Genomic DNA, 117,325 nt, shown 5'->3' with positions numbered 1-117,325 from the left:
ATATTCAACCAATTCTCGATCTGAACTTTTTATAAGTAGATATTGACCTTGGAAGAGTCAATGGTAATGCAAAAAAAAAAAAAAAAAAAACAATGCTTAGTTCGGCCAGAGGACAGAGACCGAAATCTATCAGATTATTTATCTTCTCATAATTATATTTTATGAAGAGAAGTTATACTTGGATGAAAGGTAATTAATTCTAGTTTCAGAATGAAAAAAATTCATGTCAATCTTATTTATATTTTAAGATATATTAGCATTGGAAGAATCAAAGGTCATGCTGGGATGTAATGGCAGTGATCTCAGCTTGAACCAAATATTATAGATGTAGCAATAAGCCCAAATAACAGAGATGTATTAATAAGATCTTAGATAATTGAGATAGTTTCCTGATATAGCAACTCAAATAGTGATGCAAAACAATCGACTTAAATTCGGATTATGATTATTTCATGGGTCCTTCTACAAGGTTTATTATTTTGGTTCATGTTATATGTGTCAGAAGATGGCTGTGTTATATTCAGCTACAACTATTATGTCTCTTTGGGGACATTATTATTTAAGAAGAGGTGGCCCCAGTATCCTTTCTCATATCATCATTTATTTGACCCCATCCAAAATTATCACAGTTGGGAAACCATGATGGGCCCTGTAAAAAAATATCGCGGTTAGGAAACCATGACGGAGGAACTTAATACCCTGTCAAAAAATATTATGTTTAGGAAACCATGATGGGCCCTGTAAAAAAATATCACGGTTGGGAAACCATGACGAAGGATTCCCTGTCAAAAAAATGTCAATGGTTGGGATTCCATGACGGAGGGACTTAATACCCCATCAAAAATATAAAAAATGTCAATGGTTGGGATTCCATGACGGAGGAATTTATGACCCCGTCTAAAATATAAAAAATGTCAATGGTTGGGATTCCATGACAGAGGAACTTAATACCCCATCAAAAATATCAAATATCAACAATTGGAACACCATGACGGAATAACCTATTATTAAATCTATGTTATACCTCCCTAAATTGGCCAGTTGGGCCTCATGGAAGAGAGCACCAACGTGAGAGGGGAGTATTGGAAGATTGGAGAGCTGTCATTTTATACAAAATGATTCTATACATCATTTGCAGCAAATTGGGAGTTCTTAATGTTATCTCACCCCTAGCTTGAAGGGGAGTGTTGGAAGATAGGGTCCAAGCCCACACGACCAAGGAAGACCCACATATCTAAGAGTATTGTAAGATGGGCCACACGACCAAGGAAGGTCCACATATCTAAGAGTATTGTAAGATGGGCCCAAGCACATAAGAAGTAGGACCCACCATAATTACCATGAGCAAACATCCTTATCACATAAGTTGGAAGATTAAGAAGGACTTACAAAGATAACCACAAGCTAGTTGGATGATCAAGAAGGACTCCCAAAGATAACCACGAGTTGGCACCTTTATCTTATGGACACATCCTAGAAGAGTTCTAGTTTGAGTTATGTTTGTCTTTTATTTATATCGAGTTATTTAATTGTGTTAAGGCTTATCCTTAAGTGTTAGAGTTTGGGTGTAATTAGGACAAAGGTATTGTAATTGGACTCTACTACCTTCCTCTATTATAAATAGAGGTTCATGTACTGTAATTATGAGAAGTTAATGAGGTCAATGAAGTATTTTTCTGTTCCATAAATTCAACAAATCCGATGCCCAAGTAGGGACACCATAATGGAGGAGCTTATTACTACATCTATGTTACCCGTTACCCCCCTTAATTGGCATTTATTACTCCTACCACTGGAGAGTCAGTGTCTAGTGGAGGGACATAGTGATGGAGGAGTTTTATTACACTTCTGAGCATTGCGTATAGGCCGACTACCAATAGAAAATAGGTGTGACCTACTGTTATGGTCCCAGATCTGACACAAGGATTCGTAGGGATTCGTAAGGAGGAAGAAGAGAAAACAAAGATCAAGCCAAAGGGAAACTTGAAAACCCTAGAACTCGTAAGGAGAGCTCCAAGCCTATTTAAGCTAAAATTAACCTAAAATCAATGCTTTTCTTTCTTATTACTCTTACCCCTTAAATAGGGTTCACCCTGTTAGGGTTTAAGATAAAATATTACAAAAATACCCCTATAAATAAAATATTCCAAAAATACCCATGTGGTCTAAAACTGAAATAAATAAAGTAAATTAAAGAAAAACAATTAAAATAATAATATTATTGTGTGCATAACACCTACATCTAGCATGGGTTATGACTAGAGTAAGGAGCAATATCATATGGCTTGGAGTGATTATACTCTTACTTATCTTATGCCAATAGGACCTCATGGAAAGGACCACCAACGTGAAGATATGGAGGACTATCATTTTATACGAGAATATCCTATACATCATTTGCAGCAAGCTACGAGTTCATGATGTTCTCTCACCCCTAGCTTAAGGGGGAATGTTGGAAGATGGCCCCAAGCCCACACGAGCAAGGAAGGCCAACATAGCCAAGTGTGTCAGAAGATGGGCCTAAGACCATAAGATATGGACCCACCATAATCACACGAGCCGATGGAGTCCACTGGTGTGCAGTCGCAGGCAACCAAAAACAACTAAGAAGCAATTCAAATTAAAGGATCAAAATCAATCAAAAGAACAAACCTTGGTCTAAGTCAACATCCACCATCGGAATTTCACAACTGGTCATCGATCCAAGCATATATCAATTTGCATTTGATTATTCACTGTTGGAACTATCTTCCTATATCTCCTTAATCATAGTTAATTAGAAAACAAGCGATCCAATTAAACCTAACTACTAAACAACCCAAGACAAGCGCTAAAGGTTTAATCTTGCAGCAGCCTTAAGAATTAGAGAGATCTATGAAACTAAACAACACAAGCACAAGCACAAGCGACTGCACTTAATTTAGTCCAACGTTCTTCTTAAGATCTAATAATTCCTAATTCATCAAATCATCAAATATCAATTGCTTCACAAGTTAGAGGGATCAAACAATTATGGATTTGACGTCAAACCCAGCAGTAGATTGCAACGAATAATAAACTAGTAGGCTTCCTAGTGATTAAACGAGACAATTATGAAAAAAATTATTGAAGAATATTTGATACTCAAAACATAAATTGAACGATGAAAACAAATCAAATCTCACATTTCTATTGATTATGATGGCTTAAGTTTCTTTTGACCAAGTCTAAAAGTTTGACTACACAGGGCCATGAAGAAAATTGAAGGAAAAACTAGAGAAAAGAGGAGGAAAGCTGGAGAAGAGAAAAAGATGGGGGCTCGGCTGAGCTCTCCTTGTGCCTCCTTCTCTTCTTAGTCCCTTAAGTTTTAGGGTTTTCCTATTTTTATTCCCTCCCCCCCTCACCTTTTTTCCAGTTCCAGGACGTCACTGTGCATGTGTCGTGAATTCAAGCCAAATTTTGACATGGATCTAGACAGTGCCTCTCAAAATTCAAAACATAAAAGTTGTAGAAATTTTTATTGCTGTTCCATATCTCCTTTAATCATCTCAATCAGATCTAGGATGAAAGAGTTCTATCCAGATTACGAAACAATGTTGAAACGATCCAGAATCACCCAATTAACTTCATTTTACACTTAACGCCTACATTTGCATTCTAAATCAAAATATAAGAATAATAAGTATATTTAGGCACAAAATAACTATAAAATCCTAAGCATTAATGGAGAAAAATATGACATTTTGTATTCTCATCTCCCACAATGATAATGTGAGGTGGCATGATGAGTCTTACACAATAAGAAGTCTTATAGAACCTAAATTATTGTGGAAGCAGGTCTCATAGAAGAGTTTCAATTTAAAGGTGTTTTAGTTATGTTAGTTTTTTATTTATATTGAATTTTTTAATTATAATATGACTTATCTTTAAGTGTTAGTGTTTGGGTGTAATTGGGACAAGGGTACTTTAATTATTATTGGACTCAACTACTTTCCTCTATTATAAATAGGGGTTCATGTACTCTGATTACATTAAGTCAATGAAGTATTTCTCTTTTCCATAAATTCAACAATATTTTTGGCATGTGCACTTCTGGTTACAATCATTGACAGATTCTGATAGATCCATCTAGTGCCGGTTCACTAAGTGGATTTTTATAGCATGAATAAAAGTGATCCTAAGTGACTCTAACATGTTTAAATGTATGTATGCTTTGGTAAAAGTTGTAGAAATGCAAAAGTGACCTAAAGCTCCAAAAGAAAATATTGTACCTCAAGTTTAGAAGGTTTGGGGTTGCTCTCTTATATAGACTAAGTTTTGTGATTTTCAAAACTTTCTAAAAACTTGTCTTCAATGCTTTGTTTTCTCTTTTGAGGGTGTTTCTTCAAGAACACTTTGACCTTATTGTGTAGGTTGAGGTATTTGAGAAGCTTGTGCTGGTTCATTCCATAGACCTTTGACTTTGGTGTCTCTCAAAGGAAATACATATGAAATGCTTGAATTTCAATTGTTAGATTAATTAAGTGTTGTTTTCATCAAAATCAAGAAGGGAGTCATCATAGGCTAGTGCATTCTAGCTAGTTGTTTAAAATTCCTTTACATGTTTATGTTGTGTGCTTAATTTGTTGTTGTATTCCTAAGTTAGAGTGAGCTTTTATATGTTGGTTGATGTGACCAATTGAGTGATGTAAGCCCTTGTATGGGTAGCATTATAATTGACTTTAGAGATATAATTGACTTTATAAGTATCGTTTGAATACCCTAGCTTAGTGAATTTTTTAACTCCTCAAGGTGAAACACCCTTAGGAGTGAATTAGAAATATGAAATACCATTGCAAACCACTATAAAAACTTTGTACTTGTTTATACTTCTTTGATTGCAAAACTAATTTTGCATATTAAATTGTTATAATATTGTGAACAAACTCAAGATTAAGAGAAAAAATAAGAACTAAAAATTAGTAGCTAAGTTAACAACTTTATTCACCCCCACCTCTAGGTTTATTCCTAACACACCTAGTTGACAATAAAAACCCAAATTTATATGCACCTATAGTCCCATCTAGTGTTAAGAGTTTTCATGGAAATGTCGTTATTTGGTGATGGTTGAAATTTAGCACTATTACCTTTTGGAACATTTGTTCTCTTCCCCACACCAAAGTTTATGAACTTCCAAAAATATCTATTTGAAGAGATAGAACTTAGGAGTCCATGTACATTTTGATCACTGCCACTAGTCTAACCTTTAGTTGTACAAGGACATATGAGTATAAAATTGTGTACAAGTTGATAAGTTAAAGTTTTCCATTGAAAGAATGAAATTATTTTCAAGACCAAGTATTCTTTTTAAGAAGTATACCTACCTGCTACATCTCATTAGTGAATTTTCTATTTTTTGCTTTTTTTTTTAATTTCTCCTCAAATTCTAAAATAGTTATCTTTTCCTCCAATAGGGGGTTGACCCAATAAGAAAAACCATTTTGTGCGAAACATGTAAAATGCTATCTCAGCAATCCGATCATGATCAACGGTTGTCTTAGTCGTCCGATCAACGGCTACGTCAGCTGTCTGATCATAATCGGACGACTGAGATAATCATTTCTCATGTTTCACACCAAATGACTTTTCATATTAAGGGATCTGGTCCTATACCTACTAATCCATAATGATAGCATTTAATTTTTAATTAATAATATCATTGATAATTGTTTCCTTTTGAATGAGAAATTAGTTATGTGGCTTTGTTATACCAAAGATATGAGACCTTTCAAAGTTCCTTCAAACCATTAGCTTTGCGATCTCGGGTTTCCAGCCAATATAATCAATTTGATTTCTTTTGAAATTGAATTATCATTGATATTACTTTCCTACACATATCATTAACATCTATATCCCCAACATGTCTTCTGCTGCTACTTAATATTAATCGGGTTTTGACCCTATTCTTGTCGGCTTATCACTTTGTTGGACGAATTGCATCTAGCAACCTCACAGTTTTCAAAGGTCCATAAGTTGTACATGTGTACCGATGCGGCTCCATAGCTGCTCCAACAAGGTAGAGCACAACTCCATTTCATTTTCTACATCAGAGTGTAACTGATCATATTCAGTCTCTAACGGAGTCCATATTTAGAATATTTTCTTAAAACTATTTTAAAACTATTACTTTTCATAAAGCACTATTAAAAAATTACTGTTCATAAATACTATTCAAACATGACAACATTGTTCATACATACTATTCATAAACATAGTTTATACATACTGAAAATTACTGTTCACAACATACAAATACAACAGTAAATACACAAAACTACTACATTACTCCTTAGGTTACCGACCGGTCACCAGTCGGTTCTCTTTTTCTAGTCAACCATATCGGCTGAAATGGCACATACTGCGTTATCGCCAGAAATTGCCTTCTTCACCGCTTCGATTTCTTCTCAGATTTTCAATTCGATCATCATGTTAGTGTTGAGGCATCAAATTTATAGTTTTGGTTTCAGAATTCTTTCTGATTATACCTTAAAAGGCAAGGTCCGAGAAAAAATAGAGGGGTAATTCTGACTTCTTCTTTGGTGACATGTTTATGCTTGCAGTATTGGCTTTCGGTGCCGCAAGTAGGGGTGTTTTTGTCTTTGCAAGCGTTGACACACTTTTGTAGACGTTGAAGCATCTTTTCTCTTGCCATCATGATGACATAGATTTTTTACGTCGTCTGTCGCTGTTTGCTGACGCACTGCGATTGAGTTTATTACATATGTAGGTCTTCGATATAAACCTTCTTTTTGCAATATTTGCTAGTGTTGTGAGCCGAATGCCTCTTGAGAAATCGCGCGAAACTTCTCCTTCATGATTTTACTGCCCAGGAAATTTCCAAGTCGAATTTTTTGTTCCACTTCCTCGAGTGCCTTTTGAACAGGAGAGGGGTCTCCTTAAAACTTTTTGAAACAATTGTCACTTGTATCGATGCCTTTTAGACAAATGCCTCTTTTTCAATATCAATTTCTAAAGACACTGAACAACATTTCTGATGCCAACAGTTCGCCGTTCACACCACTTTGCTTCAAGGCATTCTTTTGCCTTTGGCTTAACTTTGGGGTAGAACTACGGTAGTTCACCTTCCTTTTCTAGGGGCAATTTTTATTACCAAAATGCTTGTTACAAACTTGTCTGATCTAGTTACCTCTGCAATTTCCAATACAAATTTTAATTGGATCGTCTTGCTTTTTACTACGGAGCAAAAAGCCTTGCATGCTTCAGTCACTTCATTAGGTAGTTTCTCCGATGGTGTCAAATCAATCACATGAACGAGAATTTGGCCAATGAATCCGTAGTCATATAACATCTGGATATATTTCGTATCCATTTCTAGATAAATGATTGTCCTATTCCAGTCTTCACTAGAATCAGTAGTCATGAAAGGAGTGTGAATCCTTACACCAATTTTGTCATTCCAATTTTGGAATTGAGACTAGTAATTTTTGAACTTTCACTGACAGACTTTTGAGGTCTTAGAGATAGTTCTTTTGACATTATATCAGTGAGTGGTCTTATTTTCCGTAGAAAATCAAACTCACTGTACACTCAATTTTCTAGTTTACAAAGGCTTTTCAACCGAGTAAACTCGAAAGGGGTAACTAACCGTGTTATGAAAGATTTTTCTTTCGAAGGCACATCCATTTCCTCTCATGGAGGATTCATTCTAACCTCTTCCTTTCCAACTCAAGACTAGTGGGTAGAAGCCCCTAATTCCTCCGTCTTCTGGGAAGACCGAGTAGAGATTTCCTTTTCATGCAGAGCATGACTGGTAGAAATCCCAATTTGACCTTTACTCATTTGAGTAATACAATCATCCGTATGCTCGCTTGAAATAGACATTGTGGTTTCCTTTTCTCGTTGTGGAAATCCGGTAGAAGCCCCGTAAGAACTTGACGATTCACGCCATTTATGAAGTTCTTGAAACTCTTCAGTTAATTGCTTAACTCTGAGATGTAAATCTTCAGCTTTAAACCCAAATTGAGTACAATTCTCATAAATTTCCTCACGTTTTGAAAGAACTAGGAGGTTATCAAACAGAGATTGAAGAGGAGTGAGCAATACCGTAAGAGTAGTTATTGTTGCTACGAAATCATTCAAGCAATTGCAGAGTGGAACCATTTCCTTGTTTCCTTTCTATAACACAAGCAAACTCTCATGTCAAAGTATCAGGTAAATAATTATTTTCTATCAATACCATAATTTATTTGACTCTCAAAAATATCACGGTTGGGACACCATGAGAGTCGGTGTCCAAATTGGGACACCACGATAAATTTAACTCTTAAAAAATACCTCAGAAGTTGAAGCTTTCTGCTGCTGCTCGAAACTCTTTTTCAATCTGACCTTTGTTGCCTCCAATATCAATTTCTCTTTGTAGATAACTCAGATAAAAAATTGGTAGAATAGTTAAAAGAATAGACTTACAGATTTTTCTTTGGATATATATTTCTCCATATAAAGTCTAGTTTTTGATAGCATAAAATACCTCGGAATCTGAATTTTTCTGCTGTTGCTCAAAAGTTTTTGCAATCTGACCTTTACTCACTCATATATCGATATCTCTCTTTAGATAACTTCGATTGGAAAAAAATCATTTTTCCTTGGAAAGTAGACTCAAATATCTTTCTGTAAATATATAATTTTAAATATTTAAATCTCAGTATAAAGGTAAAAAACGCAAATAAAACTACAATTATAGGAACTGAAAAATAACTACGAACCTAAACTTAGGGTTTAGGGTTTAGAGAAAAGGATCTCATTATCTTTGTGGGTTGACCAAGTCAACTCACTCTAATACCATGTTGTATTTATGAAAAAGAGAAATACCTCATTGAAATCAATAACTTAATATAATCAGAGTACATGAACCTCTATTTATAATAGAGGAATATAGTAGAGTCCAATTACAATAAAACTACCTTTGTCCCAATTACACCCAAACTCTAACACCTAAAGATAAGTCCTAGTATAATTAAATAACTCAATATAGATAAAAGACAAACATAACTCAAACTAGAACTCTTCTAGGACGTGACCATAAGATAAAGATGCATTTGTGAGTCCTTCTTGATCTTCCAACTAATAAGATAAGGATGCCAGCTTGTGGTAATCATGATGGGTCCTACTTCTTATGTGTTTGGGCCCATCTTGTGGGCCTTTCTTGGTTGTGTGACCCATCATATAATACTCTTAGATATGTGGGCTTGGGCCTATCTTCCAACACTTTCTATAACACAAGCAAACTCTCATGTCAAAGTATCAGGTAAATAATTCTTTTCTCCTTTAATATGTTCAACAGTAAAAGAGAATTGGAAAAACCATTGTTGCCAGTGGAGTAATCTATAGTGGCAAAGAGAGTCTTCGAGATTTTGTTTCATGAAACCTACAAAGTTTTTACAATCGATACATACTAGAAATTCTTTAGGTACAAGATATATAAAGAATTTTTAAACCGTATTGTACAGCTAAAATTTCTTTCTCGCAAGAATGACAATTTATTTTTGATGATTTGAATGTTCCAAAAGTGTATTTACATACTTTTTCTGAATCATTCTTTTTACATTTTAATACAACTACCCAAGTGTGATTTGAAGCATCTGTTTCTAAAATCAGGGAGGCATCTGGATCAAGTAATGTTAAGGTTAGAAGTTTAGTTAACATTTTTTTGATCCTAAAGACTCTTGTTCTATCGTCGGGAGTCCATTCCCATTTAACAGTCTTTTTTAACTTCTACTGAAAAAAATTTCTAACCTCTGCTAAATTTTTAATAATTTACCCAGCATATGTAAGGCATTCTAAAAACCTCTGAAGTTGTTTTATATCTCTGAGATCATATGCAAATGAAAACATCTTATTTCTCAGGAGGAAATGTTTAATCATACGAAGTCAATCTTAGTACAAAACATTTCGGTTTTCTTTTTGCTGAGTGCAATCCCAACATTTTCAAGGCTTCGAAAGCCTGTATTAATTTTTTTAAGGCACATATCGGCTTAAGACAAAAGCTAAAAATATTTAAATGTGTTCATTATGGATTATTACGTAAAGGGTTAGATCCCTTAATACGAATCTATCAAAATTTACCTTTTAATCCAGAATTGTCGATAATTCAGTAAAAAACTATTTCAACAAAGCTCTTTTAGGAGGATTAAGAGAAAATTTAGGATTAAACCCAATATCCTTTACAACTTGGCCCAATCTTCAAATAGATCTTGATGACAAATATATTCAAGATACTTTGTCATTAAAAATTTATACCGATAACTACTCAAAAAATGGAATTCAGTCAGGAAGAAGAGTTATGCGTATACTCGTCTGCGTAGTAGCACGAGGACTCAACACTGGAAAAGTTCCAATTAAATATTCCAAGAAAATCACAAAATTATCCAAAAATATTGGATATTCAAAAAGGATAACGATCAAAGAACTTGACCCAAAAGAACTAACTTTGCCAATGGAATGGGTAGTCCAACCAATGGCACTGAGACACCTAGCTCTATCCCTAAAAACCATAAAAGACATAGAAGGAAAATTGGTCAACACCAACACCAGAAACAACTTTTCCCTCAAACCAGCTAGATCCTCTACCAGTAGAGTTTCTACTAGTTCCTGTTTCGAAGGATTAGTAAACCCTTGGCTGAATGCTTATGTTCCTCTCCACGTAGATGAAGGAACATAGTCAATTTACAAGAGCTTTGACTCCAGTTCAAAATAGTGACTTACAAAAAATAGTCACTTATTCTCAACAAACATTAGAATCTTGTACCAAGACTTTAACAAAAATAGAAGTTGCAGTAGACAACATGCAAAAAAAATAAACTTCTTATACAATTCATTTCGACATAAAGAAGTTTTAAAATACCAAAATATTATAGAAATAATTCTAGAAATGGTGGATAAAGGAACAAGTTTTGTTTTCTTTAGCAAATTAATAGAATCCAGACAAAGTTTAGAAAACCTAAACAAGGATAAAATACAAGATATCTTAGATTAATTCTTAGTTCTAAAAGAACAGTTAGGTTCTAAAATAATGAATTCAAGGTACAAAAATCCTTTTACCCCTTGGACTCCAGAAAATGAATGAGTTTTTCTATCTGAAAAATTTAGAAACTCCCTTACCTTTAGGTCTCCCTAACATAATAGGATGGCTTAAAAAATTAGTGTGTTTAGCACCTAGAAACAAAGTCCAAGAACCATCAGGCTTTAGGATGGCTTCAAGCATAACAACATCCTCAAACGATGAAGTTTATACTGAATATAATACTTTTGATAAACAAACAATCTCTTATGTTCAAGAAGAAAAAAGGAAAGAAAAGCAACAAAGAAGTGATCTAGAGCCATGGGACTCTGAAGACAGTGTTGGTACGGAAATTGCTTAAAAATGACATTATTCTGCAAAAGACAAACTTGCAGATAATCTTGGCAAAAGATTTAAAATGCTTCAAGGAAACTCCGAAGCAGAATCTTCTAGAGAAAGAGACTTTGTAGTTGACGATAATTTCCAAAACAGATATTCTCATACCAAAGTCTCACTAGGAGGACGAATATATTCAAATGTACTTTTGTTGATCCAAAGAAAACTAATAAAGGACGTCATTTGATAGATAGCATTAACCCTTTTGGATTTTATCTCAATCTAGATTGCCCAAAAGATGGAGAAAAAACCGTTAAAGACTGGGAAAGAAGCATGAGCAATGCTGCTAACTTGTATGAATCATGGGATAAAGATTTTGCATATGAAGCAATACTAAAAGCCATTGTAGCAAAAATCTCAAAAGAGTTTCTAGGTATTCACCCTTCCCTAGAAGCAATGAATGAAAGTCTCAAATCTAGACACTACAAAAAACTAAATAAATAACAAATATGTAATATTTGTTTCTATGAAAAATATTATTGCAATTTTTCAAGTTATTACTACAAACTCAAAATAGAAGATCAAAAACATTATCTGACTAAAATTGCTAGAACCATTCGCTACACACTGTGAAAAAATTATGTAGCTAAATATTGACAAAAAAACCTAGAATTCCTAGATAATTCCATGGAAATCTTCCTAAGAATGGATACTCTTGGAAGAAGACTAAGATTTATGCAAGACAAGCTTGCCAATCTATGCGAAACACAACAACTTCAAAAGAAAAACAGTCGTGCATTTAAACCAACTCTTTGTTGTTCAGAACAAAACAAGAGTGTAGGAGCCTATGGTTGTAAAAACCATTCTCCAAAACAAAGAAAACATCATAAAATTTTTTCAAAAAATAAATTTAAAATAAAAAGAAGTTTTCAAAAAAACCTCTCCAAAAAATAGATATTTCTAAAAGAAAACTTTTAAAACAACAAATCCTTATTGCTCAAAAGGGAAACCTTCATGAAAATGCAAATGCTAGATTTGTCAAAAAGGACATTTTGCTAGAGATTGTCCTAATGAAAAACAAAAATGGTAATACAATACATATATGGTACTTGCCGACAACAATGGATTAGAACTGTGCCATTACGATGACATGCAATCTAAAGATGAACTTTACGAACTACAATTAAATACAAAATCTTCTAAATTAGAAAATTCTAAAAATATGTCACACTCATCTGGATCTAAAGAATGAGTATTCAGATAAATGTTGAGCATGTTTCCTCAAGAAATTTTTATATCACAGTTGTCTTAAAACTACCAGGATATAACAAATTTCATATTCATGCTCTCATTAACACCGAAAAGACATATTGTCTAGCCCGACATGCATTACTTCTAGACAATACTTGGAAAAATCATCTAGAACCTCCTCGAATCATGATTGGTTCAGAAGAAAGTCTTATGCTTGCTTGTGAAGCAACAAAAATTCACCTCGACATTGGAGACGAACGATTTTTTATTCCTTCATTACTCGGTCTAGGAACAACAATAAATACAGGACTGGATTTAGTCCTAGGAAATACAAGGTTAATGTTCCATACACCTATTGAACAAAATCCAAATATTATCGTCTATGGTGTCATACAAGATGAGAAATTTATGGAGTTCATGTATTTACCTATGCCATTAAACCCTCTAAGCCTTACGTAATTCCAGGAAATGCTCAAACTCTCCATGAACACTTCAAAAAATGCAGCAAGCGTGGTGATGAGGTTCCACCCTTAGAATCCCTCTCATTGTAGAAACCTGTGAAAACGCAGTTCAAACACTTCTAGAATCAACATGTTTTAAAAAACCTTTAGAATGGTGGTTGAAACAAAAGCCCTTTGATGATCTCGAACTTATTGATCCAGATAAGGAAATTCGAATGAAACCAATGGTTTATACACCTTTGGATGTTGAAGAATTCTCACATCAAATAAACGATTTTCTCTCACAACTTATAAGAGCAAGTCATTCTCCGCATACTTCTCCTACATTTTTTCTCAGAAATCATGCAGAAATTAAAAGCAGAAAAGCCATAATGGTCATTAACTATAAAAAAGTTAATGAAGCCACAAAAATGGATGGATACTATCTCCCTAACAATGAAAGATTAATAGCATCCATTAGAGGAAAAAATGGTTTTCCAAATTTGATTGCAAATCAGGATTTTGGCATATTCGTCTTACCGAACAAGCCATCCTTCTGACTACATTCAGTTGTCTGTCTAGACACTATGAATGGCATGTTATGCCCTTCGGGTTAAACCAAGCTCCAAACATTTTCCAACAAAGAATGGATGATATCTTGAAACCATTCTTTAAATTTTGTATTGTGTATGTTGATGACATCTTGGAATTTTTAAACAAGAAAACAACATACAAAACAATTAATACAGGTTTTAGAAACCTTAAAAATGTTGGGATTGCACTGAGCAAAAAAAGAACCGAAATATTTTGTACTAAGATAGACTTCTTAGCATTAAACTTTTCCTCTGAAGAAATAATTATGCAAAAACCATATTTTAGAAAAAAATATCTCCATATCCAAATGATCTCGAAGATATAAAACAACTTCAAAGGTTTTTAGGATGCCTTACATATGTTGAACAATTTATTAAAAGTTTAGCAGAGGTTAGAAAACCTTTTAAGAATAAATTAAAAAAGACTATTAAATGGTATGGACTCCCGATGACAGTACAAGAGTCATTAGGATCAAACAAATTTTAACTAAACTTTCAACCTTAACATTACCTGATCTAAATGCCTCCCTCATTTTAGAAACAGATACTTCAAATCACACTTGGAAGGTTGTATTAAAATGTAAAACAATGATTCAAAAAAAAGTATGTAAATACACTTCTGGAAGATTCAAATATGCAGAAATAAATTATCATTCTTACGAGAAAGAATTTTTAGCTGTAAAAAGCAGTATAAAAAAATTCTTAATATATCTTGCACCTAAAGAATTTCTAGTACATATCGACTATAAAAACTTTGTAGGTTTCATGAAACAAAATCTCGAAGACTCTCTTTGTTGTAGTAGATTACTCTGCCGACAACAATGGCTTTTTCAATTCTCTTTTATTGTTGAACAAATTAAAGGAAAAAAATTATTTACTTGATACTTTGATGCGAGAGTTTGCTTGTGTTATAGACAGGAAAAAAAGAACATGAATCCACTTAGTGATTGCTTGAATGATCTTGTAGTGGCAATAACTATGCTTACGGTATTGCTTAGTACCCTTCAATCTCTATTTGATAATCTCCTAGTTCTTTCAGAACGTGGAGAAATTGATGAGAATTGTGCCCGATTTGGGTTTAAAGCTAAAGACTTGCAGCTCAAAGTTAAGCAATTAACTGAAGAGCTTCAAGAACTTCATAAACGGTGTGAATAGCTAAGTTCTTCCGGGACTTCTACCGAATCTCCACAACGAGAATAGGAAGCCACAACGTCTACTTCAAGCGAGCATACGGATGACTGTATTACTCAAATGAGTAAAGGTCAAACCGGGATTTCTACTAGTCATGCTCTGCATGAAAAGGAAATCTCAACTCGGTCTTCCTAGAAGACAGAGGAATTAGGGGCTTCTCACTACCAGTCTCAAGCTGGAAAGGGAGTGATTAGAACGGATCCTCCATGAGAGGAAACAGATGTGCCTTCAAAAGAAAAATCTTTCAAAGTTCAGTTAGTTACCCCTTCTGAGTTTACTCGGTTGAAAAGCCTTAGTAAACCAGAAAATTGAGTGCATAGTGAGTTTGATTTTCTACGGAAAATAAGACCACTCACACTCATTGATATAATGTCAGAAGAACTATCGCTAAGACCTCAAACGTCTGCCAGTGAAAGTGCAAAAGAGACAACTAATCACTAGTCTCGATTCCAAAATTGGAATGACAAAATTGGTGTAGGGATTCACACTCCCTTCATGGATTCGAAATATATCTGGATGCTATATGACTACTGAGTCATTGCCCAGATTCTCCTTCATGTGACTGATTTGACACCGTTGGAGAAACTACATATAGAAGTTACTGAAACATGCAAGGCTTTTTACTCCGTAGTAAAAAGCAAGACGATCCGATTAAAATTTGAGTGGACAATTGCGAAGGTAACTGAGCCAGACAAGTTTGTTCCAAGCATTTTGGTAATAACGATTTAGCCCTTGGAAAAGGAAGGTGAACTACCACAGTTCTACCCAAAAGCTAAGCCAAAGGCAAAAAAATGCCCTAAAACAAAGTGGTGTGACCAGTGAGTTGTTGGCATAAAAAGTGTTGTTCAGTATCTTCAGAAGTTAATATTGAAAAAGAAGGCATTTGTCTACAAGGTATCGGTCCCAGTGACAATTGTTTCAAAAAGTTTCAAGGAGACCCTGCTCCTGTTCAAAAGGCACTCGAGGAAGTCAAACGAAAAATTTAACTTGGAAATTTCCCAGGCGGCAAAATCACAAAGGAGAAGTTCTACGCAATCGCTCAGGAGGCATTTCACTCACAACACTCCTGCAAATATTGCGAAAAGAAGATTTACATCAAAGACCTACATATGCAATAAACTCATCAGCAGTGCATTAGTAAACCACGATAGATGGCAAGAGAAAAGATGCTTCAATGTCAGCAAAAGTGACATCAGCACTTGCAAAGACAAAAATACCCCTACTTTCGGCACCAAAAGCCAATAATGCAAGGGTAAACATGGTACCAAAGAAAAATTCATAATTACCCCTCTACTTGTTCTTATGACCTTTCCTTTTAAGGGTATAATGGAAAAGAATTCTGAAACCAAAACTATAAATTCAATGCCTTAACACTAACATTATCATTGAATCGAAAACTGAAGAAGAAATCAGATTGAAGAAGAAGGTGATTTCTAGCGACAACACGGTATTTGCTATTTAAGCCTATCTGGCTAACTAGAAAAAGGGAACCGATCGGTGACCGGTCGGTAACCTAGGGAGTAATGTAGTAGTTTTGTGTATTTACTATTGTATTTGTATGTTGTGAAAATTATTTTTCTCTATGTATAAACAATGTTTTATGAATAGTGTGTATGAACAGTGTTGTCATGTTTGAATAGTAATCATGAATAGTATTTATGAACAGTTATTTTTGAATAGTAATTATTGAATAGTTTTTTATGAAAAGTAATAGTTTTTAAATATTTTTTAGAAAATATGCTAAATATAGACTATGTTAGAGACTGAATATGATCGGTTACGTTCCAAGGTAAAAAACGCAACGGAGTTGTGCTCTATCTTGCTGAAGTAGCTATGGTGCCGCATCGGTTGGCATGTAAGGTTTATAGACCTTTGAAAACCGTGAGGTTGCTCGATGCAATTTATCCAACATAGTGATAAACCAACAAGAATAGGGTCAAAACCCAATTAATATTAAGTAGCAGCAGAAGACATGTTGGGCATGTAGATGTTAATAATATGTGTAGGAAAGTAATATCAATGATAATTCAATTTCAAAAGAAATCAAATTGGTTATATCGATTGGAAACCTAAGATCGCAGGGCTAATGGTCTGAAGAAGTTTTGAAAAGGCTCATATCACTCGTATAACAAAGCCACGTAACTAATTTCCCATTCAAAAGGAAACAGTTATCAATGATATTATTAATTAAAAATTAAATGGTATCATATCGACCGTGTCGTCCAATAAATCTAAAATATATTTATCTATAAATATGTATAATATTTACAAAAATGGCACATTGAACGTCAACTCAGTAATTTGGTTTGACAAGTAACAACCCATTTGGTGAAAATTGCAAATGTCTTAACTTTTCTTCAATTTGGAGGGATACATCACAATATTGATAATTATCTTAGACTACACACATAACAATACTATAAATTTTCTTGTTCCTAAATTGCCCCACGGAAAAAAATCTGAGGGGTGATGTCTTTATAATAATATCACATTCGCCTAAACAATTTAAACCCAAAATTATCAAAGTCAAAAACTCAATAAAAAATACTTGTGCATGATAAAATATAAAATACGATATATTTAGAATATGCAATACTCCATCTACACAGTCACAACTTCACATATTTTAGCCAAAAAACATACTTATGAAGTCTCCAAAGTTTGAAGAAGTAATCTAACATCAGAAATGAACGTGACTAATAATATGTTATCACAATTTATGCTCTATCCACAACTTCAAGCATAGCCCTATCTACAACTTTTTCATAAAAGATTTGTAGTTCTAATGGCAAACAACAACTCATTCATGGCCTTCCCACCTTTTTTTTTTCTTTTTATTGCTTTCATTTTAATTTTTTTTCTAAATCTTATTTTCATTATGATAAGTTTTCCCTTACTTTCAATTCATTAGAACAAACACACATTCAGAGAAACTTCGCAGACGTCCTTTTCTTTGCTCTGGCAAACTTCACACAAACACCTGCAATCCCATGATAGATTTAATAGTCTGTGAACCAAGGTTTTACCATCTTCCACCAGAATATGGAATAAACTTGTCCGTCGCCGCACCCTTATAGAATATACTTTTTTGGGAGTACTTACCAGCTTTTATCAACAGTCTTTGCTGTGAATCGTAACAAAGACTACTAAACACAATTTTTAATAGAACCATCACCCATGAAACAAAACCAAAGCTTTTAGCATGGACAAGAATGATTGTACAGAATAATGATAAATAAGTCCCCTCTGTCGGTATAAAGTTACATTATCGGTGGTGAATTCGATGAATCTTAATTAGAAAATTTATGACCAAAATATATGGGAATTGAACTTCCCAAATAGTTCATTCCAAGTTGGAGAGTGATTTCATCAACGAACTTCCACAACTAGCTTCCACCCAATGGTCAAAATCAACCTCCACTTCAAACTGCAGTAATATGGAACTACACTTCAAGGTGCAAAGATTTTAAAATAAATGTCATTTCTTTCAAGGAAACAAATGTTGTTTTTTGACTCCCGGACTTGTGTTGGAATTCAATAAAGATTAGAATATTAGAATGCCAGTCACTGCATAGATATCAGACATACGGATCAGTTATCCCCAAAGATACAAGGAAAAAGAGGTAAAACACATCTAATGAGTGCAACAAATCCAGCTAATACCTCTGCCAAAAATTGATAGATTTCTTCTTTGCTCAGTGTTCCAGCCCTGGTGGAATACAAATCAACTTTAGATTGCTCATTCTAGGAAGTAACATGTAAGTGGTAAAGAAAGGTCCTGTGCATGAGGGTGGAACTATTCTTTTACATGCTCATATAGGCAGTGGCTTAGACAACAAAATTAAATCTGGGTTCCATCAATACAACATTTTATGTGTACAATTTAATAGTTCCTAAAATTTCTTTCCCTCACAATTCTGCAACAGATAAAAAAGCACAGCAGCAGAGGACTTGATACATTCTCAAGTAAATTCCATGGTTGTTGAGTTTTAGAAGCAGAATCTTTCTCAACAGAAAGTATATATATTACATGCAAAATTTAAGTATTAATAGATATAAAGATTTGATTAACCTAAATTTTCTGGCTACAAGTTGTGGAGTTGGGGAGTGATGACATTCTAGAGCAATTTTTTCCCCATTCTTCTAGAATGTTAGGGCCTCTCCCTCTTATCCTATTGGTATAAGATTCCTTACGAATGACTCCAGAAGAGGATATTCATATTCTTTGACCTCGAAGCAAGACTACCATTTGGTCCAAGGAATTGCATCCCTTGTGTTATATATGATTATTTAGTTAAGTAGGTTTTCAGCTGAAGGAAGTAAGACCAACGTACCACAAAGTAAACACGAATCATTTTGTCGAAAGGAACCCAAAAAGGAATGCTAGGAGAAGGATAATCACGATAATCTGCATTCATGCTATAAACAATTAGCCAGGATATAAAATAAAGAAGGAACTGGGTAAGGCAGAGACCCACCATTACTGAATTATAGGTCGGCTTGCTCTCTTCAATGTAACATTTCCTACCAAACACAAAAACATAACATCACACAAAATGAAATAGCATAATGAAGTCACTACTTTTTTTTCTGAGTAAACTTGGTTACTCTATAAGTCTTGTATGTTTTAGACGTAAGGTCATGCACTTGAACCTGACAAACAATAGTATTTAGCAATAAAACTATAACTATTTGATTAAAAAAAACAGAACTCAAGAATTGACGGAAAGTAATAAACCGTCACAGACCTTTTACTTAGCAACCCAGATGCTCGACATACTTCCTGTATTTTTTCCACTCGGTCCCTAGTTTTTCTTGCATTAGGATCATTGGCATCAATCTGCAGCCATCACCAACATTATTCAGTTCCAGTGTAACAAGACTCCCAAAACACAATGTGAATAAATCAATGTTTGGAGCTAATTATAATACAACATAGTTAACCTTTTGATAAAAGTAAAAAAAGGCTAAAAAACCATTGATCTGATGAAATATTTTCTGATCTTGGATTATCTGATTTAATTTTTGACTGATCAGTGACTCTATTAAACTGACATGGGTATAGATATATTATCAGTCTGTTTCTTTTCATCCAATCTATTTATCATCAAGAGCGGACCCTTATTCCATGTTAACCTCTTCCAATGATCACTTTGGCATTACAAATGGGCTGTCTATCTCTTGAAGCACAAATCAGGATCTGAGAACAAACTAACAGATGCACTCGGTCTAAGAGCTTTTTCCTTGCTACCATGCAAATCAAGGTCTTGGGTTTTCACACACCAATCATCTTTATGCTAATGATCACTAAGTTTGTCCTATTCTTGATAATGTTCTCCAAATGACTACATATTGTACAACAGCTACTTAATCTTTTTTTTTTTTTTTTTTTTTTTTATAAAGCTACTTGTCTGAATGTACAAATTGTTGGTTTGACAGGATTTATATATATGGGCACTTTGGTAGGGAATAAACTTTGAATTTTTTTGCTAACGGTTATTTGTGGCCTAAGAAGAGTGTTTCACAAAGTTGATAAGAATCATACTTGTCAGGTTTCATAAGGTCATGCTACTAATGTAGGATTACTTACCTTTACCTATAGTTGAGGTACTTCAGACACAGTTGAGGACGTATTTTGGTGCAGATTTCCCAAAAACACAGATCCATTCATTCAGTTTTGGCAAGCTTCAAGCCGTGTAGCACTACAGAGCTTCAAAAGGTGCTTGTTTTTCTATAATAGTTTGTTTGCATGGGGTGCCAAAAATCAAATAAATCTGTAAGCAGTTTACAGAAGTTGCTAGTTACTAAACTAAATTCAAGTATTTTTTCAAAAGCAACAAATTCTAGAGTGGAGTTGTTAATTGCATCTTTGCAAACTAACCAAGTCAGATAGAGAATGATCCTAAGAAATAAAATTGTGCTCTTGTAGCTGCAGTTCCACATGCTAGTAGATATGATTTCTCATCTTCAGAGAATTCAATGTGAAGTCCATAAGAAATTACAAGCATCATATCTGACATATAAGAGGCCATTGCTGAGCACTGAAGGAGAATTACTTTCGAAATTGGTGACTGCTAAAGGTGACTGTATGATTGGTTCCTCCCTGCGCTTCAATTGGACAGCCGTTACCAGCATGTCCGCCAGCCGCCCATCAACCAAGCCTGGTCTCCTCCTCAAGGACTTTTGAAGTTGAACTTTGAGGGCAGTGCCCGTGGTAACCCAGGCATTGCGGGATATGGATCCATTCGTGATGCTGAGGGTCGTTCCCTCATCACCTACTCAGGTCCAATAGGAACTGCTGACTCTACCGAAGCCAAACTTTTTGCCCTCCTTCAGTGCCTCTCCATCTTTAGAGCCTATCTCAGTGGACTCCTCATTATTGAAGGAGATTCACAGGTTGTCATCAGTTGGTATTCTTCTATATCTACCCCCCTTGGCGACACTAGACTCTCCTTCATCAAATTTTTGACATTATTTCCCTTTTTCAATAGTTTTGAACACATATCTTGAGATCAGCTAACTCCCTTGCTAATTCTCTTGCTAAAAACAGAGCCTCTCTTCAATCCCTTTGTTAAAAGACACCCACCTATGTAGGGGTGGCATAGCTAGTAAATAAGGAGAACTTCCATAGAGATGACATAGAATTATAATTATGCAAGCTGGTGTATTTTCTCTAATGTCTTTTTCTTTTTCAAGCATTTAGCCCTAAGAGCATTGTAGTCATTGTAAAAACCTTCCCTCAACTATAAATACAGCCTTAAGGCATGGAGTAGAGCATTCAAGCATTTTCCCCTTGGCTCAAATTCATCCTTACACCTCTCTTCCTTTTCCTCCTGTTTCTCTTTCTTGGTTTCTTCCCTCCTCTCTCCCAAGAATTAGAGTTCATCTCTTCTCCCCTTCCCTTGAGATCTTTTGTGTTTATGTGTTGACCCTAGAAGTCAACACCCTTTTTTATAAAAGGATCGCTCCTTTAATTCTAGTTTGTAAGTTTTTCATCTTCTACTAAAATAATCATTTCACTAAAAAAAGAGTAAAAGAGAAGATTAATACAGTGGCTACAAGTTGAAGCCATATTCCTTGTAGATACTTTTGGAGGAAGATGAGACTTTCAACTCAAGGACAAGTCCCTTCACAGATTGATGCAAAGCATAGAAGAAATATTATTTGGAAAACTTACTCGAGGATACAGAAAACACACCTCAGGAATCTTACTTTTAGTATCTTCGTAGTATTGGAGATTCAACTATTGAAAAATCAACAACTACCATCTCTTAAGTCAACAATTGCCTTCTTATAGAAGGTTATATTATGGACAGCGTATAGTAGTATACATCTTTTTGTAGTTGTTTGTCTTAGTAAAGTCCACCACTAGAAAGCCTATAGTTATTGGGTTCTTTTCTTAGCTGTCGGAATTCTTTTTTTGGCACCTCTACCTCAGATTTCGTCTTCTTCTTCAATTTTTCTTTGCTTTATTCACTGAATTTGTTCACAATCAAATTCTAGCTTCTAGACTGTCTTATGGCCATTGACCAAGGTCCAGGTTTTGGCTTGATCTTTTAACCTTGATACTAACATGAATGCAGTAGAAAGAAGAGGTAAAAAACTCTAGGTTAATATAGAGTCACCTTGGATTGGAGAATGTAAGAAAAATCATAGAAAGCACCATACACATCAGACATTGTCCTTGTGTAATCAATTACTTTAGCAGAAAGACCTGAATAGAAAATGATGAATTAAAAAATAGTATCAAGAACATAATAAACAGTTTTAGTAATAACATAATACCAGTGATTAAATAATTAAATAAAGCTGAACTCTACATAGCATGCCTTCAACTGTTGCAACCAAGAAAGACATGCCTACAGACAGGCCTCTTACCACGCCTCATTTTTACCACTCCTCTAAAAACTTGCACGTTGTTGTAGCATAGTGCAAGAGTTCCAATTGCCATGACCTGATAAAAACAAAAAAGAGTCGCTCAGCAAGAACAAATGAAACATTAAACACTACAGATTATCAGAGGGCAAACTTCACAAGGATATCAGTTCACAGATCCTCAAACTGAAAATGTAACGAGGGCCACCAAACTCATATAGTTTAGTAGCACTTAGAAGGAGAAGAATAGTATGCAAATAATGCATGTGTACAATAAGAGAAGGCTCACAACACAATTTTTGTTAAATCGTCAAAGCATGACCTGAAAACTAGAAAAATAATGAACCACAAACTAGATATCCGCAACAAAAATAAGTACATACACCAGAAGCATACAACGAGGAACCTTACTCAGGGGTCTTGGAGAAATTTTAGGGAGATATTTTTGTTAGGAATTAGACACCCTAATTCAATACTAACGAGAGCAATAATAATTGCAGAAGAAAAAACAATCAAGCACGAACACACAATGTTTATACAGGTTTGCCTCAAAGTGAGACTACATTCTGTCCTTCCGCCTCTACAATCATTCACTATGATCAAGAAGTTTACAAGAGAAAATCGCACACATCATTTTCTCGCTGTGATTTTTCCCTAACCTCTCTTGCTCAATACATGATCCTCGATCATAACCCTAATAACGACACCGCCAAAATATAAAGAGAAAACTAGGGCAACGGAAATACAAGAGTGAAATTCCCAAACTATCCTTAATGAAATAACAATCAATATATCGTGGACCTTTTGGGGGCTCTCCACCCCCTTCCAACCCCCACGGAGACCTTACCGCAAAGGTCGATCCGCGTGCTAACTCTACGTAAGGCGTTAATTAGACTTCACAACTTAACAATTTTGATATCATAACAAAAATTATGGGCAAACATATCTCAATGATAAAGGGAAATTGTATGTCAGGATTCTATCAACAACCATGAAAGTGATTCTATTAATAGGGGTTCTATTAACGATGACACTAATATAAATATCCAAGTAGACTCCAGGTGTGAACATGACTTCTAATGGAATCGAGTTCAAATTCACTAGAAATACATAGAGAGTGAATGCACATATGTTAAATTAATATAAACAAAATCAATTGACAGAGAAATAGAGATTGCCCCATACACCAGCAAAAGAATGCTGGAAATTTTCTGATGTCAACAATAACTACAGGTCCAAGATCGCATCATGATTTTACAAAAATGCGATAAAGCCATCTCAAATGGGAGATATCACTTAATACTAAAAGATTATTTAATTTCCAATCCAGCAGAAGTTTTTAAACCCAACCCTGTCGTAGACCCAGTGTACCAATTGGATCCAGTTTAACAATTTTAACTAGCTGAACCATCGGAGGTTCGACCAACGATGATATTATAAATATGTGTTGAATTTAGGATCCCTTTTCCATAATTTGTTACACCCCGGATCTAACACGTGAAGAAGACGATGAATAAGGAGGATTGTTGTGATGTTTTGAGCCTTCGAAGGGAGCTCAACCCTGGACCTCAAAGGGAGAATCCGACCTGATTACAACTAATTGATTTAATGCTTACCTTCCTTCATTCATCTCACGTCCCTATATAGGGAATTAGGGAAAACATGCCAAAGGCCATAAGTTCAACAAATTACAAATAAATCCCTAATGAATTGAAATTGAAATTAAACCCCTTATGACTTGAAATTGCAATTAACCCCAATCTATCCTCTCTAGATGCTATGGAGTCCATAACATCACTCCCCTCCTAGAGAACGAGCTTGCCCTCAAGCTCGAACGTAGGTTTACTTGCCCGTGCCGACGTCTGGATCCATGCATGCACCAGTGTCAACCGCGAGATCGAAGGCAATCCTTTGGACTCAAAACTCGAGCATCAAACCAGAGGAGCAAAAACAATTTTTTTTATTTTTTATTTTTCCTTCTAAGGTCAATCACAACACAATCACCTCACTTGGAGGTAGGGTATTTGAGTGTCCATTCCCGAACAGCAGCATCATTGCATTTTGGCAGCTGAGGAGCGGCATGGAGCCATGGAGACAATTACCACCATGGAAACTGGAGCAAGAGTTGGCAGTTGTTGTGATCATAGTGCCATTAGAGCAAACGCAACAGGTTGAGCAGGGGCATGTCTGCTTCCTCCCCATCGCATTTGCGGAATCCTTTAAACCTCCCAAGCTTCTCTCTACCTCCAATAATACCTGCCAAAAGTCATTACAGACAATGAACCCTGAACTGCACAAACGGTCAAGCTGGTCAACGGGCAAATTTATCTTTGCTTTTGTGAGGACTTGGTGGAGGCCCTCAACACTAATGAAACCTCCGTCACCACTTTGATCTTGTGCAGCAAACGCCCTCCTGATTAGAGATTCCCGTTGTTCCAATTCATTTACATCGTGCACGGAGATATGCAGGGCCAATTGCACTGTATAGTTGGATTCACGGCCAATAACCCAGAGGGGCCACCTGGGGCATTTCAGGAGCTGCCCAACCTTGCAGAAATTCAGAGATTCCAACAGACTACGGAATCCAACCTCCACACTTGTTGGTATTCCATTCACTTGTAGTAGGTTCACAATTTCCTGGGAAGCAGAAATAAGAAACAGCAGTGCCCCCAAATGACTTTGGAAAATGGGAAGCACAGATTGAAGGGAATGAAAGACCTCTGTTCTCAGAGTGACAACATTCACTTGTAACGCATTCTGTAAGTATGAAGCTGAGTCAATTTGAAGACCGGCCAAGGTCGTAACCTGTGTCTCAAGTGCTGTCTCTGCTGCCCTGTTAAGCTTCTTTGCAGGTAGTGCTGGATAAACATCCTTGGGAGTTGCAGCAACATTTGCAAAAGAACCCATCAGACTTTTCTCCTTCCTTGCCTGTGCAGGAATGCTTCCAAGCTCACTTGCTGCACAATGGCTATAACCAGCCCCCTTGAACTGCACTCCTTCGAACCACTTGCAAACTGGTAAAGATGCGTCCCCCAAACGTTCAACATATTGAGTCTGCTGGATCCATGTTAGCTTGAGAATCATGCAAACTCGTTCAACAACCAGGATGACAGTTTTAGCTTCATCTGCATGCATCCACAGGAAGAAAAGTGGCATTATCTCCACTCCCAGTAGACACTCACAGCGGATTGGTCCCGCCAAACCACCTTCTGGACAGCTATACACTGTTGCGGATAATTCTCGGAAGGCCCTTTCTGGAGACGCCAGCCTAGCACAACAGAGGCAGAAGTCCCTTATTTCACTTTGGAGCAAGCTTTCAATGTTTTCAGCAATCAATGAGGAGTCTTGCTGGGGGAGGAGAGACTTTAGCACTGATTGACGTGGAAAATTTGGACTTTCTGGCACATTGATACTGGTCTTTGAAAAGGATTTTGTTAATAGATCATCTGGAGAGAAATTGAAAACCTCATCTCGCAAGTGGTGCGTCTCATCACGGGTCAAGATCGCATGAAGCTTAGTGCGATAGTCACCTATGTCAGGTCCAAACATAATGCTGTATGGAGGCTCTCCACCAAAGTTCTTTTGATCCCCATCCCTGCGTAACAACTGCAGGTAGCCACCACTACAATCCAGCTGCTGCTCATGCTGGACAGAAAATTGAACATCACTCCTGCAGTTCCCATAAATAAACTGTTTTGGAAAATGTGATTGAACACACTGCCCTGCTTGTGTGGCTTGCAAAACACATGTCAACATCTGATCTCTTGGTAATCGCACATGATCAACCCGCAGGATACCATTATCCATGGTATTGTAAGCTCCATTTCCAAATTGCATCCCCATATCACCAATTGTACTACCTGGAAGAGGGGATTGAATTTCCAAACTTCGTAGTTGCACAAGAAAACCATTCACTCCATGCTCCTGTCCAACGATGATTCGCTGAGCATAGAGAATAGCATGTGTTGAAACTTTACCCAAGCCACTGTGCTCATCAACAGCGAAATAGACCCTTCCCCAAAAAAATTTCATCATCACATAAAGCACAAATAAATTTGAGACATGCACACTGGTCTCAGCAATTGAAAAATGAAAGAGCTTCACATTCTCAAGTGGACAACGAATAGACGCACTGGTGCTGTGCGCAGCAGCAGAACAACCAAGCCTCCAGAAAAAATTCAGAGGTACCCAAAAAAAAAAATTTAATGGAACTCGGCATCCTCCCAAAATTTTTATCTCGACTTACATATACCCAAGCCGAAATTCCCTCATTTGGGCACTGGTTTGTTGCTTCCCGAAACAGAGAACTTCGTTACCAATTTCCGAGCAGCGTTGCTGTTGCTCAGCACATTGGAGGCCCTTCAACCTCATGGAACCACCTATTTGAACTAAAATTAGATGGCGTTTCACAATCTTACCCCAAATTTCGTTGGATATGGTTCCCCGCTGGGCTTCCGAGGGCAAGATTGAGGCTGAGAATGAGAATCCGGAACCCAGAGCCCACCGGATTTGTTTCCGATGGCGTCGCCGGAGCCTCCTCCGTGTCCAATGGCGAAAGGCAAACCTGCATTGATGTGACGAATATGGCTGGCGCTCGTCGGCCCGTTCCGGCGGAATTTGTGCCCCATAAACTGCCAGTTCAGCTAGTGTCGTGGTTTGCGTCGCCGGTGGAAGGTGTATGGCTTCGTGGGAGACAGGGGTGGGGAAAAACCCCTCTGATGTGCACGATTTGGGGTCGCCGCCGTCTGATGTCCCGGTCGAAATAGTCACCGGAAGATTTTCCTTTTGCAGATCTGGATGGGGTTCCACTCGCCGTGAGTCGTGGTGGTGTGCATCCGGATTTGAGGTCGCCCCCGACTCTTCCGCAGGTACTTCGGCTGGTAAACAGGACGCCGTGTTTGATTTTTCAGGGCGGTGGTCTGTTTTCCTGTCCGAGACTGCTTCTCGAGCGAATGCCTCTCGATACTCCGTTGATAGCCAATACTTCACCCAAGAGGCCCGCCATTTCTGTACCTCTTCCGCTGCAATGCCTGCTCCAGCCATTTCTCCAATTTGCCTGTGCATCGCCAACCATGGGTCTTCGTGGCACATCGTGTTCCCACTCTGATACCAAGATGTTACGCCCCGGATCTAACATGCAAAGAAGACGATGAATAAGGAGGATTGTTGTGATGTTTTAAGCCTTCGAAGGGAGCTCAACCCTGGACCTCAAAGGGAGAATCCGACCTAGACCTCAGAGGGGAGAATCCGACCTGATTACAACTAATTGATTTAATGCTTACCTTCCTTCATTCATCTCACGTCCCTATATAGGGAATTAGGGAAAACATGCCAAAGGCCATAAGTTCAACAAATTACAAATAAATCCCTAATGAATTGAAATTGAAATTAAACCCTAATGACTTGAAATTGCAATTAACCCCAATCTATCCTCTCTAGATGCTATGGAGTCCATAACATAATTCCGAGCAAGAGAAAGAAGAAAGAAAAAAAGAAGAAAAGGGAAGAAGAGCTCTCGGGTAGAGAGAAGAAAAAATAAAAGAGAAAAGAGAGGTGGCGCCAAGCAAAGAGAGAGAGAGAGAGATTAACTCAAGAAGGAGATGTGTAACTTGATTAATTCCGAATTACAATACCTCTATTTATAGTAGAGGAAGAGAGTCCTTATACAATTAGCCTTTCCATCCTAATTACATTCCAACTCTAACTCTCTAAGATAAGTCTATTCAAACCAATCTACTAGAAGACTAATATGAGTTGAACTAGAACTCTTTCTTCATTCATGTGAATATAAGGGAGGCCAGCTAGTGGCCTTATCCTTGTGGGTCCCTCATGAGCTTCTAGCTTATCTTGATAAGGTTGCCAGCTCGTGAGATATTTGTGGGTCCACTTGATCTTCAAGTCTTCTAACTCATTTTTGCTTGTGCTTCGTAATTCCTTAACTCGTGCTTGCTTTGGTGAGGACTCTTCTTGGTGTCCCACGTCCTCATGGTGGGTCCCACCAGCTCGAGCACCATGATAGGTCCCACATTGTAACACTCCCCCTCAAGCTGGGAGTGAGAAGACATCATAAATGCCCAGCTTGCTGCATATGGTAGACATAATCTTGTGAGTGACCGACTTGGTGAGAATATCTGAAACTTGACTTTGTGATGATATATGCTTCAGAGATAAGAAACCTGCTTGGAACTTTTCTCGTATAAAATGGCAGTCCACTTCAATATGCTTTGTTCTTTCGTGGAAGACTCGATTCAATATAATGTGTATTATTGTTTGATTGTCACAGTATAAATCTATTGGAGCTTCTTTGTAGAATCCCAATACAGTGAGAAGAGATCTTATCCATATGAGTTCACTAACAGTGTGTGCCATGACTCTGTATTCTGCTTCTGCACTAGACCATGCTACTACATTTTGCTTCTTGCTTTTCTATGTAACCAAATTCCCTTCAACCATCGTACAAAATCCCGAAGTAGATTTTCTGTCATCCGGGGATCCGGTCCAATCTGCATCTAAGAATCCTTCAATGTTGAAGTGACCATGGTTTTTATAGAGAAGCCCTCTTCCTAGAGCTCCATTCAGATATCGTAGTATTCTTTCAAGTACTTGCCAATTACTAAGTTGTGGCTTGTGCATGTATTGACTTACCACACTTACTGCACATAAAATATCCGGCCTTGTTACACACAAGTAAATAAGTTGTCTCACAAGTCTTTGATATTTCCCAATATCTACATTTTCTCCAGTGCCTCCACATAAATTTGTATTTGAGTCCATAGGAATGTCTGCTGGTTTGCACCCCATCATTCCTGTCTCCTCTAGTAGATCAAGGGCATACTTCCTTTGGGATAGCACAATCCCATGTCTGGATTGTAATACTTCAATACCCAAAAAATATTTGAATAGTCCAAAATCCTTCGTCTTGAATTCAACACATATTTTCTCCTTTGTTTTCTGGATGCCTTCGGAATCACTCCCAGTTAAAATAATATCATCAACATATACAGCCAGAATCACCTTACCTCTCGGTGTATTTTCAATAAATACTAAGTGATCTCTAGAACATCTATAAAAGCTAGCCCAAACCATGCCCGACGGGACAGCTTTAGACCATATAAAGATTTTTTTAGGCGGCATACTGACTCCCCTCAACCACATACCCAGGTGGTTGTTGCATGTAAATTTCTTCTTTAATATCACCATTAAGAAATGCATTTTTCACATCAAGTTGATATATCGGCCATGATGAATTGGCCGCCAGAGATAATAATATACGTACCGAGTTCATTTTTGCCACTAGAGAGAAGGTTTCTTCATAATCAATTCCATAGCACTGAGTATAACATTTGGCAACCAGTCGAGCCTTTAGTCGTGCAATTGACCCATCCGGATTATGTTTGACAGTGTAAACCCACTTGCGACCAACGGGTTTTTTATCTGTTGGAAGAGGGGCAAATGACCATGTATGATTGTCATTAAGGGCCTTCATTTCTTCATCCATTGTTGTCTTCCAACCTGGATGTTGTAAAGCCTCCTGATAGGACTGTGGAACAGATATGGAGACAATAGAAGAAAGAAACTGACAACATAAAGGTGAGAGGCGATGATGAGACAAAATTTGAAATGGGATGAGAAGTAGAAGGTCTAATGCATGATCTAGGTTCTTTCCTTATAGCAATAGGACGAGTATCATATTAAGGGCCAAAAATAACTGGTGGTGAAGGACTTACCTCTGTTGGATCTGTTAACTCGGTAGGTGTGGTATCGGCCACTTGCTCTGGGGGTTAAATAATCTCTGTATCACGAGGCACAACCAGTCAAAGGGAACTTGGTACTGAGGACAGACCAGGAGGAGCATTATCAGAATAAAATGAAGATGTCTTCAAAAAAATGTTACATCCCTAGACACAAATAAACGATGAAGAGTAGGACTATAACAAACAAAACCCTTTTGTGGGCGAGAGTATCCCAAAAAGATTCACTTGATAGATTTAGGATCAAGTTTGTTGTGTCTAGAAAATGAATTATGAACAAAACATTGACATCCGAAGACTTTCAAAGGTAGTGAAAGCATATCATCATTTTTTAATAATCTAGAGTAAGGAGATTTATTACCAAGAACGGTAAATGGTAGACTATTTAGCTGTAAGGACTGCATGAAGCCAATAAAAGTATGAAACTTTCATGGCATATAATAAACCTCGAGCTACCTCAAGAATATGACGATTCTTCCGTTCGGCTACACCATTTTGTTGAAGAGTGTAGGCGCATGATGTTTGATGGATAATGCCATTTTCTTGACAAAAAGAGTCAAGGTCTTTGGAAACATATTCTTTGGCATAATCAGACCGAAGAATTTTTATTTTCTGACCAAATTGTGTGAGTTCCATAGCATGAAATGACTTAAAAATAAATGGTATCTCAGAACGCTCCTTAAATATAAACAACCAAGTTGTGCGAGTGAAATCATCAATAAATGTAATAAAGTATTTTGCTTGAGAAATGTTGGAGACACTCAAGGGCCCCCAAACATCAGTATGAATTAAAGAAAATGGAGTAACACTTTAGACTTTTGGACGAGGAGAGTATGTACTCCTTTGATGTTTACTCAATTGACAAACCTCACAATGAAATTCTAACCTTACTTTAAGAAAAGGAAACATATAATTAAGAGACTGTGCAGATGGATGTCCCAACCGATTGTGCCATAACCGTGTCTCATTTTCAGTAGTGGAAACCATATTCATTTTTGGCATGTCCAAGTAGTAAAGCCCCCCTTGTTCATGCCTCCACCAATCACCTGCTTCGTTATAAGATCCTAAAAGACACATGAAGTGGGTGAGAAGGTAACAGAGCAATTAAAATATTTTGTCAATTGACTAACAGATAATAGATTCAAAGGGAAAGTAGGAACGAAAAAAATATCAGTGAGCGGAAGTGATGGTGTGACAGAAGTGGAACCTTTCCCTTGGACTTTGGTTTGAGAACCGTCAGCTATGGTAACAAACTTGTGTGAAAGACTCGGAGATAGAGAATGTAATAAATTTTTGCTACTTGTAAGATGCTCGGAGGCTCCTGAGTCAATTATCCAGGATGAAGAAGAGGGAGATAGCATACCTGAAGCGGTAGTGGCAGCAGTAGTTGCGGAGGAACTAGTAGAAGAACCCAACATTGTCTTCATTTTCTGAAATAGCTCATACTCTTCATCTGTAAAAAATTTCTATGCTACTGATTTTGTGGGTTGTTCTTCTTTTGTATCACTTATAAAGGCTTGATTAGCCCTTGTCGACTCTAACTGTCCATTGTCTTTATAGCATATTTCTTTATAATGGCCATATTGTCCACAGTAAGTGCATGCCTTGGAATCCTTGTAATAACATTCATCTATAGTGTGGCCAATTTTTTTACAATGAGTACATTCTTTCCTATCTGCTCTGCGAGCACTAGTCCTTCCACCTCTTCCTCTGCCTCTTCTATAACCTCTGCCTCGGCCTCAGCCGCAGTCAGATGATGATCCTCTATGATCGGAATACATAGCGGATCATACGTCAGTAGTAGAGGAAGAAGTGTCTAGAATACGAAGCAGTGTTGTGCATACATCATCAAACTTGGGGACAGCAAAAGCACTCAGAGGTTGACTCTTGGCAATCTCAAGATGGGGTTTAACATTTGCAAGAGAAATTGCAGTAATTAACGCTTCCTTCTGTTTGTCTTGGATAGAAATATTTGTGGTTGAAGGTTGAGCTAACTTCCACTCTTGAAGAAAGCCTCTAAAGCGGGCCAAGTACTCATGGATATTTTCTCCTTGTTTAGTATTCAACATTCTTTGGAGAATATCATATGGTCTATGTAGAGTATCCGGGCAAGAGTACAGTTTAGCACATGTCTCCCAAATTTGTTTAGCAGTGTCAAGATGAATGACATTGTTGGAGACATGTTCTTCCATGCTATTGATTAGCCAACTAATCACCAAAGTATCATTTTTCAACCATTTGTTATAAAAAATATCATCTTCATCAATAGGTGGTCCTCGTGTGGTGAGGTGACCAAGTAGGTATTTTGTTATAAGGATCCTCCGAACCGATGTGGACCAACTCATAAAATTTGATACCCCACATAAGGGTATGGTGGTAATTCTTAGTATATCACTTTTGATATTCATATTCTCTTAAGCCATGATAGGCCCTTCTTCAAAAAATTTTTTAATAATAACTCCAAGTAGTACTCTTTAAACAACTCGATGTATGGGGAATTTTAGCATTGATGCTAAATTATCCTTCTGATTTTTTTTTTCTTTAATACCACTCATAAGAGACTCAATAACAATCTTCTATATCAGGGGACTTGTTCCCACGAAAAAAAAAAAAAAAATTCCAACAATCTGATCATGTACTAGTCTCGGTTAACAGAATTTCCAAACCAACAAAACTGTTTTGACAGTTTCTTCTAGATAGAGAGGCATGCATATCCATAATATGATAAGATGAAAGCATTCACGTACTCATCCTTAAATCACCTTCTAAAATTCGGAAACCAGTAACATGAAGAAGAAAAAATTTGAACACTTATCTCTCGGCTTGTGTTCTTCCTTCACAAAAGAGCCTGCTTTGAGTGGTGTTGATCATTACTTCTTTAGAGCATTCCTTTGATGAGGGATCCTAAATTTAATGCTCTGATACCATGTTGAATCTAGGATCCCTTTTCCATAATTCCGAGCAAAAGAAAGAAGAAAGAAGAAAAGAAGAAAAGGGAAGAAGAGCTCTCGGGCAGGGAGAAGAAAAAATAAAAGAGAAAAGAGAGGTGGCACCAAGCAAAAAGACAGAGAGAGATTAGCTCAAGAAGAAGATGTGTAACTTGATTAATTCCGAATTACAACACCTCTATTTATAGTAGAGGAAGAGGTAAAGTCCTTATACAATTAGCCTTTCAATCCTAATTACATTCCAACTCTACCTCTCTAAGATAAGTCTATTCAAACCAATCTACTAGAAGACTAATATGAGTTGAACTAGAACTCTTTCTTCATTCACGTGAATATAAGGGAGGAGGCCAGCTCGTCGCCTTATCCTTGTGGGTCCCTCATGATCTTCCAGCTCATCTTGATAAGGTTGCCAGCTCGTGAGATATTTGTGGGTCCCACTTGATCTTCAAGTCTTCTAACTCATTTCAGCTTGTTCTTCTTTATTCCTTAACTCGTGTTTGCTTACCAGCTTGTGAGATATTTGTGGATCCCACCAGCTCGAGCACCATGGTGGGTCCCACATTGTAACAATATGTAACTTTCAATCAAATATCTAAACATAACTAAATAGTTAAAATTAGTATAATAAATACAAATGAAATTAAAAATAAAAGTAAAATAAACACAGTAGCCAAAAGAAAAAGTAAATGATATATTGTAAAAATCAAATTGTGCAGTCAAATAAGTAAAAAACACTTTTTCCCATTTTAAAATATATATTAAATTATTTTTTTAAAACGTATATTAAATTATTTTAGTAATTTTACTTAAGCAAGTGTTCCTCTCTCTCACTCTCTCTAGCCTTTACTAGCTTATTTGTCAATTACATCATGTTTTATGGCTGAAAAGAGAGTGGCATTACTGTCCTTTTCCATGAAATTTATGTTTAGGTTAATAAAGAGGGATTAAGGGTCAATCTCAAACCACGAACTAGACCTACAGCAGCCCTCCCAGCAGCCGAAGTGTTTCCACTTCATCTCTCAGATCTTCTCCCTTTTGCAGGCTCCCTCACTCGATTTCATATGGTATCAGTGCATTGGAGATAACCAGGCGAGGTTTTCCCTTATTTTTCTCCTCTTTCCTTGCTCCATCCTCTGTGCAGACTGTTGGATGGTAAAAAATTAAATTTTTTGATTCTGACTAATCTAGTTTCCTCCTTTCATGGGTTGCTGTTCCAACTTATGTATTAGATCAGTTTTATGGTGTTATTCTGCCCCATTGTGGGCTAATTACTGGTATACAAGTTAGTGCAGCCATTCAGGTGCCCTCTAGCTGTTTGATAAAATACTTCCTGTCATTAAGAGGCTGCTTTACTTTGTTTTTTGAGATAATGGTTAATGCAGATTGGTTATTCTATCATTTTTTGAATGCCTCTTTGACTTCTATCAGGATTTTTTTTCTTTTTTGTTTTTTAGGAAGGGCGCATTCAATGAAAGCCCAAAAGCAGAGCTAAACAGAGAAGAGGGGATCCCTTACTATGAGAGATTATTGGGAAACCCCATCTTTAGCGGTAGTCAGCTTAGTAATTAGCTGATCTCAAAACATGTTTCCAACAAATTACATTCTCAGATAGATCCACTACTTCAAAGAAAAAGACCCAACCTCAATCTCCAAGGAGTGGTTTTTTTCTTGCTACACAAACTGATAATCACAAAATTACTGTCCACAACAAGCTAGCCTTGAAATCTATCTTTGAAGATTCTCAAACCAATCACTAAGCCTAAAAACTCAACAAGAGTTTGAGTCAGCCAAACCCAAAGGACCAAAGAAGGTGAGCAGAATTTCACCATTGAAAGATCTAAAAACTCCTCAAAACCTGCCGGCCATGGACTCCAAAGAGAGCTCCCATAGAAGTTGAGCTTGATACATCCTAGGGTGGGAAGAGTCATTGCTGCAATGGAGAGTGCTTAAACAACAAAAAGCTTGGCAATCTGCTCCCAATTCTGCCTCACACAGCCCCCATTAAACTGACTAAATGATGCAGGACAGGATAGCGATTATCCTGTACGCAAATCAAGCTAAGAATCACGGGAGGAACGTAAGAAATCCGCCCTGAAATCGCAGAGAAAATCTTCTCTAAATCGATTCAAAATAACAATATCATTCAACTCCCCATCCCTAAACCCTAAACAGCCTTTTAAACAAATTCAACGCCCCCAACAAGCCCGGGCTGCAGCTCAAACTAAAACAAACCCTAACCCTACAATTTATGGTCCAACCCGGGTTCAATACAAAAGATCCGATTAAGGATCCGCATATGTACCCGCATCAGATATCCTCGCCTGCATCAGTCTCCTCGGGTTGGAAAGAACTCACCCTCGAATTCATAATAGCTTCAGCGGAACCCAGAAAAGAAGGACACAAGTGTGGGACATAAAAAACAGCAGAAGTCCTTAAAGGACGCACGGGAATGGTCAGCGTCGCCTGCTCAGGCGGCAATCCAGGAGGAGGATCCACCGCCACGTCGCCATGCACAATCTCCACTAAAAACATGGATATCAGAGGAGTGGGCCGTGCCTGACGAGGTGTCAACACCATCTTCTTCCCTGTGATGCTAAGGGAATAGGTAGGCCTCCGCCCATCATGAAGAACACGGCGATCAGAGTGCCAAGGGCGGCCGAACAAAACATGCAGACGCGGACGAACAACCAGAGGCGCATGACCATCACCACACAACACATCGCCATCACCAACAACATCAGACACAGGTTCACCAAGCCCCGCAGTGTCACCGACCATGTTTTCCTCAACATCTGCATCATCATAGATAGGGTCACCAAGCGTGTCAATCTCATCGACCACGCCTTCCTCTACATCCATATCATCATACACAGGGTCACCAAGCTCCTCGATCACATCGACCACTTCTTCAACAACATCAGTAGCATCAAACACAGGGTCCTCAACATCATCATCATACACAGGGTCACCAAACGCCTCATTGTCAGGTAACCAATCGATGAATCCTTCGGCCTGTAACATCCCAGAACACTCGGGTAGCGGTACGCTGAAACCGAGGTCTAAAGGTCGATCTCCCTGACCGCGGTGCTCCTTGAATCGAGCAGGATGGCGACCAAAACTCTGGTTGTTGAACCTGGTATCGTAATGGTGAGCTTCCCTCTCATGAGACCCGAAATCCTGCGTCGTGAGACGCTGGGTTAACTCTACGACGTGCCTCTGCAAATCTCCAAGTTTCACTAACTTTGCGACTTGCCTCTGCAAATCGTCAAGTTTCACTAACTGTGCGACTTGCCTCTGAAAATCTTCAATTATCACTGCTTGAACATTACGGTTGCGACCACGACCACCAGCCATGGAAGACAATATTTATCCAAAGTTTTTTTTTTTTTTTAATAAAAAAATAAGATAACTTAGGGTTTTTCCCCAAATCGAAAATACCTCAACGTTGGAAATTGTCCCGACGCTGATGGAAATTTTCTCCCAAAATTGGGATTTCGGAGCCCCTTTTTGTTCAAAATCGAGACCTCTCCGGCGGCCCTCTCCAGTCGTCGTCTCCGGCAACCCGAGGTGAGCCTGCCTCGCCCGAGGTTCTCCTCTCTTGGACGAACCCCTGTTGCGGCACCACGAAACCTCTGTTTCAGCGCCTCTGTGTTCGATCAGTCCCGAACTCGTTCCGTTCGGCCAACTCCGTCGACGGCTGTTCCGGCCCCGACAACGGCAATGGCAACGTCGCACGATAGTTCCGGCGGGGACGACATCGATGCCGAACCCTTTCCCTGCCGATTCCCTATCTTCCGGCAACTCCAGAGCCTCTGCTCTGTTTCTATACCTGCTCGGTCGAATCCCGAGTTTTTCCGGCAGCAACGTTGAGCGGTAGCTCAACGGCGACGGCAGCAGTGTTGAGCGGTAGCTCAACGGTGACGGCGATAGCGACGACATCGTCTTCATCGACCCTTCTGCTTGCTGCAGCGTCTCTGGCTAGATCAGCTTCTTCCCGAGCCTGAAGCTTTGATACCAACTGATGCAGGACAGGATAGCGATTATCCTGTACACAAATCGAACTGAGAATCACGGGAGGAATGCAAGAAATCCGCCCTGAAATCGCAGAGAAAATCTTCTCCAAATCGATTCAAAATAACAATATCATTCAACTCCCCATCCCTAAACCCTAAACAGCCTTTTAAACAAATTCAACGCCCCCAACAAGCCCGGGCTGCAGCTCAAAACAAAACAAACCCTAAACCTACAATTTATAGTCCAACCCGGGTTCAATACAAAAGATCTGAGTAAGGATCCGACTAGGGATCCGACTCCGACTAAAGATCCGATCGAGGATCCGACTATTTGCACCGGATCCGATTAAATATCCGAATATGTACCCGCATCAGATATTCTCGTCTGCATCACTAAACTCCTAAAGAGCGCAAACCAAGAAAACTACATTGTTCATGATATGATAGGAGTGGATGCCAACTAAGAAGAGTGTTCATGGAAGTGCCTCTGGATGCGCTCAAGCCAAATCATCTAAGGGACAAAGGTGAGGCAAGCTTTGAACATAATTTTTCCCAGCCTCAGCAAGGCGAGACCAAGAAATAAAGCAACAAAGTTATAGAAAAGGGCAGGTATACAAAAGCTGACTCCGAAGAGCTTGAAAAACGAGGTCCAGATCTCCCAAGCAAAAGGCCAAAGGACCAAAAAATGATCAATAGATTCATCACATAATCTGCACATAGTGTTGACAATGCATTTCCTCTTTTCTTGAGATTGTCAAAGGTAAGAATTTTATACTTCAAGGCATTCCACAAAAAAATTTAGTTATTGGAGAAGCTGAAAGATTACATGCAAGATTAGCATTTCCTATGCTCAAATTCTGATCTACCGATAGCAGCTTGAGACACAAAGCAACAAAGAAGTCTCTACCAGGCTCAAGGGGTCCTCAAAAGGCTATCCTCCATATATCTCTCTTTTGAGGTAGAGGTTTGCTAATCTCAAAAGGAGATAAAAAAACAACAGGAGCTTGTCCATCGATGAGCCCCCTCCTGACATCCAAGTTCTAACTAATAGAGCCTCTGTAGCAAAAGCCAATATTGAGTCGGCAACAAGGAATTCATGCCTTCTTGCAAGACTAAAGGAGGCTAGGATATTGAATTTTGATAGTTGTGAACGAGTGACAAAGAGGAGAAAGTCAAGAAATAACTCCTTCACCATATTGTTAAGTGTTGTGAGGAGCAAACCGGGAGAGGAGTTTGAATAGGTTTGTTAACCTTCGATACTTAATTTGACTCTTTAACTTAATCTTATGAGTGAGTTAGTTTATTCAATTTAGACAATGTGCACGTGTGATTACAATCAATGTACAAGCACAAATAGTCAAAGTGTAGAAGCAATCAAATACAGAGTACACAAAATATTTATTGTAGTTCACAATCCTTCCTTAAATTGTATCACACTCCCAAAGTGTTTTTACACTTTGGAGTTTCACTAAGTCTGAGTTGTCTTATGGCATCTACAACAAATCGCCTCTAATTTTTACCTAAGTATATCTACTTATGAGATGGAAAATTGACCTAAGCCCATCATCAACTCGGGCTAGATCAATTTACCAAGGAAGGGCATCTCGGGCTAAGTTTAGTGATAAGGTGATTAAAAAATATTTTTGGTGAGCTTGTACTTAATCTATTCTTTCTTGAGTTGATTATTAGCCCTTTGCCAGTCCTAAGAGGATCAGTAGCTCTCGGCTGGAAGTTTACCAAGGCTTGGAAATTACTTTCTTACTTCATCCTTTACAAGAAGTTTATTACTCAGTTACACTTATTATTTGATGTGCATTCTCCTTATTCAAGGGTGGACTCGTTGTGGATTATTTCATGTGTCCTTATTAAGAAGTTTCATTATTTGGTACTTGTTATTTGGTCATTGGCTCATATCCGTTGCTACTATTGTGTCTCTCTGATTGAGACATTATTATTGAAGAAAGACTTCTCAATTACTAATTATTGTCAGCATTGGTTACTCCGATGAAGAAGAAAGCACATGAAGGCCCCAGAATATTATCTTCCGGTGATTACCTTTTACCCCCTTATTTGCCCTATGTTGAGACACCGTGATGGAGGAGCTTATTACTACACTTCTGAGCAATGACTATAGAGCCACTACCTATAGAGGATAGGAGTATGCCCAACATCCAACGTGAGTGAAGTCTATTATTCACCCAAGAAGTGTTTTTTTTAGTTACCCTAAGAAAGTGGGTAGACTTTGTGCCCCATAGTTGGGCTACTTTTCCGACTGTGAAATTGAATGGAAAGTGTTTTTTACTATGACCATTTCAATAGAGTATGATCTTTGTCTTTTGGCTAGGAGTATTTTTTTTTTTCTCACCATTATTTTGGGTCAGTTGGGTCTCTTGAAAAGAACAACGAGAACACTAGCTTGAGGGGGAGTGTTGGAAGATATGATTGATGTGGACTGCCATTTTATACAGGAAGATCTTATTCACCATAAGTTGGGCGTTTATGATGTTCTCTCACCCGCAACTTAAGGTGGAGTATTGGAAGATGGGCTCAAGCCCACACGACCAAGGAAGGGCCACACATCCAATGAGAAGGCTCACATGTCCAAGAGAAGTGGCATCATGGTAAATAAGAAGAGTTCTCATAAAGATGGCACAAGGATGTAATTAGTCAAGGAGGAACATGTCTACTTATGTCTTTTCTTATGTAAAACTTGTAGCCCTAAGGGCATTATGAACATTGTACCATCCTCACAAAAAACTATAAATTGAGGCCCTTGGCTTGGGGTAGAGGATTCAAGCTCTCTCCCCTTCTCTTAATTCATCCAAGCTCTCTCTTAGCTTAAAGGCTCTCTCTCTCTCTCCCTTTCTCTCTTCTCTTCTTCTCCTCTCCCTCTCTTACTTTGCTCGAGGTTCTAATCATGGGATCCTAAATTCAACAAGGCTAATTACAACGATGCAAATACAGAGATTTATGTCACTTAATTGACGACAAAAGCCAACATATAGTAGCATAATCTCACTTAGTTTACAACAGCATACTAGGCTCTTAGCCTAGACCCACAAAAGGATTTTCAACAGCAATTAGGCAGTGCAGCCAAAACCCCACTTGGGATTTACAAAAACAGCTCACTATGCACACCAGGCCTAGACCTATAAAAGAATTTTCAGTAGCCCCTACTTACACAATAACTTATAGCTCACAAATAGTAGCACAAAAGGCTTATCAACCTCTTCCCACAACTACAACAGCTTCTCCCAAATCTCTTGAGGAGGGAATTTGCCTTTTTTTTTAAATGATGATGATTTTATTACGAAGGAAAGAAAAATAGTACATCAAGGGAGGTCTCCCCTAACAACAAGAGATTGCAAGGAGGGGCCCAATTTGGCACATAAATCAGCAGCCGAATTGGCTGATCTAAGAACATGGGACCAAGTACAAGAGGTAGTGGAAACAATATCCATAATATCAAGAAAAAGTTGTCAGTGATGCCACGGGGGGAAGGAGGGAGCACCAGCCAATGACGACTTTGGAGTCGCCCTCCACAATCAGTGCACCTCTGAAGCAATCCTGGTAGATGTGATGCCCGTGGAGGTTGGAAGGAGGGTGGGAAGCCCCCCTCCCGGGGGTGTGGGGGCGGATCCCCTGTCCGATCCACGATATATTAAATGTTGTTTCATTAAGGGCAGTTTGGGAACTTTACTTTTGTATCACAGTTTCCCTAATTTTCTCTTTATAATTGAGGGGCGCTGCTATTAGGGTTTTATCATCACCGAGGAGTTGGGAGTTGCAGCCCGAGAGAGGTTAGAGAAAACACCTATAAGTGTGTGAAATATCTCTTATAAACTATTTCATCTTTATAGTGGATTACTGCAGCGGCGGAAGACAAGGCGTAGTCTTAGCTTGAGGTGAACCTGTATAAATCTTGTTGTTTGTTTTGGTGCTTGTTTTTCCTTCTCCCACGATTATTATTATTGTTCTCATTAGTTTGGAATTAGGGTGTTTAATTCCTAACAAAATCAACTTAAATAGTTGAATTCTTCAATGTTCAAATATCTAGCTAACTCAAAAAGGGAACTTCTATCCTTTTTTAAGTCTCAACAAATCTCAATTAAAATTCCAGGGAAAATACTCAAAATTCTCATAATGAGCTGCTAATTACATTTATAGGTCACTTAGAGATTTTAGAGACCTATTTTTGAAGAATCAAAACATTCAATTTTGATATGCAACTCTTCTAGAACGCAACTCGATTGATTCCTTGATTGTTTGATGTTTCATTGGACTCTCTTCTCATCTAGCTTCATTTAAATCAGTTGTCTAGTCATATGGGCAAACAACTCCGCATAGAGACTTTTTTTTATCTCATCTCAACATATCGACTGTTAATCATTTGGTCGACGTTTTTTAGTGCACCTTCTATTCCGTCTTCAACACTCCTACTCCATGTCTTCGTGCACCTTACTCATTTGGTCATTGTTAAAGAGAAGATATGAAAGCCTCTTACATGACTCTCACAATAAGCAGTCTCACAAAACTAGAATTAATATGGAGGAGTCTTACAAGAGTCTCACAAAGGTGGTCTCACAGGAAAATTTCTTAGTTTAAAGGTGTTTTAATTATGTTAGTATTCTATTTATGTTGAGTTATTTAATTATGCTAGGACTTATCTTTAAGTGTTAGAGTATGGGTGTAACTGGGACAAAGGTAGTTTAATTATAATTGGAGTTTACTACTTTCCTCTATTATAAATAAGGGTTCATGTACTCTGATTAAATCAAGTCAATGAAGTATATCTCTTTTCCATAAATTCAACATGGTATCAGAGCAGATTCACAGAGATAATGTGATCCTTTTCTGATCTATTATCTCTAGTAGTTTAGGTTTGTATATAACTTTTTTTTTTCTCTTTTTAGTCCCTATACCCGTTGTTTACTGCTGCTCGGTGAATCAGTTTGTTTACTGCTGCTCTCAGTGATTGATTCTGAGAACTCAATCTGCAGCCTCATCTCTATTGTCTCTGCTGGCTCACGAGCGGTTACTTCTTCTGCCTTTTAGATAAGGGCTTATTCTATCTCCCTTTTTGGTCTGTCTGATTCCATTCTGTTTGGATTGAAGAGATCCTGAAATCGGCATCAATTAGGCTCCTTGTGTTGCAGTATTATTTTATTTTGTTTTCAAATCTTATCTCGTGCAGAGGAGAGAATGGCATCGCCACGGCAAGATCTCTTCATCAGGACCCACTACCACCTATGGAACCGCTCTGCTGAGTTAATCTGATTAATCTATCGAGTGCTAGTTGATTACTCTGGTCAACTGGTTCAAAGTTGATTACTGTCGAGTTATATGCCGAGTTGATTACTCTACCTATTATTGCTGCTTCTTTGGGATCTCTGGTTCATCACCGGTGACCGCAACGATCCCTCTCTGCTCTCACTGCTGTCCCGCTCTGTTCAGAAGCAAGGAAGGATAGATTGAGGAAAGCTTTCATCTTGCTAGTTTGGTCTATGGATCCCTCTTGTAAACATAGTGTGTCGTCAACGACCTGGATAAGAAGAACACTAGATTTGCTTTCTTCAAAATATAGCCTCAGCCATTCTGTTTCTTTGGCTGCATAAACCGTAGAGAATAGGTATCTGCAACTAAGTTAAATAGATGGGGTGAAATTGTATTACCCTGCCTAATTCCCCTAGTCCCTTTGACATAGCTACATACCGTATCATTGAGAGGAGGAAACATGGAGTTGATGATATACAGCTACAAATCCAGAATCGCCACTTGTCTTTGAATCCTATCAAGTGAAAGATGTTTTCTACTAGATTCTAGTTCACTCTATCAAAGGCTTTTACGAAGTCCAATTTAAGGATTACTCATGGTATTTTTCTCTTGTAGTCTATAAATTCGTGGATTGTCATTGTAGAATCAAGGATACTTCCTTTCACAAATGCACTTCAACCTGTATGGATGATTAATGGGAGAGCAGTGTACCTTCTTCTCTTATTAGTGGTGAGGATGTGGTTTAGGACACTTCCTCTATGCTCCTATTACAGGTTTTGTATGTTCCAAAATTTCCAGCTAACTTTCTTTTTGTGAGTTAAAATACAAAACACTTAAATTGCTCAATAACCTTTTTTACTCTATTTTGTGTTTTCCAAAACCTAAAGACAAAGAAAGTGATTGATGGGGGCTACGACAAAGAGGGTCACAAAGAAGGGTCAAACCTTTTACTTTCACTTCTATTCTTTTGTTACCATCATTGAGATTTAAGAAATATTTTCCAGTTTCAATCGTAAGATGGCATAATTAATAGATTTAAAATATGTAAAAAAAACTGCCTCGAAATTGAGGTGCCTACCTTAATGGTGCTGAAGCAGTAGAGGATCCACCAATGCAATGCCGAGGCATTTAAAAAAATTTGGGACAAGCAAGTCCTCCTACTCCCTCTCCGGGGTGGCAACCACCTCCCCTTCTTGCCCTCATAGGCATAAGACATAGGAGGAGATCAAGGAAGTGAGAGGATGGGAAAACCCTTCCTCTACCTCACCATCTTTGCACATGAAAAAGGTGGAACCACATCATTGGGCATGTAAACATCTTAATGTTAAAAAATTCCAATCTAAAAGGGCAGTTGTGTCCTTTTTATATAGAAAAGAGGAAAAGGTTTTCAGAGTTATGAAAGTTAAAAATAAGGGGGTGAGAGTAATTTCTAATTTTTGAGGGGCATGAGAGTAATTTCCATAATTTACGGGGTCAAAGTACCTCAACCTTTTAACAAATAAAAAAAATGTATTGTACCAGAAACAGTTATTTGAAGTTTAGCGTACCTGAGGAATAGAGCAAAACCGAAATACAAATGGATCTCGCAACGCAGACATATATTTCAGGCAATCCTCCACATGTGTTAATGCATTAGTGATCATTTCGTTCAAGCACTCCACAGCTTTGGCAGTATTTTCCTCATATTTGAAATCCTGAAGAACATTTTAAAAAAAAAGAGTAACTAAAAAAAAATGGAAGAAGATGGGAGGCAGAAAAGGAAAACAAGAGTAAGGGAAACAGAAAATCAACTTGTACAACTAGTTTTTTAGTCGCCAGTAGACCTGCCTTAGAGACACTTATTAATAAAGTTTGAGCACAAAAGGAGTTTAAAACACACATAAACATAAAGTAATTGGGATTTTCAAAATAAAAAAAAAAAGATTAATTAAGACTTCTAAGTCTGGCTGATTTTGACTTTCCAAAAATAAGATACCTACCTGGAATCACTAAAAATAAAAAACCTACTGGCTTTTTAATTCTTATCTACTAAGAAACTGATGACAAAACTTTCTATATAAAAATTAAGACTTTCAACAGAAAAATAATTGTTCAACATTAGAATCTTCAGAATCTCCAACACAAATGGGGTAAAACGAGTAAAATAAGTGGCTCTGATTAAACATGTGTTGAAGATTATTTCTGAGTCCAGGGACCAATATGCAATTCAGTGTTGAGTTGGGGAATTAAATGCAATTATGAGAAGATATGGTTTATATCTCCTTCATCAATCCTTTTTTACTCAGTAAATCCAATTTTGAGTCATTACAACATCAATAGAGTATCCAGATCATGACATTCTGAATCCATAACAAACTCTATGATTGTAACTTTGGCATTGACAGATTAAGGAAACACTGTAATAATGCACAAGCAAATCTCGAACAGCACCACATCATATAAACTAATATAAAAGAAGAAGAAAACGATTAGCCACCTCAAGTTTGTCAGCATATTTACTCCATATTTCTCGAGGCCAGAACATACGAGATTTTGGTATCTCATTAATATCTTCCAGATAATCACGAATAATATTCGTTTTCTGCAATTTGGTGGCACAGACATGGAAAAAATACATGAGAAATTATCCCACTGAATAACGTACATAAAAAGTTTTCCAGCTGCCAAAACCTGAAGAAATAATCCCATTGTATTGGAGAGGTTATCAGGAGCCAGATCTTCCAGCTCAGAACTGTAAAAAATATTTGAAAGTCCTAAGCCAACAAGTCCTGCTACATAGTGGCAATAATCGTCATAATCGTCCACCGTTTCGACCTACATTGTAATGTGAGTTGGTGATAAACCATTTACTAATGCACAGTGACCAAACAAAATAACATTTGAAGTATTAAATAAGCACCCTATTATTTTCATAGTTCATGTTTTAACGTAGCTTACAAACCTCTTTGCATATAAATTTTGCCATCCCTCTTCCCATTCTTTTCGTAGTGTCTTCAATTGCTTCTTGATAACTGGAGAAAACATAGAAAAGACATTAAAAGTAACTTTAGAGACGAAAGGAACCCCCTCTTTTTTAATCTATATATTAAGTAGAAGATTCATAGCTAATAAGACAAGATCACCATCTTCCTCTTTCCTCTTTTAGATCACCATCTGACACTTAACTTGATAATTGAGAGAACTAGAGAAAAAGGCCACCAGTAAAGTCTATAAATAAAAGAACACCACACATACAACACAACTGCTAATGATTTTTAGTGATAGAATAAGAATTTACCCTCTTCCAAGCTCTAAAAAAGCATCTGCAACATGGTGAAACTGATCCATGAGAACTTTGTAGTCTTTCATGCCACCTGAATACAAGAGATGCGTCGGGAATAATTATAGTAGACAATTCAATTAGAAAAGAAAATGTAAAGGAATACATAAATCAGCACCAAAACTTCACAAACAAGAAAAAAAAAAAAAAAAAAAAGTCTAGCACCCAACAAGAAAGAGCAATCACATCCAACATCTCAGGAATAATGAAAATACCAACCATAGCCGCAGAATAGTAAGTTACCCTTTCCATTGCATATGTTGATCCATCATGCTTTGAAATGTCATAAAGGAGAAATCAATCTTAAAAACTTTATTGATAGAATTTATTGCATAAACTGATCAAACTATTTCAAAAGAAAAATCAAAGAGATGCCAACTGTAAGTAGGATTTGAAAAAGTAAAAGATAAGGTTTTCTGGCACCAATATGGAAAAATTGAATGCTTCATAAATTTTAAGGAGTCAAATGCTTATACCACAAGTCATGTCCTTAATACATGCGGAACCAATATTCAGATCAAGATCATATATGTTTTAGGATGGTGAAATCAAGCACAATTTAAGTCAACAATATGCATCATTTGTTTTCACTGAACTGATGGTGTAAACTCATTCAAAGTTTTTATAACACTACTATTTCGAAAACACTTAAAAGTTCTGAATGAATTATTTCCACATGCACTGTTTTTAAATTACATTATTTTGACAGGTGGAGTTTTTTATTTGGAATGGCTCAGGTGTAGCAATTTCATTTGAGCTGTGAAACTCATCATCTTTCTGAAGAGGGAAGCAAAATCATTGGTGCTGAAATAGTTTCTACAGCAGAATCGAAACCTTGGCATGGATCCACCTTGCTTTACCTGAATTCTTCAGATATTGAAAACATAACCACCACAACTACAACATAAATAATTAGGAACAACATGTGCTTTACACAGAATACTATTAGAGGAAATTGTTAGCGAAGTAATAAAATATCCAGGATATACAGACTCACATGAAAAATGCCACTCGCGGTCATATATGTGCTGATGAAAAGATTGCAGAATTGGTACTTTAACATTAGCACTAATGCTTGTATCATCCTCTGTAAATAATAACAAAGACAGTGTCAGATGAAACATTTACCAAAACTTTTTTTATTGTTGCTTTTCCAAGAATAACAAACAGAATATCAATAGAAGATGACATAAAAAATATAGTTAGCAGTCCCTCTATTCTTAGGAACACACACAGAAGCAAACCTTGAAAGATCTTTGTAAAGTTGGGTCCAAGGCCCATCCCAAAATAACTAGCCCACTTAGGAAGCCTTTTTTCCAACTAATAAACTCAAGATCTTTATACTCATTAATCCATGTAGGACTATTCCTTAACACTCCCCCTCACGTGTAGGCCCTCTTTTGTGGCTCTACAAGTGGATAATTTTAGGTGTAGGCCCTCTTTTGTCGCTCTACAAGTGGATAATTTCAGGTGTAAACCCTCTTTTGTGGCTCTACAAGTAGAGAGTTTAGGTGTAGCCCCTCTTTTGTGGCTCTACAAGTGGATAGTTTAGGTGTAAGTTCTCTTTTGTGGCTATACGAGTTAGTTTAGGTGTAGGCTCACATATGAGTACCTACTCTAATACCATGTAAAGTTGGGTCCAAGGCCCATCCCAAAATGACTAGCCAACTTAGGAAACCTCTTTCCCAACTAATAAACTCAAGATCTTTGTATTCGCTAATCCATGTGGGACTATTCCTTAACAATCTTCATAATGTTTCTTGCTCATGCATGACATTTAATTGTGAGGTATTTTGTTCATTTGTCGCTGCTAATTATGCATTAAATTCTCTTCTTTGTATCTGCCACAATTAATAAAAAGAGCAAGTGGGGTATGATATATGTTTGCCAACTTGCCCCTATTCCGCTCCACACTTCTCTTCTTCCACTTCTCTATTTACTTTCTTTTCTCTGTTCGTCCTCAATAGAATTTTATTTTTTTTTCTGGAACTTTCTTCCTTAATATATATCGAAAAATATGTGATTTGGGGAGAAAGTAGAAGAGGAAAAGGAGCTCTGGAAGAGGAGCAGCTTTCCTGCCTTGGAATCTGAGCCAGAAAGGCCCGTCCATCTTCTATGTAATCAGTGTTTAAGTAAAAATTTACAAAAAAGACAAAAATGCTCCTCAATCCTCAAAATTACATATATCCTAAAATATATGTCTAAATTAAATGAAAATTTAACTAGAGATTAAATAAGACATTCTCTATCAAATAGCCATACTATAAGAGAAAATGTAATGTGAAAAATATGGGAAATGACGAAAATACCATTGGACTTTTATGCTAAGACTCCCCCTCAAGCTGAAGAGTAGATATCAAACAATCCCACCTTGTCACTAATGGATGTAAGCACCTAACCAATACAACCCGAAAAGACTAGTCGATTAAGGTGCGGAAAGCCAAGTCTTAACACAGACCACAAACACTAACACCCACCCCGCCAAATGCAAATGTAAGTCCCCACGCCAAACATGCGAACCGCGGGGATTCGAACACATGACGTGGGACAAACCTACTCTGATACCATGTAAGCACCTAACCAATACAACCCGAAAAGACTAGTCGATTAAGGTGCGAAAAGCCAAGTCTTAACACAGAACCACAAACACTAACACCCACCCTGCCAAATGCAAATGCAAAGTCCCCGCGCCAAACATGCGAACGCGGGACGTGGGACAAGCCTGCTCTGATACCATGTAAGTACCTAACCAATACAACCCGAAAAGACTAGTCGATTAAGGTGCGGAAAGCCAAGTCTTAACACAGACCACAAACACTAACACCCACCCCGCCAAATGCAAATACAAAATCCCCGTGCCAAACATGCGAACGCGCGGGGATTCGAATGCGGGACGTGGGACAAACCCGCTCTGATACCATGTAAGGTGCAGAAAGCCAAGTCTTAACACAGACCACAAACACTAACACCCACCCCGCCAAATGCAAATGCAAAGTCCTCGCGCCAAACATGAGAACACGCGGCGGGGATTCAAACGCGGGATGTGGGACAAACCTGCTCTGATACCATGTAAGTACCTAACCAATACAACCCAAAAAGAGTAGTCGATTAAGGTGCATAAAGCCAAGTCTTAACACAGACCACAAACACTAACAATGGATACATGTTCACATCTTCCCAAAGACTTGGTAAATATATCTCCCAACTGGTCTGAAGACTTCACATAAGGAGTTACCACCTTCCCCTACATAACTGCATCTCTATATGTTTCATTCTCTCATGGAATACAAGAATATTGGGCGCATGTTCAGTAGATACTTCTGAAGAGTACACATTAGATGTTTCTGAAGAGTAGTATTATTGGGTGCATGTTCAGTAGATACTCCCAAGCAAGTCAATACTAGTCTTCATGATGATCAAAGTCCTAAGCTTAAGGATATAACACAATACATGTACCTAGTGGGTAAGTTAATTTATGCCACTATTACTAGGCCAGACATAATTTGTAGTGGGAGTTGTTATTCAAGTCATGGAGAATCCATGCAAAGTACACTTAGAAGTTGCTCATAGAATCCTGAAATATTTGAAAGGTGCTCCTAGAAAAGGTCTATTGTACACCTTCTCATGAACGCATTGATGTGTTAGGATACTCTTATGCAGATTATGCAAGATTCAAGATAGATTGGAGGTCCATGATTAAAATTGTTGCTTTGTTGGGGTAACTTGGTTAGTTCGAAGAGTAAGAAACAAATTCTAGTAGCAAAATCCAGAAACGAAGCAAGCATAAAGCAATGGCTCATTCAATAAGTGAGTTCTTGTGGGTGAAATCAGTTTTTGCTGAGTTAGGATTTCATATTACAGAGCCTATGGAACGAGAGAGCGTGAGAGAGGCGATTTGGGCAATTTTGGGCGATTTCGGAAAGAAATTAACGTTACGCGTAACGTCCACAGGTGAAACGCGTAACATACGCCGGCGAAACACGTAACGTGCACCGCTTTTCGAAAATGAGCCGAGATCTTTCTCCGATCACCGTCCCTGCAACCGGTGACCGGAACCCTTGACAGCAGACTTCCGGCAAGGATGCCAACTCCTTCTCCGACATCGATCGATGGAAAGAGGTTGACTTTCTGAGAAGACACAGAAATTCCGAACCAGCAAAACGTCAAGCCAGACGCTCAGAAACCTTGAATCTTCCCTCCGACGAGCCAACGGAACCTCCTACGGAAGATTTCGAAGCCAGCTGGAAGACGATCTCCCGGCGAAAGAATAGGAACCCCCCTTTCCGTTTCAGCTTCAGAAAAAACAGATTTACAGTGGAGAAAGTGGCCCAGAGCTTCGGATAGGTGATTCGCATCTCCTCTGCCATCGGATCGAAGATGTCCTTCATCTGTGTTCCGATGGAAGCCGCTTCAAGCTTCGTCCTTCAGTTCCAACAAGTCATGAACGAAGCTAATCGAACTTGTGAACTTTGGACACGGGATTCAATTTTCTTCCTGTCGGTGAGCTCCTTTCGGGGACAAAGAGAGTGCCATGTCATCCATCGGTGTGGCTCCACAGTGCTCGCCAAGATCTATATTCCCGAGGTCACAAACTCGGGATTTGGCTAGAAGGAGTTCGAAGAAGCCATCCGAAGCCTCTCTCCGGTGTAGACTCCGGCAGGGGGAGCCCCCAGATCTAGTGGCACCACTCGAGCCTCCCCCCTGCCCCCACCCCCCTTATACCTGAGCCCCACCAGCGACAAAACACTCTTGTAAGCCCATTTCTCCCCCCCAACCCGCCCTCCCCTTCCTTTGAAATTCCCTAACCCCCTTAACCCAGCCATGCAGAAGCTCTTTTCAAATCACCATATTCCTACACACCTTCTTCCTTCAGACAAATCCAAAACCATCCAAATCCATCCGAACTTACTCCATAAAGGGCAACAATCTCTGACCCGCTCTATCCTAGTCCACACCTCCTCCAGTATCGTCAAATCCAACATCCTTCAATGCCTGACTGATGAGCTTCACCTCCCCTACCCCATTCCTGGCTTGTTCACTTTGAAACCCAGCAAGAGTCTTCTGCGGCCCTTGCTCTCACATCCCACACCCCCTTGGGCATCATTGGGATATCAGAATGGCTCCCCTCAACTCCTTCCAGTCAATTTGGGCAATGGGCTACAGTCACCGGCCTCCCGGCGGAACTATGGCACAATGAGGTCTTCACGAGCATCATCTCGGAGTTTGGTGACATAATTGCTCTGGACCCCCTTACTGAGCACTGGCATCGCCTTGATGAGGCCCGGATCCTCATCAATCCTATTCATCCTTACGAAGGACGCTACTTCCAATGCATTATGGTGGATAATGCCCGATTCTGGATTCGTATCAAGTTGGCAGATATGTAAGATTTCAGAAATGTGACCTCGAGTCCTACAACTAAATCCAGAGATTCTCCACAACCTGTCCACACATTGAGAGTAGCAACGCCAACCTCTTCTCCCCAGAAGAGGCGTCCTGAACCTGCTAGTCTTACAGCTGGCGCTGACTCTATTCCAGCTGCCTACTTGGTTGTCCCCCCCCCCCCATCCGACCTGCCATACCACCCACCCACCAGTCCATCTCAACCCACCAAAGATATTATCCCTGATAAAATCTATTCCAACCCCTAGATACTTATTGCTGCCATTCACCCTCCCACTTTACCCCCCGAAATAACCACACCCCCCCCCCCCCCCCCTCCCATTAAAAGACCATAGGCCTCCCTATAACTCCATCCCACAGTCCTCACACCCCTCAAACCACCACCCAAATTATAAACTCTCCCCCTCCACCACCTCCGAGATATTCCCACTCCAAAATTCCTCCTCCTCCACCCCTTGCCACCTACCACCTACCAGCGCCGGAATAGAGGTCATCCGAGACAACTTCTCCAGGAAGATTCAGTGCTACTACTAGATACCCCTGCAATCCAGAGATAGGGGACTTCATCTTTCCAGAGACGGGTGAAAGAGCTCATAAGTATGTGGCTGCTCTTCAGATAGAACATCAAAAATTCGACCCAGAAACCTGGGCACAAATAGTGGAACTTGCCAAGGTGATGGACGCCGTCTACACAGATCCCCTCAGGGGAGATAACCACCTATCTGAGATGTCCAGGAAGAAGACAAGTGATCAATGATCATTATCTCTTGGAATGTTCGAGGAATTGGATTCGTGCGTCGTCGTGCCGCAATTCGGGACCTCCTTGCCTCTACCAAGGCAAATGTTGCTATTTTTCAAGAAACCAAGGCGGCTTCTCTGCCCCTTGGATATATCCGTGAGTTGTGGCCTCTTAAGGAGCCTGGATGGATTTCAGTGGATGCGATTGGATCGGCTAGTGGCATTCTGATTGTGTGAGACACTAATACCATTGAGATGCTCGATCGCTACTGTGGCACTTACTCCCTCGGAATCAAATTAAGAGACAAAGGGTCGGGGAACATTTGGTGCCTTGTGGGTGTGTATGGTCCTACTAGACACCATGAGAGACATCTCTTCTGGGATGACCTTGTGAGGACTTGTCAAAGGTGGCCCATTCCTCTGATGCTTGCGGGAGACTTCAATGTTACCCGCTTCTGCCACGAGAAATCCCCGCCCTCCTGGAGAATCACTACCTCCATGAGGCTATTTGCAAACTTTATTGGCAACTGGGATCTTGATGAGGTTACCCTATCTGGGAAGACCTTCACTTGGTCCTTTCTCAGATTTCCACTCTTGACTCTGAAGAGGAATCTAGAAACCTCTCTTCGTCAAAAGTTACTCAGAGATACGCTCTCCAAGGGCAAATGCAGTCCTTCGCTCATAGTGAACTCGTGCACTGGATGCAACGTGCAAGATTTAAATGGCTCGTTGAGGGGGATGCCAATACCAAATTCTTCCATGCAGTAGCCTCTGCTCGGAGAAGAGCCAACCGCATCACCACGCTCAGCGTCAATGGTGAGAGTACCTCAGATCGTTCCCTTATTTCAGACTCACTAGTGAACATTTTTGCAGAATTATACTCTGATGGCCAGCTAGTTTGCCCTTTTTTTGAAAGGGTTCATCTCCAGGCTATTCCTTCGGCCGCAGCTAGACTCATTGAGCTTCCTTTCTCCAGTAAGGAAATTTAAAAAGTAGTATTGGGTCTTCCAGCTAGTTCACCCTTTTTTTGAAAGGTTTCATCTCCAGGCTATTCTTTTGGCTACAGCTAGACTCATTGAGCTCCCTTTCTCCAGTAAGGAAATTGAAAAAGCAACATTGGGCCTTCCAGCTAGTTCGCCCTTTTTTTAAAATGGTTCATCTCCAGGCTATTCCTTCGGCCGGAGCTAGACTCATTGAGCTCCCTTTCTCCAGTAAGGAAATTGAAAAAACAGCATTGGGTCTTCCTTTGGATCATGCCCCGAGCCCGGATGGTTTCAATGGGGAATTCTATCGCCGATGTTGGCCCTTCATCAGAGACGATATTGCCTGCATGGTCCACTCGTTCTTTCAGCATGGCATCAGATATAGGAGCATCGGAGCTTCGTTTATTGCCCTCATCCCTAAAAAAGAAGGGGCAGAAATTCCCTCTGACTTTCGGCCGATCAGCCTCACCACTTGTGCCTACAAGGTGCTTGCGCGCCTCCTTGCCAATCGCCTCAGGGCGGTTCTCTCTATTGCCATTCATCATGGCCAGAGTGGTTTTATCAAGGGAAGAAATATATTAGACTCGGCCATGGCATGTCACGAGCTCATCCACCATTTTAAAGCTTTAAAGCTTCCCAGATTCATCCTAAAGCTTGATTTTGAGAAAGCCTTTGACAAAGTTAACTGGAAGCTTTTGGACTCTCTTGGGAAAGATGGGATTCGAGGAAAAATGGCGCTTCTGGATTCAAAGTTGCATCTCCTCTGCAAGCTACTCCATTCTTCTCAATGGAACGACCTACGGTTATTTTAAGGGATCCAGGGGGATCAGACAGGGAGACCCCCTTTCCCCTTTGCTCTTCAATGTGGTAGCGGAATACCTATTATATTTTATCTATTCGGCAAAAAATCTGGGTTCGCTCCTCCCCACGACGGACTGTGCAGCCTTTGGCGTGTCGATCCTTCAGTTTGCAAACGAAACAATTTGCTTTGGGTTTGGTACTATGGATCATATCCAAAAACTGCGCACTGTATTGGGACTATTTCAACTGGCTTCTGGTCAAAATATTAATTGGAAGAAAACCACCCTCCTAAGCTATCATATCGACTCACCGGTGCTTCAGGGTATGGCCAACTATTTGGGGTGCTCAGTGGGAAATTTGCCAACTACATATCTTGGACTACCACTCTTTGACTCTCGGCCTTCGGCGATGCTTTGGTCCCCCCTCATTGAGAAATTTGAGAAGAGGCTAGCTACTTGGAGGGGCAAACTTTTATCTACTGCTGGGCAACTCACTCTCCTCAAGTCTTGTTTGGCAGGACTGCCAAACTATTTATTATCATTCATGCATTGTCCGGCCTTCGTTTGCAACAGGATTGACGCCATTCGTCGATGTTTCCTTTGGAGAAGATCAAAGGACTGCCAAACTATTTATTATCATTCATGCACTGTCCGGCCTTCGTTTGCAACAGGATTGACGCCATTCGTCGATGTTTCCTCTGGAGAAGATCAAAGGACACCTTCATATATCATTTGGTGAGTTGGAAGGATATTTGCATGCCCCACAATCGGGGTGGTTTAGGCATTCGGCCTACGAAGGAGATGAACCATGCCCTTGTGCTCAAATGGATCTTGAACTTCAACATCAAGCATAACAACCTATGGGGCGATATGGTCAGGTTCTATCTTCAACCTTCGGGTGCCTGGTGGAGGGAGGATGGCGCTACTCGCCTCCGATCCCTGATATGGAAATCAAATCAAAAGCTCCTCCCAATATTCAGAGATGCAACTTCCTTTCACACAGGCAACGGAATGACCCTCCTCTTTTGGTCGGATGAATGTTGTGGCCCTCGCCCCCTCTCTGAGGATTTTTCGGGGCTCTCTAGGGTGGTGAGGGACCTCTCTTGCTCAATGGCTGATTCTTGGAGAGATCACTCATGGAGTCTCATATTTCGCCGGGGATTAAATGATGAGGAAACTACAACTTTTTGCTCTCTCCTCTCCAGACTCAGCAGCACTACTATTCGTGAGCATGCAGTTGATAAACTGATATAGAAGCCCAGTATTAATGGCCGATTCACAGTTGCATCCGCCTACTCTCACATTAGAAAACAAGATTACAGCATGCATGAGCACAAGGCAAACCTGGCATAGAAGCTCTCAATGCCTAGTAAAATCAAATTCTTCGTGTGGACGGCCATCAGGGAACAGATCCTCACCTCTAACAACCTCCAAAAAAGAGGTTACACAGCCCCCGATCGCACTTGCCCCCTTTGTGGTGTGTGCGACAAGACAGTCCAGCATGTTCTCTTACGTTGTGGATGAAGATATTTCAGAAGATTGGTCTCCAAAAGGGGCTACATCAAGACCTTTTCGGAACCGTTGAGATGGTTATGGGGATATGCCTTCCTAAGTTGGGCAAGATAATTTTCTTGGCATGCCTTGTGCATGTCCCATGGTGTATATGGCTCGAGCGAAACAACCGGAGATTCAACTCCAAGTCTAGCAACCCGGATAATATAGCTTCTCAGACAGTGGGCCTTATCTCAAGTTGGCTACATTCTAGGAAGAAGTTTGCTTCTCTAACGAGCGTCTCCCTTCGAGAAAATTGGGGCTTGATTGTGCACATGGCAGGCCCCTGTAGGAATCCGGTTATGGCCACCTGGGATCCTCCCCCTTACGACTGCACCAAACTCAATTTTGACGGCAGTGCTTTAGGCTGTCATGGGCTGGCTAGAGCTGGTGGTGTTTTCAGAGACAGCAGTGGAGACCCTATTCTATCCTATGCAGGGCCGGTGGGTATTGCTGATTCAAATACTGCTGAAGTGAGTGCTCTTCTATTCGGCCTCCAAATCTTTAAAGAGCGGCTGCACGGCAAGTTGATTATCGAAGGCAACTCAAAGACTGTCATCAGCTGGTGTTCAAAAGATAGCTCCCCTCCTTGGCGCCACTGGCCAATTACTGATTGTATTGCTGACATTGTGTCATCCATTCATTGTAATTGGAACCTCGATCCTAGATCAGCCAATTCTTTGGCTGATAAATTGGCAAAATACGAAACCTCCCAGGAATCTCTCATTGTTTGGGAAGGTTTCCCCTCTTGTAATCTGCTCGTTTGAGCTCTCATAATAAAATTCAACATCATTTCAAAAAATATTACAGAGCCTATGGTTATGAAATGTGACAATTAGGCAGCAAATTTTAAAGAGAGAAATCCAATCTCCCGTGACAGAACCAAAAACGTCAAGGTAGACTATCATTTTATCACAGATGTTGTAATGCAAGGGAAGGTTGCTACACCTTATGTGTAGTCTGAACAACTTTATGATGTATTAACCAAAACCCTTGGAAGACGTGAGCATTCAGTGTTTGGACTAGCCAGGACTATTCAAGATTTACGCTCCAGCTTGAGAGGGAGTGTTAACATATATACGTGGGGGTGTTTTGGTAATTTTATATGGTTGTATGTTCTTGATAACATGGTTGGAAGTTTACTTTCACCTTAGAGTTCTATGCTTCAATTTTCAATTTAGTATGAGTGGTATTTAGGAAGGGGGAGGTCAAATTGACCTTATTTGTAAAGAGAGGTAATATTGTAAATTGACCTTATTTTCACTTAAGTGTGTTTATAAGAAAGAGGGAGGTCAAATTCTAGCTACCAACGAGTGGTCTCTCTCTCTCTGCACTCTTCTTCTCATCTTCTCCTTGCACTCCTCTCCTCCTCCTTTATTATTTTTCCTCTTCTTATTGTCACTTTTTACAAAAGGTTTATTCTCTTATAGTTTCCCAACTTGAGGGGGAGAATTACAGAGTACTGTAGTAGTGTTGTTAAAATCCTACAGTGAGATGTTCAAAACTTTCCAAGAGTGGGTGGTGAAGTGTTTGAGCAGATTTACTTACTAGAGTCAATTTTACTAAACACATCCAAGTAAAGGGAAAAAGAGAAGTGCACTAATGTCAATGAAGACAAAGCAAGAACCATCATGGAAGTGTCAGCGCAAATCGAAGACAAAGCAATGACAAGCTACAAATCTTGAAAACCAAGTTTGAGCTTTCTTTCTTTTTTTATTAAGGTTAAAATGGGATTTTTGAGACACATTTTATAACAAGTTGAAGTTATATGCTCCAACTTGAGGAAGAGAGTTAGAAGTTATTGTTTTCAATTAAAGGTCTTCCTTTTTTTCTAGTAAAGTATTTTTATGTAGAAAGTAGATTCTAAGGGTCTAGAGGTTGCAAAGACATGGATATAATCTTGAACACTTTTAAGTTATAAATAGAGAAGAAATGTCTTTAAAACCTAATCTCTCCTGACTTTTTCTCCTCCAAAATTCCTCATACAATTTTATTGGTTGTATACAATAAAATAGGAAAATAAGAAACAGAATGTTGTAGAATGATCAAAGGCAAAAACATAATAAAAAGTGAAGGTACATATAATTTGTGAGTTGATTAGCATTAGAATCTTTGTGGATGTTCTTTACGTTCCCACCAACAAAAATTATGCTTATCTTTACAATACTAAAACAGCTAACCATATTGTTAAAAATCATGTTTCCGTGGAAGGACCAAACATATAGAGTGGGATTATCACTTATTAGAAGAAAATTGGAATTCAAGAAAGGTCTCCTACCCATGTTTCATCTCAAAATCAGCTTGTCATTATTCTTATTTTTCAAAACAAGGTTTTATATTAAATAAAATAAAGGAAAAGAGGATGAAGGCAAAAGGGAACATGGTAATGTTCATCAAAGCATAAATACCAAATTTTAATGAAATTAGGAAAACAAACAAAAATCAATGGATAAATAAAGATCATAAAGAAAGAGAACCAAAAAAATGGGAGCTTACCTATAGTATCCAGGGCTCTCAGAACCAAGTAAAACAAACAAACCTACAAAAGAAAAAGAAGCTGGCTCAGCACATATTAAGCTAATCGTTGAGCCAACAAGGATTTTACTAGAACAAGAGAAGTTGGAGTGCAAAATACATGGACAAGAGAAAAAAGGCTTCTATAAGAGGGAAGAAAGAAAAGGACTCTGTACAAAATATTTTTTTCAAATTATGTTTAACATTCTTTAATAGATTGAAAATTCATGTTAAATTATTGTATTCAGTGTGTTAGGTTCCACAAGTAGCATAATGGGATCTTAGGTTATTATACAAAGCATGTTAGGCTCTACAAGTACATAAAGTGCTCCAAAAGTATGCAATACTTAGAACTCATTCTTCAACAAAATAAAAAATAAAAAAACAATGATTGAAGCAAAATAAAAGGTAAAACTGGTGATTAGATTGGTACTGAGATGCATTTGTAGAAGTCAAATGCTAAGAAGAATCTTAGATGTGTTTTTTTTTTTAAATTTTTACTACCTGAAGCAGGGGTAGTAAAGTAAGTCTCAAAATTTTTAAAATAAAATATTTTTTTGAGACCCATTTAGGAACAAGAAAATGACATCGTGATTCGAATCTCAATGACACTAATACATCAATAAGAGGTTAGTTCAATAAGTTCAATGAATTCTTTTTTAATTATATTATAAGTTAAAATTCTTATAGGTCAAAAAAAAGCGATTCAAAAATCATGTTTCTTAAAAATGGAAGAAAAAGCCTCTTTGTTAGTTAAGAAATAGCTTTTTATTTATGAAAAAACAAAGAGGGTTGGAATTTTTTTTTGAAATCATGCTGAATTTTATTAAATCAAAAACTAAGAAGAGCAAGAGGGCTGGAATTAATGTATTAAAATAAAACTTGAACACATAATGGAATAAAATGTAAACATTTAGATTTGGCTTCTTTTCTTGCATAAAGTACACAAATTTGCGACAACCTTCACTAATGTACTTCACTATTCTGAGATTATGAATTGACCGATAGGACAATTTTTATTTCAATAACATTTTAAGAAGACATCAAGACATGACTCCCAATTATTTTTTTAGAGAGTAATAACTCCAAATTAATCAATTAGAAGTAGACTTATTTGTATGTGTGAGAAAGGAAGGATTGTCTAGGTGTTTTTATAGTTTTTTTTCTTTTAAATTATTATTAGTTTTTTCTTTTTACTCATTATTTCTAGAATGGGTCACTTAATATGTATGCTTTAGTTGTTTTCCTCCTTCCGATGGCAAACTTATAATTAGACTTTTAGTGATTCACTTAATAAAAGGAGAAGGAATGAGATGAGTCTTGGTGCACTCGTAATTTCACTTTAGTTGGTTCCTTCTTCTCCCACGTTCTCCTCCCCTTTCTTTCTTCTTCCTCCTTGTTGAATACCTTAGGGTTAGTCAACTTGAAGTCCGAGATGAAGATCAACCGCATGACGTCCTTCATCAGCTGAAGTCGTTAGTGGAGCGCAAATGACATTTCATCTGGATGTTGTGGATGAAGCGGTCCTTCATCTCCACGTTTTAAAATCCTTCAACTCATTGAAGACCATTTTTTATCTTCTTCAAGATGAAGGACGCGCGCGGCTTGGTTTTTTTTTTTTCCCCTCTCCTCGCACCCCCCTCTCTCGCGCATCCTGATTTCCCTTTTTTCCTCCCTCTCTCCCGCACCCCCTCTCTCGTCTCCCTGCACCCCCGACATCGCCGCTCCCTCTCTTCTCTCGGACTCTCGTTTCCGGCCTCCCTCTCTCAATCTTCTCTCGAACTCGCCCTCTCTCTCGCACCCCCTCTCTCGTCTCCGTGCCTCCCTCTCTTCTCTCAGACTCGCTCTCCGTTTTTCTCTCTCGCTTCTCTCTCTCTCTTATCCCTTTCTTCTCTCTTCTCCCTCTCTTCTCCCTTTCAGCCTCCCACTCCCTTCTCTCTCTGGCTATTCTCCTTTCCCCCAAAATACCTTCTGATTTCGTTCGATTTCGAAGATGAAGATGAACTTGTCCACACTAACACCCTATTTCGAAGATTTCGAACATGAACTTGTCCACACTTACACCCATTTCGAAGATGAAGATCATGTAGATGCATGAGATGAAGATGAAGATCAAATTTCCAGTTTGTTGACTAACCCCCCCTTAGTGCACCACGGGTTCAAGTTCAAGTTCATGTGATTACATGGTAAATTGACTTGAACCTGTTGGGGGGTCAGTCAACTTGACACAAGAGATGAACTTCAATGCTTGACTTATTCATCTCCTGACGTCGTTAGTGGAGCACCAGCGTTCAAGTCATGTAGATGAATAAGATGAATCCAAAAATCATCTCCACGGTTTAATTTCAGGAATCTGGTCTCCGCACTATTTTGCGAATCAACCAGATGAAGTGGGCACCGCGTTTCGAACCCTCGTCGATTTTAATTTTTTTTGGCTCTCTCCCACAGTCTTCGCTCTCTCGGTCTCCTTCTCGTCTCTTCTTCCTCCCTCTCGGCCTCATCTCCTTTCTCCTTCTTGCTTCTCCCTTCTCCCTCACGGCCTTTTGTTTGCTTCTCCCTCTCTCTTCTCCCTCACCAGTGCTGGACAGACCCTCCTTCCTTCATTTTGCTCCCATCGCTCGACGCCGCACACCTGTGCAGCGCCATTGCCGCTGCCGCACCTAATCCCTCCCCCCGCACATCGCCTTCTGTATCGCCCGTCGATGTCGCCGTCGACTCTTGTAGCCTAGCCCTCGCCTCGTCGTAGCCCAACCAGCAGCTGCTCTGAACTCTCTCCCGTCATCGTCACCCCCCTACTACCGCCTGTTGCCGCCGTCAAATCCACCGGCCACCACTCTCGTTGGGGCCGCACATAACCACACCACCCCCCCCCCCCCCCCCCCCCCCCTCCCCGGATACCTAAGTTGAGGGGGGAAATTATTTTCCCCCCTCGACACCCTATCCCACACAGCGTGCGAACTCACACTTGCAGTTCACGTGTGCAGTTTTTTATTAAAAATAAAAAACAAAAAATAACTTGCAAATCCAAATCCTATTCTCTACCGCTACTTTTCCTTCGGACGATTCAATTTCGTCCACCCAGCCGCCTCTAGTGCTGCTTTTCCTCCGAACAATGCAATAATACGTAAAAATATATAGTGTGTTAAAGTTAGCATTTGATCAATTTTTCCTATTTAATCGTTCTTTTTTATGTTAAAGTATATCATATGTTATAAATAAATTAATAACTTAACTTATAATATTTGTTTCTATTATTTTTAATGTTATTTTTTTTATAATTAATCATGTGCACAGTTAATTGGCTCATGTAATTACTATATTAATGTACAATAAACTGCAATCATTAAATAATATAATATCTAATTTAATTAATTAGTATATTATTATTATTTAATGATTGCAGTTTATTACTTATTCATGTAGTAATCATGTTTGTTTTACCTAATTTGGGGTTTAAGTATTATGTTTTAATCAAGTATACTGTTACGATGTATTAATTCTCTTGTTTTTTATATTTTTCTTATTTTGGGGCACTAACCCTACGTAGAGAATCAAGAATCCAACTCAGTACCTCACTAACATAACTTCTGGCCGAATTATCTTCCCTCCTCTGAATGAGAACTCCAGGAATCTGGTTGTTGAGCTCCAATCTGAACGGCATAAATATGATGAAGAATCATGGAACCAGATGATGCAATCGGCAGAAATTGGGTGCCATTTCTCATAAACCTCCCACTTATCAACCTGCCAACTCAGGAGTCCACAACAAATCCATAGATAAATGATTATCATTTCTTGGAATATACATGGAATTAGGAACCCCCAAAAGCAAGCTATCATCAGAGATCTCCTCTTCTCCTCTAAGCCTTCCATCGTTTTTCTTCAAGAATCCAATCTCCAAAGAGTTGATGATTGTCTCCTTCATGAACTATGGAATTGTCCTTCCCATGCCTAGACTTCTCTCAACACCATTGGTCATTCAGGAGGACAACATTAGGACTTTCTCAATTGCTCTAAAAGTTCAGGACCACTCTAACTGTGTGTGGAGTATAGCCGGTGTCTATGGCCCCAATTGTTACTGGGAACGCAATTTTTTTGGGGAGGAACTCTCCACTCTCCCAAATTTGGCCAACTGCCTAGCTCTACATTGGTGATTTCAACATTGTTTGTTTTTGTACTCACAGATCCCCAACATGTCCCAAAATATACTCTTCAATGCGAAATTTCGCTGATTTTATTGATGATTGTGAACTTGATGAAATCTCTTTATTTGAGAAAAAATTCACCTAGTCCAACTGTCAGCAATCCTGTCCCATTCTCTCTGAACTCGATTGATTTCTTGCCAATGGTGAATGGCTCAACCAATATCAATATGCTACGGGGAAATTCCTCAACCGGATCTGTTTCGACCACTGGCCAATCTTACTTGATACCAAGATGGGACAATGGGGCCCTAAACCTTTCAGTTTCAAAAATTCCTAGCTAGTTGATGAAGAATTCTAGACAGTCTTCTCTCACCACTAGAATCTCCTATCAAACACCTTTGATCATGAATAGCGTTTACCTTTGAAACTTAAGGCTATGAAAGGGCATTTAAGGAGTTGGGCTACATCCCATTGTGCCGCCTCTACTACCTCAATGGCTGATGCGATTGCTTAAATTGCTGAATTAGACAAGATTGAAGAGGATGCAAGACCTCTCTTCACTTCGGAATTCTCAAACCAGCTCGCTCTCCATCTCATGCTTTCTCTCAACCACCTTGACCAAATTCATTGGAAGCAGAGAGCTCGTTTCAAATGGCTCTCGGAAGGAGATGGCAACTCCAAGTGTTTTCACGCCATGGCTTCCTCTAGGCAGAGAATGAAGCGCATCACCTCCCTCTACCTCAATGAGGTGGTCACCTATGATCGAACTGTTAGTACTAACACCTTTCTTGACTTCTTTGCAGATTTATACAGGGTTGACTAGCCTTGTCGCCCCAAAATTCATAATCTCCAATATCCCTTTTTTTTAAAATGTTGATCCAATATCCCTCTATCTCCAACACTATCGCTAATCTCTTAAAACTCCCTCTCTCAGCCTTGGAGATTGAGCGTACCACTCTGGGTATGCCCTTGGATTGTGCACCGGGCCCGAATGGATATAATGAAGATTTCTTTCATCAATGATGACAGCTCCACCATGGTCAATTCCTTCTACCATAAAGGACTTTCTTTCAAAAATATAGGCATCACCTTCATTGCCTTGATCCCTAAGAAGGACTTTGTGGAGCATCCCACTGATTTTAGACTCATCGGTCTCATCTCCAGCAGCTATAAAAGCATCACTCGTATTCTCTCTCACAGCCTCAAAGCTGCTCATCCTTTGATTATTCACCCTGGCCAATGCGCCTTTATGAAAGGAAGATCTATTCTTGATACTAACATGGCCTCCTATGAAATCCTCAACCATATCAAGATTGCTGATGAACCCAGGATTGCCCTCAAAATTGACTTATAGGCCTTTGACTGGGTGAATTGGAATCTGCTAGATGATCTTCTCAAATCAATGGGCTTTGGGGATAAATGGCGTTTCTGGATTAGGAGTTGCATATCCTCCCCATCCTTCTCTCTCCTACTCAATGGTACTGCATGTGGTCACTTCAAGAGCTCAAGGGGGCTACGTCAAGGGTATTCTTTATCTCCCCTCCTATTCAATATTGTGGTTGAATATCTCTCAACGTTAATCTACACTGCTCGCTGGCTCCATTGGCTTGCGCCCGTTGCCTCTCAGTCTGCTTTCAACATCCCTTTACTCCAATTCACTGATGACACAATGATCTTTGGAGTCGGTAATGGATCAAATCAAACACATCAAGGCGTTGCTCAATCTCTTCGAGATTAACTCTGGACAGAAAATCAATTAGTGGAAGACCTCTCTCATTAGATATCACATCGACTCGTTGCTGCTCCATAACATGGCTACTTACCTGAATTGTGGGAACAGCATTTTGCCCAGCTATTATCTGGGTCTTCCCCTCTTTGAGGTTAGACCCCATGGCCATCTATGGGACCGTGTTTTGGAAAGACTTGACCGGCGGCTCGCTTCTTGGAGAGGTAGATTGCTGTCCAAAGCTGGAAGGTTAATTCTCATCAACTCTTGTTTCCCAGGAATTTCTAATAATTACTTGTCCTTCCTTCATTGTCCAATGGCAATCTACCGGAAAATTGACAGCCTTAAGCGAAGATTCCAATGGAAGGGTGTTGAGGCCGGCTTCAAATATCATTTAGTCAAGTAGAGCGATATTTGCATATACCCAAGGATAGAGGGGGTCTTGGCATTCGGCTCTGTTACGGTCATTGACCATAGACCTCGTCACACGACGAAGTGAGGGATCGTCAAGGGGAATAGGGGCCGAACCAGTGCGGACAGTCTTCCCTGGGCGACCTATCTTTACCAAGAATGGTTAGAAGAAAGGGATTCGTGAGGAGAAGAAGTCAAGCTCATCAAAAGGGAGACCTGAACCTTGGATTCATCAAGGAGAACGCCGATCCTAGGTTCCTTAGAGGAGAACGCTGATCCTGATTTGGGTGAAATTCGAGTTGCCTTCTTCCTTTCCGTCAGTCCTCTTAAAGCTAATCATGCCAAGGACTAGAGTAAGAGTTTTTACAATACTGCCATTGCTGGCTTACACGCTACCATGTACTGAATTAAATTAAACCTATAAATCCTAAGTTACTTGAATGCTCCTCTGAGTCACCAACTCACCCGCGTCGCCTTTGGATGACTCGTTCGGCTAACGAGTCCATAACATCACTTCCCCCTTGGGAAAAAGAGCTTGTCCGCAAGCTCGAATGAAGGGTAGACGTGCCGGAATACTTGTAGGTCTTCCCAAGCTGCTTCTGTCACATCTGTATGTGACCACTGAACAAGTATTTCGTTTTGAACCTCATTCTGGCGAGCATTCAGAACTTTGATGGGAGTGAGAGAGACTTTACCGTCTTCAATCGGGGTAGAGAAGGAATTGAATTTGGTACTGATCCTTTTGAGGGGCTTGAGCAGAGATACATGAAAAACATCGTGAAGCTTGGACTCTGGAGGCAGCTGAAGCTGATAGGCGACTGGGCCCACCCGCTGGGTAATTTTGAAGGGTCCAAAATACTTCGAAGAAAGCTTGTGCCGATTTCCCGCAATTGAGTTTTGACGGTAAGGCTGGAGACGGAGCCATACAAATTCCCCCGGATTGTATTGAACATCGCAGTGACCCTGATCATAATGTTGCTTCATGCGTGCTTGAGCTTTTCAAAGGTGCTGGATAGCATATTCCAACAATTGGTCTCTACTCACAAGAGCTTGGTCAACTGCATCCACTCTGGTGGACCCCTTAGCATACGAAAGCAAGCGAGGGGGATCCCAGCCATATAGTATTTTGAAGGGTGTTTCTTGTAAAGTCGTGTGGAATGATGTGTTGTAGCAATACTCCGCCCATATAATGCATTGAACCCACTTTTTAGGGCTGTCCCCCGCAAAGCACCTTAAATACATCTCAATTGTGCGGTTCACCACCTCGGTTTGGCCATCGGTTTGAGGGTGATACGCAGAGGAATATTTCAGTTTCGTACCACATAATCTGAGTAGGTCTTTCCAAAAGTTACTTGTAAAGACCACATCTCGATCGCTGACGATTGATTCCCGGATGCCATGGAGACAAACAATGCTCTCAAAGAACACTTGGGCTACTGTTGCTGCTGTATAAAGATGCGCCAAGGGAATGAAGTGTGCATACTTTGAAAAGCGATCAACCACCACAAAAAGAATAGACTTCCCTGCTACCTTAGGGAGGCCCTCAATAAAATCCATAGAGATGTCCGACCATACCTGAGTGGGAAGATCGAGTGGTTGTAGTACCCCCAGTTGGAGATAAATGGTCGGCCTTGTTGCGCTGACACACTGGACACGCAGCAACATACTTTGCAACTGTGGACCTCATACCTGCCCAATAAAAATCCCCTCGGATCTGTTGTGAAGTTTTATGGAGGCCTTCATGAGTGCTATCATGATAAGCTGATAATGCAACCACCACCAAGGGAGAAGTATGAGCTAAATATATGCGCTGTTTATAAAGAATAATGTGGTCATGTATTAACCACTGGGACGCCATCTTGCTCTTGCCTTCCGCAATTTGTTGGGAGAGCTGCTGCAGTTCGGGTGTGTTCTGGTTCTCTTTGTGGATGGACTCCAGTAAAAGAGGTGTTGGCTGGCTAATGGCAGCAATTTGGAGTACTTCGTCTGAACGACATGAGAGGACATCAGCAGCTCTGTTCAACGGACCCGGCATGTGTTCCACTGTAAAATCGAACCCCATTAACTTGCTAATCCAGTGCTGTTGGGGAGAAGTTGATATACGTTGGTTCAACAAAATTTTCAAACTAGAGTGGTCAGTGCGGATGATAAAAAATCTGCCCCACAAGTAGGGTCTCCAATGACTGATGGCCTTTGCTAAGCCAATGAGTTCTCTTTCATAGGCCGGTAACTAATGATGGTGGAGCGCTAGCTGACGGCTGAAATAGGCGATGGGATGCTGGGATTGTTGAAGCACCGCTTCAAGATGCATCACATTCGATCACAAACACATCTTCGAAATCCGGTAACTGGAGTACCAGTGCAGAGGCTAGAGCTTGCTTGAGAGTCTGGAAGGAGGTCTCGGTTGCGTCATTCCAGTGGAAGGCATTTCGGCGCAGCAGGTTGGATAAGGGAGCTGCTAGGGGCGCATAATTGTGGATGAACTTTCGATAGTATCCTGCTAAGCCCAAAAATCCCCTTAAGGCTGCAATGTTTTTCGGCGGTGGCCACTGAAGTATAGCTCCAATTTTTCCCGGATCCATAGTGACCCCAGTTGCTGTAATAACGTGACACAGATAGGCCACCTGAGTTCGACCAAATGAGCACTTTGAACGTTTTAAGTATAGATGATGAGTTCGAAGAAGATTGAAAACCAGACGCAGGTCTTTTAAATGTTGAGTCCATGACTTGCTGAAAATCAAGATATCATCAAAGAAAACTAAAAAAAAAATTCTGAGATAGTCACGAAATACCTCATTCATTAAGGCCTGAAATGTTGACGGAGAGACCGAAGGGCATCACAATGAACTCAAAGTGACCATGATGAGTACGGAAGGCGGTCTTCTCTATATCAGGAGGGTACATTCTGACTTGATGATAGCCTGAGCGCAAGTCTAACTTTGTGAAAAAAAATTCCCCATGCAATTCATCTAATAGGTCATCCACCACTGGTATAGGGAACTTGTCCTCAACAGTTTTGGCATTTAATTCCCGGTAGTCCACACAAAACCTCCAAGTGTGGTCATGTTTCTTCACCACAAGAACTGGAGAAGAGAAAGGGGAGGTACTTGGTCTTATGAGGCCTTGTTCTAACATCAGTGTGCATTGCCTTTCAATTTCGTCCTTTTTTAGGTGGTATCTATATGGTCTCACAACCACCACCTTGGAGCCAGCCTTCAAACGAATGCGATGGTCACAGTGTCTCAATGGCGGAAGACTTATAGGTTCCTGAAAGAGGTCTATAAACTCTTCCAGCAAGATATCCAAATTGTTCTCCGTGTGCTGCTGTTGTTGCAGTCCATGCAGATGGGCTGGAACCTCAGTGTGACGGCCCTGTAGTGTAATCAGTTCGTTGGCCAATTCAAAACTCATTGTCAACGCAGCAAAATCCCACAATATCGGCCCTAACGTCTGAAGCCACTTGATGCTCAAAACCATATCAAAACCAGCTAGTGAAATGATAAAAAATTCTGCCGAAAATGTGTGACCAGCAATAGTAAACAGGACTGACTTGCTGACCTCGTAACTAGGAATATTTTCCCCATTGGCAACTGAGATGGAAGCGACTGGCTAAGATTGAACTGGGAGTTGTAAATTCTTTGCTGAGGTGAAGCTGACAAAATTATGAGTGCTGCCAGAGTCCACGAGACCTACAAGTGGCTGATTGCCGACTAAGGCACAGACCTGCATTGTTTTGGTGGTCTAGAGTCCTGTGATGGCTTGTAGTGAAACAGCAGACCCTTCAGTGTCCAACTGTTCTATTTTTGGTTCTTCCAGGTCCTCATCTTCAATTTCTAACCAAAAGAGTTTCTTACATTGATGCCCGAATGTGTATTGTTCATCACAATTGTAGCATAACCCTTTTTCTCTACATGCTTCCATTTCTGCTCTGTTTAATTTTTGGATGAATGTTGAAGTAGTTGGGGAATTTTGAGGGGTGAGAGTAATCGGGGCAGTAGCACTACTTCGCCATTGGGATGTTGTGGAGGACACTCTCGAGCTGGTTTTCCCACTTTGCCACATTGGTCTGCGTGTTTGAAATTTTTGTTTGGCCTCCAATGCTCTAGCTAAATTCATTGCTCTTGCCAAATCCGATGGTGCAAGAAGTTCCACTTCCAACCGCAGGGCCTCATTTAATCCTACCGTGAATAAACTGACATGCTGATCAACTCTGACCATCTTGCTGGCTCAGGCTAACTTTTCTTGAAATTGTTTTTGGTACTGTGCTACACTTCCCATATGTCTTAAGAGTACTAAATCGCCCAAAGGGTTGTTTTGGGTCGGCAAGCCAAGCCGGATGGTGCACAATTCCTTAAAGTCCTCCCAATCTATACCCGGATGATCCAATTCAAGTTGATGGCCCCATAGCTGCGCTTCATCGAGCATGTGGAAGGCGGCCAACCCAACTCTATCTATTGCAGCCGTTCTTTGATTCAAAAAAAAAAAAAAAAAATTCACAGCGATACAGCCAAATTAAAGGGTCCTCCGACCCATCAAAGACAGGAAAGTTGAGTTTAGTGTACCTTGGAACTAACCCATTGCCTGGACTGAAATTTCCCCCATATCCAGTGTGCTCTGTGCATCCAGCATGGTGTGCACCTTGTGCATTCGAAGGTGCCCTTTCCCCCTCTCTCGGGGTTGGTGTTCTTCCGAAAATCATCTCATATACTTGAGAGAGTTGGCTATCTAGCAGTGTTGCTAGTCGGTCCTCAGTCTCCTCCTGTCTGGCGTTAACCATTTCCGTGACCCTTGCCATCAAATCCTCAGGGTTTGAAGACTCCCCCATATTTACCTGCTCTGATACCAAAATGTTACGGTCCTTGACCATAAACCTCGTCACACGACGAAGTGAAGGATCGTCAAGGGGAATAGGAGCCGAACCAGTGCTGACAGTTTTCCCTAGGCGACTTATCTTTACCAAGAATGGTTAGAAGAAAGGGATTCGTGAGGAGAAGAAGTCAGGCTCATTAAAAGGGAGACCTGAACCTTGGGTTCATCAAGGAGAATGCCGATCCTAGGTTCCTTAGATGAGAACGCTGATCCTGATTTGGGTGAAATTCGACTTGCCTTCTTCCTTTCCGTCAGTCCTCTTAAGGCTAATCACACCAAGGACTAGAATAAGAGTTTTTACAATACTGCCATTGCTGGCTTACACGCTACCATGTACTCAATTAAATTAAACCTATAAATCCTAAGTTACTTGAATGCTCCTCTGAGTCACCAACTCACCTACGTCGCCTTTGGATGACTCGTTCGGCTATCGAGTCCATAACAGGCTCACTCACTGTGTGAACAAAGCTTTCATTATGAAATGGCTTTGGAAATTCAACACTTCACCTACTGCTCTCTGGAGGCCGATGATTGCTACCAATCTTAAATGGAGTTCTACCCGGTGGACTACTGGGGGTAGATGCCTAAACCTCTCTCCCCTCTGGAGAACTTTCTTCCCTCTCCTCGGCCTCTTTGAGAAGGGAATTCGCTTCTAAGTCGGAAATGGTAAAAGTCTCAAATTTTGGACTGATTGGTGGTGTGATCCAGGGCCTCTTTGCACATCTTTTGCCCCCTCCTCCCGGTCAGATCTCAGCCTAATGCTAGGTTGCCTACTTTTGGTCCCCTCCAACAGATTGGAATCTTTATCTTTGTCGTAGCCATACATGACTCAGAAGCCACACTTGCCTCCTCCTCACTTAAGACTCTGCAAAGCACTCCTATCCAGCCGAATGCTAAAGATAAAATCTTATGGCACCATGAGAGAAATGGTATCTTCTCTATATCATCAGCTTACTACCACATCAACGGTTGGTCCCCTTCTGCTGATCCTCATGAAATTAACTTCATCCGGAGATTGGCGGCCCGCCATCAAAGACAAAATTCTCGTTGCTATCAACCTTAACAAGCAGGGTAATACTTCCCCCTCCATCCTTCGTCCCTTCTGCAACACAGCTGAAGAAACTACCAATCACCTCCTCCTTCACTGTCACTTCGCCTGGTCAATTTGGGTCAACATCTTCAACCGTATTGGGCTCCACTTCTGTCTACCCAAAGACCTCCTCAACGCTTGCAAGATCGCCTCCAGCTCCTCACTTCCCACCTTGGGTAAATTCCTTCTCTCCTCTGTTGCTGACGACATTCATTGGACCATCTAGAAAGAATGGAATAACAGGCGTTTCAATCTCAAGGCATGCTATCCCGAGGTCGTTGCCAGCAATATTGTTGGACAAGCTTCGGCCTAGCTGCACACCAGAAGCAAATTCAGCACTATCGGCTCCTCCCTGAGCCTCAACTGGGCAATTATTGCTTGTATGTCCCACTATTGCCGCCTGCCCACCAGCCAAGCCTGGTCCCTTCCTCCCATTGGGACTCTCAAATTGAATTTTGATGGTAGCGCACAAGCTAACCAGGGCATTTCTGGATTCGGCGGTGCCATAGAGGGCACTGATAGCCACTCGCTCATCACTTTCTCAGGGCCAATGGGAATTGCTGACTCCACTGAAGCTGAGCTCTTTGCCCTCCTTCAAGGCCTTCTTCTCTTAAGAGATCATCTTAGTGGACCCCTTACAAGATCTCTGGTCAATGAAGCACACTTGGAGGGGCATGATCCAGGATCATGAGGATTTCTCCCTTCTTTTATAGTACAGCCCCCTAGGCATTTCAGACTCCACTTCTATGGAAGTTTTTGCCCTTCTTGACAGCCTAATCTTAATATAGGCGCCACTTCTCCCATCTAATCATCGTTGAAGGTCATTCTAAAACTGTTATTTCCGTGGCCTAAGGTAATGGGCAGGTTGCTTGGAAATTCTACAGAAATTCCACCAGATTGAGAATGTCGCAGGTACTATGACAATTAAGTTGGTCCCATGTTGAAACTTCTTTGGCTTTTCAAAAAATAAAGGTGGTCTCATGTTCTCTATTCAGCAAATTATCCTGCTGATAGTTTTGCCAGAATGGGCCATCTTCAACCCCAAAATTATAATTAACCTCGAAAATGAACCTTCTTAGGATTGTAATCAGCCTCAGTTTTTTTGTTTCTGCCCATTTTGGGTTATTTGCTTGTAGGCCATGGCTTTTCCTTCTTTCTTTTATTTCTTCTTTTTCCTCACTAAAATTTCCATCTTTTCAAAAAAAAAAAAAATCACAACAAGGTGTTGCAAGTTGTTTCCATCCTGTGCAAGCTGATCGACAGCAGAATATTACAAACATGAACATAGTCATTGAGAATTATCAAAAAGATCTATTCTATGAGATAGAATCAAAATGTAAATATACATACTAATAGGTGATAACCACTGCCAATCTACACTGTAGTTGTAACAACACATTGATCAATAGTATTAAAATATCCTATAACATAATTGAAAACATCTTCATGATATACCAACTATCTACATGAAATTATTGATGAACATTTTCTTTTTTCCTCTTGTTTTTCTTTCTCCTCCATATTTTCAGAAGTATTTCTTTTTTCCTCTATTCATCCCGCAGCTCTTTTTACAATATGATCACAAGTATATAAAAGAAGATTTATTATTACAAATATGATTATTAAAAAGAAAACTGAAGGCAATCAACCCAATCGACAATACCAACTTACACCTGGCTTGAATAGAAAAGTGCCTGAAGTATAAGATATTCTATCCTAAAGAATTCTAAGAGACAAAATCGGCAGAAGTAAAGCTTTCATTTCAAATTGACATAACCAATTCACACACTAAATTTCCTAACAAGAGGAAAAGAAGAGCAATGAATTATATGATTGAATTAAATATAAAACACATTAAAGTGGAAATAGATATTGAAATGTCAATTTTCGTGGTGAGATCTGATGAATAAATTACCGCATCACGAAGCTGAGGACGAAGTTGCTGAATGATGAGTGCAAAGCTTCGAGACACCTTATGAAGCAAAGTATAGCAAAAAACCCAATGCGGTTCTGGTCGGATTTGCTTCTCAGCATTTCTTACTGCCAATTTCAACTTCACAAGTGCATAAATGTCCTCTGGATGCTTCAACATCGCTCCTAAAGTCCCCATTTTCTGCTTTTCTCCTTTTATCCAATTCATAGCAAAAACAATTGAGATTCCAAATCACGCTTGAATGAAAGAGATGAAGAAGCAAAGGATGAACACAATAAAAGGGTTAAGAGAGAGAGAGAGAGAACAAGATAAAAGCCACACTATTCTTTTATTTTCCATCAAAAAATGGTAACTTGGCTTGTTGATGTGAAAAAGTTGTCAAACACAAAGGACAAGAAGTGCCTTATCATGAATCTTGCAAGTGCCGCCAATTGGCAGTTGAGAAAGTGTATATTTGAAAACCCAAACTTTGAAAAATGAAAGTATGGAAAGTTTCGTGAAAGATCCTCATTCACTCAATGGCAGGTACTATGGCCATTCATACACAAACATGCAAGCATTATAAAACACGTTGTCAACATCATCAATTAGGAAAGGCTTAACTTCACCTTTTAAAGAGAATTCACCTTTAAAGAGAGAGAGAGAGAGAGAGAGAAAGAGAGAGAATATGTCATTTTAAACATCCAAAAAAATCTGCAAAAGTAGCATTCATTTTACAAATCTATTTGAACCAAATCCAGAAGATTGCAAGGAGAAGATCAAAGTTCAAAATTTCAAAATGCTTCAGGAGGCCAAAGTGCAGTCTCAGGTAAGCCTAAGACCTAACTTATTGACATTCTTGACTAGAACTTTGGTGCGATTTGCTTATTGTCTTCTCGTTGTAAATAGTAAGTGATAATCCTATATGCATAAAAAAATTCTTATTCGGAAGCAATATTATTAAAACCAACCCAGGCTGGTTAACCAAATTAAATTCTACTACAACTGAAATGTATGTTTTTGTTTTATATGCAAATATCAGATCTTGGTCACAATAAAAAGAGGGTAAAACCTCTCTCCCTACAAACATCTTCCATTCTACTAATCTTTATGTCTCCCTCATTCTTTTTCTCTTAGGTTGCTCAACTAATACTAGTTTTTATCTCAGGCAACCCAAAATCCAAGATGACTCAACAGGAACAGAATCAACTCACTGAGATATTGAATGATGCTTTATTTAACTTCCTCTTTCTTTAGCATCGTAATGATTAGATACACATTCAACTTCTCTCTTCATGATTTTTTATATCAATTTCAGCAGTAATGACATAGTTCCCCTTTATAAGTCTCTTGGTTTTACACTATTTCCTCTTTTATGCTCATTCTCTCTCATCTGATGTCCGAAGTCATCCATCATCCTTTTAAGTATGGAAGTGCCCTTCACCTTCTAAAGTAAAGCATTTTATGTGGTGTGCTTCGAAAGGAAAGATCCTCACAATGGATTAGTTGACTCGTTGAGATCAGGAGATACCGATTAGTTGTTGCAGATACCGATTAGTTGTATCCTCAACTTTTTTTTGGACCTCTTGGAGCAAGAGTTTGCAAGGTCTTTTATCAAGGTCTGGAAAACAATTGTGATTGGCTGTCTTTTTTTTTTTAAATGATGCTGAATTTTATTAAATCAAAAGCTCAAACGAGCAAGATTATAGGGGGGAAGCCTTCCCAAACAATGAGAGATTGCTGAGAGGTTCCGAATTTAGCTAATTTATCATCCAAGGAATTGGCTGATGTAGGAATGAGATTCCAATTACAATGAATTGAGGACATAATGTCAGCAATGCAATTAGTAATAGGCCATGGTGCCAAGGGGGAGAGCTTTCTTTTGAGCACCAGTTGATGACAACTTTGGAGTCTCCTTCAATAAATAGCTTACCATGAAGATGGTCCTAGAAGATTTGAAGGCCAAAAAGAAGAACACTCACTTCAGTTGTGTTTGAATCGGCGATGCCCACCGACCTAGCATAGGAGAGAATAGAAACTCCACTGCTATCTCTAAAAACACCACCTGCACCTGCCGGCCAAGGACAGCCTAAAGCACTGCCATCAAAATTGAGTTTGATGTAGTCGCTTGGGGGAGGATCCCAAGTAATCATAACCGGAATCCTGCGAAGGCCCGTTATCTAAGCGATCAAACTCCAATTTTCCCAAAGGGAAGCACCCGATAGAGAGGCAAATTCCTTTCTGGTATGCAACCAGCTGGAGATTAGGCCCACAGCATAAGAAGTCGTATTATCCGAGGCACTGGCTTTTGAATTAAATCTCTGGTTGTCGCTCAAGTCATAAACACCATGGGACATGTGCAAGGCATGCCAAGAGAATTAACTTGCCAATATAGGAAGGCAGGCCCCCATAACCATCTAATAAGTGCCGAAGAGGTCCTGGTGAAGCCCCATTTGGAGGCCAATCTTCTGAAAGATCTTCATCCAAACTTGCCAAGAAAACCCATATTGTAGAAGAACATGTTGGACATCTCGTCACATTCGCCACAAAGAGGACAAGTATGATCAGAAACGGTGAAGCCTCTTTTGTGGAGGTTGTCGGAGGTGAGGATCTGGTCTCATTTGGGCTCTTTGAGAGGAATGAAACACGCTTTTGAAAATAAGAATCATACTTTAGGAGGTGTGATTGAATGCATGATACATTATACTCGATTTTGGGTTAGCTACTTGTTGACACTGCAGCAATTAGCTGGCGTTGTTTTGAGGTCACTCAGGCATGAGGTAGCTGCTTTTGTTGACTCTAGAGGTACCCGATTACAACCTTGGCAGACAACTTAAGAAGGGTGGTTAAAACTGCATCTGGGTGGCAGTTCACGAGGGAATCCAAGGCCAACAAGAGGTGGTGGAATCATTCATGACTGTTTGGGATAGCCATCAGAGTATGTTTCGCTCCTTTTGGGGAATGTGACTTTATAGAAGCAAGCTCTGAGCTTTGCTTTATAGGTTGAAGATCTATCAGGCAGGATTTTGATTTCCCTCTCATTGTTGAAGGTGATCATGTAGTTGTCATTTGATCTTTCTCTGTGATCATCAGACCTCCTTGGCACATTTTGACATTTTCATGATGAAATCTTAAGTATTTGTATGGACCTTTCTTTACACCGGAAGCTTATAGTAAGGATTGAAAATAGGTTAGTTGATAAAGTTTCGCGAAGATGGGTGTTTCTCTTTCCCATCACTTTGCAAGTCACTCTTACCAGCTAGATACCAGTTGATTATTCACATTGTTCTTTTTTGAAATGGCTATTCACATTGTTCTTATACAAAGTTTTTCATACGTAATTATGTTTTTTATGTTTAGCTTTTATTCTCTTGGCTGTCCTGGATGCAATCCCACTATAAACTCTCTCCTTGCAATGAATTTTTCTTTTTTATTCTAAAAAAAGGTCTGTGTTTTTATTTAACTTTCTTTTAAACAAACTAATGATAGATAATTTAAAAATTAATTTTTAAATACAAGGCAAGCAAAGCTGCCAGTTGTCATTTATTTGTATTTTGTTGAAATGATGATGATTTTTATTAAGACAAAAGCTCAAAAGAGCAATTTACAAAGGAGGGAAGCCTTCCCAAACAATGAGAGATTGTTTTTGCCAATTTATCAGCCAAAGAGTTGGTTGATCTAGGAATGAGATTCCAATTACAATCAATAGAAGATACAATATCAGCAATACTATCCGTGATGGACCAATGGCGCCAAGGGGGGGAGTTGTCTTTGGAACACCAACTAATAACAGTCTTCGAGTCGCCTTCAATGATTAACTTGCCATGGAGACAATCGCTACAAATTTGGAGGCCGAACAGCAGAGCACTAACTTCAGTAGTATTAGAATCGGCAATGCCCACCGGACCAGCATAAGAAAGAATAGGGTAACCATTGTGACCTCTCAACACACCGCCTGCTCAAGTTGGCCCAGGACAACCAATAGCACTACCATCAAATTCAGCTTAATGCAGTCGCAAGGGGGAGGATCCCAGATGACCATACTCGGAGTTCTGCAGGGCCAGACATATGGGCGATCAAACTCCAATTTTCCCAAAGGGAAACACCCGATAGAGCAGCAAATTCCTTCCTTGTATGAAGCCAATTTGAGATGAGGCCCATGGCATGAGAAGCCATGTTGTTTGGGGTACAAGCTTTGGAGTTGAATCTCCGATTGTTCTGCTCGAGCCAAATGCACCATGGAACATGAGCAAGACAGGCCGAAAGTATTAACTTACCCAACCGAGGAAGGTGAATCCCTCGAACCATCTCAAAGGTGTCGAAGAGATCCTAATGTAGCCCCACTTGGAGCCCAATCTTCTAAAAAATCTTCATCCAAACTTGCCACGAAAATCCACAGTGTAAGAGGACATACTGGACTATCTCATCGCACTCACCACAAAGGGGACAAGAAAGATCAGGAGTGGTGAAGCCTCTTCTATGAAGGTTGTCCAAGGTAAGAATATGTTCTCTGATGGCCGACCATACGAAAATTTTGATTTTGCTTGGCGCTGAGAATTTCCAAGCCAGATTTGCCTTGTGCTCATGATTACTATAGTCTTGCTTTCTGATATGAGAGTAAGCAGAAGTAACAGTGAATCGGCCATTAGGCTTCCAAATCAGCTTATCAACTGAATGCTCCCAAATAATAGTACCGTTGAGTATGGTAAGAAGAGAGCAAAAAGTCAACGATTCCTCATTATTTAGTCCCCAACGAAATTGGAGACTCCACGACTGATCACTCCATGAATCGACCACATAGCAAGAGAGGTTTCTAACCACCCAATGCAGCCCCGGGAAGTCCTCTGAGAGGGATCAGGGGCTACATCATTCATCCGACTAGAAGAGAAGGGTCTTTCCATTGCCCGTGTGAAACAAGGTAGCATCTCTGAATACTGGAAGGAGCTTGAAGATTGATTTCCATATCGGGGATAGGAGGCGAGCGACGCCACCCTCTCTCCACCAGGCACCCAAAAACTAAAGGTAGAATTTAACCATATTCCTCCATAAACTACTATGCTTGTTGTTAAAATTCCAAATCCATTTGAACATAAGAGTTTTTTTCATTTCCCTTGTAGGTCGGATGCCCAATCCTCCCCAATTATGAGGCATGCAAATATCCTTTCAACTAACCAAATGGTATTTGAAGGTGTCTTCTGAACCTCTCCAGAGAAATTGCCGATGGATGGCATCAATTTTGGAGCAAACGGAGGCCGGACAGTGCATGAATTATAACAGATAGTTTGGCAGCCCTACCAGACAAAACTTGAGGAGAGTGAGACGCCCCGCTGTAGATAGGAGCTTACCCCTCCAAGTGGCTAGCCTCTTTTCAAATTTCTCAATGAGGGGGAGTCATAGTGACGCCAAAGGCTGAGAATCAAAAAGTGGGAGCCCAAGATATGTAGTTGGTATATTTCCCACAGAGCATCCCAAGTAGTCCGCCATATCCCGAAGCCTAGCTGGATCAATGTGGTAGCCAAAATGAGTAGTTTTTCCTAGTTTATGTTCTGACCGGAAGCCACTTCAAATAATTCCAAAACAGCATGCAGTTTTTTTATCTGATCTGATCTAATCTGATCTGATCCATAGTACCAACCCCGAAGCAAATAGTGTCATCCGCAAACTGGAGGATCAGAATATCAAAGGTTGTGCAATCTGTCGTGGGGAGGAGCTATCCCATCTTCTTGGCTGAGTAGGTCAAGGAGGATAGATATTCTGCTACCACATTGAAGAGCAAGGAGGAGCCGATTGTCATTTATTACGTCTTTGGTAATATCACTAAATCGTATTATCAAAAACAAATTTTCGAATGCTTGGAAGCTCCTTGACTGCCAAAGAATTCTGTATATGGAACCACTTTCCTCGCTCTGCTAATCACTTAGCAGACTCTCAGGCTAAGGCGGGTGTGTCTCTCCAACACTTTGTTGTGGAGTCAGGCCCCCAAAGCTAAGTTTGTATTTCCCCTCTTGTTATCAATATACGCACTTTCATAAAAACAAAAATAAAAAAATTCTATTTTTCTCTTGGTAGGAAAAATTCTTACCCAAACAATTTCATTAGGCAAGGAATGGAAAACATTCGACACTTTTGTAAATGTTGTGATGCCAGAGGAAACCATTGACCATATTCTGTTGCAGTGTCCCTTTGTTGTCAAAATTTGGAGCAGTATTCTCACAAAATTTTATCTGATTCAGTGTTGGCCTATTGGCCTAGATTTTTCCCTGACCTAATCTCTCATAATCTCTTCATCTCTCCCTAACTTGGGAAAATCATGTGGAAAGTCTGCCCCACAGCAGCTTCTTAGAATAACTGGAAAGAGAGAAACCTTCACACTTTCAACAACAACAGACATCAACTGGAGCTGTTATTGAGAAGATGACCCTCTCAATTCTTGCCTAGCTCTCCCTTCTTGACAATTTCAAAGATTTACGAGTGCTGTTATTAGAATAGATTGGAAGAATTTTGTAGGACTCTCCCCCATCTGAATTTCAGTCACTCAACCCAGTCCCCCCCACTAGCTCCATCAATCTAAAATTTGACTGAAGCTCTAGAGAAAACAGGAAATGGAAAAGTTTCAGGCCCCCCAATGGTAATGTCCTCATCTCCCATTTTTGTCCTTTGGCTGTAATTTGACTCAATTGGTGCAAGTTTCAGCCTTTCTGATGGACATTTAGATCTTCAAAGACAAACGTTCTGGCCCTCTAGGAATTGAAAGTGATACGATACTGGTAGTGACAGTGCAGTCATGACTCAGACCCTCCATAGAAGTATTGGCTGCTTCAATGAGATTCAAGAAATCATTGGGCCTTCATTTTACTTGGTCCCACATCCCTCATTCAGCAAACAGTAATGCAGACAAGCTTGCCAAGGAGGGCCTAGACAACCAATGCTACATTGTGACTGTTTCCCCTTGCATCTAGTCTAGTTAATCTTTTGTTTCTGGACTTCTGGCAAGCTTGTATCTGCTCCTGTTTGTTTTAATCACAGCACCATTTTCAGAAAAAGTTAATCAGTTCATGTACTCTATTTGGATTTATTAATGTGTGAGAGGTAATATTTTGACCGCAAATCAATTTCGATAGAAATTTCTTGCATAGATAACCATCTGATAGGAAATCTAGAGATTGGATCTGAAATTTGAACAAGTATTTCTCATAGGCTGCCAAAATGTTCAAAATTTGAGCTCATTAATTAAACTAATGGAAGTAATTGTTATTAGAGACTGAGACATTTCCAAACATTTTTTTTTATAAAAGTGATAATGTATTCACTGAGAAAAATTACATACTAAGGGGGCCTCCCGTGACAACCATTGCAGGGAGGGAGGTCCCATGTTTAGCAAGCCCGTCAGCCAAAGAATTGGTGGAACGGGGAACTTGTGACCAAGTACAAGAAGGTTGGCAACAATGACCAACACACAATGATAAATAGGCCAGTGTCTCCAAGGAGGGGTAGAAACAGCAAAACACCAGTGAATGATCACGCTGGAATCTCCTTCAGCAGTGAGGCGGCCATGAAGATGATCTCTAAAGGTGTCTAAACGGTGATATAAGGCTCGGAGCTCTGCAGCAGTGGAATCTGAAATTCCCATCGATCCAGCATAGGAGAAAAGAATATTACCCGAGGCATCCCTGATAACCCCTTCAAATCCAGCAAGCCCTAGGCTACCCCGAGCGCTACGATAAAAATTTAGTTTGAAAACTCTTTGGGGAGGAAGGGGACCATGGAATGCATGCTGGAGGCCGCCGGCTTCCAGACATTTACGCTATACATCGCCAATTGGTTCGCAGAAAGGAACCACTAAACATGCTGAAATCATTCTTGGTGTGAAGCCATGCCAAGATCTGACCCACAATCAGTTTTGTGATTGCCTCAGTTGAGAGGAGCTTGGAATTGAATCGCCTACTATTCCTCTCCTGCCAAATCAGCCAGGGGATATACCCAAGGCAAGCCGACACAATCATACAACCCAGCTTGGGCATGGAGAGGTGTTGGAGAAATAGACCAACTTCCGATAGTTTCTAAGGCATACAGAATGTAATGCCAATTCGATGGAGGATCCGGGTCCAGATTTGCCATGAGAAATGGCAATGAAGTAGTAGGTGCTGGATGGTTTCATCTACTTGAGAGCATAGGGGGCAAAGCCTGCAAGAGGTGGCATTACCTCTTCACCAAAGAATATCAGTCGTGAGTAACCTTCCATAAGAAGAATTGGATCTTTGGAGGGGCCAGAGTCTTCCAGGCAATAGAGCTGATGTGAGGAGGCCGGGGCTTGAGCCTGCTAGTGATGAGCAAGTAGGTAGATGAGACAGAGAAATTTCCATTGCTATCGGGCACCCAAATTAGTTTGTCTGGAGTAGTAGGTTGAATATCAATTTCTTGCAAGTTTGATAAGAACTGGGAGGCAATAATAGCCTCTGAATCCGAAAGGCCCCGTCGGAAAAAGAAATTCCAGCACCCCAGAGAGGTCCAACAATCAGCAGGCATGGCATTCTGGGAGAAACAAATGGGGAGGAGAGGAGCGTATGATCTGCTCAATTCCAAACCGTTGCACTAGGGGTCAGTCCAAAACCGAATAATTTTGCCATTGCCCGCAAAAAAGTTGATCCCAGCACGAAAGGACGTGATCAACGAGTAGAGAGAGCGCCAAAGAGGTGAAAGGCGCCGCTGGTCCCCACCACGAATCCACCATCTTCCCTCAAAGCGGAGATTCCTAGCCACCATAGGTCTCCAAATTGCATTGGGGTAGACATTGAAGCGCCAGAACCACTTTAGGAGGCGAGCCAAATTCATATCTCTAGTTAGGCACAAACCAAGTCCCCCTAAAGCTTTGGGTTGACAGACGTCCACCCAATTAACTAGGTGGTACTTGAAGCCGTCACTTGAACCATGCCAAAGGAATCTTCTACGAATCCGATCAATTTGATTGCAAATTTCCACTGGACAGCGGAAAAATGACAGGAAGAAAATAGGAATTTCATCAATAGCAGCCCGAAGGAGAGTAAGCCTCCCAACAAAAGATAGGAAGCGACCCTGCCATGTAGCCAATCGCTGCTCCAACTTTTCAATTACTGGGTTCCAAAGTTGCTTGAGTGGTCTACCGATGAAAAGAGGGAGCCCCAAATGAGAAGTGGGGAGAGCTCCAATTTGACATCCGAGATGATCAGCCATGCTATGAAGGGTGTTTTCCTAAATGTTGAACCCAAATAAAGATGTTTTGCTCCAACTGATTTCCCGACCCGATGTCAACTCAAAAGGACCAAGAAGGGATTTGATGCGTTGCACCTCTTCAACAGTGCCAATGCCAAATAGAATGGTGTCATCCGCAAATTGTAACAGCAGAATGTCAATGGTTCAAACATGATGAACCAAAAAGATTCAAATTTCATAAAGAAAGAAATCAATTTGGTAGTGGAGGTGATTCACATAATTTTCTTCCCAACAAGTTTACTGACATGAAGATCAGGCTCTTCCATGTCCAATGATGCTCAACAGGAAATCCCATTTATCCGACTCTACTGACAACATTTGTCATTTAAGTTTACCTACTTCTTTTCATTTTAATCTATTTATATAATATATTTGTGACTATAGCCAATAACTGGCTACTTATACAGAGTATTGTGAATAGTTGGTCTAGGTCAAAATGTTTATTCAATCTTTCTATCTATCTATCTATGTGTGTGTGTGTATATCTTTTTTTTTTTTTATGAAATGAGAATTTTATTAAGAGAAACAAAAGGAGCTAACTCCTGACAACAAAATATTGCAAGGAGGCTCCTTGCTTGGCTAGAGCATCAACCACAGAATTTGTTGATCTCGGAATGAGAGACCAGAAACACTCCAAGAGATTTACAATATCCAAAACTTCAAAAAAAGCATCCCAGTGATGCCACGGAGGAGTAGAGGCATGCTGACACCAACTGATCACCACCTTAGAGTCTCCCTCGATCAGGACAGGTCCGGAGCAATGATCACGAAAAACACGAAGCCCATTGAGGAGGCTTTGGAGTTCAGCCATTGTGGAGTCTGCAATACCAAGGGGCCCAGAGAAAGAGACGATCTGGTTCCCAAGAGAGTCCCGGATCATGCCACCAAACCCAACTAAGCCAGGGTTACCAAGAAAAGAGTCGTCGAAAAGTCATATATATACACACACATGGCTGATCCAATACAAAAAGTCATTTGATGCGAAGCATGCAAAATGGATCGGACGGCTGAGATAGTCGTTTCGTATGTTTCGCATCAAATGACTTTTCGTATTGGATCAGCCCTTTACATATATATACATAATGTATATATATAGAAATAGATATATAAACACATATCCCAACACTAAGGATCAATTGAGCACTTCATCATGAAAAAGAAAATACAAGACATTCTGAATAGTTGATCAAGGTCAGAATGCTTATTCAATATAAATGTTTTATACATACATACATACATACATATATGTATATATATACATACATACATATATGTATGTATGTATAAAACATTTATATTGAATATGCCAACACTACGGATCAATTGAGCACTTCATCATGAAAAGGAAAAGAAATAAGGTCTTTTGAAGATTTAAGGGGAAAAATTTAACTGACTAATTTTTATATACTATCTTCCTATATGGATGTTCCAAGGATGTTTTCTTTTTCTTGGTTAAGCTATTTGCCACCAATTTTCCATGACCAAGCCCTTTCCTAACCAAAGAGTGGAGGAAATAAACTTCTTTAGTTGTTTCTTTTAAATGAAAGATGTTCATTGGTTAGCTCTCATATATCTAGAAGCAAAACATGAATTTCCCTTTTATTTCATGAACAAGGAAAAATTTATTGAAAAGGAAAAGGAGAGAAGACGAGCATTTAGGCAAGAGCTGCAGAAGCCACACAATCAAAAACACAACAAAAATAAATAACTCTTCAAGTCTCTTTGTTCTAGTTTAAATACCCATTTTACGCTTCCTAAATCCATTTTAACATTTTTTTCTCCCGCAAATCTTCCATCACAAGATTATACATTGCCTTCTCTGTCCTTTGAACAGATAGGATAGCCCGTATATCTTGCCAAAGTAAGCTAACCAACCTTCAATTCATTTATCCTTTTCTTAAGCATTTTTTCATTTTTCAAACCTACGCGTTCTCTGAGCAACATAACAAAGTCACAACACCGTTCCCTAGAAACTGTAATTACATTATGACAACAACCAAAACATGATATGAAACCCAATGATAGCCATTAGCACTCTAAAATCATGAAATATTCACAATAGCTTCTGAGAGCAGAACCAATAAAACCAAGATTGAAGTTCATGGAAAGCCTGATCTTTACATGCTTTTAATAATATTTACAGCATTTCATCTAAGCTATATAATGTGTACCTTAATTCACGAGAAAATCCACGTTGCAAAAAATGGGGAGAGGGGAAGAAGAAAGAAAAAAGATGCTAGGCCTTTACTGTGAGAAGCAAAACCGTTACCTTCTGGAGCTATATTGTTCGTCAATTTTAGCAGTAATAGACTACCGAGAGGAAAAAGAGCAGTCCACGCCACCTCCTATGGCTGCCTTCTGTTCTCTTCGTCTCAAATACGATGGCAAGAAGGGAGATAGAAGGACAGAGAACGGGAAGGTGCTAGAAGGCTCGAGTTCGATGAAAAGTAATGAAAGAGTAGTCGATCCAGATTCGAGAAATGAAATGGAAAATGGGCAAAGTAAAGGGTGAGTGGGAGAGAGGAGGATGGCGACAATGGTGAACGAAAGAGACAGCTAATCAGCGATGGGGAACTAAGGAACGGAAGGATAGAACGTGACAGAAAATTTGACTGAAAGAGGATAAAAACAAAAGTACAGCTCGTAAGAGCACACACATGAGGTGTGTTTCTCATTTGGTGGTCGGCGGTTCGACGAACGGAATTGGACAACTGGCAGGGTTAGTCAACAAAATGAAAATTTGATTTTCATCTCGTCTCATACATCTACATGATCTTCATCTTCGAAATGGGTATTACTATGGACAAGTTCATCTTCGAAATCTTCGAAATAGGGTGTTAGGGGGAGTTAGTCAACTTGAAGTCTGAGATGATCTTCAACCGCATGACGCCCTTCAACAGTTGAAGTCGTTAGTGGAGCACAAATGATATTTCATCGGGATGCAGGAGATGAAGCGGTCTTTCATCTCCAAGGTTTAAAATCTTTCATCTCAAAGAAAGCCATATTTGATCTTCTTTGAGATGAAGGACGCGCAACGCTTCCTTTTCTCCTCTCTCTCCTCGCATCCCCCTGTCTCGCGCGTCCTAATTTTCCTTTTTTTTTTCTTCTCTCCCGCACTCTGTTTTGGAAACTCTCCAAGCGGCGAAGCCCCAACGGACTGCGATTCACCACCAAAGAAGCAGGAGACTCCATCTGCAAAATTTCCGCAAGGGTTCTCTATTTCGGGGGGCTGAGAAACAGAGCTTAGCAGGTTTCTGAGAGCCCTCTGTCTCGGAAACTCTCCACGCGGCAAAGCCTAAACGGGTTGCGGTTCGCCACCAGAGAAGCAGGAAACTTCGTCGGCGACATTTCCTCTCAACCTCCGTCTCGGTAACACAACGGCAAACGACCCGTCAGCAAAATTTCCACAGAAGGAGGAAGAAGGCTCCCGATTACAATTTTCCTAAGTTAGGAAAATTTAATCAGCGCAGTACGTTGGGTCGCACGCCGGATTGGGCTTACTGAACTGAGTCAACCCAGGCCAACTCGGATCGGGCCAACTAAATAAATAAATAAATAAAAATAAACTCTAGTTTTGGGCGTCCAGAGGGTGGACATAGCTATCGTGGATGCTACTTGGGCATAGGTGGAGACATCGGCATACAGACCCTACTTTCGAGCTTGAGGACAAGCCGTATTGATTTGCTCCATAAATTCGGTTGGAGCTTGATTAGCTGCCTGGATTGATTTTCTTTGTTCGTCATGATCTCTGGTTTTTCAGCGCCGTGGGAAAAAGACACTGTTGGAAAATTTAATTTTCCTAAGTTAGGAAAAAATTAATGTGGCGCCGGTCCAACGCCTGACGCAACCCAACAACCCAGCACTATATCAATTTTATTACTATATTAAACTTCATATTTAAGTCTTTGGTAAATAAAATATAATTAAAGTATGCATTTGATTAATTAATTACTTTTAATTTTGTGAAAATATATCATTAATTAATACCATGTAAAAAATCTATCTTATGTTATTAATATAATACTTTTTTATTCATTAATCATATTTATTTTTTATTTACTCTATTGTATTAGTGATTTAATAGTGGTAATTAAATATTGTTAACTCAAACACTTGGTTTAATTAACTCATTTTTATAATTAATAAAATCAATGGTTTTAAATTTCAAAGATGGAGATGAAGATGAACTTGTCCACACTAATACCCTATTTCGAAGATTTCGAACATGAACTTGTCCACACTAACACCCATTTCGAAGATGAAGATCATGTAGATGCATGAGATGAAGATGAAGATCAAGATAAAATTTCCAGTTTGTTGACTAACCCCCACGCATAGGCGCAGGAGACATGTGCTTTGCGCAAGGTGTGACTGCGCACATGCAGGACCATCTTGGGGCAAAAATAGAAAATGCGACTTTGCGATTACGAGCCTTAGCAGGAATTACACAGGTTAATGCTTCGTTGCTAGACTGGATTCACACTAGACTTCACCAAGATGCCTAGGTCTACAGAATTGTGCAAGATGCAACCTTGGGCGAGATGAGAAGACTATGGCTTGACGACGGATTGCTCAAGACCAAAGGTAATCGACTTTATGTGCCTAAGTACGATAACCTATGGCGTGACCTCTTGAGGGAATGCCATGATACCTTGTGGGGAGGACATCCAGGCCAAAGACGGACGTTGGCCTTGCTCTCTGGCCAGTATTATTGGCCGGACATGGAGAGCGAAGTGGAAGAATTTGTGCGCACATGTCTTATCTGTCAACAAGATAAGATGGAACAAAGAAAGCCCAGAGGCTTGTTACAACCTTTGCCCATTCCAAAACGGTTGTGGGAGTCTATTTCAATAGACTTCATTTCTGGTTTGCGCAAGAAAGACGGTTAGGGTCTATCATGGTAGTGGTGGACCAGTTTACGAAGCACGGAACATTCGTAACAGTGCCAAGTGATTGTACAGCAGAGGAGGCTGCTCGAGCATTCATGGCACAAGTGGTGAAGCACTGGGGTGTGCCCACAATGATCATCAATGATCGTAACCCCAAATTCATAGGAAAATTCTGGACCGAGTTATTTAAACTATTGGAAACTACTCTAAAATTTTCCATTAGTTTTCATCCTCAGACTTACGGCCAAACGGAGCTTATAAAGACCTAGAGGAGCGCAAAAGGGCAAGTCCCAGAGGACGCAATACTTGGCAAAGCGGCAGGGTCAACCGAAAAGCGAGGCAACATGGCAATACACTGCTGAGTTGTAGCATTCCGAGAAGGAGGTGGCCCACTATCGCCAGGGGATGCAGACGAGGGCATCTGCCTTGTGGCGGTGGGAGTATGAGACGGGGGATGAAGCCATGGTGTGGCCAGACACCAAGGCCGAAGACTGTGCAAGTCCAGTGCACAACAATAGCAGTGATGGCCAAGGCCAAGTGCAATGGCACGACCCAGAGGGGCGCACACATATGGTTGCCCTGGAATCAACTGCAGCGGAAGAAGACATACTTGCGCTTGCCAAACGGATGGCCAAGCAGCAAGGCGCGCAAAAACCCAAGCTGCTGGCTGAGACATAAGGCAGCACGCCAACAGGCACGTAGAGGCGGGTCAAAATGGGGTTGCAGCCAGCAGGTGCGCAGGCGGATCGAAATGGGGTTGCGCACTACCAGGACTCCAGACGGATGGAAATGGGGTTGCGCGTGACTAGGACTCCTGGTGGATAAAAATGGGGTTGCATGCACAAGCACTCCAGGTGGATGGAAATGGGGTTGCACGCGACTTGGACTCCAGGCAAATCAAAATGGGGTTGCGCGCTGCCAGGACTCTAGGTGCATCCGATGGCGCGCGCGACCAGGACTCCAGGTGCAAGCATGCGCGACATGGTCAACAGGCACCCACGTGCGAAGTGGGGTTTCAAAGGCTCCCGCATGACCAGGACTCCAGGCGCCCGCGGGACCAGGGCGCCTCTAACGCCAGAATGTGAATTTTCGGGATCTGGCGAGTTTCTGGGCATCTTTAGAGATTTCTAAGGACCAGGGACGATTTCTGAGCCTTTTGAAGGCCAGAGGAGGAGGCTATAAATAGGTGGGGCCTCTCCCATTGTAAAGAATTCGGATTCTTAGCATTCTTTGCTCTTCAAGTGTATAGAGAGAGTGAGTGGTTGGCCTTCAAGAATGTTTGGCCACCCTTTGTAACTTTGTTTTCTCAATACAAAGTTGAGATGAACTTCAACTGCATGACGCCCTTCAACACTTGAAGTCGTTAGTGGAACGCAAATGACATTTCATCTGGATGTAGGGGATGAAGCGGTCCTTCATCTCCACGGTTTAAAATCCTTCATCTCAAAGAAGGCCATATTTGATCTTCTTTGAGATGAAGGACGTGCGACGCTTCCTTTTCCCCTCTCTCTCCTCGCACCCCCTCTCTCGTGCGTCCTCATTTTCCTTTTTTTTCTTCCTCTCTCCTGCACTCCCTCTCTCGTCTCCCTGCGTCCTCGACGTCGTTGCTACCTCTCTTCCCTCGTATTCTCGTCTCCGGCCTCCGTCTCTCGGTCTTCTCTGGGACTCGCCCTCTATCTCGCACCCCTCTCTTGACTCCGTGCCTCCCTCTCTTCTCTTGGACTCGCTCTACATTTTTCTCTCTCGCTTCTCTCTCTCTCTTCTCCCACTCTTCTCCCTTTTGACATCTCATTCCCTTCTCCCTCTCGCTATTCTCTTTTCCCCAAAAATACCTTTCGATTTCTTACGATTTCCCCTATTTCGATTTCAATTTTCTTTGATTTTGACATTTGGGCTTCGATTTCTTAATTTCTACTACGATTAGGCATCGATTTCCCTATTCGGCATCGATTTCACCCTTCGGCTTCGGTTTTCCCCAAATTTCAGAAGGTATGACTAAACCCTAATTTTTTTCATTAAATTAGTGTTTTATTTGATTTAATTTTATTGACAGTGCCTAATTGGGGGTTATTTGTGCTTAATTGTGGGATTTAGGGTTACGGTTTAAGGTCTAAATTCTTGATTCGTGTTAGGGATTATTTTTAGGGTTTGGTACTCGGTATTTAAGGGTCATGTAATTAGGGTTTAGGGTTTATGGTTAGGGATTTATGGTATTTTAGGGATTAGGGTTTTTAAGGTTTAGGGGTTTTGGGGGGTGTTGTGTTTTTAAGCTCTAGGGTTTTTTGGGTTTAGGGTCTGGAGTTAGGGGGTAGGGTTTAGGACTTTTAAGGTATTAAGTTTTGGAATTAGTGTTTAGGGTTTAGAGTTTAGTAGGTGATAGGGTTTAGGATTTTTAAGGTTTTGGGGGTTTTTTGTTTTTAAGCTCTAAGGTTTTTTGGGTTTAGGGTTTTGGGCTTCTAAGGTTTAGGGGGTCTAGGGTTTAGGGTATTATGTTCTGGAATTAGTGTTTAGGGTTTAGAGTTTAGTAGGGGATAGGGATTAGGGACTTTAGGGTTTGATAGTTAGGGTTTAGGTTTTATTAGGGGGCTTTTAGTCCAATTCAAACAAGGTTGAATCGCCTACATGGACGTCCATTAGCCAACGAAACCTAACCCCCATCACTTACGAGGTACAGTTCGTAGTGACTGTGAAGTTATATAGGGCTCTACCAGGGGTGTTCGGTGAATTTGGACTTGATGTGTGTGTTTTCTCATTGTTTAGTGCATATGTAGTAGTAAAAATAGTTTAATTAATTTTGAAATGTTTGAGAATGTTGTTGAGGATTTTTGAAGTGCTATAGAATATTTTTGCCATGTGGTGAGGAGATTCGGGTGTTATACATATCCACCACATGGTATTCTATTTTTTATGGTTTGTGTTTCCGTGACATGATTTTTTTTTTAATGTTCCCTTCGTATGTGCTTTTTGCATGTTTTACTCAATCGATACAAGCTATGTTTGATGTGAATCATTGTTCCACTTTCTAATCGTGCCAACTTGTTAAACACTGAATCGTGATTACTAAAAACAAGAAACCCTCATATGTGATTTTTGCTTGGTTTGTTCACCTTCTATCATTTTTGTGGTAGTTTTCTTTTGTTGCTCTCTCAGTTATTTGTTGTTTTCATACAAATGAACAATTCAATCTGCCTTGGATAATATTTGTAGGCATGCCATACAAAAGCAGAATATGAAGAATACGGTGCAAGTATTTGCCGCACAAACCCTGTCTTTAAAGGGATGTATTGAAATTGGAATGATTTTCTTTATGGAAGTTTCTTCCATTTGTCCAATTGTACACATTTCAAACAACCTTTCTTACTCCCGCCTTACCAGTCAAGATATCTTCTTCATGGCCATATACCAGTATATTGACCTATCTGCAACTTGTCATCGAAAATGTACTATGAACAAAAGGTTTGTTTCGAGCGCAGATATTCCCACATTGAAGGTTGTTAAGAAGTTGTTGCCTGTACACCTTTGTAGGTAGGGGTTTTGGGCACCGTAGACATTAGACATGGCGCTAAGATGAATGGTTTCTTCTTAGCTGATTCAGAATAGCATTTTTTGTATTGATTTATTTTATTAGGAGGAAGTTCCACATTGTAAAAGATTAATATATTCTTTTTTTGTTCATTTCAATTTCTTTAGCTCAGATTGGTATTTGTAGACAATGATCTGTTTATGAAAGGGAGTTTTGAGAATTTAAAGTGAATTATTGCAGATTGATGGGAACTTAGGATGATTTGATACAGAAATTACAAAGGCTCTCCTCCCCAAAACACTATTTGATTCAATTCACTATACAAGGCAAATGATGGCTTCCACATAAAGAGGGGGAGAAGTTAAATAAGTTGGAATCTAAATGCTTCAAATGAATAAATTTGGAAATACATGGTTGACTGTGTTGCACATATACGCACTAAAGAGCTAATCAGAAAAATTCTTAATAACTCATTTTAAAGAAAGCTCAAAGGTGTTGGGACTAATTCCTGATCTACCTTTCTACTTTCATGTAGAAGAAATTCAAATGAAAAAAAGAACAACGTTTTATTTGAATAATCTTTCTTTTAGGTTATTAATAAAGTTGTATATGTATTTATTTATTATTTTTGTTCAATTTTATTACTATATTAAAATTCATATTTAAGTCTGTGGTAAATAAAATATAATTAAAGTATGCATTTGATTAATTAATTACTTTTAATTTTATCAAAATATATTATTAATTAATACCATGTAAAAAATCTATCTTATGTTATTAATATAATACTTTTTTATTCATTAATCAAATTTATTTTTTATTTACTCTATTGTATTAGTGATTTAATAGTGGTAATTAAAATATTGTTAACTCAAACACTTGGTTTAATTAACTTATTTTTATAATTAATAAAATCAATGATTTTAAATTTCGAAGATGAAGATGAAGATGAAGATGAACTTGTCCACACTAATTGTGATTTGGAAATTCCTATTGCGTTAGTCAACAAACTTAAACTTGGAAGTTCATCTTCATCTCCTACTTCAAATTCACTTTATTATCTATATGAACTTCATCTTCTATATGAACGAAATAAGTTATCTATTCTATTTATATATATTACATATGGATATATTATATTATTATTATTTATTTACAAAAATTTCTAATGATAAAATGGATAAGTGAGTAAATTAATTAATTAATTAATGTTTTATAAAATCATAAAAATTAAAAATTATATTATCATGTAATAGATCTAATACAAAACAAGATCTTTACTATAATATTATACAAATCCTTGGAAAAGGTATTTGAGTTATATTTTATCTTTAACATACATTTACTCAAATGAAAATTTACCAATTTACTCTTAAAATTTGAAGTTCATCTTCATCTCCTGCTTCAGATTTATTTCATTCATCTACATGAAATTCAATTTCAAACTTGGTGTTAGTGTGGACGAATTCATGTACATTGGAAAACAGTTTCCAGTGTTAGTGCCCCAAAATGAGAAAATATCAAAAACAAGAAAATGAGTAACTTATAATAGTATACTTAATTAAAACATAATACTTAAACCCCAAATTAGGTAGAACAAACATGATTACAATACGAATAAGTAATTTAATGTATAATTAAAATAAATTAATATACTGATTAATTAAATTAAATAATATATTATTTAATGATTGTAGTTTATTGTACATTAATACAATAATTATGTGAGCCAATTAAATGTGCACATGATTAATTATAACAAATAAATAAATAAACAGGAAAATTTGATCAAATGCTAACTTTAACACACTATATTTTTACGTATTATTGCATCGTTTGGAGGAAAATCAGTACTAGAGGCGGTTGGGGCGGACACAATTGCATCGACTAGAGGAAAAATAGGATGAGAATATGATTTGAAAGTTTGTACGAAACTCGTTCGTGTGAAACCCCACGTGCGAGTTCGCACGCTGTGCGGGACGGGATGTCGAGGGGGGGGGGGGGGGAAATAATATTCCCCCTCAACTTTGGTATCCAAACTTAGGTATCCGGGGGGTTTTGTGCCGCGCCGGCGAGAGCGGTTGTCGGCAGTAGGTTGTGGTAGGGGTGACGACGACGGGAGAGGGTTCAGAGCAGCTGCTCTGGCTGGGGTACGAAGAGGAGAGGGTGACGCTACGGGAGTCTAGGGCGACGACGATGAGAAGCAAAGAAGGCGATGGGCGGGGGGGAAGGATTAGAGGAAGAAGAGAGAAGGAGGAGACCGAGAGAGCGAGGGCGCAGGAGAGACCGAAAAAAAAAATTCAATGAGGTTTCAAATTGCAGCGCCAGAGTCATCTGGATGAATCGCAATATGGTGCGGAAACCAAATTCATGAAATTAAACCATGGAGATGATTTTTGGATTTATCTTAGTCATCTACATGACTTAAACGTTGGTGTTTAACTAATGACGTTAGGAGATGAACTGAGTAATGTGGATGAAGTTTATCTCATGCATCAAGTTGACTAACCCCCCCTTACATACAATCAAGCAATCGTGAATAAAATAACCCATGCCCATTTTTATTCTAATTATTAAATGATAAATAAGTAATTTCATAAAATTATTCCAATGTCTATTTGTTACAGCCCAATTCGGATCAACCACCGGACGAATTCTTCCAGCGTGGGGAGGAAGGGATTGAGCCTTGAAGGAGGCTCGACCTTGGACCTCAAAGGGAGAATCCGACCTTGACCTATGAGGGAGAATCAGACCTGTAAAATATAATTTTCTCAATACTTACTTTCTTCATTCATCTCACGTTCCTATATAGGGAGTTAGGGAAAACATGTCAAAGGCCATAAGTTCAACAAATTACAAATAAACCCCTAATGTTCAACAAATTACAAATAAACCCCTAATGAATAAAAATTACAAATAAACCCCTAATGAATAGAAATTGCAAATAAACCCCTAATAAGTCCATAACATTACTCCCCTCTTGGAGAACGAGCTTGTCCTCAAGCTCAATGTAGAATTGCCTGTTCGTACAAAAATAGAGCAACTTAGCAGAGGAGTAATTTTTTTTTTTCCTGAACTCATCACCAGCTCAGAGCTCAGACAAATATCATCGTCACCCTTGACAAAATTTTGAGGATAATTATACTGTGAAACATGCTCGGTAACTTGTCAACTAAATCAGGTGTCCGTATTGCATGGGGGCCACATATGGATCTCCTAGATGTATCTGATCTTGCATAGATAAGGAGAAGAGCTTCAGCGACATCTCGAACAACAACTATGCGCCGGATGTTGTGTTTCTGTCCATACTCCAGAGCTGCACTTGCGACTGCTGTTGTTGCAAGGTAGTACCAATTCCCAATTGTTCTGCAGTGTACTTTGTCTGACCAGCAAGTCCTTCCATCAGAATATGAAGGTGCAATGAGGCTCTTTATAAGCGCGCAGGAATGAGACAAATGCCTTGACCACTTTCTCCATAAACCCACTAGTAACGTAACATATAAATATGGCCGACAACCATTCTCCAACAACCTGTCTAAGAGACTAGAAACAGTGGTAGAACCTCTCGCCTTTCCTCTGGAAAGATAGCCATCAATGTGGTCTTCTTCAAGAACGTCTTGATCCTTCTGCAAGCCATTCAGAAAAACACCATGGGGTCCATCTATTACTGAAGTATAAGTCACTTGATCTGGAATCAACCCTTTCCTTTGCATTTCTTTAAATAGAAACTCGACCTCCATGGCGTTGACTTCTTGACATAATCCATAGATGACTGTGCTGTAAGTATGATGGTTTGGTAGGCAATTGTGCTTCATCATCTCATCAACCACTTTAAATGCAAGACTGGTGGCCCCACTCTTACACAACCCATTTATCAAAGTTGTATAGGTTACAACAGTGGGGAACAACCCCTGTGTTGCAATTTTTGTACAGAGCTTTTCTGCTTCTGGTAACCTATTATGTGTGCAAAATCCATTAAATATCCCATTATATGTACGCACATTAGGTCTACAACTAATCTCCTTGATCTTGTCCAACAACGATAGTACCAGGCCTATAACCTCCCTCTTGCAACATCCATGTATTAAGGCAGTATAACTGACCTTATTTGGATTTAATCCACATGCTGCCATTTTATTGAACATATCTAAAGCCACATGCAACGTACCCATTTTGAAGAATCCACAAATCAATTCTGTAAATGTCCACTCATCCAGTGGACATCCATTCTCTTGCATGAAATTCAGCAATCTCATTGCATTGTTCAGATTTCCCAATGTGCAATCACATACTTCCTTGAGACGACCAACCTCATAGAGAGATGTGAGAGGAAGTGTATCGGTAGAAGCCGTTGGACCAAGGCCCTTCTCCACCATTTCCTTGATGAGATCCAGTGCTTCATCAATTGTCCCAACATTGCAAAGACCATCAATCAAACACGAATAAGTAATAGAGTTGGGCTGAGTACCTGCCTAGACCCTTCTATCAAAAACCAGAGAAGCCGAATCGAAGGTGCCAGTTTGACAATGCCTCGCGATTGCGTGGACGAGGTTGCCCCACTGGATTGCCGAGAAGGAGATGGGAACTGATAGCTGGCCTGAATCCAATTCCCCCCGAAATTTTTTGCTGAGCCACGCCCACCCAATTTGGAAGTTGGGTTCCCTCGGTGCTGTCCAGAGGGGAATTGCGAGTGGGAGGTGATGGTCGGAAGTCACCTCCCACCGGACAAGTTTCCGACGACGCTTCCTCATTTTTCGGTGGACTCTTGTGGCTGCCAGTGCTGGTAGATTGTCGGAGACAGAGGAGGGAGGGTCGAATTGATTCGCCGTGACTGAGGCAGATGGGAATACTTCCGTCTGTTGTGTGGGAAGATGTGCTGCCGTGAGAAGGGGATTTGGGACGTCGAACCCAAATCAGCCTGTATCGACGGGATTTGGGCAGAAATATCTTCTGATTTCTCAAAATCTGGGTCCCCGTCTTTTGATTTCGGGAGTTCGGGAAGCATTTCTGAGTCTGCAATCCGTCGGACTGGAAGCGTCCGTTGTGCAGGAAGAGTTATGGGTTCTCGAGAGACGGGGGTGGGCAAAAACCCCTCCGGTGTGCATGATTTAGGGCCGTCGCCGTCTGGTGTCGAAATTTGGGGGAGCTTTTCCGTGACCCAGAGCTCTTGAATGGTCATTTTGGCCGATGAAGGTTGTGCTGGGCGCAGAGGAGCCCTAGGTGGGGGCGGGGTATGATGGCGCAGAAGTGGTGGAGGTTGTGCTGGGCACAGAGGAGCCCTAGGTGGGGGCGGGGTACGATGGCGCAGAAGTGGTGGAGGTTGTGCTGGGCGCAGAGGAGCCCTAGGTGGGGGCGGGGTTTGATGGCGTAGAAGTGGTGGGGTTGGGACGGGGGGGAATGGTGGTGCTCGACCAGAAGAGTGGAACAACCCGGCGGCATCTAACCATGACCCATTTCCTCATCCAGTAGCCACGGCGTACATGTCTGTCTTGATTTCCTCCAAGCCTGCTGCTGTTTCTCCATAACTAGATGTTGTTACACCAAATGTCGACGCAAATCCTCCTAGGAAAATGAATCAGACCTATAAAATATAATTTTCTCAATACTTACTTTCTTCATTCATCTCACATATAGGGAGTTAGGGAAAACATGTCAAAGGCCATAAGTTCTAAAAATTACAAATAAACCCCTAATAAATAGAAAATTACAAATAAACCCCTAATGAATAGAAATTACAAATAAACCCCTAATGAGTCCATAACACTATTCTGGTAAAACATATAGTAGATTAAGATGGGACACCAAAAGAATTGACGGCGGAGCTGTATCAGGTAGGAAACTCTCAAGTACAGTTCTAAGGGAAGGAAATGACCCACCAATTCTGACCAGGGAGAATAGGCCATTCCACAGGGGGATTCTGAAATTGTGGAGGCTTGGTATGATCAAGCTGTTGAATATTGGAAACAAGCAATATCGCTTACTCCAGGTAATTATATTGAAGCCCATAATTGGTTGAAGATCACAGGGCGGTTCAAATAAGAACACTCTTTTTTTATTTTGTTGATTGCAGGATGAACTCCCCTAAAAAAGCATTGGCATGCATGTAAATGAGGTGCTCTAACAAAAATGTATAAATGGGTACAATTGACACCCTTTAATTCCAATAAGTTCACCTTATTCAACTCATAATTTTGACGGTGCCTGTGTGTTTAGAATTTTTGTATAGGAATTTTTTAGTGGAAATTTGTTATTATGTACAATATTTTAGAATAATTTTTTTAAGAATTTTAAATTTTATAGTTAGTGTGATAACGAGAATTTTTTTATATTTTAAATAGTAGGACTGTAATGGTAATATAATTAATTAGATTTATCAAATAAATGTCATAAATATTAATTAATTAAAATAGATAGTATATTAATCTAAATTCTAGTAATATATAATAATTTAATCAGTTATATGAAATAATTAAATAAAGGGTAGTTTTTTTATACAACCTTGATGGATATCATATTTCCCAATATAGTTGCCTAGATGTTGTAATTTTGTGATTTAAATTTAACATGTAATTATGTTTACACCATTAGTCGATCTTAATGAAAAGTTAAAAATACTTGATTACCTATTTTTATTTTTCTATATTTTAATATTTTAATAAACAATTAAAAATCTATCATACACTGTGCTTCACCACACATTGTTGTTTGTTTTCTTCATGTGAATCTCCATTGTGCTAAATTCCTGTTATTACTTGATCCTATTAGTCTTCTCCGATTTCTTCATCTTGATCACCCTCTAATTATAGATATGAAGTGACATACACTGCAATCTTTTACACCCATTCTAGAGAAAGTAGAAATCAATCTCAAAAAATCTAGTTAAATGTTTGTTGATTGAGATTTTAACAATCTCAAGAAACACGAAAAGAAGATGAGGTAAAGTCAAAGGGTAAAATAAGCAAAATAACGAACTAATCATTGTGTTGATGAGGCTTTTACAGACAACAAACGAGCTAAAAACAAAGAGAAGAATCAATTAGTCAAACCCTAATTTTGATAATGAAGCACTGATCATGATAGTGACAATGCATCTTGAGTGACCAAGAGAAGAAAAGCAAGTAATCAAACAGACCAGAGCCAAGAGTAAAGCAATTGTGTATCATCTCCACTTTCTAGACTTTTGTTGTCTATAAACTGCCCAAATCTTCCTTGTGATTAAGACAAACAAAAGAGGTGGAGGAGACCATCCCTCTCTCCTTCTCTTTTGTCATGGATGGAGGGGGTAACACCGTCCCTCTCCTTCGCCAACCAAAGAGAAAAAAGGTGGGGAGGGGGTGGGCTCTCCCCTCATCTTGCCATGGAAAGAGGACGGGAGGAGCCACTTTTTCAACCACTAAGTTGTTGACCTTAGGTTGTCTCCCTTATTAATTTTGATGATAACAAAACTTAATAAAACTAAAAAATTACAAACTAAAGTATTTCATATATTTTACCTTCAAGAGTCAATACATCTCAAGGTCTAAAGCTTCAAAACAATCAAGTTTATTCAAGACCTCAAACAACATTGAAGAGCATCTCTTAAAGAAGCACCCATGAAGAAGAAGACAAGAAGAAGACTAGAGTTTAAGTGTAAATGTCATATGTCAAAACTCAGTCACAAATGTAAGTATGTTTTCCTAACTCCCTTCATTAAACTACAGAGATGGACATGGAGATTTATAACATACATTGTATATAAACATATTTAGGAATTTCATATACATCCTTTAGAATATGTTAGAGCACTTAGACAAAATCATTTCATGCTTTAAAAGTCAACTTAGTTGAACTGGCACTTGAATGATGGATCAACCTCTACCAATGATTGATAATCCAGGGGTGTGCAAACCAAGACTATAAAGCATAATTGATCACCCTTAGTCTATTGATTGATCATCTAGAACATGACCATGTCATGCTATAAAACATGATCAATCATTTCATTTGGATCAAGCAATCAATATTGCCCAACCAAGCAAATGTTACATGGAATGATAGATCATCCCACACGATTGATCGATCAAACAAAATATTGCCAATTAGGGACATAATGCATGATCAATCATAGGAAGTGCACTAATCGATCATACTTGCATCGCACAACCAGAGGAAATTCTAAATCGACCATCCACTTTGGGATAAATCAACTTAAATTTTTAGAACCAATGGTAACATATTGATTGATCAGTTTATCGATCAATAAGTCACATCCTGACACAAAAAGAGCCATTACGATTGATTGATTGATCGATCAATCAACATAATGGTTTCTGTAGATGGGCAAAAAATGACTAGTTTGGATTGGAAAATTTATAAATACCCACTAAACCATACATAGAGAAGATAATGAGGATTTATTAGCAAATCCTTTGAACCTTTATTCTCAATCTTGCAAATTTTCTCAAAAGTCCTTTAGAGTGCAAGAGAGACCCTCAACCTTACAAAATCCTCTACTATTTCCCTTCCTTTGCATTTCATATTAGACAAGCTCCCTCACTATACATTATGCTACAAAAGAAGTGGAAGCTTGGATCTCTCAAGGAGAAGGAACTCTCCAAGTTAAGGGTGTAAGTTTTCCTTTATTTTATTTTTAATTTGTGAAAAGGTCTAATCTAAATAAAAAGATCCAACTAGAACTAGAATCTAGCCAATCTCTTGGGGAGATTGCACTTGTAAAAAACATGTATTGAGCTACTTGTGGCTTAAAGATAGCCGGAATCTCTTTATGTAAATTCCAACTATTAGAACTTTGAAATAGTGAAATTTCCCTAGTAAGGGTTCTTCTGCGATGAATACCAATAGGGAAATATCAATAACAAAAATTCTCTTTATCTCATATGGTGTGTGAATGTATACTTTCAATAACAAAAATTCTCTTTATCTCATATGGTGTGTGAATGTATACTTTTCATTGAAATTGTGATATTTCATGATTGTTTATTTACACGCCTTGGTTTGAGAAATTTAGTCAATCCCTCATACGGGTTGGATTTTACAGATGCTCTGTAGATCACTCAATTTTTATTGAAAACACACCGAGTGGTAAGGTAATTTTGGTAGTATATGTTGATGATATCATTTTAACTGGTAGTCATTCCAAGGGCATCCAGAAAACTAAGGAAAAAATATGTGCTGAATTCAAGACAAAGGATCTTGGACTACTTAAATATTTTTTGGGTATTGAAGTATTACAATTCGACCATGAGATTGTGCTATCCCAAAGGAAGTATGCACTCGATCTACTAGAGGAGACAAGAATGATGAGATGCAAACCAACAAAAACTCCTATGAACTCAAATACAAAATTATGTGGAGGTACTGGAGAAGATATAGATATTGGAAAATATCAAAGACTAGGGGGAAGACTTATTTACCTGTGTGTAACAAGGCCGAATATATCATATGCAGTAAGTGTTGTGAGTCAATACATGCACAAGTCATAACTTAGTCATTTGCAAGCACTTGAAAGGATACTACGATATCTGAAAGAAGCTCCAAGAATAGGGCTTCTCTATAAAAACCATTGTTACTTCAACATCGAAGGATTCTCAGATGTAGACTGGGTTGGATCCACGGATGACAGAAAATCTACTTCGAGATTTTGTACGATGGTTGGAGGGAATTTGGTTACATGGAAAATCAAGAAGAAAAATGTAGTAGCACGGTCTAGTGCAAAAGTAGAATACAAAGCCATGGTACACATTGTCAGTGAACTCCTATGGATAAGTTCTCTTCTCACTGAATTGGGATTTTACAAAGAAGCTCTAATGGATCTATATTGTGATAATCAAACAGCAATACACATTACATCAAATCCAGTCTCCCATGAATGAACAAAGCATATTAAAGTGGACTACCATTTTATATGAGAAAAGTTCCATGCAAGCTTTTTATCTCTAAGGCATATATCATCACAAAGTCAAGTTGCAGATATTCTCATCAAGCCGGTCCCTCACAAGGTTATGTCTACCATCTGCAGCAAGCTGGGCATCTATGATATTTTCTCACCCCCAACTTGAGAGGGAGTGTTACAATGTGGGATCCACCATGGTGCACGAGCTAGTGGGACCTACCATGATGACATGGGATGCCAAGAAGAGTCCTCACCCAAGCTAGCACGAGTTAAGAAGATGTGAATTACAAGCTGAAATGAGTTAGAAGACTTGAAGATCAAATGAGACCACAAAGATACCATGAGTTGGTAATCTTATCAATATGAGCTAGAAGATCATGTGGGACCCACAAGGATAAGGCCACGAGCTAGCTTCCTCCCTTATGTCCACGTTATTGAAGAAGAGTTCTAGTTCAACTTATATTAGACCTCTAGTAGATTATGTTATCTTTTCATGATTGACTTATCTTAAAGAATTAGAGTTGGAATGTAATTAGGAGATTAAAAGGTTAATTGTATAATGACTCTATCACTTCCTCAACTATATATATAGAGGTGTTGTAATTCGGAATTAATCAAGTTACACAATTCATTCTTGAGTAAATCTCTCTTTTTCTTTGCTTTGTGCACATCTCTCTTTTCCTCTTTTCTTCTCTCTACCCGAGAGATCTTTTGCCCTTTTCTTATTTTTCTTTCTCCTTTCTCTTGCTCGGAATATTGGAAAAGGGATCCTAAATTCAACACTCTAGGGCATGAAATAATTTCCAAAAATATGTCTTTAATTACATATGACTTTTTAGAAACTTCAAGACCCTTAGTCATTGCCTATATCATGCTTAGAACTCATTTTTGTATGTTGGCAATAGGCATGAATGATCATCCAATTAGAAGAATAATTGATCATACCTAATCCTACTATGCATAGATTTATAAAGCATGATCGATTATCCACAGTAACATGATCAGTCATCTACGATAAACAAAACACTGGCAAACCATTTTATAAAGCATGATGTATTAATCAAAATGGCATGATTGATCAATGAGTTTGTTGAAAGGTTGAATACTTGTTGATTAATGCCTTGATAGATCAACAAGCTTGGGGGACCTAAAATATAGTTGTTATATATGCATGATCAATCATACGTTTCTAGTGATCAATCAAAACTTTTTACATCTTTTTGTATATAGGCAAAAAATGACTAGCTTGGCTAGAAAACTTATGAATAGGATCCCAAATGACTTGGGGACTAACCATTGAGCTTATCTTAATATACCAAACCTCTAGAGTGGTATTTTTTAGTTAAAATTCACATTTTACTCTTTTTGAGAGAAAAAAACTATATTTTCTCAAATCCCCATCTCACGTGCTTAAAGATCTGGAAGCTTACATCTCACTTGAAGAAGGGCTCTCTCCAAAAGAAAGATTTTAAGTTTAACTTTCTCTTTTGTATTTCAAAATTTTCTCTGATAGTCTCTAGTACCTTAAAGCTTGAAGAATTGACATTCTAGAGCTTGCAATCTAGAAAAGGTGCGCTCACTAGAGTCAGAATCTAGTTATGTAATTGAATATTTTTTGTAATTTCAGCTAATAGTGCATATTAGTGAAATTTTTCCCAAGCAAGGGTTCTTGGGGGGTGACTAGCAATAAGGGAACATCGAGAATCTTTTTCTTCTAACAGTCAACCCTCTCCCCCCTCCCCCACCCTCATGAAAAAGCCACCTAGGGCAACAAATGTTTTGCTAATTTTTCCTTCTTTTTCTTTTAACTTATATGTACTCTCATTTTTATATAATTCAATATGAAAAATTAATTCACAATCAAATTTCAAGCATAAATAATCAAATACACAATGAGCAATGATTCTAGCAAGGAAGGAGTTATGTAAATAAAGATTTCAAAATAAAAGCATAAAAATACTTAACTCTTCAAGGAGAATATATTTTTGAAATCCCAAATTGAATCTCCAAATATGATTTCAAATGTGTGTGTGCTTTGGAGTGGTCATGGTAACTTTAGCAGTCAAGAGAAAAATCTAAGAGTAAAATAATCTTAAACAACCAAGTCTTGATGTTCAAAATTTTAACTATTGAGTTTGGAAAGCGACATGTTGTTCTTTTGTGGATCTGGATGAAATCTTTAAAAAAAAAAAAAGATTGCATGAAAATGCTTAAAATTATTTACATGAGCTGCTAATTACATAGATATATCACGTATATATTTTGGTGACATTACAAGAAATCAAGTTTTCAAAGGCCAAAAAACACTGACCAAAGACAAAATTTCTCCAAGAGAACCTATTTTAGTTAATCACTAATAAAATTCACCGTTGGTAAAATTTTTCAACCATCAATACTTTTTACTTAAAAGTTTTCTAGCATAGAAATTTTTTCCAAAAATGTTATTGGAAACTTTTGATAATGAAATAATTCTACTACAGTTGATTAATTATATTTTAATAAATTATTAATAGAAATTTTTAGTACAAATTGATTGTGAAATAATTTAACCAAAGATTGTTTAAATTATTAATGGCAATGAATTGCATTGAGAAAGAAATTTTAATTATTCTTATTTATTATATGTAAGAAAACATCTATTATAAATGTTTCTAATTTTATCTATTCATTTAGCTTTTTACATGTATAATAATTTGAAGGAATTTGATAAAAATAGTAAAATAATAAGCACGAAAAAACTAAAAAATTTATTTATATACATTATATACAACAAAAATATGTTTAACTATACACTATGAAAATTTAGTGTCTACATAGAAAAGAACAAAGATATATACAAAAATGAAATGAAAAAAAAAATCAGGTCTTGCTATGCAAGACGATTATGGTGTCAAGAGCTAGAACAGTTGGGCTATTGGGTAGACGATGTACTAATATTGAACATTGGAGGATGATGCCATGAGAAACTAAGTAATGCATCACCTGAGGCTTATGCCCTAACTGAGATTGAAGTTGGCTTGTAGAAGTCTTCAGCGATGCAAATTGTAGTGTCAACTCCTCATTCGTTTTGTGCGAGCTTTGGATTTGCTTCTCCAAGTCAGCTGCTTAGGCTCTACTTAGGCTATAGTGGTGGAACCAAAACTCTTAAGCCATAGGAAGAGGGGGTGCACCAAGATCCATTTTCTTCTCATAACCAATCCAAATGCCCAACACCCAGTTGGCTATGGCGTCATAGTCGGGCTCCACACCTACAACTAGAGCCTCCAAGACCTTGTTGTCCAACTATTCATATTAAGTTACATACATATTATTAATGAATTTTTAAAGTTATTTAAAAAAAAACATAAAACATGAAAATAAGATACCCACATGGGCCACTTTGCAATCCTTAGGCCTCCATCTACACGCCTATCTGGAGTGCACCATCTCGGAGAAGTCCACTTTATTGGCCTCACCCTGAAAATATAATATAAAACAAAGTTAGATCAATATTCAATTTCAAGGAAGATTTATAAGTGTAAGTAATATTACATATACCTTCTCATCATATGTTTGAACAAATGACTTCAAGCCACATGTATGTCAAATGTTGAATTTATGGAAAAAAGAAATACTTCATTGACTTATTATAATCAGAGTACATGAACCTCTATTTATAATAGAGGAAAGTAGTAAAGTCCAACTACAATTAAACTACCTTTGTCCCAATTAAATCCAAACTCAAACACTTAAAGATAAGTCATAGCATAATTAAATAACCCAATATAAATAGAAGACTAACATAATTAAAACACCTTTAAACTAAAACTCTTCTGTGAGACCTCCTTCCATAATAATTGTGGCTTTGTAAGAATTCTTCTTGTGTAAGACTCATAATGCCACCTCACGTGATCATGATGGGTCCCACCATCTCGTGAGATCATGGTGGGTTCATATCTTATGGGCTTGGACCCATCTTCTAATACATTTGGATATGTGGACCTTCCTTGGTTGTGTGGGCTTGGGCCCATCTTCCAACATCAAATATTATGTTTCTTGGTATTTTCGTAGTGTATCTTTGATGTCCTCTATATTTTGGGGAAAAAAGGATGTTTTACTCACTGTCACATAAAAATGTAAGTATTAAAATTATAAAAACTAAATTATCTGAATCGTTGGTGCAAGAAGACATTCCAACATATCCAATCCCAATCATCCCGAGAGACATAGGATAAGGGTGCCATACTGCCTGCTCCCATCATCAAAATTTTGGAACCTCTTGTGCTGCTGCATTTGGTAAGCCCTCAAGATGTAGCCATAGGTCAACTTGCCGACACGTCTTACATTTTTATCAGTGCAACAATCCACCTAAAATGTCTCTTGCATAAATAAAAAACTCAATCACAATAAATATATGAAACTCAAAGTTAACTAAAGTATAAATAATAAGACAACATAAAGAATTAATAGTTACCTGGATCATATCGTACATATTAGAGAAATCTTTGTCCCAGTAGGAGTGAAGTTTCATGACCCTCATTAGTGCATTGGTCCTTAGAATTTGTCCGATGAAATTGGTTATTCACTTTTATTCTCATCCACTTGGCATTTATAACTTTCTAGAATCATAATCTCCAAGCTCATACTCCCTTTCTTCATAATGGCCCTCTCAATGGCCATGCCGACTCTTCTTCAATGGCAAAGTGTAGAAGAAGTTTTACAAATTAAGAGGCAATGTCAATAATTTATACACACAACATTAAAAAATACATTTATCATTAAATACTGAAGGACTGTTAAAAGACACCTACGTGTGTAAGGATGACATGGTTAGTAAATAAGGAGAACTTCTATAGAGATGGCGCATAATTTTAATTATGCAAGTTGTCCAACGCTTGTAGTCGGGAACAGCTGCCCAGCTCATCAGCAGGGAAATTTCTTGGAACTTCGTCTGCTATGGGAGGAATATTCAGGGGCCATGGTACAAGATGGATGATAGCGTGTATCTGAACTGGATTGATGACAGCCGCCACATATGCTACTTGGGGAGATGTGGCGATGTTTGGCACACCTCCCTACCTTCGATCTTGAGGACAAGCTCGATCTCCAGGGGGTGTAATGTTATGAACCCAACATCGGGCTGTGTCATGCAGATGTCGTGGCTGAGTCAATTACCCTGGCTGAGTTAGTTACTTAGTCAATTAGTTTACTTTTCAAGTTAAATGTCATGGAGGGACAAAATTTTAATTCTCTCTAGAACCTTGTGGTCATGGGTCCTATTTAAGGGACGACCAGGAATGAAATGGACAAGTCTAATTTCACCCAAAAAATAGGATCGACGTTCTCCTCAATGAACCCTAGGATCGGTGCTCTCCTTAATGAACCCAGGATCTCAAGCTCCCCTTCGAGCTTGATTTTCTTCTCCTCCTTCTTCTTCCCTACGAACCACCTTGTTGAATCTGGGACCATAACATTGGAGTATGTCCTTTTATGTCTTTATCTTTTATGAAGCATGAAGTCCTAAGGGTATTGTAGTCATTATAAACCTCTTCACACAACTATAATACAATCTCAATGCATGTGGTAGAGCATTCAAGCCTCTTCCTCTTGGCTCAAATTCATCCATACACCTCTCACTCTTTTCCTCTTCTTTGTCTCCCTTGGTTTTTTCTCTCCTCTCTCCCAAGAGTTCTAGTTCTTCTCTTCCCTCCTTCCCTTGAGATCTTTTGTATTTATGTGTTGGCCTTAAAAATTGACATGGTATCAGAGTGGGAAAATAACTGGCATGGAAAAGGAGAAGAAGATGGAGAAGAAAGGGAGGAAGAAGAAGAAGAATAAAAAGAAAAAGAAGAAAGGGATGAAGAAGAAGAAGAATAAAAAGAAAAAGAAGAAAGGGGAGTTTCTCATTTTTCCACTTGTCTTCTTTCCAAATTCTTGACTTTCATTGAATTTTACACTCTTTTACCATAATTTTTGTACAGAGAATTATATGCCATTGGAAAGATCTTTAAGTATACTTTCCAACTCAAAAGTAATTTTTACAATCGGATTTTTCTAGAAAGATAAATTGACATCTAAATAAGAAGAGGTCAAGCAACAAATTTTTTTTGAGAAGCAGTAGAAAACCTCAACTTTATAAATGGTTTGTACCAACATTAATGGAAATTTATATTTAGAATTATATCTCAGAAGAAAGGTCTACTTTCTATCCCAATAAACCATTTATCAATCCGATCTTTCTAGAGAGAGATATCCACATTGGAAGAATCAAGGTCATGTTGGTATCCTAATGCATAGGAAAATTCGAATTTAAGCCAAAATTTTTGCTTAACTTTTTGAGTTGCTAATGTTTGTTAAGTTTCCTATTTGTTTTCAAATTCTAGTTACTATTTTACTAGAGTGTCTTTCCTATTTAAAAGTGTCCTTTCTTTAATCTCACATTACATTTTTTTTCCATATGTGAAGTCTTTTGCTATATGAATTTAGTTTTAACTAAATCTGAAAATTTTGAATTAGAAAGTCTTGTTTCTTTATTCTAAATTCCAAATATTTTTGCGTTCTAAATCTCCCTTATTCCATAATTTATCTCTTAAATATTTTCTTTCCAAATTGGTTAAGATGTGTTATAAAGTAATTTCCATAAATGATAAGTCTATTTTTAGAAAGTTACCATTATTATGTTCTATCTCAAAACTTCTTATTGGAGATTTTTTTTTAAAGTTTTCACAATCATCTTGTTCATAGAGGAGTTTTTTTTATCTCCCTCTTGGGTCATACTTGGTCAAACTTATTAAGTTAATTCTGTAATACTAGTGCAATCTCCTTCTTATTACGGTGGTGGTTATTTTGTCTTCCTTTAATCACCCATTACCATTTTGCTTTGTTGCCTTTCTCCTACTATTCTTTTTTCACTCTTGTTTACCCTCTTAGGCCAACCCTTTGGTGCGTTATTTTGGTTGGTTTTTTTTATATATATATGGGTGGTTTTGAGTCCATTGAGACTTTTTATTGGTATCCTTTGGGTTTTTATCACCATCTTTTGAGTGACATGCATTTTTCTCTTTAGTGTTATTATCACTATTTTGTTTAAAATCCTTAGAGATTGGTTTTAAATCTTACTTTATCACCCATTTTTTTTACTTGTTGAGAGTCTGTGTCTGACCGAGTATTTATCCTTGGGACACCTTGATGGAGGATCTAATTACTAAAAATATTTTTTTTTTGTTTCAAGATGGGATCACTACCATTACCTCCAAACTTGAGGGGGATAATAGAAGGAGAAGTATGAAGAATGAGGTAGGTGACAAAATCTACCATGATAGATTCTACAAGCTGAATCAACTTTAGTCACATTCATTACTCTGTTGATTTGATGTACATCCTCTTCTTATTTTCTTGACATGTAAGAACTCAAAATGGAAGTCAAGTGCTGCAATGGTTGCGCCTCCTTCCTAATTGAAATATGAGTATTCCTATCATTTGAGAAGAAGAAGTATAATCTACAATAAAGAATTCCACATATTATGGTAATCAAATTTATATTACTAGAATATTGAAGTAAGGGGGAGAACAAGTTGAGAACAAGATGAAGACTACATGCAAGATGTGAACAAGAAAAATATGAATCAAAGCAAGGCAATCAAAATTTCTTTTTCAAGCACACAAGTTTTTTGACCAAGATTATTTGCAAAGTGAAGTTACAAACACTAGCTTGAGGGGAACTGTTAAAAGACACCCATGCATGCAAGGGTGACATGGCTAGTAAATAAGGAGAACTTCCATAAGATGACAGAAAATTGTAATTATGCAAGTTGGCGTATGTCCTTTTACGTCTTTTTCTTTTTTAAGCAGGCAACCTTAAGGGCATTGTAGTCATCGTAAAAACCTTCATGCAAGTATGAATACAGCCTCAAGGCATAGGGTAGCATTCAAGCCTCTTCCTCAAGCCTCTTCCTCTTGCCTCAAATTCGTTCATATACTTCTCTCTCTCTTCTTCTTCTTTGTCTTCCTCGGTTTCTTCTCTCCTCTCTCCCAAGAGCTTGAGTTCCTTTATTATCTCCTTCCCTTGAGGTCTTTTGTATTTATTTGTTGGCTCTAGAAATCAACAGGGATGTTACATACAACATTACCTAAGGGCCTCTACATCACTTACGGGCACTATTATGGCTCTGGCAGACATAACACTCTTCTTGTGAATCAATGGGGAACTGCGGTTAAGACAATCGTGGCTTGGTGGTTTGTTGCTTGGCTCGTTTTGGTTGTTGTGGCTTCGGTGGTTGGGATCAATAGAGTGGTCTAGGCAGCACACTGGTGAATCACACTATTGGTTAAAATGTTTAGACGTGATGTTAAAATAACAACATAAATTGTATAATTTTGTAACAAATAAACTTAGCCAAAATATTTCATGAACTATTGTAAGACGAGTTTATATCTAAGCAAGGCCATCATTGGATGAATCATCCTTTATTTGAATTTCATATTGTCCTTCCCCATCTTCCTCTTCCTCGTCTCCATCTTTTGTCTTGATCTTCCTCTTCCTCTTCTTCTCCTTCCTTGTCTTCACTTGCTTTTGCTTCTTCTTCTCCATTGTCTTCTTCTTCTTCTTCTTCTTCTTCTTCTTCTTCTTCTTTATCTTCCTTTTCTTCATGAATTAAATTCTGGTGATGCCCCACTTCCATCAATGGGATACTCCATGAAGTAGCGCTGGTCGCTGCTCAAGTGAAACATTAGTCATGATCAATATTGAATTGTCGTCATCTTATTGAACACTATTAAGCCATCTGGAGGATAAGTCTTGTTGATAGGCCTTCATTTCCTCGATAGCGAAAACTTCCAACTTTAGAACCTCATACACATTCTAATCAATCACCTTTTGGACAAGAGAAATAATTTTTTGACTTGTTTATATTTGAGTACAATGAGCCTATACTTATAATGGAGGAAATAAGTAGAATCATATTACAATTAAACCGCCCATGTCCCAATTACACTAAAAATACAACACTTAAAGATAAGTCCTAATACAATTAAACTATTGAATCTAAATAACTCAAATACCTATAAACTGAACCTCTTCTGTGAGACTTCCTTCCTATGAGACTCCTCTTAAACTCTACCATATTAATTTTACCTCTGTAAGACTTCTTGTTGTGAGAGTCATGTTAGAATTTTCCATACTTGTGTTGACTGTATGTTGATTCACATTTCTTTTGATGATAACAAAACTTAATTAAATTAATAACTTGAAAATTCAAGTATTTCAGATGCTTCACTTTCAAGAGCATCTCAAGGTCTACAACGTCAAAACCAAATTTCAAGACCTCAAAAATAATTAAAGAACATCTCTTGAAGAAACACCCACAAGGAAGAAGACAACGAGAAGACTCGAGTTCAAACATTATAGACATATATCTAAACTCTGTCAATTTTTTGTAAGAGGGCAATTCCAAACTTCTTATTCGTTAAGTATATTTTCATATTGACATGTTTAAGATAATAATTATGTTGAGGACTCAATAGCTAACCAAGTCACCCAAAGGAGGTGCCACTAATTCACTGAGTTTATTACTTTTACTTTCATATTTTATATTATTTTTAAGTATATTTTTCATTAAGTATTTAACGTTACATGTCTTAGGGGCAGAAATGTAATTATGAAACCCTAAACTCTATTTGCGTCAAACCCTATTTAGAGGGTAAAGGAATCAAAAGAAGTAAGTATAGATTTTTAGGTTAAACAGGGTTTAAGAGTTCTCCTTGACGAGCTCTAAGGTTTCGAGTTCTACTTGATGAGCTCTAGGTCTAGGTTCCCTCTTGAACTTGATTTCTCTTCTACCCTTTTTGATCTATTGTTCTCTACAACAATCAGAGAGAGACAGAGAAGGTTCTATTCTGATTTTCCGTGAACCACAAGAGGATAAAAATCCTCTCTTTCCTTGAAGAACAAGAGGGTTCTAAACCTCTCAGCCAAGACCAGCAAGGGGGCCTTGAAATCTCCTTTTTTCCAGTTCCATAAGAGGTCCCTATACCTCTTACTGTGAGCAGCAACACCTACCAGTGCTGAACTCGTTTTTCTCACTCGGGATTTACTACTCCCACGCGGTTACTAGATCAATGGCTAGGGACAATAACAACATGGTATCAGAGTAGGGTAACACGGGGGAGCTCAACAATGGTGTGTTACAAGAATTGTTGATCAAAGGGTAAGCAGAAAATGAAAGAAAGTTTGCTCTAATCATGGAGAAGTTGGAACAACTTCCAATTATGAATCTCCAGATCCATAGACTTTCTGAAATGATGGGAAATATTATGGCTGGAAGGAACTCAACCCTGGAACAAATTGAAGATGATAACTCGCACAGCAGAGGGGGAGACCAGTTTACAGGGCGCACTGCCTTTCCTGTCCAGACTAGAATATACAAAATTGGATTTTCCTACTTTTAATGGGTCAAACAACCCCTTGATTTGGCCGCCTTCCACATGCTCGATGAAGCACAACTTTGGTTTCATCAAGTAGAGTTGGATAGTTTGGTGCTGGATGTTACGATATCTTAGAATGTATATTAGGTAGAATTTATGTTAATGCTTGTTGTATATTGTATTATGTACATAGGGTAATTAGATAGGGCTTAATGGTCTGGGTGGGATTGTTTTGGGCCCATGAGCTGCTGTGTAATAATATGTCTTGACCTAAGTATAAATAGTGAATGTAGAAGGGAAGGATGGTATTGCATTCCATTCCTAAAGAACTTTCATCTTCCTCCTCACCGTCTTCCTTGTCGAGAAACAAGAGAGCGTGAGGCTCTTTGTCGGGACTATGCCGCCTATTCCCAGAGATCTTGGTGGTTCCGTCCACCACCATTGGAGCTTAGAGCTCTCCATTTGGGCAGTATCGTAAGCCTCATGACGAGGTGGTTCGTTCCCGAGAAAACCAGTTCGTGAACGCTCGTATCAGCTGATCCATTAGCCCTGGTTCTTCAACGCAGCCCTCTGATAACATGGTATCAAAGCTTGGTGGGAGTGTTTTGTGGTAAGCTATCTCCAACTGACGCATCCTTGCCGACGAGTTCCCATCTGAAGATCTTCTGTCCGACGAGCCACTGTCCGACAACTCAGTGGCCGGCTGAAGATCTCAGGAGAAGTCAGAAACCTCTGTCCGAGCTTAGAGGAGTGGTCAAAATCCACTGACCAAGCTCAGAGGAGCGAGAGGATGTATCCTTGCCGATGAGTTCTCTTCTGAAGACTTTCTGTCCGATGAGCTATTGTCCGGCGACTCAGTGGTCGGACAGGGCTCAGGAGAGGTTGGAAGCTTCCGTCCGAGCTCAGAGGAGTGGTTGAAAACCATCGACCAAGCTCAGAGGAGAAGGACGACACAACCTTGCCAGGAAGGTGAACAGCCAGGTGGGTTGATTTTATTTACGTAATGTATGGGATGATTTTATTTGCATAAGGTGGTTTTTGGAATTTCTGAGATAGTGGGGATAGAACTAGAATTTTTGATATATTGGGGACAAAACTAGAATTTCCGAAATCGTGGGGACAGATATGGAATTTTTTGCAGCCATATGGAAAAATATGGAGTTTAGGCGGGTATCCTATCAATGGATAAGTTAGATTTCTCTCCTATTCGGTTCATGGGTAAGAACTACAGTGCCTGGGCATTTCAGTTCAAACTATTTGTCATGGGAAAAGATTTATGGGGTCATATTGATAGGTGTGATCTGGCACCTTACGAGGCTGAAGCATTGTCAATGTGGACCACCATGGATGCAAGAGTCATGACTTGGATACTTGAATCTATCGAGCCTCATCTTGTCCTTCATTTGAGGTCCTACAAAACTACCGCAGATATGTGGAATTACCTCCACAAGGTTTATCATCAAAATAGCACGGCTCGACGATTTCAAGTCGAATATGAAATGGCAAATTTCACGCAAGGAAGCAGTTCAATTGAAGAATATTTCTCGGGGTTTCAAAATCTGAGGGTTGACTATACTGACATTGTTTATGAGAGTGTCCCAGTTGCTTCTCTCTCTACAGTGCAAGCCATACATGAAACCAGTAAGAGGGATCAATTCTTGATGAAGCTTCATCCAGAATTTGAGATTGCTCGGTCACATCTGATGAATCGTCATCTAGTGCCATCTCTAGATGCCTGTTTGAGTGAACTCCTTAGGGAGGAGCAGCGCATTGCTACTCAGGCCGGTATGGAACATCGAGTCTAGGCTGATATATCTGTTCCTGTGGCTTATGCAGTACAAGGGAAAAATAAGGTCGGGACATGAGTTCTCTTTAGTGCTTCCATTGCAAGGCATATGGTAACTTTGCTCGGGAATGCCCCAAGAAGTCCTGTAATCAAGAAGCCAGGCCATCTCATTGCAGCTTGCCCTATTCACCCTGAAAAGAAAAAGAATATAGCTTATCATACCTCCACTAGTACTTCTAGTTTTTCAGCATTGTTGACTGCAGTCCCAGCTACTACAGTTCCTGTTCCTCTAGCACCTGCAAGTTCAAACACACTCACCCCTGAGATGGTACAACAAATGATCATATCTAATTTTTCTACTTTTGGTCTCTCATGTAAGCAAAATATCTCTACTCAGCCATGGTATTTTGATTCCGATGCTTCTAACCATATGACCAACAATGTTGTATCTCTGTCTAATGTTGGAAAGTATGATAAAAACCTGCACATCAACACTATTGATGGTAGCTCTCTGCTTATCAGTGTTGTTGGTGATCTCTCCCCCTCCTTAGCTGATGTCTTCGTGTCTCCTGACCTGTCGAGAAACCTTTTGTCTGTTGGTCAACTGGTTGATACAAATTGTAATGTTCAGTTCTCTCGCTTTGGTTGTGTGGTGTAGGATCAAGCGTCGGGGAACGTGATCGCGAAGGGGCCTAAAGTGGGAAGGCTATTTACCTCTGTTGGATTTAGGATCCCTTTTGCATGATCACGAATAAGAGAAATAAAAAAAATGAGAAAAGGGGAGGAAATCTCTCAGTAGAGAAGAGAAAAAAATAAAAAGAAAAGGGTGAGCTGCGTCAAGTAAGGAGAGGGAGCGAGAGAACCAACTCAGGATTGAATGTGTAACTTGATTAATTCTGAATTACAACCTCTCTATTTATAGGAGAGGAGGAGGTAGAGTCCTCATACAAGTTGTCATTCAATCCTAATTACATTGTAACTCTAACTCTTCAATATAAGTAAGTCTCAATATAAGTAAGTCTATTCAAACTAGAACTCCTAGAAGACTAATTGGAGTAGAACTAGGAGTTCTTTATTATCCACGTGAATATAAGGGATAAGCTAACTCGTGGCCTTATCCTAGTGGGCCCCTCATGATTCTCCAGTGCACCTTGATAATTGTGCCAGCTCATGAGATCTTGTGGGCCCCACTTGATCTTCAAGTCTTCTAAACCAACTCAGCTTGTGCTTCTTGATTCCTTTACTCGAGCTTGCTTTGGGAGAGGACTCTTCTTGGTGTCCCAAGTCCTCTAGGATTCTTCTTGATGACCTTGTTTCTTGAACGAGTAATGGTGGAACTCAATTTAGAATGAAGGAGCTTTGGAGAAGCTGTTACAGCCCATTTCGGATAAACCACCGGACGAATTCTTCCAGTGTGGGGAGGAAGGGATTGAGCTTTGAAGGAGGCTCGACCTTGGACCTCAAAGGGAGAATCCGACCTTGACCTCTGAGGGAGAATCAGACCTGTAAAATATAATTTTCTTAATACTTACTTTCTTCCTTCATCTCACGTCCCTATATAGGGAGTTAGGGAAAACATGCCAAAGGCCATAAGTTCTACAAATTATAAATAAACCCCTAATGTTCAACAAATTACAAATAAACTCCTAATGAATAGAAATTACAAATAAACCCCTAATGAGTCCATAACACTACGTCCTCATGGTGGGTCCCACTAGCTCGAGCACCAAGGTGGGCCCCACATTGTAACACTCCCCCTCAAGCTGGGGGTGAGAAGAAGTCATAAACACCCAACTTGCTGCATATGGTAGACATGATCTTGTGAGTGACTGGTTTGGTGAGGATGTCTGCAACTTGATTTTGTAAGGAGATGTGCTTCAGGGATAAGAGACCATCTTAGAATTTTTCTCGTATAAAGTGGCAATCAACTTCAATGTGCTTTGTCCTCTCATGGAAGACTGGATTCGATGCAATATGTATTGCTGCTTGGTTGTCACAATATACATCCATTGGAGCTTCTTTATAAAATCCAATTTCAGTGAGAAGGGACCTTTTCCATAAAAGTTCACTTACAGTGTGCGCCATGGCTCTGTATTCTGCTTCTGCACTGGACCATGCTACCACATTCTGTATTTTGCTTTTCCATGTAACCAGATTTCCTCCAACCATCGTACAAAACCCATAAGTAGATTTTCTATCATCTGGGGATCCAGCCCAGTCTGCATCCACGAATCCCTCAATGTTGAAGTGTCCATGTTTTTTATAGAGGAGCCCCCTTCCAGGAGCCCCTTTCAGATAATGTAGTATCCTATCAAGTGCTTGCCAATGACTAAGTTGTGGCTTGTGCATGTACTAACTTACCACACTTACTGCATTTGAAATATCTGGCCTCGTTACACATAGGTAAATAAGACGCCCTACTAACCTTTGATATTTGCCAATATCCACGTCTTCTCCAGTGCCTCAAAAAGGGTATGTTTGATATGACCCCCAGGCGCGTTGAGTCTATGTTTCTCGGAATGTGGTATTCTTTAAAAATCAATATTTATTTCCATCTCAAGTTGCACTGCCATTGGCATCTCTGTCTAGTCTGTCGAGCTTTGATGAGTCTTGCACCACTTCATCGCTGCCCTCTCCTGATCCAGACCTGGCGCTTGCTTCTGATCGTCTCTCTGCTCCTACCTCCATTACCCTTCGCTAATCTAGTCATTCCTCTTGCCCACCTGATAGGTATGGTTAGCCCTCCCATGTATCACTTGTGGCTACCTTATCCTCTATTTTCATTCCTTCTTGCTACAAACAGGCTATGGCACATGAGTGTTGGCAAAAGGCAATGTAAACAGAACTGCAAGCGCTAGAGGAGAATCACACTATGGACATTGTGACTTGCCCCCTTCTATTCGGCCTCTTGGGAGTAAGTGGGTATTTTCTGTCAAGCTGCATTCATATGGATCGTTGGATCGGTACAAAGCCCGCCTTGTGGCCCTAGGGAATAAGCTGAAATATAGGATTGATAATGAGGAAACATTTGCTTCAGTTGCCAAGATGACCACCGTCCGCACTATATTAGCCATTGCAGCCTCCCAGTCCTGGCCACTACATCAGATGGATGTAGAATGCCTTTCTACGTGGTGTCATACAGGAAGATATCTACATGAAGTTCCCCTCGGGTATGACTACTTCATCTCCTGATAATGTTTGCAAGCTATGTCGTCCTCTGTATGGGCTTAAACAAGCTCCTCAGGCTTGGTTTGAGAAGTTTCGCAACACACTTATTCTCCACAAGTTTACACAGAGTTAGTATGATTCATCTATCTTTTATCATAAGTCTGCCGCAGGCATGGTCATTCTCTTGGTTTATGTGGATGATATCATCATTACTGGCACTAAATCTGGCCTGATTACTAAGCTTTAACAAGTGTTGCATGCCACCTTTCATATGAAGGACCTTGGACACCTCACGTACTTCTTAGGGTTGGAGGTACATCATCGACCCAATGGTATTTTCTTAAACCAACATAAGTATACTCAAGATCTTATTTCTCTAGCTGGATTGGAGGACACATCTTCGGTTGCTACTCCTATGGAGGTTAATGTCAAATATAGGAAAGATGAAGGGATTCTTCTTGATGATCCTACTATCTATCGACGACTGGTTGGGAGTCTCATATACTTGACTACTACTCACCCGACATCTCCTATGCTATTCATCAGGTCAATCAGTTTATGTCATCTCCTCGACACATTCATCTTGCTGCAGTTAGGCACATCATCCACTATCTGCATGGTTCTCCTACTCGTGGATTATTCTTTCCTAAAGGGTCCGCACTACGACTGGTTGCATACAGTGATGCTGATTGGGCCAGATGCCCCAATACCTGTCGCTCTACTACAGGCTGGTGTATATTTTTACCGGATGCACTGATTTCTTGGAAATGTAAGAAACAGGACCGGGTGTCCAAGTCATCCACCGAGGCCGAGTATCACGCCATGTCTACTACATGTTCTGAAGTTATTTGGTTGCATGGCCTTCTTGTTGAGCTCTAGTTTCCTCAGATCTCACCTACACCACTTCATGCGGATAATACGAGTGTTATTCAGATTGTGGCCAACCCTGTTTTCCATGAGCACACGAAGCACATTGAGGTGGACTGTCACTCTATCCACGACACTTTGGAGTGCCTGGTAATATCTCTTCTGTACATTTCTTCAGATCTTCAAGTGGTTGATGTCTTCACCAAAGCATTGTCTCAACCATGGCATAATTTTTTGGTTGGCAAATTGTTGCTAGTTCATTCACCAACATCAATTTGAGGGGGGGATGTTACGATATCTTGGGATGTATATTAGGTAGAATTTATTTAATGCTTGTTGTATATTGTATTATGTACATAGGGTAATTAAATAGGGGTTAATGGGCTGGGTGGGATTGTTTTGGGGCCATGGGTTGCTATGTAATAATCTGTCTTGACCTAAGTATAAATAGTGACTGTAGAAGGGAAGGATGGTATTCCACTCCATTCCCGAAGTCTTTCATCTCCCTCCTCACCTTCTTCCTCGACGAGAAACAAGAGAGAGAGTTAAGCCCTCTGCCGGGACTATGACGTCAGTCCTCGAAGATCTTGGTGGTTCCATCCACCACCATCAGAGCTTAGAGCTCTCCGTTTTGGAGGCTCCTAAGCCTCGTGACTAGGTGATTCGTTCCCTAGAAAACCAGTTCGTGAACATTGGTATCGGTTGATCCATCAACCCTGGTTCTTTGATGCAAACCTCTGATAACACTGGATTGGGAAGAGTTTAAAGAATTATGTACTATAAGGTTTGGTCCTCCAGCACACAACAACCCCTTGGGGGATCTGGTGTTGTTACGACAAACTTGGCCAGTGGAACTATATAAAAAATAGTTTGAAGAAAAATTGGCACGAGCCAGCTGAATGATTCACATAGACCAACAAGTCAATTTATTCACTGCAGGCCTTAGTGAGTCTTTAAGGTTAGAGGTGGAGCTCCACACACCTACTGACTTAGCCCGAACAATGAATTTAGCTCGCGCACTGGAAACTCGACAAAAAGTTCAAAATAGGAGGACAACTTGGCAAGGGGATCGGAACACTTCCAATACTTGGCAAGGGAGGCGCTCAGATAACTTTCCTAGCAGGGCAACATGCCATAAATAATTCCATTACTACTCTTGCAGTAGATACACTGACCATCAACCCACTCACCCAGTATATTTGAAAATTAACAAGTTTGGAGATGGCTGATAGCAGGGCAAAGGATTTATGTTACAACTATGATGAACCGTACAGGGCAGGCCATCAATTTAAATGGTTTTTCTGGTTAGAAATTGATGAATTAGCAGAACCTGAATAGAGTGATGATTCTATTGAGGAAGATGCATCAAAAATCTCTCTGCA

The 117,325-nt window shown here is 39.3% G+C and overlaps 3 protein-coding genes across 4 annotated transcripts; 1 reads left to right on the top strand and 2 right to left on the bottom strand.

Moving 5' to 3' along the window:
- Positions 1-18,062: 18,062 nt before the first annotated feature.
- Positions 18,063-83,968, bottom strand: LOC137944698 (squalene synthase 8-like). Of its 2 annotated transcripts, XR_011110839.1 has the most exons (16): positions 83,687-83,968; positions 72,172-72,380; positions 57,998-58,040; positions 47,024-47,113; positions 45,985-46,060; positions 45,649-45,718; positions 45,378-45,521; positions 45,184-45,288; positions 44,255-44,401; positions 22,725-22,800; positions 22,472-22,560; positions 19,595-19,686; positions 19,325-19,370; positions 19,181-19,254; positions 18,510-18,555; positions 18,371-18,413 (listed from the first exon to the last, which is right to left on the bottom strand). XR_011110839.1 is itself a non-coding variant. In XM_068790418.1 (15 exons), exons 2-15 carry the CDS (start codon positions 72,364-72,366, stop codon positions 18,391-18,393), a joined length of 1,242 nt encoding a protein of 413 aa, XP_068646519.1. In that variant the 5' UTR covers positions 72,367-72,380; positions 83,687-83,968; the 3' UTR covers positions 18,063-18,390. The 2 variants fall into 2 exon arrangements, 1 of the variants encoding a protein (XP_068646519.1); XM_068790418.1 differs by lacking the exon at positions 19,181-19,254 and having other exon boundaries at positions 18,063-18,413.
- Positions 83,969-92,924: 8,956 nt separating this feature from the next.
- LOC137943701 (pentatricopeptide repeat-containing protein At5g39710-like) lies at positions 92,925-94,205 on the bottom strand. The gene has a single exon (XM_068789141.1). It carries the CDS (start codon positions 94,203-94,205, stop codon positions 92,925-92,927), a length of 1,281 nt encoding a protein of 426 aa, XP_068645242.1.
- Positions 94,206-111,303: 17,098 nt separating this feature from the next.
- Positions 111,304-111,927, top strand: LOC137943700 (uncharacterized). Its single transcript, XM_068789140.1, has one exon. It carries the CDS (start codon positions 111,304-111,306, stop codon positions 111,925-111,927), a length of 624 nt encoding a protein of 207 aa, XP_068645241.1.
- Positions 111,928-117,325: the final 5,398 nt, after the last annotated feature.

Source organism: Aristolochia californica, unplaced genomic scaffold (assembly GCF_029961685.1).
Source record: "Aristolochia californica isolate CCGP_79_NKW_82.1479 unplaced genomic scaffold, dmAriCali1.0.hap1 SCAF_11, whole genome shotgun sequence".
NCBI lineage: Eukaryota > Viridiplantae > Streptophyta > Magnoliopsida > Piperales > Aristolochiaceae > Aristolochia > Aristolochia californica.
Note: the sequence above shows the minus strand (reverse complement) of the source record. Positions and strands in the feature narration are given on the sequence as shown.

Excerpts from the sequence above, each read along its gene's own strand:
- LOC137944698 (XM_068790418.1), bottom strand. The coding sequence starts at position 72,366 with ATGGGGACTTTAGGAGCGATGTTGAAGCATCCAGAGGACATTTATGCA. Across the intron at positions 45,289-45,377 it reads CAATGGGATTATTTCTTCAG|AAAACGAATATTATTCGTGA; the intron begins GTTTTGGCAGCT and ends ACCAAATTGCAG. Across the intron at positions 18,414-18,509 it reads TCTATCAATTTTTGGCAGAG|TGACTGGCATTCTAATATTC; the intron begins GTATTAGCTGGA and ends ATATCTATGCAG.
- LOC137943701 (XM_068789141.1), bottom strand. The coding sequence starts at position 94,205 with ATGGTGGAGAAGGGCCTTGGTCCAACGGCTTCTACCGATACACTTCCT.
- LOC137943700 (XM_068789140.1), top strand. The coding sequence starts at position 111,304 with ATGGATAAGTTAGATTTCTCTCCTATTCGGTTCATGGGTAAGAACTAC.